The 144,179-nt window shown below is 47.4% G+C and overlaps 5 protein-coding genes across 5 annotated transcripts in view; all 5 read right to left on the minus strand.

Annotated features, from left to right (window-relative positions):
* Positions 1 to 4,664: 4,664 nt before the first annotated feature.
* On the minus strand, positions 4,665 to 61,041 carry fbxo41 (F-box protein 41). Its single transcript, XM_036516971.1, has 13 exons — positions 60,854 to 61,041; positions 42,028 to 43,061; positions 28,947 to 29,154; positions 23,899 to 23,972; positions 15,926 to 16,278; positions 12,202 to 12,440; positions 11,525 to 11,640; positions 9,832 to 9,984; positions 9,578 to 9,673; positions 8,627 to 8,745; positions 6,468 to 6,626; positions 5,348 to 5,463; positions 4,665 to 4,752 (listed from the first exon to the last, which is right to left on the minus strand). Exons 2-13 carry the CDS (start codon positions 42,768 to 42,770, stop codon positions 4,690 to 4,692), a joined length of 2,439 nt encoding a protein of 812 aa, XP_036372864.1. The 5' UTR covers positions 42,771 to 43,061; positions 60,854 to 61,041; the 3' UTR covers positions 4,665 to 4,689.
* A 19,054-nt stretch (positions 61,042 to 80,095) lies between these two features.
* LOC118769874 (early growth response protein 1-B) lies at positions 80,096 to 82,551 on the minus strand. Its single transcript, XM_036517255.1, has 2 exons — positions 82,194 to 82,551; positions 80,096 to 81,946 (listed from the first exon to the last, which is right to left on the minus strand). Exons 1-2 carry the CDS (start codon positions 82,348 to 82,350, stop codon positions 80,634 to 80,636), a joined length of 1,470 nt encoding a protein of 489 aa, XP_036373148.1. The 5' UTR covers positions 82,351 to 82,551; the 3' UTR covers positions 80,096 to 80,633.
* A 17,095-nt stretch (positions 82,552 to 99,646) lies between these two features.
* Positions 99,647 to 105,159, minus strand: mogs (mannosyl-oligosaccharide glucosidase). Its single transcript, XM_036516892.1, has 5 exons — positions 105,092 to 105,159; positions 103,923 to 104,289; positions 102,812 to 103,035; positions 101,952 to 102,145; positions 99,647 to 101,448 (listed from the first exon to the last, which is right to left on the minus strand). Exons 2-5 carry the CDS (start codon positions 104,272 to 104,274, stop codon positions 99,678 to 99,680), a joined length of 2,541 nt encoding a protein of 846 aa, XP_036372785.1. The 5' UTR covers positions 104,275 to 104,289; positions 105,092 to 105,159; the 3' UTR covers positions 99,647 to 99,677.
* Positions 105,160 to 108,522: 3,363 nt separating this feature from the next.
* LOC118769686 (programmed cell death protein 4-like) lies at positions 108,523 to 128,100 on the minus strand. The gene is made up of 12 exons (XM_036516943.1): positions 127,894 to 128,100; positions 127,651 to 127,743; positions 119,269 to 119,571; positions 118,339 to 118,436; positions 116,682 to 116,795; positions 115,636 to 115,857; positions 114,069 to 114,166; positions 113,335 to 113,449; positions 110,748 to 110,855; positions 109,756 to 109,866; positions 109,367 to 109,506; positions 108,523 to 108,664 (listed from the first exon to the last, which is right to left on the minus strand). The coding sequence occupies exons 2-12, from the start codon at positions 127,685 to 127,687 to the stop codon at positions 108,613 to 108,615; spliced, it is 1,398 nt and encodes a 465-aa protein (XP_036372836.1). The 5' UTR covers positions 127,688 to 127,743; positions 127,894 to 128,100; the 3' UTR covers positions 108,523 to 108,612.
* A 9,544-nt stretch (positions 128,101 to 137,644) lies between these two features.
* The window catches only part of LOC118769505 (WW domain-binding protein 1-like), a 9,574-nt gene continuing 3,039 nt past the window's right edge, over positions 137,645 to 144,179 (minus strand). The window contains exons 2-7 of the mRNA XM_036516633.1: positions 140,625 to 140,666; positions 140,180 to 140,224; positions 139,642 to 139,783; positions 139,189 to 139,350; positions 137,873 to 138,537; positions 137,645 to 137,749 (exon numbers count right to left, since the gene is read on the minus strand). Of these exons, the coding sequence (XP_036372526.1) occupies positions 137,645 to 137,749; positions 137,873 to 138,537; positions 139,189 to 139,350; positions 139,642 to 139,783; positions 140,180 to 140,224; positions 140,625 to 140,666 (1,161 nt within the window). The remainder of the gene's footprint in view (positions 137,750 to 137,872; positions 138,538 to 139,188; positions 139,351 to 139,641; positions 139,784 to 140,179; positions 140,225 to 140,624; positions 140,667 to 144,179) is intronic.

The following is a 144,179-nucleotide window of genomic DNA, read 5'->3' on the forward strand; positions in this document are numbered from 1 at the left end:
TCAAAGAGCATTTTTTTAGTACTGCACAAAACATATTCCTCTTTTTTCCACTAGTGCAACAACTGACAATTGAAAAAATAAATAAAATGCAAAAACACTTCAGCAAGCAATTCAGTTTTCAACACCAAATTCTCTACCAACTACAGCAGAACGGCTAGGAAGGCAACATGATGATAAATGTTTTGATAGACATGCCAACAGTATAGACATCTCTTTTATAGAAATAAATATTTCAAATAATCTGTATCCTCTCTCATTAAATAATTTCCATCTGTATATGACTTTGTTTCACATTTAATATAAAGCATCTATAATACACAAATCTTTACCTTTGGAGTAACATACAAATACAAGAACATTTATGGACTGAGGACCTTTAAGATGTCATTTTTTTTTTCTTCAAGAACTTCAAGTTTCTCCTTTTTAACCTTCTTTCTGCAGAAACGCCAAACTAAGTCCTTTCTTAGAAACAAGCATATGTACAGCTTTTACGGTCTTCACAAGACAGATTGTCAAAAAACTCGTAAATCAAAGCGTGATCCCACTGAACACTTACACTGCGTTTTATCCACTGTCACACAGTACAGTAAAACTTTGCTTTCTCCGAGTAAGCTCACCTTTGTCTCGTCTTCGTCTCACTGAAGCACTTGGAGACTAAGCACAGCACGTCTGCACCCGGAATGAGCACAAAGCCACATTGTGCCTGTCCTTCACTCGCCCCTAACCACCCGAAAACCGTCTCGCCCGCCCAGAACACACAGGGTCTGCTTCTTGGCAAAGTACGATGCGCTAACTCAATGAGAGCTAAAGTTGTTTAAATACAGTGGGATGGATGCTGGCGTGGTTTTGGCAAGTCGGGTTTGACTTTTGGTGTCCTGGGCTCAGCCACAGAGCACAGCTGCTGAACTACACTACCAAGGAGGCTCTCCAGCTCTGTCTTTTGGCTGCTAACTCCGCTGTGAGCGGGGAGGGACTCTACGCCTCTGGGGGATACCTGCTTGGCTGCACGCAGTGGACCTCCAGGCCTGTAGAGGCCACTGTGGCACACAGAGCTGCCTCCACAATGGTTCTGGGGGGACACCCTCCTCCTCTCAGTTCCCAGCACCAGTGCGCTCTCTCTCACTTCTCGGCTCAGAGCATGTAGTCAGAGAGTAAACAGTATGGCAATATCAATCATAAAGATGTATCTTGCATGTCAATTTTACATGTACACAAGCACCATGATATTTTTTTTTCCATAGCTTACTGTATAAATATTCATACAGTATAGGAATGATGGTTAATTTGACTATAGAGTGCTGATGAGGCTGAGGTCCACACTATTAATCCACACTAAAACCATAGATATTGTATGTATTATGACCAGATATTCATCTCTTGTGTTTCATATTGAAAGCCTCTTCCATTGCTGAGGCTATAAGTATTCTCTCTTTCTGGCGTGTTATAAACATTCTTGAAGGGGTATGGTCTAAAACAGAACACCGGTAACTAGAGCACAGCAACACATACAGCACCAGGAACTCCTGTTGCCAATCAGAACCTCTAAGATGGAGGACAGAAGGCAATCGGGAGCTGAATATCTGGTCATAATAAATAGAATATCTGTGCTGAAGCCGCGTGAAGTTTGGTGACAGGAAGAGCAGTGCTGCTTCCTCCACCCACAGCCGGCTCTGAGAGCGCAGCATCCGGACTGCACACATCCACGCTGAATCCCAGCTCAGCGGTCGAGCCGAGAAGAGCACCGATGTTAGACTCGATTGCAGATACAGTACTGAGAGCTGGTACAGCGGTGGAAACAGCACCTTATTGCATCGCTTGCTTCTGCGGAAGCGTGCCGGGGGTTTTGGGCATTGCACCGAAGGGATCTTCCGGGCAGGCCGTGTACCAGCCAGACAAACAAACACACCGACAGCCTAACCCATCTCCGCACCCCATCAGCTCCCCGACGCCAGTCCGTACCTGCTTATCAAGGGCTGGGAATTTTAACCCTGAACAGCATCATCCGCCTGGTACCTGCATGCTGTGCTTCCAGGTGAGGCCAGCATTCAGAGGCAGCTGGAGCTCGTGAGCTGTCAGCTGTATCCCAGCCTGAGGGGGGCTTAGGGACTGCCGAAAGCCCCCAGACCCCCCCCATGGGAAATACGGCCAGTACTGCCTCCACCACTGTACCGTATGCAGAGAGAAAGACAGTAATGGCGTCTCATCTGAGCGATGTTTTCTACTGTGTGACACAGCCGCGTTTGCTTCCCTTCAAATATTCAGATCTTTTTTTGTCAAATGAGAGTACGGTGCTCAACTAACAAACTCATCAGACCTCGGCTAGCCCCCCGTTTCCAGAAAACCGGGAGTTAAAATGTCCCTCTTAAATCCAAGCCACGAGGGTCGTGGTTGGTTGTGCCCACGCCTAAGTCTGCAAGTCAATTAAGAGCTTTAGCTAGAGCCTCTTGTGGAACTGTGGGCTCAGAGCAGACTTCAGAGGGTTCTGCTCCACTGGCTGTCAGAGAGAGGTCGGGCAGCAACCCCCAGTTCAGATGAGATCGCCTTTACCACCAATCACAGACGAGGCCTTCGGCAGCAGGGTCTCAACCCCCCCGAATATGCAGAGACATGAGTCGGGAACAGGCCGATCTATTGCACCACGCAGGGGTTGCAAATATCAGATTATTAAAGCAGGTGCAGTACGGAGAGAGGCTGCATGCTGTATAAATGAGTTCTCCGAGGCAAACCATCAATCTACAAATGGTAACACTGGTACAGCTAAAATTGTGTGGATCTTTCTAAAAGCTCTAACCCTGCAAAGCCCTGTGTTCAGAAAGAATGTTCATTACACCACTGAAACATACAAGGGCTTCTACCTGACTGACCGATGCAATGGCACACCATTAATCAGAAGGAAATTAAAACGGCTATAAATGGCACGTCATCTGGGACACGGCATTAATAACACATCCATTTGCAACCCCTTTTAGAGCAACAGATCCGGAGGATGCCGACTCCAGGATAGCAAGTACTAGGATACAGACGGTAGTAATCTATGGGCAATACGGGAGCAGGGAGGGTGTTGTTGGTTTGTGCGTCCGGGAGCAGATGATCCTGTTTAGGCCCTGGGTCTGAGGGGGAGGAGGAGGCACTGGGGTGGGGTTAGGGGGGGTCCACAGCGTCTGCCATTGTTTCCACCCAAGACCCTATCACATGACCCTGTCACATGACAAAGCCTTGTGCAGACACACCAGACTGCTGTGTCTTTGCGAACAAGCTGAGAGGAGTTCTGCATCTTCTCCAGCGATAAATTAGACTGTTTTTTACTGAATCCTCCAGAGTAGCAATTAAGTTTGAATCTGTGAGTTTTGTAGCTGGTGTTGTCTTTCTAACGCGATGTGTGTGAGCGTGTGTGTGGGCCTAACGCAATTCATGATAATGGCCAGGTTGAATAGTCTAACCCACTTCCTTGCAGAGCTCATTAAAACGATGCACTGAGGAATTAAACATACAGTCTTCTTTTGAAGTCAGCCAGAGGAGGAATGAAATTAAAGTAAGACTGTTATTAGTACATTTTCCATCATGACTTGCTGCTCAATAAGATTACAAAGATAGCTGCTTAATATTATTGTCGAGAATGGCAGGTAATGGCAAATCAACAGAACAGCACACATTGTGTGCCCTCCAAAACTGTCCTGCCAACTGCGTGGTTTACTGGTCAGTACAGAATGGCAAATATTAACACACAGTAATATGTTACTTCTTCAGAATTCAAATTGAAACGATTGCAGAACGTCATTCCTTTTTACTCTGCCAACAGCCTTTAAGAAACCTCTCAAACTGTACAAATCACACACACGCTCACATACATACGCGCATACAGAGCCATGCTAATGCCAGACACACAGTACGCCAATGCAGTCAGCCACGGAACGGCGGCCATCTTTGTAGTCCGGAGCTCTTGCGTGTCACAGGAAGTGACTCCTGTTTGGTGAGGAGAAGCTGGGCATTTCCTGTGGTCCAGGTTCAGAACACATCACTCCTGCAAGACCCCAGTCAGGCCGCGGGCGCCCACAGGCCCTCAGACTCCTTCCAGCTCCTCCCAAGTTCCTATGTGTGCGTTTCCAAAATGTGCTCTCTTAAACGTTACATCCTTTAAAAAGCATGTTACACGCAAGTCCAGTCAAATAGAAAATCAGCTTCGGTTTGATTTTTTTTTTCCCCAGATCCGACCTGCACTGTGCTACGGACAAAGAAGCAAGTCCTGTGTCTGTTTGAGTGTGTTAGAGTACGACGCAGTGAGCAACGGCGTACGGCTTCCCATCATCCTACATCCTTTCGCAAAGGGACACAGGGAGGCCCACAGCAACACAGCACTCAGGTGGGCCAGTGTCTGCACTGAACTCAGCATGTTGAAGAGGTGCTCCCGTTTTCTTTTGTTCAGTAAATGTAATGGGAATTGTGCCGTTTTTTTTTTTTTGCGTTAGCTCCTGCCGCTCTGCCTGTCCTTGTTGCTTGGCAGCGGATGCTGTTGTCGGTCGGATTGCTTCCTGGAGAAGCGTCGTTAAAAGGACTCGTTAAGACTGCGGTCAGTTTGAGAGGTCTTGCACCTCGTCTTCGGCACTCACCAGGGACAAAGTGGAGCGGGGCGGGGGGGGGGGGGGGGTCAGGGTGGTTGGGGGGTGTGGGGGGGGGGTGTGCAGGTTAGGGTTAGCAAACTCCATCCGCCTTCACATGCAGAATCTTGGAGAAGCCGGGTCTCTTCTTCAGGGCCTGAGTCAAGAGAGAATGACACAAACGCCCCATCAGTGATTCGCTTTTAGCATCTCCGCAGTAATGGGCAGATTAAAGGGTTCGCCTTTGTGCTGAGAAAAAAAAAATAAACACCCCCGGATTGCGTAACAGACGCTCAAAAGGAAAGGGCCAGGAACATTCAGAGACGGATGATTATTCGTGATGTTCCGGCGTTATCTAATGAGGAGAAACCTGCTATGTCACCCACAGGGAAATTCTACGCTGAATCATGGCAGAAGGAACACAAAGAACCCATGGAAACCAACTGATCTCTTACCCAGAACACCTCTGTCAAATGCACAGTGGGTGTTCCTCTGACTGGGCAACATCTGCCCACCCCTGCCTCCTCAACGCTCTGTGTGCCAGGGGTGAGTATTTTCAGAATCCTACACCCTCTCTGCCCTTTGTTGAGCGGGCTATTAATAGACAGCTCTCACCCTGATGGGAGAGTGATCATTGCTGCTAGAACCCCAGGAAAGAGGACGAGTGTCCTAAGAATAGACTCGGAGCCTGGCTCCGCTCCGGAGACGCCCCGTTCCTGCTGACTCACGAGCAGGAAGCAGCCCTGCCTCACCTGCAGCTTGTTCACCATCTCGTCGAACAGCTTCCTGGCTTCGGGGCTGTTGGGGTCCTCGAAGTAATCCTCAATCCCAATCTGCACCACGATGGACTTGAGATTCCGGCACACGCCTGTAGGGAGAGAGCAGACGGGCTGACTCTCACTGTGGAAGAAGGGCAGCTGGGTTTTATTAACCCTAATCTATATTCATGAATGAATACGGCTACATACATTTACATAACATAAGAGATCGTTAATGCATTTTTCTGCCTGAAAATGGGAATGCATGCGCATTTATTTGCAGTGAGTCATTTCATACAGTGTTATGGAAAAAGGCCGAAAGGTATTTGAAAATTCAGTCAGCATATTCAACTCAATATTCAATCGAGCAATATCATTTTGGCATGTGAAATTAATCATTTGATTTGCAAATATTACATGGTTCTCAAGACAGCATGTACATCATTGTTATAATCTTACTGTTGCATTGAAGTACGGAGCGAAAGGCATGTACACTCACTGTTGAAGTGTAGCAGGGTCTTTGGAGGTGATATGGGATATATACTCACTGTTGAAGTGTAGCAGGGTCTTTGGAGGTGATATGGGATATATACTCACTGTTGAAGTGCAGCAGTGCTTTTGGGGTGACCGGGTTGTATACTCACTGTTGAAGTGCAGCAGTGCTTTTGGGGTGACCGGGTTGTATACTCACTGTTGAAGTGCAGCAGGGCTTTTGGGGTGACCGGGTTGTATACTCACTGTTGAAGTGCAGCAGTGCTTTTTGGGTGACCGGGTTGTATACTCACTGTTGAAGTGCAGCAGGGCTTTTGGGGTGACCGGGTTGTATACTCACTGTTGAAGTGCAGCAGGGCTTTTGGGGTGACCGGGTTGTATACTCACTGTTGAAGTGCAGCAGGGCTTTTGGGGTGACCGGGTTGTATACTCACTGTTGAAGTGCAGCAGTGCTTTTTGGGTGACCGGGTTGTATACTCACTGTTGAAACGTAGCAGTGCTTTTGGGGTGACCGGGTTGTATACTCACTGTTGAAGTGCAGCAGGGCTTTTTGGGTGACTGGGTTGTATACTCACTGTTGAAGTGCAGCAGGGCTTTTGGGGTGACCGGGTTGTATACTCACTGTTGAAGTGCAGCAGGGCTTTTGGGGTGACCGGTGTGGAGGTGAGCACCAGCATCTCCAGGCCCTTCAGCCCCTCTCTGCACACCTCTGCTGCCACCTCCTGGTTGACCTCGCTCACGTGGTCCAGCTCCAGCACCTGCAGCCGCATGCAGTTCCTCGCTGCGGCAGAGAGGGGGCAGACTTTCACTCAGTTTCACTAATTTCTCTTCCTGTTCAAACTGTCGCCTCGCAGCTGCATGGACTGAGGTCTGAATCTGGCCCTTTCTGCGTGACTGCATGTTCGACCTGTGGCCACCTGTGTCTTGTAGCCATTCCTCTACTGTCTCTAGTGTGTATGTGAGTGTGTGTGTGTGTGTGTGTGTGTGTGTGTGTGTGTGTGTGTGTGTGTGTGTGTGTGTGTGTGTGTGTCTAGGACATGGTCCCACCTTGCACCTTATACCCGCTGGGACCGGCTCTGGCTCACTGCTGCCCTCTAAAGGATAATGGTGTAACTGAGGATGGATGCAAAATCCATTAACAGAATTAATCACACAAAAAGAGTTCTACCTATGAAAGTCCACCCATGGAAAGCATTTTCCATCACTATATATCACTCTTGTACAGAACTCCACTTGGTATGTGCTTGGTATTGCAAGCACCAAGTAGATGGCGATATTCCTCAATTTAATCTTCTAATACTAAGGGTGGCTTTGTGTTGTACTGGTAAGGAGCAGGGCTCATATCTCAGTGGTTGGCAGCCTGATTCTGCTGTTTTACCATTGGGTGCTGAACCCAGAATGCCTCAGTAAATATCCACCTGTGTGAATGGAAAATGGAAATATTGCGAGCTATGGAAGTCACTCTGGAAAATACCATCTGCTGAACCAATGCAATATATGATACTCAGCACATTTTTCCACAGAAAGAAAGATTTGATTTCTATATTGCAAAATAATGCATGCAAAATAAAAGAACAGCACTATGAATCAAAGGGTTTCTGAAAAAAATAACATCGGATTTCTGTGATATTTTTATTTTCAGTGAACAAAGAGCCCTTATCTCCAGGCAGCTGAGTCTGTGCTTGTTTCTTTGTAGGCAAGATCCCTCTTTAATTTGATTATTCTGATTCATGTCTTCCCACCCCGGAATGCTATCTCTCCCAGGGCTCTACAGGTGCTGCATCGCATCAAGGTAAATGTCATTTCCTCCGTCTGCCTCTTCAGCGCCAGTGGGTCGTGAGCACCGGGTCTCTTTGTTAAATCTGTTTTGATTTCCTCTTCAGTGTGGTAGAATTTTGCGGTTGCTAGGATATTGATCTGCATACACGGCGGCCTGCTCACACACACACACACACACACACACACACACACACACACACACACACACACACACACACACACACATACACACACACTCACGCACGCACACACACGCACGCACGCGCACACACACACACACACACACACAGCAGGGTGGTGAAAAGATTAATCTCTATCTTTGCTGCATGGCAAAAGGGCTTTGCCCTTAACGGACAGGATCAAAGCAGAAGCCATGTGAATGTTGGCTTCATGCGTCACCTTAAGGTATCACGACTGTCTTCACCTGGCAGAGAGAGAAAAGCCTGCGTCTACAAATAAATCACAGGGCATCTACAGTCAGCTTGCATAGGAACAGCAGTGAGATAGCAAATCAACTGCCCGCTCATATAGGAAAAGCGGAACAAGATAGCAAGGACACTACCAGCTAACTTGGACCAGCAGCAGGAGATGACACTGTCAGCAGCAGCCTACACCCTTTCTCACTCACACACCTCTGTACTGGTCATGCCTGAAGCTTGCTCCTTTTCCACTCCGTTCAAATCAAGAATAACACAACTGCCCTGGACACAGGAACTGGCTCATTTCTTTACCCTAAGAATGATGGACAACTACAAAGCTACTCACATAGTTTGTCACTCTGTTAGTCACATAGTTGTTAAAAAATGACTGGTTTATTCTGAAATAAGGTACACTGAGATATTTACAACTGCAGATACTTCACAGCCTCATTCGGCATAAATCCAGTATGATCAAATTCTCACTTTGCCTCCCAAACTTTCTCCAGTGTTTTTATGCTACGGACCTCCGTGGTAAAACAAACATTACATTGGTCTGTCAGTCATGCCCTGTGGTCTGACTCACCCAATGAGGCCAGCCCCTGGATGCCACACCCGGCCCCGCCCACTCCCAGGGCCCGGAGGTGTGGCCAGCATCGGCCAATGGTCTGCAGGCACCTGTTGCTGAAGCGTGCCGGCTGCTGGCTGGAAAAAGAGCACAGCATCCGCGTTCATACACAAGCACGGCATTAGGCATTAGTGTGCCAGTGCGGCCACAATTACTCACAATGACTGCCGGTTTAATTAGAATTATGCACGTTTTGAAAACTTAGTACTTTTGTAATTAAACACCATCCAAGATGCCAAGAACATTGTGCGTCTGTCACCTAGCCTCTCAGTGAACATTTCCCCAGTCACCAACCGCCCCCTCCCCTCCCTCCCTCCCAAGGAGGAATACCTTGTCCCAACCAGGTGACCCCATTAAATGACCCACTGCACCCAAGGAAGGCTAGGAAACATGTACAACCCTGCCTATTTACTACATTATTAATAATGTGGAAAAATCTACTTTCCAAATCAAAAACCAACTGCGCCCTCACTTACCAGTTTGGAAATGAATAATAATGAGTGGTCAAATACTGATTTAGTCTTCTGACATATTTGAACATATCTGTGACCTGTTTTCTCACTTCTGCAACTGCCAGGATTGCCAAGTCGTGTAAATTGGGGAAGCTTAATAGCAGTGACAGTAATCACTGTTCAATGGTTAAACCAGGGAAAGTGTCATTTTTGAGACACCGTGATGCTTCCAGGTTGCCTCAGTTCAGTGAAACACAGGGGAGCTGAGATCAAGGAAGAGCCTGGCCAATTAGCACACTGAAATTATAAATGAAAAATCAACTAATGAGCTGCAGCACATGAATACCAAATGGGACCACTCAATTTACGAACTGAACGTCATCCAACTCCCTCTCCCACCTCACCTCGTGTGAACTTAACGTGCCAAACAGTGTATGTCGCCCTCTCCATGACTCACCAGGGGTGCAGTGGCGCCACCTGCAGGGAGATGATGTCTCTGCAGCCAGCTCCCAGGGCCCAGATCACCTCCTGCCCCACAGGGTCAGTGGCGCTCCTGACAAACACATTCAATCAAATGCAGTGACAATGGCTACATCCCACCCTCATCCACTGATCCAGGAACAGCTTCAGTACCTCCCTGAAACCAGCCCCAGCCATTATGGGAAGTGGCTGACACTGATCCAGGATCAGTGATCGTTGGGGAGCGCTCACCTGTAGGTGACCGCCTGCAGGGCGCGGCAGTAGCAGCTGGCCAGCCACAGCGAGCGGTCAGTCAGCAGGTTCGGACAGTGCGACACTTTCAGGATCAGCAGGTTGCCCCCGGCCGCCTTCAGGAGAGCCTCCAGCCCCTCCTCCAAACACCCACTGAGAAAAGGACAGACAGACAGACAGACAAACAGACAGACAGACAAACAGACAAACAGACAGACAGACAGACAGACAGACAGACAGGATCACAGTCATGATCAGCCTTCCCTGACAATTCCTCCCTTCTCTCTCATCAATTTACTTATGTATGTCATGTTGGATATATTATATTGGATATTATGTTATATTGGATATGCAGTATACGATATTAATTCCAAAGTTATCATGTTGTCCCAGGACAAAACAGCGTAAGTCTCTTCAAGTGAGACTGAAGCAGTGAGATAGAGGCAGGACTGAAACACACAGATAGAGGCAGGACCGAAATAGAGAGATAGAGACAGGACTGAAATAGAGAGATAGAGACAGGACTGAAATAGAGAGATATAGACAGGACTGAAACAGAGAGATAGAGGCAAAACTGAAATAGAGAGATAGAGGCAGGACCGAAATAGAGAGATAGAGGCAGGACTGAAATAGAGAGATAGAGACAGGACTGAAACACACAGATAGAGACAGGACTGAAATAGAGAGATAGAGGCAGGAAGAGGAGAGAGACAGAGGCAGGACTGAAACAGACAGGCACAGGGATGAAGCAGACAGAGTGAGAGGGAAGTGGAGCAGGGAGACAGAGGCCGGACTGAAACGGACAGCCAGAGGCAGGGCTGAAGCAGGCCGGGTTGGCAGGGCTGAAGCAAGTCGGGTTGGCAGGGCTGAAGCAGGCCGGGTTGGCAGGGCTGAAGCAGGCCGGGTTGGCAGGGCTGAAGCAGGCCGGGTTGGCAGGGCTGAAGCAGGCCGGGTTGGCAGTGCCAGGCTGATGGTGGGGACGGCTGTGTGAACTGAGCTGTTCCACTGAGGAAGCCTGACAGATTTACAGCGCAGCAGAAACTGCTGCTGCCACCGCCGCTGCTAAGATTGTGCGAATTCAGCTCATTCTGCAGAGAAAAGCCTCCTCATCTTCCACAGAACCGAAAATCCACCCACCGCTGTGGAGGTGCCCACAGGGCCCACACAAACTGCGGGTTCATTACTGGGCCGCTCATCCAGGAAGTGTCACTAACTGCTTCCTACTTACGAGTTTCACGCTGGAGTGAACTGAACTACGCAGCTCATAGATGCTGAGTGTGAGGCAGAATCAGCTCAGAGATACTGAGTTTGAGGGTGAGTCACTGCTGTTTCATAGATTCTGAGTTTGAGAGTGAATCACGGCTGTCTCGTAGATGCTGAGTGTGAGGACGAATCAGCTCACAGGTGGTGCAAGCGATGGGAAATCAGCTCACAGATGGTGAATGTGAGGATGAATCAGCTCACAGATGGTGAGTGTGAGAACGAATCAGCTCACACATGGTCAATGTGAGGATGAATCAGCTCACAGATGGTGAGTGTGAGAACGAATCAGCTCACACGTGGTGAATGTGAGGACGAATCAGCTCACAGATGGGGAGTGTGAGAACGAATCAGCTCACACGTGGTGAATGTGAGGACGAATCAGCTCACAGATGATGATGAGGGTGAGGGTTAATCAGCAGCACTCTCTCACCGCGTGCTCTTTAGGTACTCCTCTTTGGTCTCCTTCTTGCCCCTCTGCCTGGGTTTGAGGTTCTGCAGGATGAGGGAGTGGGTCTGTGTGCACCACTGGGACAGTGTGCATAAGAACTGCAACACAGAGACAGCACAGAGATAACACAGAGTCAGTGCACAACATGCTCAACACAGAGCACAGAAAACTCATTTCATAGCTACTTCACAAAGCCTGTGTTTCTCTAACAAGGAAACAGAACATATGTGATATTCCAAAGTGGTTAAGGTTAGGCTTATGGTTAGGACTAGGGTTAGAGTTGTGGTTTGGGTTATGCTTGGGGTTGCAGTTAGGGATAGGGTTAGAGGTGTGGTTTGGGTTATGCTTGGGGTTGCAGTTAGGGATAGGGTTAGAGGTGTGGTTTGGGTTATGCTTGGGGTTGCAGTTAGGGATAGGGTTAGAGGTGTGGTTTGGGTTATGCTTGGGGTTGCAGTTAGGGATAGGGTTAGAGGTGTGGTTTGGGTTACGGTTGTAGTTTGGGTTGATGTTAGGGCTATGGTTAGGGTTAGAATTATGGCCAGGGTTAGGGTTAGAGCTGTGGTTAGCATCAGGATTAGAGCTGTGGTTATGGTTATGGTTAGGGTTTGGGTTGTGGTTAGGGACTGGGTTGTGGTTAGGGTTTGGGTTAGGGGCGTTACCTTAGAGGAGATGCGGGCATTCTCCAGCAGGACGCGGGTCCACACGGCCGGGTGTCGCGCCACAAACTTCCAGTCGCGGCAGACCTCCGCAGCGCGCAGCAGGGTCTTGGTGTCCAGGTAGGTGAAGATACAGAAGAGGGCGGCCCGCATCTTCAGCACTTCCGGGCTGATCACCTCATTCGACTTGGAGGGGCTGCTCTTATCGTGCCGACAAGGCTTGCAGCCGCCCTCCGAACGACCTGCAGGGGGACAGGGGTCAGGGTTCAGAGGTCACAGGGTCACATGGACTACAGGAAGCGAGAGGTGAAAGTTTTACCCATGTGCAACATTACCTTCACACTCCAAATGTGTTGTGGAATGCAAAGACCATGGAGACGTCTCGCTGGTGAATGATTACTGTGTAAAACTGATATGCGTCTTATTTTTAGTGCATTTGAGTCCTAACAACACCACGAGAACTCCAGAGAAACACGTGAGCATAAGAAAAGAAAGCAAAATAAATTAAGTCACTACAAATGAAGTAACGAGTTAAAACTGTTCAGTTTACGGGAAATGCACAGAGCTTAACATGAGCATACTCTAATCTATGCGGAGGTCTCAGGAACGTCCACATGGTGTCGCCAAAGACAAACCAAAGGCAGCGTGCAACCTGGCAAACTTCAGAGCTGGTTAAGGCACAATCGTGACTCGCACGGGAAACAGCGGGGCTGAGGAAGACACACACAATATGGCTGCCAAACCATGTGGCTCTGCCGTGTTTAGCTTTCAGCTTCCAGGGGAAATCAGCGTTCTGAGCGTGTAGCATTTTCACAGACGAGTACAAAGCAGGTCTGGAGGGAAGCGTTTTCAGGGACGTGCTGGGATTTTGGAGGGCCACAGTGAAGGTTCAGAACTGCACAGCTCCATAACAACCATTTTACACAGCACAGGACTTAACAAATCTCGCTCTTCCTTTGAAATCGCCAGTCCTTCCTCTCCGTTATCAGCACATGAATTACCCAGTTTTGCAAAAACGCATTGGCTAACTGCTTGATGCATGCTGGCGAGGAATTGCTGAACAACTTTACCGTCCCACTGTACACAGGACTGCAGACAATGTAGACAAAATTCTAACCTTTGGGTCACCTTCACGTGCAATCAGTAGTGGGCAACATCTGGAAAAGCCCTTGCTTTTGGAAAACGGAAAAGCGCCGCTCACAGCAGAGGACCGGGACCTGCTTGCCCTGCCTTCTCCCATACGTCTGGTGTAAGAGAAGGAGACTGTTGCCCCAAGGACATGGCGATACTCCACAGCGACCCGTAGCTTGAGTCCTCATAAAGCACTGTGTACTATTTGCAAGCTGTGCACTGACACTCAGGTCAGAGGGAATGCTACTATCGTATACATCAGAGATGACTCAGCCTGTGCACTCTGGTTTCCTTTATTATTATTATTATTATTTTTTTTTTTTATTATTATTATTATTCATGTTCTCATTCTTATTTCAACTTATCCAAGTTAATTAGTACAACCCAACAGCCTGATTCAGACTAATAATGTGCTACTCAGGAGTTCGCTCTGTGTGACATGGCTAAAATTTCTGCGGAGTAAAACTATGTAATTTAGCACTTTTAAAATCCTTCTGAAAGTGTCAGATGTGCCCTAAATGTTTTACAGCACTACACTGCTGTGTATTTTTGGAAATGGATACTTCTAAATGTATACTCCTAATGGACTAATTGGGCCATTTTAGTGAGGAGAATGTGTCGGAGCAAAAAATCCTCCAGGATTTGAGCTTCACACATCTGTTATAAAAAAAAAATAAATAAATCTGCCTAAAAGCTATGCAGTAATCAACATGACTCTTCTGCCCCCCTCAGGTCACAGAGAGTGTTACAGGTGATATGACAGCTGGCATTTGACTGAGTCACTCTACTGCCTGGAGCTTTCAGCAGTGGAATCCAGACACAGGCTGGAGCCCAGGTAACACAGGTGGAAATGTCAGCCAACGGGATGCTGGGTCACTCTTTAATGCAGGCTGATGCATCTGACCCATTAAGTGCCAAGGAGAGCTGTGTGATTTTAGACCGGCGCTCCTTCAGTGGGATAGGGAAGCTCCTAGTGCATGTACTGGTCGTGTTTGAGGTCAGTTGTAACACCGGTCCCCCCCAGATCCCCCCCTCCCCCTTCGACATAAAGCACTTTTAGCTCTTTGAAAGGGATGAGAGGAGCAGTGTAAAGGCGGTTTTGTTATCGGTACTGTTCATTATGTATGTACACTACACGCTTCAGCCAAAAGCAAGGGCACTGGCTGTGATGAAGGGCACGATCCATAGGCCGGGTGCGTGTGACTGTGCTGCTTAAATCCAAACACTGGCAGAGGGGTTTACAGGGAGAACTTGCAGACCTGCCAGCACAGGCCTCTTCAGTTCATCTGCAGAGAAGACTACTGTTCGTCGCAGAGTACGGACCGGTCGTGAATCACATACAACGATGCTCTTATTAGTCTCTAAGCACATGTTCTTATGATACCGCCATGCTGCTCTTAAGCGCGCTGCTAGTGCGATACCCACTGCATGCTGATATTCCCATAACAGCATTTCCAGATGATGTAGGCTGCTCTGGGCCCGTGCTCTCGTCCTGGGTTCTGCTGTGGGACGCATCTTAATGCAGCTTGCCACTGTGACCTTGATGGTTGCTCTGCATCTTCTAATTCTACTACTTCTACAACAACCACTATTTCTACTTCTGTTTGTAATATTATTACAAATACTACTACTGTTAATTACAACAACCACAATAATAATAATAATAATAATAATAATAATAAAATAGCACTGAGGACATTGGAATGCCCGTTCAGGCACTCATTTCTGCAGGTATCCAGCTGGTCGCTGAGAGCAGGCTGTGGATTGAGTCTCTGTCTGGGGGCTATTTGTTCTGCTGTGGAGGTGTGATGGATCTGCACTCTGGTAATTGCCCCTCCCTCCGGGACCGAGCCCCTCCCCCGGAACGGACCAGTCCCGTTCCGCCACCTCAGGCCTAGCCCAGCCTCTGACCTGTTCGGCATGGGGTGCACGTGCAGGACCAGAGGGGCGTCTGTGCCGGCCTATTTCACGGCAAAGCCTGCTCTCCCGGGGGGGGCTGAAGCACAATGAAGCAGATTTAGTGCAGTTTGATACAGCCTCGGGGTGGGGGGGGGCTTTAGAATGACAGACTGTGGTCTGCTGTGGGCCCCAAGCGGGGGGGGGGGGGGGGGTAAAGGACCAGATAAATCAGAGACACAGCACCAGCGACAGTGTGAAACATAGCATGCTACCTGGGACCTATTGCAGATACACTGCCAGTGGTGATATCTGTGCCCAGTATCAGAGAGGCTATGATTAGTGTACCTGTCCCTGCGTGTGATTAGTTTACCTGTGCCTGCGTGCGATTAGTGTACCTGTGCCTGCGTGCGATTAGTGTACCTGTGCCTGTGTGTGATTAGTGTACCTGTGCCTGTGTGTAGTGAGGTGATTAGTGTACCTGTGCTAATGTACAGTCAGGTGATTAGTGTACCTGTGCCTGTGTATGATTAGTGTACCTGTGCCTGTGTGTGATTAGTGTACCTGTGCCAGTGTGCAGTCAGGTAGGTAGTTAGCGTACCTGTGCCAGTGTGAAGTCAGGTAGTTAGCGTACCTGTGCCAGTGTGCAGTCAGGTAGTTAGCATACCTGTGCCAGTGTGCAGTCAGGTAGTTAGCGTACCTGTGCCCAGGCGGTACCCGGGCCTGTTGGGTGCAGCGTGCTGTGACTCGGTGCGGCGGTCCTGTTCCCAGACCTCGGCCTCGGACTCGGTGGTGCGGGAGCCCACATCGGACACGTCGCCCTCCTCGCCCTCGGTGCTGTTGCGGTAGGGCCGGCGCTGCCAGTTCTGGATGGCCTGCTTGCGGAGCCCCCAGCCGCGGGACACGGCGGCACGCTCGTAGCCGCCCTCACCCAGGCGGCACTGCACGTGGTAGTACTGCGCCTCCGGGCCCTCCTCCAGCGGGTGCATCTCCACACTGTCGCTGTCATAGCCCCCCGAGCCCTGCGACACCGACTTCACCCGGCCGGATGCCCTGCAGGAGGGAGAGAGACACCCGTCAGACACCCTCTCTCCCGTCAGACACACCCACCCTCTCTCCCGTCAGACACCCTCTCTCCTGTCAGACACGCCCACCCTCTCTCCCGTCAGACACGCCCACCCTCTCCCGTCAGACACGCCCACCCTCTCTCCCGTCAGACACGGCCACCCTCTCACCCGTCAGACACGCCCACACTGCCCACTCTCTCACCTGTCAGATACGCCCACTCTCTCACCTGTCAGACACGCCCACTCTCTCACCTGTCAGACATACCCACTGTCTCACCTGTCAGACATGCCCACTCTCTAACCTGTCAGACACACCCACACAGCCCACTCTCTCACCTGTAAGCCACACCCACTCCCTCACCTGTCAGACACGCCCACGCTCTCACCTGTGAGACACGCCCACACAGCCCATTCTCTGCCTGCTGCTCAAAGGGCCAGCAACACTTTAGGGTGGCATTCAATCCACTCCATTTACAGTTGGGCCTTCAGTACAAACATCACTATCATTAAAGGAGAGTCCCTTCAAGCTGAAATGAATGATGTGGGTTCTGTCACCAGCAAAATGAGGCAGCAGACATTAGAACTCAGCAGACAGTGGCTGTGTCTCAGTCCATTTAATCAGCTGATGCTCTCACACCGAGCCTCTCTCATGCTCCGCGGCCTGTGTTAAACAGTCTGGCGATGCAGAACGGCATTCTGGGTAAAGCGCCGTCCTCTGGGGCTTCGGCTGAAGCGGAGTATTTCCACCAGGGACACGGTCCAGGAACTTAGTCATTACTTAGCTATTAATTTTTAAATACCACTTCAACCGCTTAAAGGGAGCGCCTCTTCCTTGCGCCCCTGTGCTTAAAGACATATTCTTCCTGTGAGTACAGAGTGCTATTCCAGGCGCAGCCCTATTTATTAGCATTACCCAGGGAGATTAAACATCGCTAGCATTCCATCTGCTCGCAGGTTGCTGTGGATACACGCGGACCGAGGGGAGCGGGGGGAGATGCGACGGGGGTGTCAGGTTCTAGCGCATCTCCTCAGACTCGGAGGGCATCCGCAGGTGCCGAAAAGAACACCTCCTGTCCGCTCCGCTCAGCTCAGCACGCTCAGTGACCTTTACGCTTCACTTCGGAACGCGTGAGCAATGCATGATGGGACACCGGGGCAGAAATAAAGGCATGACTGTTCATGCTCTTGCACGTGCCAGGTTAACTCCCTTTTTCTCAAATTTATCTGGTGCTATTGTGACATCACCGCTTAATTGTGAGGTCATCACCCAGGGTTTGGTTTGAAATGGCGTGCAGGAAACATACCAGCAAGGGGGAATAAATTAATAAAATGCCATGTTTTTTATCCTTTGTTTCATGTGTTATTTCCTTAAAGACCCATCTAATGTGTACTATATAACAAAAACCCTGCAAATTCTTGGCTCTTAAAACCCTGCTGAAACTCAGCGGTCAGACTGTTATAGTATGTATGCTGTATATGTATGTTGCATGTGCGTATAGTAGGTATGTATGTTACATAAGAAGGGGGATGCACGTCCAAGCTCTTGCAAGCTAAAGTCAGAAAGTTGGTGCTCCTGCTAGCAATAGAAGTTCTGTTCTTGTTACCACAGCGTGTGATTTTTCAAATCATGATAATGTATCAGCCACAATAATCATTAAATTCACACTAGTCGGCTGAGTGGAAAGGTGGTTTCTGTCCATATTATGTGATTGTGAATCTGCAGGGTGAATTCGGAGCCAAAGTGCTGACTTTCTCATTGCTCTTTTTAACCTGCTGTAGTAAGACAACACAGCAGCTAGCACGACAGAGCAAAGCAGAGTTACGCCGCGTTAAACAGGCAGCGTAGAAAGCTGCTTCGTCCGGTTCGGAGTACAAGCGGGCCGAGGCATTTACATGAGAGAACGCTTTCTGGGAAGGTGCACTTCAGAGAGACCGCACTGGGAATGCGCTGCCTCCCGATCAGACCTGCTTAATGGCGGTGGATACGTCACGCTCAGTTACTCCTCAGGCGTGGCTACCCGGAGCGCAGGAAGCGAGCTTTAGGGAAAACACGGGGCTAAGCCTTGTTATCTGCCACAGAAAAACACAGAGAATAAAGAAGAGGCATAATGATGCTGATCTACTCCGCCGCCGACGGGACTCAAAGGCAGATGGAGGCATTCTCTTTGTTGTCGTTCTCCCCGTCCGAGCGGTACAGCAGAGAGCCACGTCTGAATGCTTTTTCCACGTTTCCTGGGGAAATCAAATCCCCGCAAACAGCTGCCATTCTGGTGTCCTGAAAGTCCACCCCAGCGGCCGAAAAGGCTGGCTGTTCCACCACACGCTACCTGTGCCAAGCAGTATCACCTGGCCTAAACCCTATACCTGGCCAGGTCGTCAGAGTCCTCCAGCTCTGAATGATCCTCTTTGTGGGAACGGAAAGGGGTCCCCGCAGACAGTAACCCACTTTCATCTGCCTTTTCAGTGGTTCTAACAATCACTGGCTCACAGCGTGCCGGCCCACACTGAGACAGAGTGCGGTTCGTGGCTGCTCAGTGAATGCGGGTAACTCGCCGTAGAGGTAGCGGCGTAACCGGATTGCTGTAAGTAAGAGTGAGAGTGAATTGGCATCACCATTATGCCGCGCTGTATTCTGACATTTTGTACTCCAATTACGGAGTACGGAGAGAGAGGTAATTTATGGTAAACCCTGTAAAGCTGTGTTAAGACCAGTGATTCGTCAGTCAAGTCCCCAGGTGGATGAGTGTCTGAGTGTGTGTGTGTGTGTGTTTGTGTGTGTGTGTGTGTGTGTGTGTGTGTGTGTGTGTGTGTACGTGCATGTGTGTCTGGCGGGGGGTTCGGTCATCAGCCCCAACAGTAAAGGGCAAAGCTGCACCCCCCGAACCCCATCAGACTGGCGCAAGCCCCCGTTCTCCTTCTGTCTCCCCTCACTGCGCTTTGCTCAGGAGTCAGATCTGACCGATGACTCATCTGAGATGCTGTGAAGAACATCTGTCACCCTGTGGCTCTGTAGTGCGTCCATTAGACTGGAGCACCCAGCACTGCATGTGGCACATATTACAGTGCAGGGAGGCCTACAACCTGAAGGAAGCCCTGAAACCTGACACAGCACGGCCGCCACCTCTGAAACTGCAGGATGCCAAAAAAAAAAGAGAAAAAATGGATCTCAGTTCTATTTTCAGCACATTCCTCATGCCAGAAATGAGCACCAGCCAATCGGGTCAGAGAGGGATTTCATTAGTGCCAGTCAAATAACTGTTTTCAGATTTACTACCCACCCTCACCGACGCAAAGCTCATTAGGCATATTAGCAGTATGCTAACACCCTGAACATTACAGTCCACATCTCACTTACAGGGACAATGTGTGTGTCTGTCGTTGATCTTGAGCTATATTTAAGCCCAAATTCATGTCAGCCATGGCACTGAAAATATGAGGAAGGTAACAAGCTAGCTAGCTGGCATCTTGCTCTTCCTCTCTCATTATATTATTGGAATTTTGCAGATGCTCTTATCCAGAGCGATTTACATAGGTTACAATTTTCACATCATCCATTTATACAGCTGGATATTTACTGAGGCAATTCTGGGTTAGCTACCTTGCTCAAGTGTATAGCAGCAGTGCCCCAGCAGGGAATTGAACCAGCAACCTTTAGGTTATGATCCCAGCTCCTTACCACTATGCCACACTGCTGCCCATCTTTCATCAGAAGAAATTCATACTCACTGAGCTTATTAGATTATGACAGTACCTTAATCTCAGCTAAAACACATCCACTACAGGCATTTCAGTGTCCCCAGTGCTATTCCAAACTCTGACTGTGAGCATACCGAATGCACTGCACTGAGTACCTTACTGTCAGATGCTCTTATCCAGGGCGACTTACACAGGTTACAGTTTTATCCATTTATACAGCTGGATATTTACTGAGGCAACTGTGGGTTAAGTACTTTGCCCAAGGATAGAGCAGCAGTGCCCCAGCAGGGAATCAAACCAGCAACCTTTCGGTTACAAGCCCTGCTCCTTACCCTAGGACTATAGCCACTGGGCACACAGTGGTTCAGTTCTGTTTAGGCTGGAACAGAGGAATCTTCCCAGACACAATCTGGCAACCGTACAGAGAGCCTGATTAAGCAGGCAGGCAGGCAAGCCGGGCTCCCCCTCCCCCCCCCTTTCCCTTCTCTCCCTCTCATTTCCCATCAAAGGGAATCTGAAATAGCCTCCCGGTCCCCTCTGTCACTGCGCTCAGCAGCACAAATGCCTGTGTCAGGGCTTATTTTCGGCGGGAGAAAAGGGGAGCCACTAGCTTCCGCCGCACGGCGGCCGGCGGACGGCTCATTTGGCCAGCTATTGGAGGAGAGACGTGTGACGGGGGAATCGCAGGCAGAGCCTGCTGTGAGGCTGCCCTGCGGATGACGGGTGACATGAGGCCCACGGTGAGGCCCAGGGAAAGGACACACCGCAGGCAGATGCTAACGGCCCTCTGCTCCAGTGCAGTCATCAGCTTACCAGCCACGGCTCACACCCACAGCCACACAGAGCTGCCGCTCGCTGTTACCGCCTCTTAATGGCGTGGCGGGTGTCTTACGTAAGAGTGTGGTGGGGATAAATTTAGCCCGTCTGAAAATAGACAGCCACCCTGCGTTACCTCTCCGGTGAAAGTTAAGGAGCCGGTTACCAACAGGCCCCACTGGGGCCGTGATTGTGATGTCATAAAGACCTGTGTCATTAATGACCTGTGACCTGTGACACAGCCATTAAGCATCGGAATGGAAGCATTTGTAATGTGTCATTCGTGACACATTGTTTGCTTTTTATCTAGCCCAGGAAATGTAAACAAGTATCAGATTATTTAACAAAATTGGTGAAGTGGTGAATGCAGTCAGCAGCTACAATCGGTGACTAATGAAATCAGTGAATCTGTGACTTCTCTACAGTGGGCAGCCAGCAGATGCTCTGAAGCCTTCTTCTATCAAATGGTAAAATCCAACTGTGGAACCCCTGGCAGCTCCAGGAAGAGATGGTGTTGGTGAAGAGAAATGTTGGATGAATCAACAGGGGGGCGCTCTTCCCCCAGGTCCAAGCAGAAGCCTAATCTCCCAGCACAGCTAATGAGACACTGTGTTGCAGAGGAAGCCGTCTTTCCGTTGAGGTGCTACACGGAGCTCATTAAGACACCTGACTCACCACGTTCATTAAAGATCTAACGGCACTTGTTGCAATGATTAGGGGGCTTCCCTGGTATTCTAGCCATCAAATAATCCCCCAGCCTGATCGGCTAAATAAATCTCTTCCCAGCCAATCACATCTTATGTGGGGTGAGCATTCTGGCAGATGCAAAATGGCTGCCCTGCGTGATACAGGAAATGCTACATATTGGCAGTGATTGATGGGAGTCTTCCTCTACCTTCTCTTATTCTACAGCGCTTTGAGATCCATGGAAGATGCTATAAGTGAAAAATTATTGTTATTGTTGCAATATAACAGAATGCTCTTAAAATTTTGTATTTGCTTTTTCAAAATGGTTTTAACCAGAAAATCTGAAAAATATCAGAACAGTGGAAAACAGTACTAAAATTGCAGTAATGAAGTGATTTTGAAATCTAGTCAGAATCTGAAAGGGATAAGAGTGTTATTAGGGTCTGAACACTGAGCTTCACATTGATCGGGCAGTATATTCTGGAAAGGGGAGAGATAGATGGACCAAGATGAATCCAATTTAAGCAATTTGGATCGCATAAAGTGCGTGCCAGCTCATTTCAGAGCGATGTGGCCGGTTCTGACACGCGTCTCCTGCTCCCCTCTGCCGGCTGGACTGGAAGCAGGCAGCGGATGTGAGGAGTGATTCATCCGCAGAACGTGAGGCCTGAGAACAGAGCCGCAGTGAACAGGGCCTGGGGATAATCCTCAGCACCCCGCCGCGCTGCGCTGAAATTTGGGCAGTGCGTATTTTAGGAGAGGGGACGTTCTGTTCCTGCTGTAGTTCCACCCTGCGTGGTGAGTCAGACAATCCCCCCCTCCCTCCCTCGTTATGGTCATGGGTCGGCGGGTGTTGGCGGCCGCTGGCTGTGCCAACAGGCACAAGCGTCTGACGCCATGTGCCTCGGACGGCGTTTTTGCGTCTGACACCGTGGCCCTCGGACAGCGTTTCCATGTCTCACACCACGCTCCTGGGACAGCTTTTCGGCGTCTGACACCGCGCCCCTCAGATGGTGTTCGGCGTCTCACACCGCGATCCTGGGAGGGCTTTGACACCGCGCTTCTCGGATGGCGTTTTTCCCACACGGGGCCTGACTCTGTAGGCCTTAGCGGAGACTCTTCTTCTGCACAGCCAGGTAATTCAGCCTCGCTTCAGTGGACATTCAGAGATTCCGACAGCCAGCAGGGCTACGCGTTTTACAGCCACGCGCTAATGTCCGCAGCCAGATACCAGAGCATTTCTTTCCTCGCGGAGGGCAGTCTGTGTCCCCGCGCGACACTCCTACACCGGCACTTCCGCGGGTTTGACCCCGGCCCGTGAGGTCAGCTGGTGCTTCTTAAACACCACACGGCATTAGCTCGGTCTGCTGAGCAGCCGCTGCCGTTAGCTCACGGTCTGCTGCGCATCGTTCCCTGCTACCCCGGCGACCGAGGGCGGCCCGCAGCCAATGGGAGCGCTGCTTATTGTGACGTCACCAAACTGTGCCTTCAGCTCAGCCACACAGGGCTCGCAAACAGGGACACTGACCTGCCTGACATGTATGTAACTAAAGCATTAGATTACATTAAATTGCTGTCAGTTAGTAACTTACAAAGTTAGTAACTTACAAACAGTAAGCTACAATTTTTTCCATTTACACAGTTGCACATTTACTGAGGCAATTGAGGGTTAAGTACCTTGCCCCAGGGTACAACAGCAGTACTCTAGCGGGGAATCAAAACAGCGACATTTTGGTTATGAGCCCTGTTCCTGACCACTACACCACACACACTGGAATATAGGTATTTCCTATAAAGCAGGGTTTACCTTATCTCCAGTATTCAGAAAAACAACAAAACATTGAATCACCGCCACTGTAAAATGACAAAGCCAAAACATAAAGCAGGTTACGCATTGGGTTTGCCGTTCTGCACTCTGAAATGAGAAGCCAGCGCTAAAAGTATTGGCTTTGTCATTCCCTTGGTGGTGGGGGCTTCAATGCTTCATTTGAACACCAGAGATATGGAAAGCTGCAAGAGCAGGAAGATTGAATCTAAACCTAAAAAGAGCAGGACGGTTTCCAGGGGTTACATGCCATGTTGATGATGGATCTGCTGCCACTGCAAATGGACTATGCATGCTATCAGCATAAGCTATAAGCTATGACTCCTGTGGTGAGCTGACAGAAACTCCATGTCCCACCATTTGATTTGCACAATCCAGTAGCATAAATAAGTATGATTAATACCTTTCAATAAGATGGGCAGCAGCTCTCTAGTGCCTGGTTAACCTGATGTATTCACAACAGGGCCCTAAAAGAACTCTTGCTCCTTTATCTTACAAATATTCCATTTGAGGAATGGGTACATGTTGTGGGAGCCCTAGGGGGAGGCAGCCCTCTGCAAAGGCCTAAGGGGTGAAGCTTACCCTGTACTGGGAGAGGAGTGGCGGTCAGACACCTGGTACATTCCCCTCGACGTCCCAGAGATGCTGGAGTTTCTCTAAAGAAGACAGAAGAGAGAAGGGAAACAGAGGAAAAAAGAGTAAGAGAGGGAGGGAGAAAGACAGAAAGAGAGGGAAGGAGGGAAAGACAGCACCCTAGTTAATACTGCTTTATTGATTAAACTGTCTGCATCTTTTAAATCATCACGGAGAATTAATACTGGCACAATGAGCTGTTAATACACAACAGATGTGAGCAGTATTCCTGATTTCAGAATTCACAGGCCTCTTTTGTAAACTGCCTCTGGTTTCTTCTGTTTGCACCACAGTCGTTTTATAAAAATCTAAAGATGGCTTACTGACACAACATATCCTGAATAACTCATCTTAAGGCAGATTAGCTTGTCTTTCACCCTGCTCATCTGAGATAAATGCATCTGTGCTCGACACCACAAATATGCATGACAAATATGAAATGACTTCAGTTAGTGGTGAAGCACTGGGAACACATATCCATGTGCAGCTTTTATTTGTGTTGGCTTGAAGGCAATATCACAGTTAAAAATGTGCTAGAAACCATTCGGGCAGGAACAAGGCACTGTTTAACTGTGAAGTGGAAAAAGAACTTTTTCTCCTCTATAAATAACCGTACCATCCACTGCTGTGATTTGACAGCAAGCTACAAGACAACCACAGAGATTAGAGACTCTATAAATATTATCATTACTATGGAGGCTAGCTTTGCAAGGCAACAAGATGAATGACTTTCCCTGCATCTCACAGCAGTGACTGAGGCTTCAAGTGTGGCAAACACAACTACAAACTACCGGAAACACCATGACAGCTCTGTGCCAACACTTTGTTAATACCACTTACGAATGCAAGTCATACACAATAATCCAATTTTCATATTCTTTTTGTTAAATCATATTTAAGAGGTCAACCAAAAGAAACTACACTTTCCAGAGTGAAAATACTGACATCATATCAAATATATAAAAACAGATGTTAGAAACAAATTTAGAACATGTCATATTTAAATTATTTGATTTTTTTTTTTATTTCATTATTTTGAGAAAGAGACCTGCAATGCAAGCACATCTTCCTATAAATGGCTTAAAGTAGAGATGGTTGGGCACATTTACTCTAACTTTAATCTCATTTAAACAGGTGTCACACTTTTATTAACCTTCCCCAACAGAAGACGTGTAAGAATCCAAAATCAACTGCAGAAATTGCTCAAACAGTCTCATGGCTGAGGACAAAGCACGGTGGTGGTTAGATTGAACTGTCCTCTCTGCCTATGTAGTGGGAAAGGCATCGCAGGTTGCCTCCATTAGTGAGGAAGTGAGGGAGGGATTGAGGGGTGAGCCGTGGGCGTGCATCTGACACATTGCCCGCTCTCGGGGGACGGGCGTGGGAGCAGCCAGGTGTGATTGATGCCCGTGGGCGGGCCCCCTGGCACCCCGGAATCCAAACCCGAGCGCTGACAGCACTAGCAGGGCCACGCCCGGGCATCGTGCCAGTGAAAATGAACTACAGGCGGAACCTGGGGGACCCATTCATCTTCTGCCCTTTCAATCTCACCCCGCCGTCCCATAATGATCATGGGGGCGAGAGGGAAATATTTCACCAATAACTGACCGTACAAAAAAGATAATAACTCCCCCATCAAACGTGTGGCTTCTGTCAGATTTTTTTTATGGTGTAACAGCATTGTAGTTACCAGTGTTTCTGTTAAAGCTACCCTTTCAAAAGTCTCTTAGAAAAGGTCACTTCAACCAAAATATCAAGTGACAGTGGTATACGAGTTATACCAGTGCAATGCAGGTGCTACTCCCTTTTTCTACAGATGTTGTTTTGGGAAGATTTCTCAAAATAGGCCTTATCTATGTGCATGTTAACTGTAAACTGAGTATAAACTGACGGAAAAGCACAGAGAATGGGACTACAGGAACCTTTCCTCCATACTCGTGTGTGTTCTGTGATCTGGTCATATTTTTCAGTTAGAGACGGAACCCCTGACTCAAGATTCAAAATCGTTCCAGTGTTCTACTGAATCACTGAATGGAGCATGCTCTCCATCAGCTGCACAGCGCATAATCACTCTGCATGAGCTTGTCTTGAGGATTCAGTCTTAACTACCTGTCCTAGCTTACTGAGTGTGGTCAACACCTTTCAGTAAACCGGACAACCTCCCTCCCATCCAGTGCTTAGGAAGCCTAATACATTCACAGAGGAGTCTCAGATCTAAAATGTATGACATTAAGGCCTTTCAAGATGGAATCACATCAGCTCGTCCTACAGATCACATGAATCTGCTGATGCTCGAGCCCCCAGCTGTAATGCTGGCTGAGCTATCAGTGTGACTCGTACAGATGGTGTATCTCCTTGGGTTTCGATACTCACAGCAGGGTGCTAGCACCAATCGCAGATGTAATTAACTAGACCTGGCAGTCCCTCCCTCCCTCCGTGGCCACTTTGACATGGCGCCTTAGGCCCAAAAAAAAAAAAATGTCTATTCTATGTTCTTGTTCCCATGATATCTGACAGGCCATTGAACATTGTCGTTCAGCTCCAACTTCAGACATAACGGCCTGCAGTTTTCTAATGTGAGCTTATGAGCAAGACTGCTTTTTGGGCCCAAGATGCAATATTGCTTAGGCTGAGCCTATGATTGCCAGGCCAGATAATTATATACACCAGTTAGTCTCACCCCCCCCCCCCCCCCCCATCAGTGATGGTACAGGCACCTCTGTGAGCCTCCATCAAGGACTGAAGTTGGGGGGGGGGGGCAGAACACTGCCCTCTCCCGCCTGCAGTGACCCAGTCACCTCCTACCACTGGAGCTTCCTGAAAATCAGAGTCAAACAGAGTTTCCTCATAGACTGGGGGCGGCAGTGCAGCATAGTGGTTAAGGAGTAGGACTCGTAACCAAAAGGCTGCTGGTTTGATTCCCTGCTGGGGCACTGCTGCTGTACACTTGGGCAAGGTACTTAACCCTCAATAAATATCCTGCTATATAAATGGATAACATTGTAAAAAACTGTAACCGATGTAAGTTGCTCTGGATAAGAGTGCCTGATAAATGACAATAATGTAATGACTGGTTTCACTTTAGCTCATTATTTTCCAGTCCTGGACTGGTTTCACTTTAGTGCACTGTTCTCCAGCCCTAAGCTGGTTTCACATTAGCTGATTGTTTCATAGCCCTTGGGTGGTTTCACTTTTGCAGTCCTGGGCTGGTTTCTCTTTAGCAGTCCTGGGCTGGTTTCACTTTTGCACATTGTTTTCCAGACCTGGGCTAGTTTCACTGCTGTGCAGTTTCCCACTCCTAGGTCCTTCCTTCCAGCTGAACTGCTAATCATTAAAGCTTGATTGAGCTGATTAATGAGCGGTGATTTTAATCTGACATCCCTTGACAGCTGTCTGCCGTAAGTTCCGACTGCAAAGCGTGTGAAAGGAAAGTATTTCACAATGCTGCAAAGGGGGGCCGAGTTCAACGCAAAACTCTCAGTCCTCGGAAGTCCACAGTGGTGTTGATTTAAGGAAAGGGAGCCAGTGGGAACGGTAGGCTGGGTACTATAAAGAGAATGATATATCAATGGGTCATACGTTGATATATCGGCCTATTAAAATGCACTATAGTCGATATATTTCTTCAGACGGTGTCATATTTATCACACACGGACTTTGAGCTTTAATTGCTGACACTTCTGAATGCATGAAACACGCTGTAGTCACTTCAGAGTTCTCATGACACTTCATGGCCTGTTGATGGCAAACAATTAGCTGAGATTTAATTCACTGCAATCTGGTGTCAAAGAAACCACGAGGAGCGAGATCCAGAAAGCACCGAGACCTCTTTCAGATGAAAATCGGGAGGCAGGGAACAGAGCTTTAAAATCTATTTTCCAGTGTAACAGAAGCTGGCCAAAGACAATCTTTCTCTCCTAGGCTACTTTAACAAATACAGCTGCTGGTGTCTACAAAAACGTGACATCACCATTCCACTGGCAGCGTGTTCTCATAGTAACACGATATACAGATTGAGAATGTAAAGCACAGGGGCTGACCAAATATGCGTTCAACTAGACCAACTCCAGAGGTCCAGCAAACATTTACTTATTTTTACAACATTGAGATGTATCTGCTCATGCAGATGGGCTGCTTATGCAGGTGAATGCTGGTATGGGGATCAGTATTCAGACTTAAGCCAATTTCCAAACAGACTGATAAGATTCTACAGAAGACCATATTCTCACAAAATTAATAAAACTATGATGATCCAAAATGCTTTTTAATCAAATATATTGGATATATATGACTACAGTAACACTGCCCACACGCACACAGCGATTTAAAATGATGCTGATTATGAGCTGAGCCAAATCTTCTGCTACTTTCAGACGTTTGCTTTGGTGTAGCTCAATTAGAAAAGTGAGTAAACCATAATAATGCCCCGGATTTATGGATGCTGATATGTATAAAATGAGCCCAATCAAAGGTGAAATGGCCACAGGACAGACCCCTCGCTGTGCAGTTTTGATATTCACAGTTCGGCACACTCCAGTCCGCCTGAATAAATATTTAACTCTGCTAAGCGATATTTACTGCCTCCGAATGAATTAAAGGGCAAATTGCCTTGAGCAACCATCCTAAATGAGCCCAATCTCTTATCATAATTCACAGATAAATATCCTTTGGTGCACGCCTGGTTAACCTTCAAATGTTTTCTTTAAAAACATTGTTTTTTTGTTTGTTGTGCACAGGCCCTGTATTGTATAATTATGCCTATTAAATGAATATTATCGTTAAGATTACTTACTTTTATTGTACAGTGTTTTACTTAACACTGTAGATGAATGGTTGTCTAACTCTGCTTTGTGAAATAAAACTTTATCGCACCTATAAATGGTAAGGAACTGTATAAATATGGTTCTTAGGATGTAAAATTCAGTCTTAGATTCCAGCCCGTCTGCCCTACCCTACCCCACCTTGCCATGCCCTGGCACACCTGACCCCGCCCTTACCTGGCGGCCGGTCCCCTTGGAGCCGGGGATGCTGCAGCGGCCAAGGCTGCCATTGGGCGTGGTCCCGCAGCTGCTGATGATCTGGAGCTGTTTCTCGGCGCGGTCGGCCCGGTCCAGCAGCTCCTCAATAAACTGCTGCAGGCGTACCTTAGCGTTAGCTTCCCGCGCCGCCGTCTCCTGCAGGAACTGGTCGATCTGAGCCACCTCCCTGCAGGAGGACGCAGGCCAGAGTCAGCAACATGCTACAGACACACACACATACATGTACACACACACACACACACACATACACACACACACACAAACACACACACAAACACACACACACACCATGCACACCAGAGTTAGCGACATGCTACACCTCAGTTAACTACGTATGATACACACACACACGTGTGCCAACCTTAGCAGCATAGTATACACACACATACATCTGCCAGAGTTACCTATTTAACGTACACAAGCACAGATAAATGTCACTGCTAGTGACACGCTACATACATGGCAGTATTAGCAACATAACACACACACAGTTTCTACACCTACATATACACACATATTCTCTCACATACACACACCAGACACATTCTTTTATTAGAGGGAATAAAATTTACCATATCTCTTGGTCTTAATTTTGTGTTGTGGACAAAAGAGACAGAGAACAGCCTGTAAGACAGGTTTATAAAACATTTCTTAGCCGCTTTGATCAACATTAATAGTTAAGTTTCCTGCTGTTGAAGTTTGCTGTACTTTGATTTAAAACTTGGCCTCGAAGTTCAATTTCCTGTCAGTTCAATCTGCCAAGTATCTGTACAGTGTCACCCTGTGTAGAAGCTGGCCCTTCGTTCAGTGGGCGGGTTTTATTTTGGTCTTCCTAAAGCCAGTGGCCATGACCTTGTCTTTATGGCTTAACAGAAGTCTCTTTCAGGCCATTGCTGCAGTGAAGCCTGCACACAGGAGTGATATCACCACAGTGTACACGAAACTGAGTGAACCACTGACCTGACTCTGAATGATCAGATGTGAATTCTCTGATCTCAGACACAGCGTAGAATACGACTTCAGAACCAGTCCTCGCTGAAATATGCACTACACACGGACTCGTTCAGTTTGAAATGTTACTCCGCCTTCACTGGTGTAGAGTTGAGCTGTCTGTGATGCAGCCAGACAGAGCCTGCCCCTGTGAAGTGCAAACTCGCCCCAGTAGCCTTTTGGTTTTCGGGACACCCTGGTTTGCCCCTCTTCTCGCATTCATTTGACGTTTCAAACATTCTGAAAATACGCACAGCATTCCTTGAACATTTCACCTCTGACAGCCATATGAGGGGACGAATCGGCAGGCTTCCGCTATCCTATTGGCTGATTCTGCAGAAGGAGGAAATCCGCTCCCTCTCAGAGGTCTTGCACTCTCTCAAACTCCTACAGGAAACCGGTTCCACGTTTCGGGAGCTCGGCAACCTCTTTTTATTTCACCTGGCACACCTCCGGCAACTGGGAGGGCCGTGAGACCTGTACCCTATGCGTAAACAGTTCTCATTTTGCTCAACATGGTGTCCACAGCTTGTATTTTTCATTAGCTCATTTTAATGGTTATCATATTTTTATTAATTTCTTCTTTTTCAGTGTGCTCGCCAGGCTGCTCGGTGACGCAGCTGTTGGGTACGGCTGGAGAGTGGGAGGGGGGTGGGCGGGTGTTAGCGGACCTTTCCCGCCAAGCTGGGCCAATATGAGGTGGAGTGACAAGTATACATTTGCATTTTGTTTTAATAACTGGAAAAGTATAGAAATTGACCTTCATTAAAGCATGTATTTTTCCTATGCGCAATGTCTTCAACCTGGTACCAAAATTCCTACACTTACAGCAACATTTATTACTTTCATACGAATGTAAATAAAGTTTAATCTAAGAGTGATCTTTCTCTCTCCCTCTCATTCTCTCTGCCTCTCTGAGTCATGGATGTTTATGCAGACCTGAATCCTCACATCCCTGCTGTGCACGGCACACCAGCAAAACAGCTTTCCTTGTCTTATCTTAGGGGATGAAATGCTGCTATTTGAGTAAACCCTAGCCACCGTCTCTCCCTCTCTAAACAAGTTCTGGAACAATCTAAACACATCTGTGGCTGGAAAATGCCTGACAGGAGAAGAAGTGCTTGGAGGTGATCTAGGATCTATGATACAACTCCCTGCGCAAGAGAGGTACACTGCATTTCATTTATTTTTCCTTGTCGCGGGATTGTGTTTTCGCTTGTTTCCAAATTATTTTCCCATGTTCTTAAACACAGAAGTCTGAGACGAGACACTCTGAGATGAAAACGTTCATTTAATTGAAACAGCAACATGAAAGCTTGCAGGGTTATCAAATAATCATGTGGTAAGTATTGCACAATTATGAGACAAGCTCATCAAATAAGCACAGCATCCCTGAAGGAACGGGCCTCATTGTCTTTGAAGCAGGAGATCTGCAGCAATGCATGTTTCTGACGGTGCTATCTTCATTTGTGGAAGATGCACAATTATGTATTTTTATTGTTTTGGATCCTTGCTTCTCTGGGCCTTGCTGTAGAGCTGTAATGACACAGCCAATCAAACGCAAGCAAAAAAATAGCTAAAAAAAAAGGCCCAGGCCGCCTGCCAATGCTGGATCAGTCTTCAGCTCCCTTTCTGAAAGCACGCAGCTCCAACCCAGTGAGTTTGCTTCTGTGAGCACAGCATGAGCGTGGCCGAGTGGTTTACAACACAAACTGAGCGTAGACAGGCTGTCTCACCTGCCATTGAGTTCTGTGTCTGGGGGGTAGGGGTGGGGATTATGACGACAGCACATCATTGGCTGCTGCTTGGACCGCAGAGACCTTGCTAGCTGGGATTCACAGTTATGTGGATGCTCCCATAAACCCAACATGTCACCCAGCAACACACGGCTGGTTTGTGACTCACTGGCATTCCGGAACCAGACAGCAATCAAAGGAGGCATTTAAAATCAGCATAAGTGGGCAGATCTAGTCAGGGTATGAGCTGATATTTTTTTTCCATTATATCTTTATTATATATCCTCATTACAATTTTTCATTTTCCATTATATCTTTATTTGCTTTTTACAGTGTTTTTAGTATAGCGTTCACTGTGGGAGTGGGAGGGTTTATGCATTGATTCACTGTTCGACAATGGAAACAGAACCAGAAACTGCATATCACAAGGTATGACTGCACTTTAGTGGCCCACCTTGGCAAATGACAGCATGCGGCAAAGCACTGAGCCGACGAGCATTCACTCTCCAGGTATTCTGCAAAGGCCACGTAGTCTCTGTACCAAAGAAGGTATTTTTTCCAGCAATGTCAGTCCCATATTTCAAAATCAATCTATTATTTACAGGGCAAAATTAATCTAGAGTTGAAACGGGGCACGGCTTCCAATTATTTGCTGTATTTCAGCAGTGACAAGAGCGGCAGATCATCAGAACAAAGCTGGTGCTGATTGATTGCTGATTGCCCTGTCGTGTTTGGTGTTTCAGTTTTTAGGCCTCATATAGTTAATGTAAGACAGTACTGAAGCAGCCTTGGCTGGCCCATACCGCCGATTCGGGAAACCTACGGTTTGGTAAGGCCTATGGTTGGACGTTACCCCACAGAACAAGGGCGACTCTAACGACGAACAGACCCTTGCAATCATTTCACCGGTCCTCCATTCCCGCGGAGGCTGATGGGATATATAAAGACAGGAGTGAGATTTCCTCCAGGGAGAGGCAGGCTGCCGTGTGAGCTGACGCCTCCCGGATTCCTGCAGGAGGAGTGTCGCGCACACACCCCGCAGGCGAGCCAAGCCTCAGCACGGAGCGTCGTTCCCCTCCGTCAGCGCGTTGGCACTTTGGACAGACGGAGCAGGGGGAGACGCGTAGCTACAGACGCTAAGCAGCCTCTGAGCAGCTGGAAGGCAGAGAAGCGTGAACAGGCTTCCTGTCGTCCATCTTAATTAAACGACAAACGATTTACCCATCCAGGTGTGACTCACCAGCTCACGCAAAAAAAAAAAAAACCTGTGTAAGGCTGAGCTGTTGCAAAGCATTCTGGGAGATGCAGTCTTACTCTCTCAGAGACCCCTCCTAAACCGCCTAAACCATTACATTACCCAATCTGATACAAGATGGAAGTAATGTATTTTTAATATGTCACATATATAAATTATTGCCACTTTCATACATGAAGCACACACTGCACAATGAAGTGTAAAATGACATGTATTGTAAATTATATTCCTCAAATTGCACATTAAAGTAGCAATAACAGTTATTTTATGTCATATGCCTGGCACTCCTCGCCTGACGGCTTCAAACACTGGGTCTGCACATCGCTGTGAGGTAATTGAGCACATTAGCATGCTGTAAGGTAATATTTCGTTACCGGATGACTGCTTGGCATCGTGGGATGACGACATGCCTTGCTCTTAAGAGTAACAGTCGTGCATTATGAGTAGCCTTATACAGTCACTGCTGTAACTGCAGGACTGGTCTATCAGCTTGCTGGTCAGGCTCAGTTAATGGCTATTCTATTACAGAAGCATATCCTTGCTAGTCTTGTAATTTCTTTAATATGTATGTAATGGATCTTACCATGGGGACTTGTAAGTCGCTGTGAACACTAACATCTAATGAATAAAGCAGTTTACCTCACATTACTGGCATTTAGCAGACGCTCTTATCCAGAGCAACTTACATCAGTGACAGTTTTTTTTTTTCCGTATTATCCATTTATACAGGTGGATATTTACTGAGGCACCTGTAGATTAAGTACCTTGCCCAAGGGCACAGCAGCAGTGCCACAGTGGGGAATAAAACTGGCAACCTTCCCATTACGAGTCCCGCTCCTTACCACCATGCTACACTGCCACCCAGTTTAGCATCTCTTATATATATGTGTATATATATATTATATTTTTATACATTTTTTATATATGTACCACTTATCCATGTACCCTTTAAATTTTGGTGCTTGGTCTGCTCGGGACCCAACAGTAACAGCCTAAGCATAACACACTTCCTCTAGAGTCAGTTCTGTGATGTGATGAAATAAAAACAAAGGCAGGAGGAATTAGGTGGGGGGGGGAAGAGGGGGAGAGAGAGGGACAGAGGGAGAGAGAGAGAGAGAGAGAAAGGGAGAAAGAGAGATGGGAGGAAAGAGAGAGGGAGAGAGGGACAGAGGGAGAGAGAGAGAGAGGGAGAGAGAGAGGAGGAGCAGGCATTAAATGGGCTTAAGATCATCTCTCACCTCTCAGACATGTACACCCTGTTACATCAGTGCTGGCGTGTCAACAGGAGCTTCATTAACCCTCTGGTATCAGCGGGGGCGCATTACCGGCTTCCACACGCCCAGCCTCGGTGACTTACCCTGCTCCTGTGTGTCAGGAATGCTAATCCGTACCCCGGTAACCTCCAGAAGGCAATTAAACTCTGCTCTGTCCCCTGGTGCCAGTCACAGTGCAGACATACAAGCCAAGGGTCTGCATTCAGTACAGACCCAGACCAAGGCGTTATACATACATGGCTCAGAGCTCCATGTTCAATACGGAACAAGCTATGACCCTTATTTAGATATGGTGTTCAGTAAGGAACAAGGTACGCCTCTTCTTCAGATGTGGCTCAGAGCTCTGTGTGTTCAGTACAGAAACAGCTATGCCCCTTATTTAGAAATGGTGTTGAGCTCTGTGTTCAGTACAGAATAAGGAATATCCTTCATTTAGATGTGTTCAGGATTTAACCATACTGGGATGTACCACAGGCTACCAGTCAGAGTCTTGGGCTCTGGATAGCAAGGGGCTCCCCAGTACATTCACACTGGCTGTCAGTGTGAGGAGAGAGATAGGAGACTGAGGCAGAGTTTGGAGAGGGAGGGAATATTATCTGAGAAAGAAGGGGGGAGGGAGGGAGGGGTGCTGTCTGAGAGGAGAGAGAAGGATGGGGTGTGGATGAGAGAGAGAAGGAAGGAGAGAGGGATAGAGGGAGGGAGAAAGAGACAGAGAGAGAGGGAGACAGAGAGAGTGAAAGAGAGAGAGAGAGAGAGAGAGAGGAAAGGCAGAGAGAGGGAGGGAGAGGAAGAAAGGCAGAGAGAAGGAAAATGAGGACAGTCTGTTATGAAAGACAGATGATGGGGGGAGAGAGACAGACAGGAAAAAGGAGGGAGAGAGGGGGAAAGCAGTAAAGAGATAGACGGGGACAGGGAGGACAGGGGGAGAGGAGGGGGAAAGCAGGACAGAGAGAGAGAGAAAGCAGGGGAGAGAGGGAGAGAAAGCAGGGGAGAGAGAGAGAGAGAGCAGGGGAGAGAGGGAGAGAGGAAGGACGCAGTCCGTGATCAGAGAGGGATTCTCAGGGGCCGGCGCTAAACGGCTGTCTTCTCCTTGTGCCACTGGACGCAACGATTCCATTTCAAGGCGTTCGACACCCGGAAGCGCGTGACCAGCTTTTCAAAAAAACCTCTAATCCAGGTCCCTGTGCAAGTCGACTGCACTGAGTAAATATGCTATAATGCACTCTGTCTGCCTCTGCTCACCCCCCCCCCCCCCCCCCCCCCCCACCAATATAAGAAATCCCAAATACATCCCATTCGTCCTAAAACCTAGGCTATGCAGTATGATATCAGTGTTCTGAATATTTCAGGGGAAAAGAGACTGAGACCTGTCAAAAAAAGGAAATTAAGATGGCAGTGGTTTCCATTCTGCGTGTGGTCTCTCTCAGTTTATAATCTGTATATGTGTACTCATTCAGGCCGGTTGGTGAATCTCCTTTACAAATGATCCATTGGAAACAAACCGAAAGCACATTCGACAACTTAAAGGGTACGAACAAATATTCCCTCAGGAATATCGCTCAGAAACAGCTTCTGAGTAGCTCAGTGGTCAAGGTGTTCACTTCGAATGCAAGCCGAGCCCTCACTTCACAAGGCGGGGTTTTTCAGGTGGCAGCAGGGCCCTGGGGTGAAACGGCAGCCAGGTTAAATCCTAATCCTGTAACCCCAGTTCCCGCTCCACAGTCTCGTCTGCCATGTCACGGGGACGTCCAGGCCTCCGGGTGGACGAGGTGTGAACCGCTGAACGGGACGATGAGACTCTGTGCTGTTCAGACGCTGGGAGGCCTTCAGAGCCACACAGAGAAGGCTGCTTTAAGGCTGCTTTCTACACCTGCTACAAGCTTACAAATGTCTCTTTTTTTGGCCTTTCTGTAAATTAGACAGACACACTTTGCTGCGATGATATCGCTCAAATACATTTGCTGTTTTGGGGAAAGTGAACAGCGCAGTCTCGTCTCACGTGCCTCTACGGTGACAGCAATATCCGGCGAGGGTTGTGTTTGTGTGGGGTTGGTCAGATAAACGCGGAGACAACTGGCAAACTCCGCAGCTGTCCCGACAACTGAGCGGGAACCGCACCACAACTGGCTGCATGACAGTTTGACCCCTGTCCAATCACAGTCCACCACTTCTTTTACCCAGCTTCTCCCTCGCTTGATTGGCTGCCCACCAGACGGACCTGGTGCCACAGATATCCTGGAACGGAGGCAGCCTGCCCCCCGGGGGTCAAGTGCACAAAGACAGGCAGAGAGGTGTTTATATAAACCATCGACAGCGTCCCCCGTCTCCCTCAAAGCCCTCCGACTTCAAGGGTCTGAAAATCAACCCGCTGACATCCGCCTCGGAGCCGGGCTGTCTGACTCTGAGCAGCGATGTGCCCTGGCTCTCTGTCAGCCCCTCACTCTCACACTGAGGCAGGGAGCACTGTGACTGATTCCACACCCTGTGCCGCAGCACACTGACACTATGGTAATTCCCCTCTCTGAACCTCTCACTGCAGACCACTGATACTATGGTAATTCCCCTCTCTGAACCTCTCATTACAGAGCACTGATACTATGGTAATTCCTTTTCCAAGACCATATGCTGCAGCACACTGGTGTATTGTAATTCCCTTTCCAAGACCATGGACCACAGGGCACTACAGGCCACTGATACTACAGTAATTACCTTTCCAAATCCCTGGAGCACAGGGCACTGATACTAAAGCAATTCCCTTTCAACGACCCTATGCTGCAGAGCACTGATACTATGGTAATTACATTACATTCCATTACTGTCATTTAGCAGGCGTTCTTCTCCAGAGCAACTTACATATTAATTTTCTTTATGCACTATCCATGTATAGAGCTGGATATTTTACCGCTTTACCCAAGTGCACAGCACCAGACTCCCAGTGGTTATCAGCCCTGCTCCTTACTTCTTTGCTACACTGCCACCTTAATTGCGCTTCCAAGACCCCTACTAATTTAATGTAATTCCCTTTCAAAGACCCTTTGCTTCAGAGTACTGATACTGTGGTTAATTCCCTTTCACAGACCCCAGGCCACAGTGCACTGGCACTGTAACTCTCTCATGTATGCAGTAACGAGGCGAGCCGGCCCTCAGTGAGAAGCCAGGTGCATTATGGGAAAGTGCTAGTGCCGCCAGCCTCTCCGCGCGGTGATCGAGCCTGCAGGGAGAGGAGGCCGCGGCGAGATGAATTACGGCTTTCCCCTTCACACCACGCTCCGTTTCATCACGGCGGAATGTCCCGTCACCCACCGACCCCTCCCCCCTGTCTACACCGCCCGCCCGTCCCCCCCAAACTTCCACACTCACAGGATAAATCACAGCTGTGGTCCCAGGCTCAGTGCGACTGTGAGCTCTGTTGGGCTGCTGGGTCCTGCTGGGGTTCCTCATTTCCTCCTCTCCCACGCAACACAAATACGTGCCTGAACCTCACTAGAGGACCCGCCTCTTCAGACTGCATCTCGGTTCCTCCTCAATCCCCACCCCCTAACACCTGCTGCTTGTATTACTTGCTGTTTATTTCACATGTGTAGTATTGCAATGTGTTTTGGATGATGGAGGGCTTAACTTGTGGGAGGGCTTGAATAGTGTTATGCTCACACTCACTGGTCTGGCTCGTGTTGTTAGCCTGGTCTGACACTGTTGCTCTTTCAACTTGGATGGATACACTTATGTTATATTGTGCTGGAAGTCGCTCTGAATAAGAGCATCTGCTAAATGAATGTAAGGTAATGTAATGTAATGTAGTGTAATGTAATGGAAACCCTGACAGCAGGAGCCTTCAGTACTACTCTCTAGCCAGGATACCAGAACAATCTTAACACTAGTCTCAACAACACAGGCACAATCACTGACTCTAAAACAGCTAGGAATTCACCACAGCTGTGTCATTTCAGCTAGAGTCAAGGGGGTGCTACAGACTTGTTTAATGGGTACATCATGGCCCATTACCAATTACCATTATTGTCATGGTCTGTACTGCGAGTGCTTGCTGCCTGAAAAGCAGGCACTGAGGTGTTTCATTAGAGACTGCAGTTTATGGCTTTCTGGTTTACAGTGGTTTTTACTCGGTCCTCTGTTACAGTAAGAGCACAAAAGGCACAGACACCATCACACAGCTGGTCTGAGGATGCCAAAGAGCTCTGCATGCTGCATGCCCGTCATCCTCGGTGGGGCAGTGATCATGTGTTAACAAGGTGGCCAAGCATCTGTCGAGAGGAGAAGCTGAGTCAGCAGTCCTAATATTCTGCCTTACCCTTACCAGAAGAGCAGAATCAGGACAATTACCCAGAATTCCCTGCAGTCCACTCCAAAACTGCAGGATCACTACAGTTACCCTGGGCTGCAGTCCAGTCCGAACGGCCAAGATCAATGAGATTACCAAGAGGTCCCTGCAGCCCACTCGGCTGGGAGCTTCACGCTTCAGGTGTCCTCTCTCCCCATGTTGGTGATGTGAGCCCCAGACGGGGACTCCTGAGGGCCTCTGAATCTGCCTACAGGGCCGCCTGATACCCCGCTGAGTCCGAAACCCAAATCACACCACCAGGCTTCCTCTTCCCCTTCAACCGATGTGATCAAAGCGAGAGAAAAAAAACAACTGATCCTGACACAGAGAGAAACTAATCACCGCAACCTTGAATAAGCTATCAAAACTGTTGTGATTGCGGCTTGGCTGAGGACAAAAATAAGCCTTCACTTCTAATCTAAACCAAGCAGACTGCCAGGGCTGGATGCATATAATTGTGGGAAAAAAATGAAAGGCTGTGTATTTGATTTGCCCCAGAGCAGCGTTTAGGTTACGTAAGCATCCTTTTGTTGTTATCCTGGATTATAAAAGTTTAATAGATCTGGTGAAAAAAACTTTTGGGGATTTAAGGGACCGCTTGCAAATACTGAGATTTTCATAACTTCGGAAACCGTTTCAGTTGTGCCAGAAATATATTCTATGATTTCAAGCAGTGGCATCAGCTAGGCTAGTTTACATTCACTGGTTGCCCGATATTGATATTACTATTGCACACAGGTATCATGTAGTAAAGGCTGGAATTCTCCCACTCATGGACAACTGCAAGCCAAAACAAGTAATTAGTCAGCTCTAATTCTACAAGCTGAATTGTGAAGTCATATACTTCCCATCATGCATCACCATAGACCTTGTCCATTATCAGATCTGAGACTTGCAGGAACTAGAGTTCATGATCATTGCTTTCTTGCTAGCAGGCTAGTTATCTATATGAGCTGCTGGGTTGTTGTCTAGTCAGCTAATTAACACACTACTAGTCACATACCCATCATCATTAAATATTGTCATAAGTGACATCCATACAGTTTTCACTTTCATTGAATCATTATCATTTTCCCATTCCAGGTCATACAACCAAGTAGACATATCCAGTTACCTAACTAGTAATACTTTTGTCATTCATTTGCCATGCATTTTCAGTGCAGGGGTCATCACATCTAAAAATATCATGTCTGCCATAAAAAAAAACACTATTGATTGGTTGAACATAACTAAAGCCATTAATGTTCCTGTGGAAAAATGGAATAGATCAATTAATTAATTGTATTCATTTTAGCTCGGCCATGGCAGAAAGCTTCTGTATTCCCAGAGATGTCAGTGGTCAGAGATTTCATTCCTTTCTCGTTTCCTTCTCATTTCTTTCTCATTTTGGACAGACAGTAAAGAAAGACAGGTGCTGATAATTTTTGTACTAAAGTTCCAGGTGGACCATTATCCCTAGCTTCTGTTGAAATTTCCAGTGCCTATAGTGGGAAATGCAGTATCCCCTCAGCCAAAGTCCATACAGACCCACACAAAAATGAAATATATTGCAATGTAATGATTAAGTTGTTCTTCCGCCCAAGAATATATTGCAAATACAATTAAAATATATTAATGAAAATTAGAAATATATTGCAATATACAAAATAAATATGTCAATTATTGCTGTAATATTATATTATAAATATATTTATTGAGCTAAAAAACATATTCTCAATATACAATTCTTTTTGTATGAGGAGACAGAGCAAAAGGATCAATCTTCTCCAGGAGAAGGGTCAAACCCCATGTGCCTAGGACGTAGGCCTTCCACAACCTCTGCGCTGGACTGTGCTTTGAATAAACACAGGCCAGTTCAGGCTGCTTCAGCAGAGAAGCCGATGTTGAACAGGAAGCGCTCGCTCCTGACCGCCGCCACAGCCTTCACATCTCATTTACCCACAATCCCCTCACGTTCGCCGCACAAGCAAGGCCAGTTTTTAAGTGCCATGTCGTGCGCGATTTTGGGAAACATGCTTGTAATTACGTTAACGGCCTGGCTCTGGTCGGCTTCGGGAGACAGCCACTGGCAGCGAGCCACAGGTTCAGGAGAAAGGAACACAATGTCCGAGGCCAAGACGGGGTCAAAGACATCCATCCTCAAGATTTTGTTTTTGCTGTCTGATCCGCAGATGTGGGGCAAGGCTGTCTGTGTGCTCGCAGGGAAAGACTCGCGGGAACCCAGGCGGAGAGCAGCCGCCCAAAACTGCAGGCGCCTTTCCAAACACTTTATCCCACTGTCTGAAGCAGTTATGACAGCTCTCTGCTACCTCTCACCACTGCACCACTCTGCCCTTCTCTGCCTTTCCGAGCACTTAAACCCTCTACACTGCAGCATGTCAGGACATTACATTGCATTACCGTCATTTAGCAGTCACTCTTCTCCAGAGAGACTTACACAGGTTACAGTTTTTACATGTAAAAGCCCATTTATACAGGTGGATATTTACTGAGGCAATTGTGGGTTAAGTACCTTGCCCAAGGGCACAGCAGCAGTGACCCAGCAGGGAACCAGCAACCTTTCTGTTGCAAGCCCTGCTCCTTACCACTGTGATACACTGCCAACCCAGAAAGATTTACCACAAAAAGACATACCTGAATCATCAATAAACAAATCTATACAAAAAATTTCTATTAAAACTAAGAAGGAACAAAAAAGCTTGAAAAACATTCACCAACACAGAAATATTAAACATATAAAAATCATGATGTTATGCTGGTCATTTGAAGCAGATAACTGCAGCGTGGCCTATCTGAGTAGCCTCACATATTGCTATCATACCAGGCCAGGTGGTACCAAAATCAAACCAAATGTTTGCTGAGAGCAAGCTATTCCCATCCAAACATGGCCTGAACATGGCTGGGGGGTTATGTGGTCTTAAAACACACACACACAGACACACACACACACATAAAACATTTACTGTACACACACACATAAAAACAAATACACAATCTCACACATACACATACACACACACACACACACACACACAAACATTCATTTAAAACTTTTAGGCCTCCTGGGGAAGAAAGCTTCCCACTGAAGGGGTTTTGGTTAGATATGAAAAGGGTAGTCTTCCCTCATTAAAGACATTAACCTTAGCCTCCCTAGGTACATTACATTCCATTATTGTCATATAGCAGACCCTCTTATCCAGAGTCACACAGGCTATAATTTTATCCATTTATTCAACTGGATATTTACGGAGGCAATTGTGGCTTAAGTTCCTTGCCCGAGTAGAGCAGCAGTGCCCCAGCAGGGAATGGAACCAGCAACCTTTCGGTTACTAGGCCTGCCCCTTACCGCTACGCCACACTGCTGGTGTAGACTCACTAGCAGATACACCTGGTGACATAAAAAAGGGTAATGCTAATGCTAACATGAGGCTAAGCTAAGTGCACTCACTGCTGCTTGTGGGTGAGCTCCTGCTCCTTGTTGACCAGGTCCTGCTTGAGGGAGGCCAGCATCTCCACGGAGACGTCTACCTGCCGGGAGAGCTCCGAGGCCTTGTCCTCCAGGTCCTGCTTCTCCTGGCTCAGCCGCACGCTCTCCAGCTTGGCCTTCTCCAGCTCCGAGCTCTTCTTCTCCAGCTCCACCTGCAGGCGGCCCACGCGGGCCGCGATCTTCTGCTCCACCTCCTCCGACAGCTTCTCCAGCCGCTCGTCCAGGTCCAGCCGCTCGAAGGCCCGCACCTTCAGCCGCGCGAGGCCCTCCTCGTAGGCGGCCTCCACGGCGCTGGCCGCTACGTTGGCTGCCACGGCGACGGCGTTGCCCGGCGTCGGGGTCGGGGTGGCGGACGCCATGCCTTTCTTGACAAAGATCTCGCTCAGCGGGATCTCTACATTGGGGATGCAGCGGGCGGCGGCAGCGGTCAGGCCGAGGTCGTCCGCGCAGGGCAGGTCGTAGGCCAGCCGCGGCTCCTTGCCGGCGTAGTGGTCGCGGCCGCCGCCACCGGCAGGGGTCAGCAGCGGCCGGTCGGTCACCAGGGGGACGAGGGCACCGTCGCAGACGCTGTTGGACTTGGACAGCACGTAGAGGGTCTCGTAGGTGTGGTTGTACTCCAGGTGGGCCCGGAGTGAGGACAGGCTCCGGAAACGCTTGTGCTCCCCGCAGCGAGGACAGCGGTAGGGCAGGTCCAGGGAGGCCATTCCGCGCGCACGCTCGCGCCCGGGTCACGCCCTGCCGCTCCGCCCGCAGCTCAGCGCGCTCCGCGGGCACCGGGCGGCTCCCCTCATCGCCGGGAAAAGAAGCGGGGCGGGGCTTTAGGCGGGGGCTGAGGAGGCGGGGGGCGTGGCCCGCATGACGAACAGGCCATCAACGGCCCGACACAGAATTAAAAGCCCCTCCCACGAGCGCGGCACAGTCTGCGTCCGTTCCGTTATCGCTCAGCGCTGCCCTCTGCTGGTACGTCTGTGTCAGTGGCTCCTCCTGGCCTCATCCTAAAAGAGAGGAACAGATCGACACCATTCAGTTAAATATTGATCCCATCCCTCCGGTCTGCAGTATCCTCGGGTGCTATTTAATTAATCCACAGCTGCTGTAAAAAGACCCGCTCGTCTATATTCCGTTTAGTGCTGGAGACAGCGGTGACAGCTTCAACACTCTCGGCACCGGATTTATACTGCTTTTTGTTTGGCTTGGTTTTAATTAATGCAGCTCAGTGCAAGAAAAAAAAAGAAACCCTATTCCATGTAAGCCATCCTGGCACACAGCATAAGTTTCCTAAAAAAAGCACCAAGATCACAGATCTCCAGAGATCCTTATCGCTGTTCTGCAGTTCGGCGTGCAACGTGCCTAATGCTTTTGTACTGGCTGATGCAACATTCCAATTCCAGCCCGGGAAAAAGGAAGAGACTCCTTTTAAGAACTCACACAGGGTGCGGCTGTGAGGTTGCAGTAAGCATGTCACACACACAGGAGTGGACCACTTTACATTTCATTATTGGCATTTAGAAGACACTCTTACCCAGAGTTTACAGTTTCATCCATTTATACAGCTGGATATTTACTGAAGCAATTGTAGGTAAAGTACCTTGCGCAAGGGTACAGCAGTGCCCCAGTTCCCCAGTTTGGAATCGAACCAGCAACCTTTTGAACCTCATTGGATCATCGGTTAATTGGTTAACGATGTGTTAATTGGACGGTCTGTGATGGCACTCTCTTGTGTCATCACACAATGATATTCACCACCATCTGACAAAACAAACTGGCCCTCTCTGCCGCCACTCAGACGGGGGCCCGGCATGGCGTTCCACCAGCGTCCTGTGGCATCCAACACGACAAAACGTGGCGTGAGGAGAGGGAAAACAGCAAACAACAAACGATCGCAAAACACACAGCCAAAAGACGGCCTGTTACTACGGCACTGCCGTGAGATCGCGCCGGACTGTCCGACCTGGAGAGCTCCCACTGCGTTTTGTGCATCGTCTGCATCTCTCAGGCCCTGACCCCAATTCTCTGCGCACCTTACGCACTAAGAAGACAAATGTCCAGAAAGCTCGATACTGTGCCCATTAGTATTGAGTCAGATACAGTCCACACGAGGTCACTGCCAAAGCATCACGCTGGGCAATTAGTACCTTATAGGTCACGTGAGGCCACGCGTCAAAGCGCTGAGCTTGTTTCTCCCTGTCACGGTCTTTAACTTCCCTGAAGCCCTGGCTTTGACCTTTCCTCTCATCTCCCAGCGTATATTCCTGCAGCTCTCGTAGGCCTTTGAAGCTCGAAAGCAAATTAATTTGTGCATTTAATCCACAGGAGATACAATGATGTTGAATCAAGTAATTATTCTCAAAAGCAGCACCGAGATCTGAAGATGACTCACGCACATCAAAAGACGCTTTTTAAAGCCACTCCAATGACGCAGTTCAATCCGCAATTAGGCGGCCATTAAAAAAGTCATGACTAGTCAGTCAGAGTTGTGTATACAGACACTGGACTGTATGGCTGTGTTTACAAAAATCTGACCACCTGTCAGTCAAGACTGGCCACAGAAATGACAAGCTCTGACACAGTGAGATGGAGACTGTGTTTAACCATCAACACAGAAGAGACACCCCCAGTTTAACTGACACTGCGATTCCCTACCAGCTCATTTACTGAAATCAGTGAAGCGTGTGTGTATGAACACTACACCGTTCATACACTGCAGCGTTCTGCTGCAGAGAGTCCAGCTGCTCAGATCAGGGGTGTGGCCTGTGAAACTCACACTGGAATGAGACGGTACTGGAGCCAAACCGACGCCAGATTTTTGGGTTGGAGCGTACCTCCCTTCATTAAATCGAGAAAGCTGCAGTACCGAGGGGGGGGGGGGGGGGGGGGGATGGGGCTTCCCTGGACTGGAATGGAGCGCTGTGTCATTTCCTCTCATTGGTCTGTGGCTTTGGAGTCGCTGTGGCCAGCCTTCCCTATCTGTAGGCATGATACAGCAGACATCTCAGCACACACACACGCGCGCGCACGCACACACACACACGCACACAGATTACTGAACATGACCTCCCATGCCCTTTCTGATCTTCCTACAAGCCCCAGGCATTTGCCAGAATTTACACTGTGCTGCTGGCTGTTTACCAACAGGAAAATGCCTAAACATTTGCTGTTCCAGTGAGTGCATTAGCCCATATCCACATACTCTAAAAACGTTATAAACACATTAATAAAGAAAGATGTGAGTTAGAACTACAGCCAAAAATACACAGTAAAATACAACCATCATTTCACACAAATGCCTTTCTACTGAAGGTCCTTTAAGGATATCCTAGGGTGTCCATAGGAACAATCTAACAAAACTATATAATACTGCAGTTTAAAGGAAGTTCTGTGATACTGTCAAACTGTCGATCGCATTGCAGATAAAATGATTATAATTAATAATAAATAATTAAATAATAACTTGTGCATGTGTGAATTTGCGATGCCAAAAGGAAAGCCACGTGGAACAAAAGCTCATTCATCACATATTCATAAGTGTCAGCTCCAGCAAGGCTTGATAAGTGTCCACCACAGCAGAGTTTGATAAGTGTCAGCTACTGCAAATTCTGACATGCTTTGTGTGAAGAAGGTCATTGTGATAACCACCTCTCTGTCTGGGGAACCAGACTGACAGAAATGCTGAAAAAAAAATCCTCAGCACTTTGTCACAGTTTTTTTCCTTATCACACCTCTGTGATTTGGCTAAACTCACATCACATTAAATTAAACAAACAGTGTTAAACAGTATTCAGTGTATTCATTCACACTTGTATACATGCAGTTTTTATTGTATTCAGCAGAAAACTCGACTCAAATGACACACTGCAAATGGCTGAGTTATTGTTGGCTCTTGGACCAACGCAGGAGTGTGATTGGTTGCCGCGAGTGTCATGTGATCACTCAGACCCTGCAGTTCAGCTGCCTGTGACACCCGCCAACCAGCCCACGAAACGGAAGAGCTCCAGACCCGAGTCTAGACTGAGAACACATCTGTTCCACCCGTAACCATAGTGACGTCTCTTCAAACACACACAAAAGGCCCCCCTCGCTAAATTTCTTGCGTTGCCACCTGCTGCTTTAATGATGTGAGCCCCTAGCCAGGGAGGAGAGTCTTCAGGATGGGGCACCCATCTCTGTCCTCCGAATCTCTGCATGTGGGATTCCTTTCTTTTTTTTCCCCTGTTTGACAGAATATCCTGATCGATCGTGGTTCTCTGCACAGGCCTATTGTAGCACGGCCGTTTTTGAGATGGGCAGTCGAGAGTGAGAGAAAGAGCATTTTAATGAAATCAAACACGCTTCATCAGGCCTAATGACAGCACGTTATCACTGGCTGTTCATTTCCACCTCTTCACTCCCGAAAATGAGATGCAATTTACGCTGGGTCAATTTCACCATAGAAACTCAGGAGGGATTGGGGATAACAATGAGTGTCATCTTTTAGTTTAATTATGAAGAGATGTATGACTCTGCCTTGTGAATCACCCTCATAAAGAGAAGGCAGTGGCAAAATATATAATGTGCTTGTTTGAGGTGTGAAATGTTACATTACTGGCATGGTAACCTATGTAAGGGCAGGTGCCCTTACATAGGTTACCATTTTTTTTACATGTAAACCATTTATACAGCTGTATATTTACTGAGGCAATTCGCAATTAAGTACCTTGCCCAAGGGTATAACAGCAGGGTCCCAGTGGGGAAAGGAACCAATAACCTTTTGATTATGAATCCTGCTTCCTACCACTATGCTACACTGCCGCCTATATATGTCAGAATACTTAATGCCACAAATCAGGTCTCTCATATACACAAAAGTGCCACAGGCCTTGCAGAGGATTTTTGCTTCTTGAAAAAACAGGGCTGTTGTGAGAAACACACTGCCAACAGGAGAAGGTGACCCAGATCTCTGGTGCATATACACACAGCACGTCGGAATCAGTCAGGGATGCAAGAATCGATAAGCGTACATGTCATGCAGCATCAGGTGCCTTATTTCAGCCGAATTCCTCCTGTAAAGAACTGAACCTGGCCGGGCTGACTGTACAAGCACAGCTGTGTGAAGGCTAAAGGGAGAGTTCTGTAATTCAGTGACTTACGAGCCGAGGTTCGATGAGCAGCAGGGAGGAGGGTGGGAGGTGCGGAGGGGTTTGGGGGGAGGGGGTGCGTGGGAGGAGGTAACAGTGAATCACAGGGGGTGATCACAGAGGATGGAGGAGAGCAAGAATCCTCGGAGAGGTGTGTGAAGGGGTGCACGCAGGGGGGACGAGTGGGAGATTTGAGGACATTGCGAAAGGTCACTACGGACGGATGGAGGAGAGGAAAGAGGAGTGAAAGAGGTCAGAGCGGGGAGGGGGATTAAAGAGGGTGTGGGAGAAGAACGAGCCGGCACTATGTGCATACGTGGGCGGAGGTGAAGATGCCCGAGGAGGAGGAGGACGAAGAGGAGGGGGTTTTAAAGGAAGTTCGCACAGGAAGTGGACGCGCCTCGGGCAGTGTGAAGGCCTTAAGGTCAGGGCACCGAGGAGGAGAGAGGCCACAGAGTGGACACATGCAGGAGACAGAGTTTTGTTTATCGGTAAAAGTCCTTTCAGGAAGGTGGGGGCGTGGGGTAACCTTTATCATTGATTGCCGGCCGAGGAAAAAGTTCTCTTCGTGACTTCGGGTCTATTAAATTGTCATGATACACAAAGGAGCAATCTCTGAGAGAAAAAGACCCTGGAGAGACGGTAAAAATTCATTCAGCTTTGACATTTCTGAGAAGATGGTGCTTCTCCCTATTGATAGAAAGGGCCTTGTGCTCCGCACTGTCCCAGCCTTTCCTCAGACAGACAGGAAACGCGCCCAGAGCAGGACACAGTAATCGTTGTTTACACGTATACTGCGGTCGGAACATGATTTCACGCACACATTGCATGATTTAAAGCCGAAGAGAGAGGCGGCTGTAATTAGACCACAGGGGAGGGAGGAGATCTGAAGCGCTGATGTGAGTGTATGGATCAGGAGGAGAGACCACCCTCCACCACTGCCTGTAAACCAAACAACCGAAAGCAAAGATGCTCCTGTACGCTTTTCCTCCTGTGTTAGGGAGCTGGTACTGCTCTGTGATGGGTATCATGACGATCAGACTCATAAAGCTGGTGAAGATGAACTCTGGCTTTTAATAAAGCACATCTGGAGCCTGGAGGTCAGATGCTGAAGATAAGGGTGCTGGTGATCCAGTGTAGCTCCTGCTCCCTCCTTCCCTCTCCATCTCTCGTCAACTTTCTCCATCACTCTTCCTTCTCTCCTTCTCCTCATCTCTATCCTTCTCTCCCTCTCTGGCTCCCTCCTTCCCTTCACCTCTCGCCTTCTCCCTGTCACCCTCCTCCTCTCCAATCTCTCTGCTCTTCTTTCCTTCTCTCTCCTTCCCTCCATATCTCTCCATCTCCCTCCTGCTCTCTCTTTTCTCTCTCCATTTCTTCAACTCTCTCCTACCCTCTCCTCCTCCTCTTCATCTCACTCCAACTCTATTCTGCAAGGCTTCTGTTGTGAAATTGTGTGAGTGAGCGTGTGTGTGTGTGTGTGTCTGTGTGTGTGTGTGTGTGTGTGTGTGTGTGTGTGTGTGTGCGCGTTAATGACAGTATGCAACTGGTACCCAATGCTCATTAATAAAACAGGACCTGGCCACATCTCTCTCTGACTCACCCTCTTTTGTTCCAAGTTGCACTTCCTTTTTCAAACATGTTTTTTCCCTCTCAGAGTAGATCGCAACCCCCCCCCCCCCCGATCCCCCACACCCCAGACCCCCCCCCAGCCAGCTGACCTGCAGGGACCGGCCTGCCCGGCTGCTCCGGCAGCGCTCACAGCGGCCCGTCACCCGCTGCTGGCTCAGGAGGGCCCGGCAGTGTCAGCAGAGGCCCTTTCACCCACGGCAGCAGCCAGCACAGAGCGAGCCTCACCGCGGAGGGAAACACAGCCAGCACAGAGCGAGCCTCACCGCGGAGGGAAACACAGCCAGCACAGAGCGAGCCTCACCGCGGAGGGAAACACAGCCAGCGCAGAGCGAGCCTCACCGCGGAGGGAAACACAGCCAGCACAGAGCGAGCCTCACCCCGGAGGGAAACACAGCCAGCACAGAGCGAGCCTCACCGCGGAGGGAAACACAGCCAGCACAGAGAGAGCCTCACCGCGGAGGGAAACACAGCCAGCACAGAGAGAGCCTCACCGCGGAGGGAAACACAGCCAGCACAGAGCGAGCCTCACCGCGGAGGGAAACACAGCCAGCACAGAGCGAGCCTCACCGCGGAGGGAAACACAGCCAGCGCTGCCCAGACGGTGGGCGGCCTTTCACTCTCACAGCTCAATAATAGCTGACTTTCTAAATGCTGTTTTATGAGCAAATGTACCAGCTGGAAGAAAATGGGGACACTTCACAGATAAATACTTCACACTGTAATAAATACTTCGCACTGTAATAAAACTAAGAGCAGACATTTTTTTTTTCCAAAGGAAAACTCTGATGTTTTTACAGACCGTTGTCAGCCATCTTGTAAAAGATACGTGGCACCTCTGAAGTCAGTGGTCAGACTGAATCCAAATGCATCAAACATGCCTTCCTACCCAGGAGTGACTTACGACTTACATAGGTTTACACAATTGTTACATATTATCCATTTATACAGCTGGATATTTACAGAGGCAATTCTGGGCTAAGTACATTGCCCAAGGGTACAACAGCAGTGCCCCAGCGGGGAATCGAACCAGCAACCTTTCGGATAGGAGCCCTGCTCCTTACCGCTACACAACGCGGCTGCTCCAAAAGAGCAGCCTGTAATGTTCTGGATATCTGAAGTCTGGCCCAGTCCTCCGCTCCTGGTCACTTGCCACACGGCTTTACCCACAGCTGGAATCCAAGCAGAAGGAAATTCCACGGACAGAGCGCTTGCTTTGAGGGCTGTTTACTGACAGGAATGCAAAGCGTCACGCAGGAAAGCGGTAAGCTTTGGACCGGAGTCTGAAAATCCGGAATCGCACCCGGTCCACATGGGGCCCCCGCCCAGAACATCATGGGGGGGGCTGGAGGCGGGGAGGAGGAGGACGAGGGATGCCGAAACACCAGCAAAAACAGAAGAGAACGGGCTTGTGGGATTCCCGTCCCCACGGAAACCGTTGTTGCCGGTTTCAGGTGATTAGTTTTCTGGAATCCCCTCCCTCCAAATCTTCACTTAGAAAACTCCAAACAATGGCTTCCCAGGCAATCTGGCGCAGCTGAATGGTACAGCCTGAAGGCCTCCACACTGGAGGAGGTAATAAAGAGATAATAAAGGGACAGTAAAGATACTAAAGCTGATAGCAAATCCCCCCCCCCACCCCTACCTCCCGCCTGCTGGACTTGCGGTGTGTCAGACGGCGTTAGCTCTGTGTAAACAGCGGAGCTCCCGGGGTGGAAGGGAGTTTGGCTGAAGGAGCACACCCCACTGCAGGGAGCGAATCACTGCTTCACAGCCAAACGGGCCCCTGCCATATCCTCCACTACAGACTAGCAGCCCCTCCAAACACCCAGCTGGACTAACTCACTACCGCGAGGATAAAGTTCAGCACCTCTTTGGGGTAGTATATTTTTATTATCTAAATACCAACTTGTTTCAGCTAAAACCCTTCACCTTTATTAGGGAAATCTCTGTATCAGACAACAAAGAGGATAAAACACGGCAGTCTAATCTTTTGATACATCTGAACAGCCAATGGGAGTGCGGGAAACCAGTCACATGACACCCACTATCTGCGAGCCAATGAGGCGCATTGTGGTGAAAATTAGAGTTATTGGGGTGTTTTGGCTGCAGCCGTTGGCAATGCATTCACAAAGAGGCAGCTGCAGAGAAACGCGGGGAGAGAGGCCCAGAGCCCAGGGAACCGTGCAAACCAGACAGGGAGACACTCAGCACAGGCATCACCGGAGCCCATCCACCCCAAGCCTTCAATCACCCGAGACTTCCCATGAATCACCACACCAGACACGCCTTGGGAAACAGTTATGAAACAGTTGTGACTGAAGCACAAACCGACCCCCCACTCCCCCAAAACACACACACACACACACACACACACACACACACACACACACACACACACACACACACAGATACACACACACACTAAATCCCCTCCTCCTACCCTCTCTATGTGCTACTGTGCACTGTAAAGTGGCAGACCTTGATTGGCTTACATTACATTACCCAGAATCCTTTTCCCCGTTATATTAGCGGTATCGATGTTTTCATGACTTGAATGTCTCTCATTACCGGGAACACGATAAGCCGGGGGTAGACACACACGCTAAGCCAGCTGCCGTTCGGCTCCGCCTGCAATAGGTATTCATTTTCCCCACTGGAGCATTTTAATGCTATCTATCCAAGGTGCTGTTCATCACTGGTAATCTCTCCCTGCTTCCCAGGGATACAAATCAAAGCAGGAAACTATTTCAGGACCATTTACCCACACATCCAATCTAACGAATACGACACGGAATAATGCCTCGGAAAACTGGATTCCATCGAAATGGTGCTGTAAAACAAAAAGAAAAAAAAAGAAAAAAATCACTGCTGTGGGTGACATTTCCTTCCATTTGCTATTCCTCTGACAGGGGCATTGCCTAATGAGCCTTGTACAAGATATTTGGAAATCAATACTAATAATATTCTCAAATTGGTCCTTGTATAGATGAACAGCCAAGCTTATTTCCTTATTCAGCAAGGGCATTCCTGAGTATCCTATAGCCCATGATAATGTAAAACAATAAAAAGTGATTCCCTGTGAACATAAAACTGTAATGTTGACCTCTTATACCACTTATAAAAAGCTTGTGGTACAAAATACTTTTAATGATGCTCACTCTAAAAAAACAGCGATTCCTTGTGTACAGTCTCCTGATTGTGTGATATGGACGTGTGGCTGGCGCTGATATCTGAGTCACCCCAGGAAGATTGAAATCTGTCATGATTTGCACAACACTTTAGTGACATAAACTTACTGCACTACCCTCCGTCAGGGGGTCCCACAGGCACTGGGATCATCCTAATAAAGGCGTCAGTTCAGAAGCAACTAAGCCTCAAAAATCACTGGTTACTATGTTAGATATAATAGGTGGCTTGTCATTCAATATTGAAACTTCACATATTTCAAATAGAAATGATAAAGTACAATAATAATACCATGGTATAAAGTACTCATATTGAACTCAAACAGTTTGTCCGTTACAATGCTGAAAAAAGGAAGGAATGGGGCTGCTGACTGCTACTGAAAACGTACTTATATATTTAGATATATATTATATATTATTTATATATATGTATATTTGGATCTGCCAGACTCACTCATTTATCCTTTTATTTATTCACCAAAAGTATTTATTTGTTAATTAATGTAACACTACTCACACTAATAAAAAGGTGGTAGCTGTAAAAGTGTCTGGGCTTCGGCTGCTGCTGCTGCTTCCCGGAATGACCAGCAGGGGGCCTCATCAACTTCCTGTTAGGGTTCCCGGCTGCTGCTTCCTGGGACAACCACCAGATGGCCTCACTTCCAGCTTGCTCCCTTGTCCCATTTAGTTAATGTGTACGCAGCACCTTACCAAGCCTGGTTTTGCTTCTCGAACCTTCAGAAAAGACAACTGTGCGCCCTGAGTAACCTCTGTGCTCAGATTCACCCGATTCCTTGCAACAAAAACATACTGAGATGTAAGTACAGAAGATAAAAGTCTGGTGGCACTTTCCGCAGTGGCCTAAGCTCAGCGGTAAGCATGCTGGAGCGATACCTCACGGCTGGAAATATACCGATAACAGCTCACGGCTACACCCCCTCCGACAGCACTTACTCCCACTGTGTAATGTCTCCCACAATGGCACTACATTTCAATGTTGCCGCTAATGATTCAGTATCGGCGCTGGTACTCTCCTAGCCCCGCCGAATGCGCTCGGATCGTAGAGGCCGCCGTGTGAATAAACGTAGATGTAACCGTGAAGGGGCTAACAGAGCGTGAGAGGAACAGGAAACCCGAGCTCTGAACGAGCGCACTCCCTCAGCCTCCTTCGGGTCTCTTTTGAAGTATAATGGGCATCTACCTTGGCATCACCATTAGGCTCAATCTAATACTCAGGTGTGGGGAAAGAGGGGAGGCAGGAAGCACACGATTTATCGTACTGATGATCGCAGAGATGAAAGGGAGATTAAAGCCGGCACAGACACAACGCCTGGGACGTAAACAGCACAATCTCATTTTACGGATCCATACTGGCACGGACAAACAGCACACCGCCGCAGACACATCCTGGCAAATCAATGCCTTCGAGAAAAAAAAACGACTTAACTGCGGACAACACAGGCGCTGACGTGGGAATCACCCGCTTTACAATTCACACATACAAGTGCGCAGGCACACGCGCACGCGCACGCGCACACACACACAAACACAAACCCGCACCAATGGGACACCAACTGACACTCTACAGCAGTAAAGCAGAGAGGAATGTATTCATGTATTCACAGAGCGACAGTCACTCTGTGTTTGCTCTTCTGAGGAATTCAGAGGGCGAGTATGTGCAATGGGCTCAGGGGAGTAAGACACACACAACATTGTTGTGCGTTTCACCCTGTTCCTCCACGCCTGTAAACATTAGCTCCTCAATCAAAACTGAGCTCTATCGCACACTACAGTCAGACTACAGAAGAATACATTGAAATGTTAACTGACTGGCTTGGAGATGCATCTTTTGGATTTGGGCTGCATATGAAATATGTTTTCACGTTTAAAGCTTGGTCATCATTTTTTTTTTCAAACTAATTAAAATAATTTTAGACATACTACACAGACATAAGATATTTTAAGATACACAGTTTTAAGATATTTCAACTAAACATCTTGCCCAAGCAACACTGAAACTCTGCAGTCCAAAACCCAGAGGAAAATACAGTGGTTTTGTAACACGATAAGACAAGGTGTCAGTACTAGTATCTTGTAAACCCCCCGCAGAAGTTATTTTTGTCATAACAGCTTTTAAATTCAAGTGCTACTGAAAGTTCATCATATTTACAATATTAATACATAATGAATTTGGAATTTAGTTTTATGTTGCAGAGTTTACCTGACAATTTTAGAAGGCTGGGAGAGTCATTAAGAGCACTGACAGTCTCTAACGCAAAATACAGAAGAATCCATTTCTTGCTTAACATTAAATGTCTGTAATGTAAAAGGTCCATACATCACGTTCAAAATCATGGAACCATTACTTTTGAACATATAAATATCTACAAAATAACAGACACTGTTATTTATTTATTTACATCAGTACTTTAACCCGTGAGCCAGCAAGTATGGGCTAATGACATGTAGCGCTCTCCAATGCCCTTACGCTTATGCTGCGTGATTGGTCATAATCGTTCTAGATTGTTCCACTGGTGCCACAGACATTCCCACTCAGCCATGCCTGCTACTGTGGAAGTGTGCGTGGAGGAGTTCATGTGACGTCTTTTAACCAATGGGGCCCTGGGGAGCTCTGTTTTTTGGTGCCGCTGAGAGATATGATGAGTGAGAGGGCAATTTAACTATTATGTGATATTAGACCCATTATACAAAGGCCCCATGCATATTCAGCACAGTGAAAATATGAGATTTTTTTTTTTTTAATTCAGTAAAGTTTTTAATAATTGACATGGCAATGAATGTGATCATGCAAAGCAACAGTAATGACTAGAATAAGGCAGAGCCAGAAGACCTGCGGATGTAAACTTCGTCTGGGACCCTGATGTGACCTGCATGGTTACACGGAAGCAACAGCCTGCCCCGCTTCTCTGAGAACAAAGTACGGTGAGTTTGTTCCTGAGCATTACTTATTCAGCCAAGCGTTTGCTGCAACAGGGGACGTCGTGTTGCCGCTGAGCCGCGCTTGTCCATTCGGGTCACAATTCTACCTACCGCCTCAAAACTCAAAACACGCCTACTCCCACAACCATTCACTGATCACGGGACTTGCACCCCCCCTCCCCCCCACCTTGAGGAATAAGGCACAACATACGTAAATGCAGGCCCAGTAACTCAGTGGTGAAGGTGTCGGCTTTGAATGCAAGTTGAGCTCTACGGTCCGGGTTTGATCCCAGACATGTCATCAGTCAAAGATGACCGGGACCCCACACTGGCAGAACAAACTGGCTTAGTTCCACTGGGGGATAGAGGTGGATAGGTCAGCCAGGGTTTGTCCGTCTCGTCGCACACTAGCGACCCCCGCTGGCCAATCGAGCGCCCACAGTCTGCTTGTATAAAGCTGTGCACGACTTATCTTAAATTCATTTGGTAGTCAGCTAGCTTGTTAACTTGCTTGAAAACTAGTGGCAAGAAATTAGTGGCAGAGTCAATGAAAATGGAAGACACGGATTTCACGTTTGTGAAAGAACGACTCCTTTCATCACTTCTGTACTTCCTGAGTGCTGGGTGTCACTCATGTATCCGAATGCCATATCAATGATGCAGCCGCTCACTACTCATTTTAATATATTCTTTCAGTAGTGCATGCTGTAAGAATATTTTTACAAACATAAAGTTTGTGTATAATATCTTTAGGATGGCTATCTTAAAAGCCATAAGTCTAGTAAATGTCCTCATTTTTGGAAAACAAGACAATGATAAAAGGAAAACTCCTGACTAGTAAAATTAGCTGCATGCATTTATATGCAAAGTAATTAATACTAATGATGAAAATGCTATTATAAATGTTAAACAGCAGGTGTCTCCTCTTGAGGGTATTTGGCAAATGAGCCTTCACTTGAGTGGAGTTCTGAGTGGACCTCAGGGTCATTCGATCGTCGGGGTCATTGTTTACAAATTTACAGCACCAAATAATTTCCTGCGGGCCTCACCGCCAGAGTGCCCTACATCACTCACTCACTCGCCGAGCGTGCGCATAATGCCTCAATCGACCAATCGTAATTAGCACCAAACAGGCCGGCTGGGTTGTGGTGGCTGGCTCCGCTCACCATAGCACTGCAATCTATTGTCTGCTAGGAGTGTGGGCACCTCTTTCAAATTGCTTTTCTGAAGTCTGGGCCCATTACTCTGGCCAGCCCAGTGCTGCCAATTTAGTGCTTTCGTGCTTCCATATTTGGCAATTTTTGGGACTCTGTCAGCTCTATTTTCTCCCTACAAAAGTGCCAATTCTAGCAGCTAGCAGAAGATCGGTTTGGTAACTTTGCAAATGGAATAACTTAAAATGCCATGGCTATTTCTCCCCCTTCTGTGCCATTTGCTGTGGTTTGCGCTGCAAAACCCTGCAAAACCAAGCATCCTTGCATGCTTGTGCCCAGCTCTGCTCAAAAGACAATTTATAAGAGATTGACAGGTGTACTGGCCAATCACGTCCGTTACGTACTTAGGCAACATTGCAATACTTGATGTTGTGACATATGCGTGGTGATGCCATATCATAAGCATTATGACATAACCTGGCTCTTTCTAGCACTATATCAGGGCCCCACTAGCCAGACAGACTGGGAAGATTCTGGGTACAGCAGATTAGCCAGTTCAATTCAACCCAGATTAGACCACTGACCACTCGCCCAGGGTAGAGAGGGGAGCTTGAAGCTCTATCGCCCACCTCACAAATGACAGACCTCACAGCCGTAATGGCTTGATTTTGTCAGCTCTGAGCTAGAAATCCACATTTTTGTAAAGCCTTTAAAAAAAAAAGCCATTTTCATTTTCAGTTCAGGGCTTCTCAGACAGACTTATCTTCTCAGAATAGATCAGGACAAAGGAAAGAGGGAAAGAGGGACACCACTTCTGGCTTTCACTTGCGCTCAGATCTGGATGACTGTATGACATACTTACCTGGATTAGCAGTCAAATCACCTGTGATTGCAGCTCTAAATGGGACACTTACTCAAAAGGCTGCAGAAGGGCACGGTTTCCTGTCCCTGAACGAGGTGACACATTCAAACAGGAAGCACTTAATCTGCTGACAGTGTTACACATGTAAATGTATGCAAATACATGCATCTCATGTGTGCCTTTCACAAAAACATCCGATGCTAATGCTATCAGCCTTCGATTGTCTAACAATACAATCATGAAAATAAAAAAAGCCTAATTAATATTCATATTGTTGCCATGGATTTACAGCTTAGAGATGCATCCAAATAGCTCAATGTCACAATCCTAGAAGTGAAATTGTTTTTAAGGGAATGCCATGTATTTTTTCATACATATATTCAATACAGACTCAAAGCACTTGTATCTGATTGGCTCCCCATGGAACACAGTAGCCAATCAGAGTGAAACATGTTGACTTGAGTGCTCACTGAATAAAAAAGCACCCACACAACTTAAATTTAAACATAAGGAATGCCTCTGCGGGCTTTTGTTTTCCTGTTGTTTTCTTGTTGACATTAAAATTTAAAATATAAACCACAGGACATCACATAGTGACTGATAACCACACGCCAGCTTTTTATTTTTTTTCTGGGAGAAGCACGCCCCGCTTGTTCCTCATGAACTGTGCTCGTGTCCCCACTATTTCACACAAGCGCTTGGCTGCCACTCTCCCCTGTTGGCATAACGGCATCGAGGGAAGTGAAAAGGACAGCCTTGGAACTGATAGCAAAGCAAACTGTGAACATACCGTGTTTTCAGTGTGAACTCAGTGTGTGTGTGTGTGTGTGTGTGTGTGTGTGTGTGTGTGAGAGAGAGAGGGGGGGGGTGAGTGAGAGAATGTGTGTACATGTGTGTGCACGTGTGTTGAATGGCATACCTTCGAAATTATAGTGATTCAGTGTAGACTGTGAACATGTCATGTTTTCTGTGTGAACTGAATGTGTGTGTTTACGTGAGTGTATACTCGTGTGTTTGTGTGTGTTGGCATTACCTTAACATGCTTACCATTTTCATATGCAAGTATGTATGTATATGCATGTGTGTGCATGGATGTCTATGTGGGTGTGTGGTTACGTGTATACGCACGATTATATACCGTATATTACAGTACAGGATATAATCACTGTCAGTGTAATTGGTGCTTCTATATTTGCAGCTTTTTCATGCTTTAGCAATACGGTTTCCTTTGTCATACCAATAAAACTCCATTTGAATTGAACTGAATTGAATGGAACTAATGGAACGAAACAGTAACAATTCAGACACAGCTATCCTCACTGTCTTGTGCACTACTGAACCTTGCTTTCTGTGACATCATCACTGGGGGCCATCTGCTACAATTACACAGTGCATACGGAGCACCCCTGTGAAAAACAGTCAGACAGTAAATCACCACCCCTCAGCTAATAAATACAGTAATCTTCACATGCTCCATTTAAGGTCAGCCTCCTAAAATGTCATTTTGTCAGAATGGTGGGGGCTCACAAACAGTTTTTGGCCACACTCAGTGTTAAGTTTAACTTTGAAAGTGTTTCATAAAGGTTACAATCAGCGGAACTCCTTCATGAGCATGTAGATTTTGCTGTATGAAGCATTCATAAACCACCGCAGTACTCTATAACCACTGACATAGATTGATGTAGTGCATCTGGTCATTCATACAGCATTCACAATGGGACTAAATCTGAGAAGCATGCTTATTCTGGTGGAGCAGCTGTTGTTATCTGGACACTGACCCTGGACTTTAATCACTGCTACTTGCGAGCGCTCACCTGACTGCTACCTATTCCCACTGAAAATCATAGTCAGAACACTGCAGGTTATATTGATTACATTATTTAGCAAGAGCAGGGCTGAAGAAATCATCCCTGTACATATCTACATTGTGTTTGCTTCCGTTCATCTTTGACGAGTGGCCCAGTGCCACCTTTATCAGTGTTTGACATAGGCCTACCTCCTCTGGGAAAAGAACATTCCGTTGTTATGTGTTCATCCATGAAGGCTACGGCAGCACAAATGAAATGACGTGTGGGACGTCCACACTCACACGTCACTCATGGTCGCTTTTATCTTACTCGCACAAACTCATCCGAATGACGTACACTTGCTACACAGCCACATATAAGTCCAACATTCAATGCACTTAGGTTTGAGTAACAAAATGATTTTTTTTTTTTTTTTTATAGTGACACAACATCACAAGTTCAATGGCTGATGAAAGTTGTTTTTTGTTGTTTGGGAATAATATGCTTTCATGTGAAGCGCACAAAAATGACACCATCACAGATGCAATCCAGTACAAAGGTGACTATGCATTTGTTTAGCCTACACTTTTATCCAGAGTGATTTGCACGGCTTGCAGTTTTTTCCATGCTGTTTATTTACACAGCTGAATATTTACTAACTAACCCCGCCAAAGGGTACAACAGTAGTGGCACAGCCGGGAGTCAAACCAGCAACCTTTGGGTTTGGGACCCTTCTCTACGTAACGCTGCTGCCATTGCAATCACAGTGCTAAGTGGGTGATCCTTAATTAAATTAGCATTCTTGTCGTGCACAAACGACCAAAAGCTGGTTGAGGGTGATAGTCAAATGAAGGTAAATTCTCTGCATCCTCTATGTGTTGCCTACGAGCGGCAGAAGGCGAGAGCACAGATATACATACCGCCGACATTACTGTTCCTCGTCCCCATATTCAAATAGACTAAATAGACATCAATTAGTCTCCTAATCTTTCCCAGTGTGGCTCACGAGACAACGATGCCATTCATTAAGCAACCAAACACGGTCAATACGAGGCCAACACACTCCGATTCCGCTGACGCGTCAATGTCTTCGGACTCGTTTCATCCTACGGCTCACCATCACCAAAATCAGCCTATACGTTTAGACCACCTAAGTTAATTTTCAGAAACCACGAGAGCCTGTAAAAAATGATTATATAAACGTACAGTTGCGCATTTTAGGGTGGAAAAAAACACTGACAACCTAGAGATGATAAACGATTCCTACAATTCGTTTTTCTTGCGCGAGACCTACTTTCCCAGGGAGAATGTATGGCCACACCGGTGTATCACAACGCTGCAGAAACGCACTGGGTTTTGTCGGTCTCATGAGCCGCTTTGGTGCACAGTGCAGTCTTACCATTTGCTTATAGGTATTGCTAAATAACTGCTACGCTGTCGTCAGACACGTAGCCAACAGGACATGAGAGAGAAGTAGCATCTTCAGCCGAACCCTCACGCTATGGTTTCCTCTGTTTGGTTAAAGAGGCACATAAGGCCGGTGACACTGTTCATTAACCGAAGCAACAACCTCAAGGGTCTACCTGTTAGGCTTCATATTGACAGGTGATCGATTAAGCGACTCTTTCACTAACGTTCCCGGTCGCAAGCTTCTTTGCACATTTCGTTTCAGACGAGCTGGCGCTGCGAACACGGTTTTTCGGTTCGGCGTACGGACAAGTGCAACAAATCCCTGCACGCCGCAGCCGCGGCTTTGCACTGTCGTTTAATGCAAAATTCGGGTTTACAAACGTGCGATGTTTCTGTTGAAAGGCGTCTTATGAAATATGCTAAACTCACCGCACAGATACAGAGAGCAACGCGCCGGCTACGAGGAACGCGAATGGAAAAAAGTGCACCCAGTAGCAATGCTTTTCACCATTTTCCTCCGCGCGCCTGGCTGCCGTGTAATTCATTAGTGCGGCTGGTTTTCATTTCGTATATTTAGCTTATCCTTCAGCGGTTAAGGTATTAGCCGTGCGCACGCCGTTGCTCACCTGATAAATACACAAAAAGTCATTCTACCACCGCCCCCCCGAAAAAAGCACGCATAATGTATTAAAAGAGCGTCTCTCACCTCGCAAATTTCTCCCCATTTTCCTCGCGAGCCAGGCAACTGCTCCAGCGTTGACGTCACGCGTTCCACTCTGCAGCAGAATACAGTACAGCACGCGCCCGAACCCGCGCGGGCAGAGAGGGGTGTGCTGCCTGTGCGCGATTTCTGCCTAGCAAAACCCGCTACATGAGAGGCATCCCCGCCTTAACCGGTTCGGTGCCTGAGTGATCTGTCCGAATAACCGGCTGTCATTAATATGCATGCACGGTCAGGTCAAAAGAACGTCTTAGCGCTGCTTTTTCCATCCAGCAGGATCTTGAAAGGGTCGGAGTGTAAAAATGCAAAACATAGGGTACAACTACAGACCCTCCCCTGATGTCTACCGTGTGTGGAGCACTGTTAGAGTGTAATAATCATGCCCTTGATGGTGTGAATTAGGTAGAAGCATTGTATTGCTCTACCAGGGTGAGGTTTTGGGGAATCGGCCTCTCAAGAGCCCGATTTACAAAATCTGTGTTGATCACTGTCAGCTGCTGTGCCCATTTTCAGATCTGGAAAAGGAAGGGGAAAGTTCTGGAAGGAATACAACAGGGAGGCAGCAGGCAGAGAGGTAGAGACAGTCCTGTAGAGCTGAGAGAGAGACGGAGAGGTGGAAGGAGAGAGAAAGAGAGAGAGAGAGGGAGAGAAAGAGCCTCATGCCTCACCCCCTGTGGTTATATAGCCGTGAGCTATGAAGCTGAAGAGGTACAGTGCTATGAGAGGGCTTGTGTGGATCAGGTGTTTGTTGGTACTGCTTGTGCATCTGTGACCTAGAAACCAATACGCGTCACAAGAAGATGCCTAAGAAGATGAAATTAACTTGCTTTAGAAAACAAAACCGAGCAAGGAGCTTTGCACAGAGGACCCATTAAGCTATTCACTTCAGGCTTCAGAAGGTATACACTGATGTCCATTACACACTACCTTAAAATTAACTGAGTTTTTGGCCAAAGCATTTCAAAGCTGGAGTTCTTCAAAAATCGCATGAACAGCCAGCCTGCAGTCATGCCCAGCTTGCAGCTTGCAGTGGTCTTTTAAACCACCACTATGCAGGACATTAAGTTTCGGCACTCACTCCACCCTGTGTCTACGCAACGTTTTAGTGAATCCTCTCACATGGGCGTGTCTCTGTGTAAATATTTAGAGTGCGTGACAAATGGGGTTCAGGTCACAGTCAGCTGTTTTAGGGCTTCATACGTCCTTTATGGCATTCCAAGTTTTTTTTTTTTCCAAACATCTGGTGTTTGACTTTTGTGTAACTGGTTGCTTGCTTGTCTTGCTTTTATTCCTCTAGTGTTTTCAGAGCTGTTAGTGACAAATCGGTTTCCACCTTGGAGAGGAATGCCAGTTCATTCATTCATTCATTCATCCACTCATTCATTCATTCATTCAACCAATCAATCATTTGTCCATTCATCCACTCATCAATTCATTCATTCATTATTTGAGATAAGCCAGCAATATTCCCTCCGTATGGGTCAGGAGCATTCCTGTGGGATTTCTACCTCCAAAGTATCCATGGTGATGCCAGCGAATGTTCTTTCCCTCCATTCCACAGGGTAGTGTGTGTTCCGCACACAGAACTCAGATTGATTTGCTTGAGGGTAAAGAGATTCTTTTTTTCGCACTCCTAAACCAGCTTGTCTTCTAGCAGCGCTCTGTGCTGGGCTGCGGAGCCACAGGGCTGAAGTGCAAGAAATGGATAGTTTATGACAGCAATGCCTTCTGGGATCTGGTCTTGTCTACACAGTGTCATATTGGTAAGTGCAAGTCTGGCCTGTAGAACTGCACAGTGCAGTTTTGTTGACTATGTTGTGCTTGATCCAGGAAAAATTATGCAACATCGCCTGGCCAATGTTTGAAAAGAACCTCAGCTGTCAAGACAGGAGAAATAAATCTTATTGTATCCATTACTGGGCAAAAAATGGAATTTTATTCATGACGGAATCTGTAAAAATTCAATTTAAAACATTTCGCAAGAACAGCATTAAGTGCGTGGATATCCTCCTTCATCTTTGACTTCTGTTCTCTGAGAGGGATTCTCGAAGATTTCCCTAAACTGAGTTTCTATTTCTGTTCAGCACTGAGAGGGAACGCTGCGAGATCCCACATTTATAGAAAATGAAAGATGAGCGGAAGCCTTTCATGCTATGCATTAATTATCATGCCTAATGAGCAGAGTTGAGTCAGGATTTCAGCTCAAGAGGGACAACATTACCACCTAGTGGTAGACAGTGATCACTGCATGTGGTGGCAGGGAGGAAGGGTGTAGCTTCAACTGAACATCCACATGAATGAGAAACGATGAAAAAAATCCAACACAAAAGTGTACGTTTATATATACATGAATTTAACTATATACACATGGTCTACAACTACAATACAATACGATAAGGACACAGCCCTTTGTCAAACCCGAATTCATCTCCAAAATGAGCATGCCACCAACCTCGTGTGGGTCAGTTTAGCCTCAGTCTTACACATCAGTTTTAAGTTTTAGTAGAAGCACAGTGCCACAAAGACATTGTGCAGTACAGCCATGATGAATATTTTCACAGGGCTTGAAAGCAAACTGACCAATCAGAAAGCAGGACTGGAACAGTGTGTTTTATAATGTGGTTTTATATAGTAGGCCGCTCCCCCAGAAGGCATGGACTCCTCACAAAGAGTGTCACATGATTAATATCACACATTAAAACCTCTTCTTGCACAGTAGAATGTCCATATTGGTGTGGGAGGTTACCAAATCCGAGATATCAGATGAAATTCCCTGGGGGCACCACCAAATACTCTGCCATGACGACGACTCTGAAGGCTAGTACTAGTCTGATAACCAGATCTGCTCCAGTCACTGGTTCTGTTCTTTATAGATCTGTCCTGATTAGAAAAGGTAATAAATGTTTACCATCATCATGTTGAAATTAGCATCACTGATATCACCAAAAATGGCAAGTGCTTACATTTGTCGCTTAAAGGACCGTACAGTGCAGTTTGATTGAGTCTGGGCCTCAGGCGTGGCTGTGATGACTGTAGTTTGCGATCAGCACAGGGCGATAGCCATGGGTGATGGTATTTTAAGGGCAGTGAGTATTTTTCAAATGAAGCTCCAGCTATTTGTTCCTTGATTTTCTTGTCAAGGAGACAAGCTTTTTAGTTTTTTAGACTGTACGTTACTCTGTTTTGGTGTTTTTCTGTTTGTTTCCTCTTTTACTCTGGGTTAGTCAGACAGAGTGGTTATGCATTTTTAAATCAGCTGAATATTTGAAGAGGACAGTCAGTTGTAGTGTTCGTGTCCTTGTGTTGAAGAGTCCAAAATCAGCACCACTAAAACTGTAACCCCAACTGCAACTAACTCTACATAACACCACAACCACTACACTACCACATCCTTACTCTACCACATACTACTACTCCACAACACCATCTCCTCACTACTCCATCACACTCTGTGATCAGCTATGATCCATGTTTTCTGTGCCACTGAGACTTGCTGAAAGCTTTCACTTCAATTGACTCTGTAATTTGTAATTATAGTCATTCAATCTTTTGTAAAATGAGGAACACTGCTATTCCGATCATTTTTTTTCCCATTTACAAATTACTCTTAATGTATATAAAAAAAAAAAATCCCCATGGACTGAAATTGACCTTTATATCTCATGCAGAGAGAAGGATGGAATATCCATCATTTGGAAAAGTTTCCCCGTTTCATTGCTGCTTACGGGTTGACCACATTATAAAATGACTTCTCCTCTCTGGTCTTTTTTCGGTGGTGGCACTTTAGGCTCCCTCTGCTGTGTCTTCCCTCCTGCACTCACATTCAGTGCAGATATTATTAGTCATCACTTGCTTAGCAACCATTACACATGCATGACATTTTAAAACAATGTGAAGTCCTGTCTTACATTAGCCATGGAGAATAAAGAAGCAAACATGCAATCAAATTAAAAGCCCTCAGAAAAAAAGAATCTTATATTAAAAGATAAAGGAAAAAAAAGCGCAATGATAATGACACTGTGGTGAGCATTCGGTAAGTGGGAGTTCAGGGAGGACGTCAGCATGTCAAAGAAAATGCATATTTTAGACAATGTAAAAAATTATAGTTTCCCTCATTCATGTAATGTTGTGCAAAGGTTACAAAGTACATCATAAATTATAATTTCCAATACATGCATGAAGTCACACAGAATAAATAATGTATACATTGTATGCATCATGTGCTGTATATTATTATGCTTTAAATGTGTGTTTCTTACATTTTGGATTTTATATTTTTCCATTTATTGACAGTTTTTTTTTTCAGAAAGAGAAAACTGGAGCACCATGCACTCGTGACCAACTATTAAAAATGATTCATTAAGTTCCTTCATTGAATTGTCTCGGTATCGTTTTAATATGACACAAAGTAGACGCGAAAATATTAGCAATTATTAGGGAATTTGCAATTACAAATATTATCGTAATGCATGTTCTATCATCTCCATAATATTCTGAAGCTTGGCTTGACCCTACTATCTTGCAGAGAGGAGAAAATTATGAGAAAAGAGAACTCACTCGCCTTGTGACCGCACTTATGCCTTTTGTGTAATGTTTCCAACAATGGCTCTACACTTCAATGATGACACTAATGATTCAGTATCTGCGTGGTTAATTGCCTTCTTAATGCAGTTCTGGTATGTCACTGTGAACAAGAGCATCTGCTGAATGATGAATAAATGTAAAATGTAAAATGGTATATATACATGTAAAATTAAGACGCTATTTGTCGCCTGCTCTGGGTTTAGGACCTGACACTCACCACCAGAGGGCAGCAGAAGAGAGTAAACGATTAAATGTGTACTGTAGGCACTCATTCATCATCATTCTGATGTTGAAACCTGAGAGTAGTGCTTCTCAAAAAAATGAATATGAAAACGTCTTTAGACACACCGAACTGTCAGCAGATGTTGTATATTCTCAGATGCAACCTGGATTCACAGTACTCCGCTACTCTATACTACTCTCTAATATAGCAAAATTCATATATTGTCAATATTTACTCCAGAACAAATGAATGACATTGACGTTAACATCAAGCAAACACTATCCTTCAGCCCTGGAGATATCAGAGTGCACTCCGGTGTCACCAAACGCTTCACAAAACCCAAGCTTCTCTCACAATGCCATGGCAACAAAAGACTCGGATGGCCTCAGCCTGGGTGACTCAGCGCCTTCCGAAAACCTCAGGGCTCACAGAGCTGACATGAGCAATGCGGTGTCACTCAGTGCTGGCCCACAGCAGGGGGGAGAGAGTGGGCATTCAGGGGTACAGAGTAGGGGGAGAGAGTGGGCATTCAGGGGTACAGAGCAGGGGGAGAGAGTGGGCATTCAGGGGTACGGAGCAGGGGGAGAGAGCGGGGGGAGAGAGTGGGCATTCAGGGGTACAGAGCAGGGGGAGAGAGTGGGCATTCAGGGGTACAGAGCAGGGGGAGAGAGTGGGCATTCAGGGGTACAGAGCAGGGGGAGAGAGTGGGCATTCAGGGGTACAGAGCAGGGGGAGAGAGTGGGCATTCAGGGGTACAGAGCAGGGGGAGAGAGTGGGCATTCAGGGGTACAGAGCGGGGGGAGAGAGTGGGCATTCAGGGCTACAGAGCGGGGGGAGAGAGTGGGCATTCAGGGGTACAGAGCGGGGGGAGAGAGTGGGCATTCAGGGGTACAGAGCAGGGGGAGAGAGTGGGCATTCAGGGGTACAGAGCGGGGGGAGAGAGTGGGCATTCAGGGGTACAGAGCAGGGGGAGAGAGTGGGCATTCAGGGGTACAGAGCGGGGGGGAGAGAGTGGGCATTCAGGGGTACAGAGCAGGGGGGAGAGAGTGGGCATTCAGGGGTACAGAGCAGGGGGGAGAGAGTGGGCATTCAGGGGTACAGAGCAGGGGGAGAGAGTAGGCATTCAGGGGTACACAGAGAAGGCAGGAGGCAGTAGTACAGAGGGTGGCAGAGGGAGGAATTGCCATACAGTTGTGTTGGAAGGAGGAGGTGTAGAGTGTTGGAACAGAAGGAGGCGGTGTAGAGGAGTACGGACAGATGGAGGAGGTGTAGAGATGTTGGCGCTGAGGAGGAGGTGCAGTAATGTTGGAACAGAAGGAGGAGGTATAGAGAAGTCAGAGGACAAAAAAGAGGGACAGTGTACAGATAAAGAAGCAAAAAAACTGACGAGACTTAAAGAGAGTAAATTGAGATACAGAGCAGCATTACAGCCGGGAAGGTAAAGGATGGGAACTTCTACTGTTCGCTTTCGGGGAGTTTTCGCTTTGCTTTTCTTACGTCTGACATTTTTTTTTCCAGCCAGTTTGCTCAACTAGGCATGATTTATGTAAGGCTGAGCTGGACAAATCACTATGGAATTTAACTCATTTTGTACTCACATTAGCAGGGACACATATACAAACAGAAAACAAGAACAATAGAAAGTCAGCGCAGAGTCATGTCAATTTAATATTCAAAGTGGCCGTGCAGCACTAAGTGGATGAATAGTAATAAATGTAGGTGAAAGGTCTGACAGTACTAAACGCATTCTATGCATACCAATTTAACAATCACAGAACAACGCCATTGCAGACCATTGTGATTCAAATGCTCATCTCATCCACTACTGTTAGTACGGAATGCATTTTCAGGTAATACAAAAACAAACACGCACACTTATTCTTTTGATTTCCTCCACGTTCATAAAAAGGTATTTTAAAGCATTAACCCAAACAAACTTTTCTGTTCCTTTTGACAAAATTCTATTTGCCAGTGAATAATGACAACACAGAACAGTCACCTTTGGCAGTTTTATAAGTGATTGTGTATAATAATAATAATAATAATCATAATAATAAGAAGAAGAAGACCCATCATTATCATCATCATCATCACCATAATAATTTTTTACAATATTAGCCATCACATTGATAATAACAACAATAATAACACAGACTTTGGTATTCTTTGCTTAGGCCACAGCTGTTGTCATAGTAACAGAGTATGTCTTATTAAGTACTGCTCTTCAGTAGATTTTCAGTGGAACTTATTTGAGCTCCTAATGCAGGAGAGGCAATAGACTGCTCGATCTTTGCATGTATTTACATGCTGATATTTTTAACCGCCTTCAGGAGATTAAACGACCCTAAAAAGCAACTGGTGACATCTCTGCCACAATTCCTTGAAAACATGGATTTATGTAAATCGTGAGAGCTAAAAAACCATGAATAAAAATGTGCCTGGACACACACAGTTGTGCTAGAGAGAGCAGATATTGATGTGGCTTCTGACCAAATCTTTGCTCCTGTGTGTGTTTACGTCCATGAATGAGCAGGAGAGCACTGCAAATCTGAATTCAAATGAAGGTTACGGTTCATGGATACTTGGTCCGTTTTCAGAGGATTTCTGGAACATGCATCGGCAGCAAGATAGTGGGTTATCGTTGCGTAAGGACACACAAAAACCGTCCTCACGTGAAATTTACATGTGTGTGTGTGTGTGTGTCATTTTGTTTAGTAGGCTTTTCAAATTTAGCAAATAAGTGTTTATTCATAGATTTATTTGAAAGGGCATTTCCAAAAAAGAATTTAACATTTTATTTTGGTTGTGACAATAACTCCAGCCCTCCACATATTTCATCTAAGGTAGACTTAAGGGACATTTAAGGGCTGGATTAATACAAAGGGGCAGGAAACACATAAGGTTAATGTCACAATATTGACTGAGATTTCATTCTATATACAGTATATAGTATATGCCTGAGCTTTTCAAAATTCATCGTGTTTAATATTCTCCCACATACAACCACAATGCGCATTCACCCCACACCACTTTGACCATGGCTCACAAAATTACACATCACAATGAAATTAATTAATAACAATTAAATTTAATTTCTAGACAGGGCTCGGTTAATGGTTCAGAGAGCTTTCTCACATCAAAGCGAGCTTGGTACAACAGTCCCCTCAGCCACCATGGAACTCAGAACAAGAAGTAATGAATGAAAGTAATATTTCAGGAAGATCCATGCTTTCTTATGTCCCATTTCCCTGACTTTCTTAAAAACCCCAACCAAGTGGCTTCCTGGGTACAGTACCCTCCACATACCTGAGTGAAGGCAGCCCTAAAGGAACAAGGGGTCGTCTTACCAGCTGCTAACGACTTATCAATCTGCCCTATAGGAGCACAGGCACAGGACCATCAGACCAATCACAGTAAATAAAAAAAAAAAACACCTGCATGCTGATGATTGGCTCCCAGAGTGAAAGATTTTACTATCAGGAACGTGGACAATGTTTCAACCTGATCCGAGTCAGGTGTGGGTGTTCAGGTGAGCACACATGTATGGAAGGACAATCATTACCAAGCAAAAGGGAAGCATTCATAAGTAGATAACTAAAGGATTCAATAACTCTGTAATAAGTACAATAATTGGACAATTACTTTTTAAGCCACTCCAAAGGTACTAGCGTAAAAAAAAGAAAGCACATTAGAATAATTACACAAATTATTAGACAGTAGGTCAGGCCTACAAAACTTTCACAATGGAAAATAGTGAACTTCCAAAAATTCTTATAATTACAGAACTTATTTTGGAGGGCATGCGTGATGTATTTTTTCATTATTATTTGTTGTCATTTCCCAGTTTTATCAAACGGATGAGGAACCTTGGATGTGCGTATGTTTTCATAAAATCCAATCGTCATCCTAATTCAACATGGCTGCCAGCCTATGCAGGCTGACTGACGCTGGGGCGTCCCGGAGGATACAGACCCAGACCCACCTGGGAACGGCATTGCAGAGTCTGAGATAAAAGACAACATCAAACACCATCCCGTCGTTCTTAGATGCTGCTTTCTGATGTTTTCCTTTAGCAGTGTTTCAGGTTGCTATTCTGAGCCTATCGCTGTGTCTCGTTTCATCCCCAGAGCTGCACGGGACGTGAGTCCATCCTGCTTTAGTGAAATGGATGTTTCCTTTGTACTCCTTCCCTCACACAGACGTCAGATGAATCAGTATCTCACAGTGTTTGCTTCACCTGAATGTGGAGGGATAAATGCAGTCGCCGCAGCCGCTAAGGACAAGGACAATAAAGGACGGGAGAAGAAAGGTAAGTCAAAGCTGCGAAAAACAGTGTTCATTCAGTAAGAACTGGAGGGGATGAAACCGCTCTGAAATGGAGGAACGCCCAGCCAATAAATCTTAATTGAGCACACGGCTGCTTGTAACGACTGCATTAATTACCGAGGAAAATTTCATGCATTTCTCAAACCCACCACCAGAGGGCTGGGGGTTATTCTCTTGCTCTTCCTTGTCTCAACAAAGGGAAGACCTCAAGGACTGAGGGCAGTCCACTGGACGCTCAGAGCATGGAGATCTTTAGTACTTGTTTTCTTCTTTACGTGCTTTCATAACTCCCCACATCCTATTTGCTCTGGAAGCCACATATAGGCACCAATGCCTCAGAATGAAACAAAAGTAGAGAATTCACTCAAACAGTGATGCCGTTCCTCTCCCGAGCCACTTGTATATGCACTGAATTGTTACCTCCTTTTTGTCTTTACATGGTAAAGGTAGGAGTCAGATACTTCTTTTAGAGATTAGATCCAGAACACACCTTGAATATACACTTTACACCAGTGTTTCTAAATCCTGCTCCTGGAGGCCCACTGTCCTGCATATCTTCTATCTATCCTTGCTGCTTGATTAAATCAGGTGTGCTCAGCTAATCAAAAGTGCCACTGTCAGGCAGGTACAGCAAGGATAGTTGTTCTCCGCAAGGTACATTTAGACTGGAAAACCAAGACAGCCACCCTCTCCCTCTCTCTCTCTCCCTCTCTCTCTCTCTCTCTCCCTCTCTCTCCTCCCGCTGAGCGAGACAATCCATCTTCTACATGCAACAGGGCAGACAGAGACCCGCCACTGAGCAGCGGGGTTTGCTCCATACTGCCAGTGGAGAGGTTTGAATAAAACAACAGGTAAAAGCTAATTGTGCATGGGAAGTATAATCTCTCTCCCAATAAAGCTGGAGGTTTTCGCTCAAGGCGCAGTGATTTATGTTGATGAAGGAGGTAATAAGAGGCTGTGTGGCAGTGCGTATTTACAATTCAATGTGCTTTGATTAGATAGGAGAGGCCCGCAAACGTGGACTTTTTTTTGGGGGGGGGGGGGGCACAAAAAGATTCACTTCTTGTCTCAGCAGTATCGAACTACGTAAGTATGTCGAGTGAGGCAAGCTTCCACACTTAGATTCCAGCTTTTGTGTGCTTACATACAAATGAGTGACATTTATATATGTCAGCGCACTCAGACCCAAGGCGTTAGCCACAGTGGTGATGGATACAGGTTCCTTCGTTCTGTTCTTTACTCCCCTGCCGTTGCAATGCGATGCAATGCAATTCCCCCATCATGGTTTCTTTACTGGAATTTCACGTAAAAGTCATGAACAGCGGGTTTTTTTCATAAAATAATATCTCCTGCGAATAAATTACACCACGCTGAGTTTCTTGAATATGGAATCGCAGTTTTCCCCGCTCAAAACAATAACCGTAACAAAATAATTAACAGTTTAGGAAGCTCACAGACACAACCAACACAAGATGCACCTCTTACGAAGGCTCACCGCTTAAAAAGGAAAGAATCGCGTCGGACGTGTGCGATTCTTCGGAGAAAGGCATTCACAGCGTATTCACCAGATTGTGCCTGGCGCTGCATCTCCATCGGCTCATGTTCTTCTGGGTTGGTGTGATCGTTAATTCGGAAGCAGAAATAGCTACAGCATTGAAGCTGGCAATTCATCTGTGTGTTCCCTCAGAGGGGAGAGCGTATGAGTGGAGTATGCTCAGCCCCCTCTTTTGGGTCGCGGGCTGGCAGTCCAGCCCCATCTTTCTCTCAAATCTGTGGCCGCTCCCACCAAGGGGTGGCACCAAGCCCCTCCACCAGGGGAGGGCTGGGAGCAGAGGGGACCGCAGCATATCTGCCCCCCCCCACCCCCCCCCACCTTGCCCTGGGACCTTCACCCGAGCCAAGTATCACCTAAGACTTACATTACATTACTGTCATTCAGCAGATGCTCTTATCAAGAGCGGCTTTCATAGGTTACAGTATATCCGTGTTATCCATTTATACAGCTGGATATTTACTGAGGCAATTCTGGGTTAAGCACCTTGCCCAAGGGTACATCAGCAGTGCTGTGGCAGGGAATCGAACCTGCAACCTTTCGGTTAGGAGCCCTGCCCCTTGCCGCTATGTTACACTGCCGCCCATAGCAGTTGCCTATCAGGAGGTGTCCAACACGTTGCGCGAAACCACCGGCAACCGCTCCGCCAGCGGATGGCAAATTCCATAATCAGATTAGAGATGTTCTAAAGATGTGCATAGGAATGAGTGTGGGGGCTGACTGACACCCCTTGCCAGGGACTCCTAAACGCTCTCGCTGTAGGGTGTTAGAGTTCTCTACCCAGATGGTGGCTGAGAGTCAAAAGCCTTTGAGACGCCCTCTGAGCACCCTTTCCCAGTTTCGTGTTTAGGATCAGCTACACGCTGCAACAGGTTCCATTTTGTAGAAGATCCTTGAACAAGCTACGGCTATAAATAAGCTCCATGTCTTTTTTTTTCCCCATTTATCTCAAACACAGTGTCTTTTCGTTAGGTTATTTATAACAAAACTGCAGAATTAACTGCACATCAGGGACAGTGAACAATCTATTGGACTGAAAGAAAAAAAAAACCCCACGCTTGAGAATAACTAAGCATCTCCACCACACTCTCCACTCTCTGTGCATGGATACACAGTGACACAGAGCTAAATGCACTCCAGACTATAGCCAGCTGGGTTGAATGGCATGTTCTTCTCAGTAAATCTTCTCACGATTTATATCTTCTAACACATGAGACGGTCTTTCTTTCATACTTCCAAGCCAATAACAGGCAGTAAAAACATAGAAGCTGGAAGCCACAGTAGAGTAATGAGGGAATGTATCCAATCACTCAGCAGTAGTATCCACTCAGCAGTAGTAGCTGTTAGTGGTATCAGTATCAGTAGTGCTCTGTGCTATATAGGTATAGGGTATGACTCACCAACCCGTCACCTGGCAGATGACATACCATCCCAACAGTACCATGATGGTAGTAGCAGTTATAGCAGCACAGTCGCAGTATAGTAGTAGTATTACAGTAGTATCAGCAGTAGCAGTATAATTCTAATAGTAGCATTATGGTATTAGCAGTAGCTGTTGCCACAGTAGCTGCAGCAGTAGCAGTATAGCAATAGAAATAGCAGTAGCAGTTAGCGGTAGCAGTATCATAGCAGCAGTGTAGCAGTAGTGTTAGCAACAGTAGTTGTAGCTATAGCAGTATTGTAGTTGCAGTATAGTGCAGTATCTCATCAGTGAGAAACAAATGCCTTTGGAGGACAGCTTAACATTACATTACACTGTTGGCATTGGCATTTAATTAACACTCGGAAAAGGGGAACAGGTGGACCCTGGACACATCCTCTGATTGGTCACACCAGAGGAGGTCACACGAGTAACTGTATCACAATGAGCCCTACCATTGGTTGGCTCACTCATAGTTGACCCCGCCTCCTACTACCAGTCCCCTACACACTACCCCACCCAATCAGAGACTGTCATCTTCAATGACATTATACTGAGGAGTCTTGAGTCCTTGAAGCTACAATCTCCCCAAACGGCACAAGGTGATAGGTCCCCAAGAGTTTGGAGGTCTCCAACGGTATCCTGTAGCATCGGGGTGAATGTGTTGGGGGGGGGGGGGGGTCTACATTCAAGTATCACGGTCTTGCAGGGATGGAAACAGCATTTACTGTGACTGACAGCCACAAATGACAGATTGATCATGTCATGACAACAGGATTGATATGTTAACTATTTTAAGCTCGGATCCAAGGGCAGCTCTGTGAAAAACTGCTTTAATTCTCAGAAAGAGTGCTTGGACTGCTTTGAAGCAACGTCTCTCTCTCTATCTCTCTCACACACACACATACACACACACACACACACACACATACACACACACATAAAGTACCAGACCTTGCATGTCTCAGTTACCATAGCGATGTTTTGTGATGGCATGCAACAGTATCCAGGTTTAGCTCTCGGTGTAAAAGCTGCTTTACGAGTTTTCCCACCCCTGAGTCCGCGTCTGCCCCTGCGAGGGAGCGTTAATGAGTAAAACTGCCCTCCGAACAACTGTGGCAATTACGCTACCGAATGTGTGCCCAACAAACTCATTTCCTGCCTCTTTCTTCCTGGAGATCTAATCACCTGCGCTCTCCACACCACCTACACCCTTCTTCAGCATCAGACAGGGTACTGCAAGGGCTGGGAGAGATTCGCAGGCCTGGTCCGCCGGCCTTGATTGCCGGCGCAGTGGTGTGATTACGCACCTTGATTAGCGAGCCCGCCTGAGGGCCCCGGCTGTGCCTGCCGCGGGTTCCACGCGGGAGGAAGAAAAAACTAACACGGTGATTACACTGGAGTGGACCTATCAAGCGCAGTCGTGTTGTGTCAAAGACTGCGCCTGAAGTGTACCTGCGATCATTAAAAACGCACTCGAGGTCAATTACCCCAGCACCACTTCGCCATGATCTTTGATTTTCCGCGACAAAGCGGCGCGCGAGTCAGGTGTTCGCCACGCGCCAGAGCAAACGTTCGCGCGCCACCGGTTTGCGCGAGCGAGGCGCGCTGGAACGTCTCCGTTGCTAAGACACGTTTTTCGCCGGGAGGAAACCGAGGGACGGAGACGCTCCACTCCTCTCCTCTGATAGGCAAAGAGAAAGCGCGATGCACACAGCCAAGGTTATACTCACAAGGTGACTCGAAAATAATGGATGTGCGACTCCAACAGACACAAGCATTGATAAATCTAAAACCAACACTATAAATACTGAATCAAAGCTGAAAGACAGGAATGTGTGATCTGCCAACTTCATCCTTATTCATTATTCTACTTCATGATGTGACAGTGGCAAAGTTCTTTATAATGTCTAAGAGTGCATATAGTAACAGCCTACTGTTAAATCAGAATGCATAATTCATGATACAATACAATTCAGAGATGCGATTTGAAATGCTACAAACATGAGCATGTTCTGGATAAAACCTGCAATTTGCTTTTTAATCAGAACTGAGGAGAGATGCACTGCCAAGACGAGATGACACCGAGCTCAAAATTCATCTAATCCTTTCATCTCTGCTGCTAAAGAGATTTCCCTTTCATATTCAGCCAAGTTGAAATGGATGAAATTCTTGTTGCTAACCACTCAACTTGACTATTGAGAGTTTAATTAGAGGAAGCATCACAGAACCAGCTCCGCGTCAAATCGTATGACAAAAAAATCTTCTTTGTGACCAATAAGAACGCATCAATCAAACCGCTGCAAAACGCCAGGAACAGATGTTGTTCCAGGTGCAGCCTTTTGATCAGATATGTTACCGTGTAAACTTGCTGTATCGCGTACACCGTCGGTTGTAGACGGATGCGGGCCAGTTATTTTAGTGGTCTCCTACATACATGCATCCGCTTCAATAGTGATTAACAGGAGTACGTAAAAAGTATGGAACAGAACTGCGGTGTTATTTATCCCGAGCTCTCAACAGTTAAACTAGCGGAAAATTTGTATTTTTTTTTTCAAATGTCAGTTATTTAATGTGAGCATCTTAAGTGCGTTGCACAAGGGTATTCAATTAACTTTTTTACTCTCACGCCCGATGAAAATCTATTTTATATTACCTAATTAACTTTAGTACTTCTCCAAGAATCGCTCTGTGGTTCAACACGAGCAGTTATTAGGTAAACTCAATTACGTCGATTACGCTGGCAATGAACCCCTGCACTGATTTTCAATGGCAAATAAAAGTCACAACAGATAGAAAACGCAGAACATTTGGAGTCGCGGTTTCAGAGATTGAACTGATTAGTATAAATGTGTAGCATTACAAATATGAATTCTGTATACGCTTCTGGAAAAAAAAATTGATATGTCAATCATTCTGTGAGGACCAGGTGAATGCATGAAACTTTGAAGATGAAGATATCTCCATATCCAAAGCAATCAACTGAAACCAAGCAGCTAAAGGGGTTAAGATTTTAAGCATGGCTGAGCTCCTTCTCTGTACTCTTGTACCTGTTTCTGGCTGAGGGAATCACTGTCAGTGAATCAAAGTGTATTGCCCTGGTTGTACCTGGCTGGTGGATATGAAGGTGCAAATGCACAATGTGTCAAAAGGAAACAAGACATTTCAAACTGTAGAACAGCATACAGCACCACGCGCTCCACAGAGCAGAACCCGATCAGTCCAACAGCCACATCTCATCAGACATCAGGCATCAGATATCATTATTTAGCCCTAGAGGGTTGCACAGATAGTGACCGTTCATGCCAAACTGTTATCAGCTTAACTCAGAGTGAGGGAGCGGTTGCTGTCTTTGGAGGAGGCCTGGAGGGACCGGCCCATGCTGGAGGAATGGTGGGGGACACAGCGATGGGCGGGGCAGTTGTAGGAGTCGAAAGGGGCCTGGGCGTGGCACATGAGACAGGGCTCATGGAGCGAGCTGGCCCTTTGTCAGAAGAAGATGCGAGTCGTGACGTGTCTGTGCAGGCGAGGGGACTGTGCTGGCAGGGAGGAGCATCAAAGACACACCAGAGTCCCGCAGACTGTACACAGGGGCGTCATTACCGCCACCAGCTGCAGGGGGAGCCTGGAGGCCGAGACCGAGTGCCGTGCCCGGCCACCATGACCCAGCAGCATCATCACCTCTTCGTTGACGGCTCTTTCTCTCCCTCCCTCCCTCTCAACGCTATTTCACTGTCTTCTATCACAAGGATGTAATAGGGTAAAAGTGAAAGAGAGATGAGAGATGAGAGAGAGAGAGAGAGAGAGAGAGAGAGGGAGGGAGAGGGAGAGAGAGAGAGAGAAAGAGAGAGAGAGAGAGAGAGAGGGAGCGAGAGAGAGAGAGGGGGAGAGAGAAAGAGAGGATGCAATGCTGCAGCAGGGTGGAGCTTGCAGTCCAAGCATGGTGCCTGGCCAGCACGCCCCAGATCAGTGACACCTCAGCTCTTTCTCCCCGTCCCTCGCCTGAACACTCTCTCACTGGCCGATGGGATGGGGGCTGTTCGATGCACATTGTAAGGTGGGTTTCTGGTTGTAAGATGAAGTACTCTTTGCTAGTTTTGGAAAGTTTTTAATTGAATGATGTGTGCAGACCTTTAATGGTGCAAAGGTCAAAGTCTTCCTGTCTCTGTCTCTCACTCCCCTTACCTTTTTATTTTCTCTCTCTTCTTTCTCTCTCTTTCTCCTTCCAGACCATCATCATCAATAACATCTCCCTCTCCCTCGCTCCCTCTCTCTCTGTCTCTCACAAGGACTTCCCTACTGGTGATGGTTTGCTCAGTGGCCACTTGAGAAATCACTTTGAAGGAGGCTGCCACAGCATACCTCATTCCAGATGGCTAAAGTGACACTCTGTGTCAAAAACCGGAGTGGTTGTGGACTACTTATCAAGCATAAAACCACATTGAAGGTCAACCAAATGTTTATTTACTGCGCCTCCCTGCGCCAGACGTGAAACACCAAGGTCACATCCACAGCGTCTCATTCAGGAAGACGATCTATGGTATCCTCTGTCCCTGTGCTTTCATTATACAGAGCACGGGTTCCATGAACCCGAGAAGCTGCTCTGTATTACTACCTCTGTAAAGGAACTGTACGTATCTTTGTATTTGCCTTGTGGATCATAGGTGCAACGGCACTCAATAACATGGAGGAGTGAATGCAGATTATGCACGTGCTGTAGGATGTTACTACAATGGTCCTTTCGGTGAAACAGAGAGAAGGAAACAGGAGTGTAGCGTGACATCTTCACCCATTGCCCCATCTCCTCCGTATTGCCAAGGTTTCAATGAGGGACCTGTGGAAGAATCCTTTGTCTCTTTCAAGCCTTTAAAATGGCAGAACGTCTCTTTTTTGAAGATTCGAATAATCGTCTGAATGAATTATATCAAAGCTATTGTTTTTACGTGAATAGAGGCCTACATGAAGCACTGCCAACAGATGTCACTTCCATCGCAGCCTATGGGAAATTAAACAAAAGACCGCCGTCGCACTCACCCATAGACATGTCTCCGGCGGGAATAATAATGGATGACGATGATGATCCCGATGGTGATGAAGATGGTGAGGTCGGTGGAGAGGATGATGATGATGATGTCAACAGGAAGAACAGGTTCAGCTATGAGACTAGTTATGACCGAAGAGCATACAGCCTCTGCGTCACTCTTTCCTGGTGAAAAGACAGAGGTCTGGTAATTAATTAAACATGTACTGAGGACTTCTGGAGATGGAGCTCCAGGTACAACAGCTCAGCACATTCAATGTAAATTGTAAAGATTCCACCATCTTCCTTACTCCTGATTAAGTGCCTTTGATTTAGTTGGCAGCTCACAACTTCTGCTGGACAGAGTAAATTGAATATGAAGGATTTCTCCATTTTGGTTGAATCAGGCCTAGACCAACTGACTTTGGATCTCAGTGAGATTCATACTGAGAAAACAGGACAAACGGGGTCACCTGCGTCACTAGCATAGATCTGATAGGGATTTTTATATAATCATAACATGTCGTCTGCTTCATTGTCCAATCACCTGAAGCATACACCCGATTATGAAAATGACTAAGTGTTTCTGCAAATACAGGTATTTCTGTGTCTATTTCACAAGGGTGTGTAGGACATACACACTGTAGAGAAGTAATAAGAAAGACTGATGGGACAAGCAACGTAATTAAGACGTGTTTTTGGGTGTTAGCAAAATGATACGATGATGTAGGCAGTAATAATGTTTTAAAATGTTTTTGTTTTGGTGTTTTCAGACAGCAAATGCGGATTTAAATGAATGAAGATCCCAACAGTGAATAAAAGCAAACGTTTTAATCAGAAACATCTGTAAGAAAAATAACAACAAGATCCATTCGAGGTAGAAACTGTACATATTTACAGGTTGACATCTTAGCAGTTAATATAACTAAAGGCAAGTTCAAACCACAATTTATTTTACAGTACCCTGATTGTACAAAACAATCTAAATCCTCTAATTGTTGCTTTCTCTGAATTAAATGTCTGCCTTATGAGAATGCCTTTAAGATTTTAATAGTATACCCAGTCATACAGTAGTACTGAATGTTGCAGCAATGTGTGCTACTATTTTACTCAACTACAATGTTTTAGCATTGTGCTATATCTTGCTTGACCGTACCACAAACTGACCCATTACAATATAACCAGGTTTATTCATAAACCATAAACCATATTATTGCAATTCAAGAAGTTTAACATTGATGTATCATACTGACTCTTATGTCCTACATTTGAATTGGCATTGTATCTTACATTGGACAATTTACGTCATATTTTTTTAAACTTGTATTCAAAACATGTTTTTATCAAAAATGTTACACTACATTGCTGAACTATCCCAAATACTTTATCTCCTATTTGTCATTTTTTGCTTTGAACTTCACTCAAACTCCTCAACATGTCTGTAAATTCTGAATGAAATGTGAGAATTGCATTGTGGTATAATGCAACATTTTTTTATCCAGGCTGCCAGGCATTCTCTTAGCACACGTTTAACATTGTGAGTAAGTTTAGAAATAACGCCATTTCCATTTAAAAATCTACAAGAAAGCATTGCTCTCGGAAAATATACATAAACACTTAGAAAAATACTGATTAAAGATAGTGATACAAATATATTTATTTGCCACGAATTTTATAGTTTCACATTTCATATATCCAAGTAATAAAATACAACACAAGTACAAATAAAGTGATATAATTACAGCAGAACCTTGGCACAAATGGAGCGCCATGGACGGAGGTATTTAACATTTATGGTTCAAAACGCCGTCTCTCCATTTCGTCCTATGCAGAACAGCGTTAACCATTTTCCCTATTAAATAATTCCACATAAAACAAGAACATGCAATTTTAAGAAACACTGTTTGGCTTGCTGCAATGCTGTTATTTAAAAAGCGTCAAAAGCATATATTATAGGACTTTCAATGGCCAAGAAAAAGATTAAGTGCAATTCAATCAGCTCCGCTTCGGTTCAGTTCAGTTTTTCGATTCGATTGGACTGTGTTTTTTTTTTTTTTTTTTTTTGCTTTTAAATTGTAGCTGTTCAGACGTGGTAGTTCTGAACTTCGCAGCTTTGCTGCTGTGGTCACTTTTTCCAGTTTGGTATCTGTCTGAGTCTGTTTCGAAAGTGCGTTTACCAAAACCAAGGCTTCAGGGTTTCTCTCGAACCTCCCTGTACAAAGTGAGTGTAACAGCAAAGACACTCTTTTAGTCTCGAGGTGTTTAGTTATTGACTCCGCCAGACGTGGTCGGTCATTAGTTGTACGAAGTGTTTACGCGTTTGTTGCATAGAACGCCAGTGTTGGCAGTCTGCAGCACGCAAATACTAGTTGAAAAGGTGTATTTTCCTCCAGGATGTGGTCCCATTCTAAGCACGTTGCCATGTTTTCAGACTGTGGCTTTCTCGCTTTCCGTTCCCTCGCAGAGTGACAGTCACACCGGAAGCCGGTATGCCAAGTCACCTGGACCAACACGTCACACCGCAAACGTTGAGACGTCAGCTTGCAATCGGTCGTCAACTGCTTCAGAAAGCTTCAATCTTCCAAGACGGAAAGATTTGATACCATGCACATATAGCTCACATAAAGCGCATATGCGTGATCAGATACCCTCGGGTAAAGTAAAGGGCCACGTGCTAATTATCTGCGGCTTCAGTTCCATTTTCTCCTTCTGTTTGAGGTGCACGCGCCCGTGCCTCTTTCTCTCGTCGCTCCTGGCGAATCTTTTGCCGCATACGTCGCAGGAAAAGGGCTTCTCGCCCGTGTGAGTCCTGGTGTGCGTGGTGAGGTGGTCGCTACGACTGAAACTCCTTAGACAGATGCGGCACTGGAATGGCTTGTGTCCCGTGTGGATGCGAATGTGTCGGTTGAGCTCGTCCGATCGGGAGAAGCGCCTGTCGCAGTTCTCCATGGGGCAGGAGAAAGGCTTTTCTTTGGCTGGTCCGTTAGAGGTGGACGGGGTTTTTCGGACACGGGCTGGCTTGTCCATGCGCGTGCAGTTCCTCGCGAAGGTGTCTGGCAACAGAGATGAATAAAGAAGCGAGTCTATCGTGCTGGTCAGAGCGGGGGAAGAGTAAGCAGCGTCGCTTTGATTGGTCAAAGGCTGGACTCCAATACTGGAGAAAACGTCCGATTTCAGCGCGTTATTTGAGACGTCCATGACTGGCACTTGGTAGTTGGTGTAAAGAGGACCCGTGAAACTCTGCGCGCAGTTGTCCGTGAAGCACGGCTCTTGCTTGATAACACTTTCCAGTTTGCACTCGACCTCTGCAGTGGGGCAGATGGGTGCCAGTGAGTCGAGGAAATCCTTAACATCCACTTGTTGGTCAGATGGGCAGTCGCCAGACATCGGGAAAATGTCGGACTCAAAACTTGTTGGCAAGTAAGAATCGGATTTGCTGAACGGGTCCCACTCGTAACAGCTGCTCTCGAACTCATTTTTGACAACTACTGGAAACGTCGCCGGTGGCTGCGGCTCTGGGAGCTCCTGGTTTGGAGCCTGCGCCGGCGAACCGTAGTTCGTTTGGGGCGGAAGCGAATCTTGCAGGTTCGCCTGAATGTCGGGATAGCCCTGGCAAATCTTCTCGGGCGAGTATACGGGCGGAGAGGCGCTGTCCGCGGAGCAGGCGGAGGCTTGGTTCTGAAACCCCGCGTCAGGAAAGCTGCCGCTGCCGTTGGCAAACGACGTCCCCGGATCGCCCTGAAATTCGGAGATGGGTAGCGTAGAGATGCCAACTATCTCCGTGATCATGTTGAGCAGGGTCTCCGTGCTGCACGCGGCTCCCTGTGACGACTCGACGTAGAAGCTGCCGGAGTATGCGAAGGAGGACGACCGGCTGCCTTTCGACGTCTCGCTTGGGTCAAAGAAGAAATCCGAGTTCGAAGCTTCGGCTTTGGGGTGAATAGTTGCACTCTCTATGGAAGATGAAAAAACATCTGTCACATACGAGCTACACACACCGTGTATGCATGCAAATTATGCATTTGTTATGTAAGATTGCGAAAGAGGTGATACGCATTATGGTGCACCCATAAAACCAAACGAAGTTTTCATTTAATGTATCGTTACGCACGACTATGTGATTGCATTTGGCGTTATTATTACATTTTCCGGTGCATATATGAATTTGCTAATCTGCGGTGCAACAGAAAGGGTACTCACCTTGACTAAACTGAACAGGTGCTTGCCTCTCAGCGTCAATGAAAATGTCCTGGTTTTCTTTTGATCCAATCGCCTCAATCCCGAGGGAAGAGGCGCCACAGGTGTCAAAGTGTGAATAAAATGAATCTTGAGAGTTTAAATCCATGTTGTTCAGCATGTTTCCAGAATCAAAGTTAAGCTCTGTGTCAATCCAAGTACGACGAGGGAAATGCGCAAATATCTGAACCCGTCAGTCAATGTCCGAGGTACAGATCCTTCAACGGTTTCCAAAAAGGCAGGCGATGAGAAACTTCTGTAAATAATTCGGGATTCCCTTTTTCCAAAATCTGCATCCACAATACCAGGTCTGGTGCTCGTATCCGATCTGTTGCTGTGAATTCACATCGGCGGTCTCCCTTTCCTCGCCTTATATACACTTTGGCTAGTCGGTTGTCCCTCCTCCCCATTCATCACCTCCAGTGAGAGGATTCCCCGCTGCGTGTCAACTCAATGCCCATAAATGGACAGAGGATGTGACGGGCTTCCCCAAAAAAGGAGACCTACGTTTGTGACGTTGCAGCAACTCTCTAGAAGATCTGTATGCGAAAATTAGGTTTTAGCATGGCTGTATCCGACTCGTGTATTATAGAATTCTTCATCATGTCGTACTAGAATGTAAATAATTAAAAGGTTTCATGTACAGTACACTGTAAAAACGCAGGCAATGTTTATGCGTAGATTCAGTTTTGAACAGCAAAGAGCAACGTATTGTATTATAAGCCAATTTTCCTGCATGCTGTTGAAGAAACGCGGATAAAACATTTGTCATCTAAATCTTATCAATTAGATTCATTAGATCGTACAACCTATGCCTATTATTTATTTATTCATATATGTCCTCATCACCGTATCCACGTTTCTGTCGCATTGCCTCCTTCGTCTTTTTGTTTTTCGGTTATATAATAACTGATTACAGTCTTCAATCAATGAAACTGCCCAGCAAAAAAAAAAAAAACATTAGTTCGTAAACATCATTTGTAGCGAATGAGTTCGTCGAAAGAAGCAGGGCTCAGTGTATAGTGTTCTAAAAGCTATAGCGCCTCAGATAGGAAAATATCAATAGGGTAGTTTGACTTGCTACAATAACAGATATTACTATCCATGCTGCAATACGCAAATACTACCGGGAAAAATAAAACCGATGCCAACGCTATTAGAAGGTATTCATAGCAAAACAAGACCCCTAACAGTCTAAAGGTGAGGCCAATTCAATAAAATACTTACACAGCGCTTTATTTGCTTGGACGCGACCTGTCAACTTTTTCTTTTTTTCACGTAGACTAAACACTGAAAGTTTCCTTGTGTGTAATGTTCTGCCCAATGGACCCTCTCCGCCATACCGACTTCCTTTCTATGAATTCTTTGACTTCATTAATTTTTTTTTCTAATTCAGCCATATAAGCAAACAAATTCGTTACATTTAGAAAATTCTGTGTAATATGATTGCAATTTTGATTTCTCGCGGACAGCTCACTATGCCCTGACGCATAATAATATGACATGGATTTTACTTCTCTTTTGCCAACACGCTTGTTCACACAGAAATAGCTCCGGTCTACTGACAGGGGCTGTCGTTTAAATCCCGAAAATACATCCTGCTGTATCGGTTATTTGAATAATTTCACCTGATTTCTGGCGGATCTACAGCGCTGGCAGTGGAAGATTGCGCGCGTTTGTAGATGTGTCACTCATCGCTTCATGAAATTGCTGTCTTTACCGAACAGTGGTGAACATTATACCTCTGCCGTGGCACGTGTGGGTTATGGTGGCAGATCACTGAAAATAAAGTCTACTGTAAATAACTCTTGCAAGTTCCCTCGGGGAAAATGTTTCTTTACAAACAGGCAGGCTTCACTCCCACAGTTCCCACAGCCATCATCCTCCACTTCTCTACCTGCTCGTGGTAGACGCTGTTGAAGAAAACGGCTATAAGCGTTACAAATGTACTGCTTAGAATAAAACCGAAACGAGCCCCGTCGCTTTGGAAATGTTAAAACTTAATACTACCACCGCCACGTTCAGTGACAGAACCCTGCGGCTCACGCGCTAACACTATAAAGAAAATAAAAAGAATATATGTTTGGTTAGCGAAATATGTTCCTTTCGTCCGGTCATAGTTGACAGCCCCTTTCTCTGCAATCCTTTGAAGTAGATATAGAATTGACCCGAAGAGTGTCAGCAGCTTAATGTTATTGTTGGTCATTAATTGCTAGGCATGCTCTTTGTTCGGATGCAGTCAGTCTCTGATTCGCAGGCAGCTGAGAAAGGTTGCCATGCACGGGGTTCGCGTAAGGTGAATCAGGACTAAGGACAGCTCCAGAATCCCGACCGACTGCATTGCTTGTCTTTTAGACGTTAAATTCCATATTTCATCGTGAACAAATTGCGTGTTATACTTAATATTTATACTTTATAATACCATTTTAGGGCAATACATTCAAGATTATGTACCCCATCCAATTGAATATGATCTTTTAACAGACCCACTAGCAGCCCGTCGTTTAGGTTTATAGATCTACATCGTTTAGGACTAGTAAACATTGCCATTTAACATAAAAAAAATATACTGCCTCGCTCTTATCCCTTCTATGGAAATGGGTCTTTCCCAGTATGTTGCTTCCATTGTTACATCGACCATTAACTGTAGAGTGACCGGATGGCTTTTCTCTGCCTTTTTAATTTTATTGGGGAATCCACAGGGACTTGATTCCTGGAGGGACGGGGAGCGCCCTGGCTCTCGCTGTATGCGATGTCCTCTCCTTTCTGAACAGTAACTTTAAGACTTCGGGGGCGTCTTTGTCGCGCCAAGAACAGTTGACATGAACTCTCTCTTGTCTCAGAGCCGCTCTGCTTACTCGACACAAATTACAGGCTTGCTTGAATGACTTGCAATTAATCAAATTACAGGCTATTGACGGAGACTGCAACGGGGTGAGCACTTACCATTAATGCTAATAGCATCAGCATCGCTGCTGTTGTCTCTCCACTAATGAAGTCATTATAAGTCTTCTAAATAGCGATGTAAATACTCTAAGGAAACAGTCGTTCAAGATTTGGGCCTCCTCACATGGCTAGACTACGATCACTATCTGAGTCCGCAGCACCTAATTCCCTATCATGCTCTGTGTTCTTTAGAATGTATAATAACGACATGGTGTTCTAGCTTTACTGCTCATGTTTGACATTCTCCAGAACAAAACGTTTCACCCCTGCACAGTGCTCTTTTCAGTAGCCTTAAGTGGTTTATCTAACCGCGATGCCCTCAAGTAAGTCTAAATCTATTTCACACTCTGAACTCACATTAACTCGGTTCATTTCACCCAGACGATATTATGTTATGATAACTGTTGAGTGCCGCCAACCTCACTTTTCTATAAAATACCACCAGTAATGGGTTTATATGATGTCAGCACTTAATGATATCCTTATACCGTTTTAACGCTACGCCAGTAAAAGTTTAATGAAGACAGGAACGCCTGACGTGGTTTCTAATTCATCTCTCTAGTTTGTGTGAGGACATTCCCCTATCCCCTTCGGTATCTGAGCTAATGGCTTTTAAAGATTCCTCCAGTTATTTAAAATACAGCTCGGATTCTTTCCTTTTAAGGTGACAGGGACCGTGCAAGACGTGGGTTTGCCAGAAACAGACTACGCACTGTAGTGTCCTTTGAACAGTTAGTTGTCACACAGTGTTCCTACAAGCAAAGCGCACAGATCTCTTAGCGTTTACTAGCAACTGCAGTCACATGTTACAGGCCATTCCCCCATACTCGGGGATCTGGTGGTTTCTGCTGTGGGCGCTGTCCAAGGTGCTGACGAGCACTATTACATTTAATTGTACAGTAAATGCCCTCACCCAAGAGCGACTGACATAGGTTACAGTTCTTACATTTAATCCTTTCATAAAGCTGGATGTTTACTGAGGCCATTCTGGGTTAATTAGCTTTCCCAAGAGTACAACAGCAGTGCTCCAGCAGGGAAGCGAACTGGCAGTCTTGCAGGGATTTGAACTGCCCTGCTCCTTACCACTATACCACATTGCTGCCGACCGACCACATTGGCCATCAGTTACAGAGGGTATGTCTGATTAACTAAAGCAACCTTGTCCCCCACCCTGCAACCAAAGGTGAACCACTGATTCAGCTATCAGCCACTGCAATGCTTTAAATCCAGTATGAATCCTATAGCCTTGGCTTCACAGTATCAGCACCTCAATCATGCAATTTTTTCCCTTAGCTTCTCTCTTCTGCTACTGCCATTCTAACATAACATCCGTAGCTGCGATTAAAATGACTTGTTCTTAATATTGAAAACATTCAACATTTCACAGGCAGCTCATAAAACGGAATTTTCCGCTGTGATTCTTACACCATTGGCAGTGACTTCCGAAATAACACCATATGCGGGTGCATTAAAAAGGGTTCTATCTGGAAATTAACTCAAGTTTGACGCCACCGTAGCCAAACGCAAAGGGCTAATCAATGGTGTAAACAAAAACAAAAATCATCTGACAGTCCTCAGCCCACTCTCGTGATAAGCGCCTTTGGAAAAAAAAAAACCCTGCAGTTCTGAGGCCTAAATAGGAAGTGTGTGAAGCGGACACCCCTTCCGTTAGTCAGGGTGCGATTAGCGAGCCTTCCCTCTCGCTATGCCTGCCATGTACTCTCTCTCTCTCTCTCTTTTTTTCCTGCTCCTGACAGCCATCACATACACCCCAGCACTGACTGGAAGGATTTCACACCGTGAACAGGAAGCTTATTGTTTCAAGTCGTGCTGTTCCCTCTCCTGTCACCGCCGTGGACTGACAGCTCGCCCCACACACATACCGCACATTTCTTCTTTTTTTTTGACGGAGGAGCGCCGCTGCCTCTGTGGTAGCTTTCCCCAGCGCGCCACAGACAGGCCTGTCACGCAGCTGTGCCAGGATGGGTAATGGCCTGGAAAGCCTCTACCAGGGGAGGCACGGGGTAAAACCCGAGACTGTTCCCAGCACTGTGAAGTGCCCTGTGAAAATCTGATTGGGCAGCAGAGTGGGGTAGCAGTAAGGAGCGGTGTAGCATAGCGGTTACAAGCAGTACTCGTAACCGAAAGGTTGCTGGTTTGAGTCCTTGCTGTGGCACTGATGTTGTATCCCTGGGGCAACATACTTAACCAACAATTGCCTCAGCAAGTGTCCAGCTGTATAAATAGATAAAATATCCAGCTGCATAAAAAGATAAAATATCTAGCTGCATAAATAAATAAAATATCCAGTTGTATAAATGGATAAAATATCCAGTTGTATAAATGGATAAAAAAAAACCAATGTAAGTCACTCTGAATTAGAGCTTCTGCTAAATGATAATAATGTAACTCAAAGGTTGTTGTACCATATAAAGCTGGTTGATACATTGCTGGGATTTCTCAAGTGACAGTCTAGACTATCAGCTCTCTTATACAAAATGACATCAACATGTCAATGCTCTTTTTGCAGAGAATAGTGTTCAACCTCTTCTTATATCTTTGTATCTGTAATATACTATAACAAAAATGGTGTTCATACATGGTTGGTAGGTTGTGATTACATAGTGGTAACAATGTAGTTATAAAGATAAAGCTGTCTACTTCATATGAAGTATTACAATGAATACAGCATACAGTAAATGGCTTTTCAGCAATGTCTTCAAACATGATGACACGCTATTATAGTCAGTGGATCTCCTAGCTTTGGTTCAGAAACTCTTATGGTTGAGGTGACAGTGAACTTCTGACAGGCCAAATGAGGTTGTGGTATTTTCCCCCACACACACGGTTCGGATAATAGCAAGTTGGAATCAATGAGATTAACAGGGTGGTTACAAGCAGTGAAAAATCACACGCCTCCAAAGGTACATTTGTGCCACCCTCCCCAACGTTTAAAAAACCCTCAGGCGCCGGATAAAGGAGCGTTCTCCATCAAGGCATCCCGAAAACAATAGAGCTCCCGGAGAAGACTGGAAAGAGATCATGAACACTGGGAACCTCAGCCGGAAACACGACTCGCTGAGAACAACAAGGCGTACCTCCGCGGTGCCAAGCTCTCCTCCCGGCTTATGCATCAGCGGCTCAATGCTGCTTTTGGGGGGGGAGCGGAAGCGCTGGTTCTTTGAGGAACCCGCCCGCTTGTCTCTCCCTGGTGTAGGAGTGAATTAGGGAAGCCCATTACTGGGGGCCCTGCGGATGGCAGGGTTCCCTTGCCTTCCGAAAATAGCGCCGCGCCCACCTCTTGTCTCTGGCCGCCCCGTCCTCGTCTCTCTCTCTCCCTTTCTCTCTCTTTCTCTCTCTCAAACAGGAAGATTAGACAGGAGACCTGTTCTGATCGTGACTGTACCAACCTTCACCGGTCCCAAACCACCAAGACTCTGAGTCCAGCAGAGTCCTCCCGGGTCAAACTGCCAACCTCCTCCATGCTTGACCCCGTCTGAGAGCACTGCACTGGAAATTCACCTCTGGGCCTCCTGCTGTCACCTGAAGATCCTTTGATGTTTGAGACTCAGGGCAGGTGTGTACCAGTCAGGTAACTGCTGCAGGTGACTCTTCATCGGGATTGGTCAACATTCCAGCATGTACAGTCTCTATTGAAGTTCCAAAGTACGAAATCAAAGTGAAGGAAAAAAAAAAAAAAGCTACACACAAGTATTATGTCTTTGCTGAATAGAAAATTTTTAAATAAAGCCTAACCTTAATAGATAACCATGGCAACTTCAAAGAAGCTAAGCTAAATAGCCTTCTGTTCTTTACTTCATGTTCATTTATATTATTCCCATTCACGAAGGCTACCTGACCTGAGCAGCAAAGCCCAGAACTCTGAAGTTAGGACAGAAAAATGCTACAACCTTTCCACCCTGTTTCTCACAATCAGAAACTGTAAAAGACAAAAAGCCTAAAGTATTCTGCCAAACACAACCTCAATTAGTTGATTTTCACCGTGCACAAAATTCTCCGCATACAAATCCTTGCTTGTGGTTCCAGGTTTCAAAGCTTTCGTTTAACAAGGTTTCTGCTTTATCGGTATAAAGCAGAGTGAATGAGTGGGCCTGTTTCACGTCCTCAGAGCATCATAACACCTCTGATTAGAAGCCTTCAGACTCTGAAAAGGGGTGGTGCCAGTCACCGCGGGAGACCTGTCTGATTGGCCATCTATATACAGTTAATGCAAATTAGCTGCATTTTAGTACTAGCTGATTAAGCCCCCAAGACCAACAGCTGGTGAAAATGAAACTTTTTGAATGTTCTTGTTATAGTAACCAGCAACCCTCCCATGCTAATATTACTCATGCTATGCTAATCCATAAATTGCTCATGTCAGAGTCTCCTGATATGATTCTCTCCCATGAAATCATAGACAATAATGATTAAATCTGTTAAAAAAAGTAAAAAAAAATGCAATGTTTGAAAAGTTTTCAAAAAGTTGGAGATGATCAAACTATACTAAACCCTGATATGAATGCTAAATGTAAAATGTATCTGCTGTTCCTAGAGTCCATCCACGGTCCTCCATAGCCCACTGTGAGCACCACCCAATAGGGGCGGTCCACCAAAAAAATAAACTGGCTTTGTGTCTACATTTACCCCCAAGGACAGATACGACGCTCATCAAAAACACCCTCTCCCAAACTTACCATTGAGAAGAGGCTGCTGGTCAAATGGAAATAATAACTGATACCTATGATAGTGATAATAATGAAGCATAATTGCTAGAGAAGAGCCTATGGCAGGATCTATCAGCTCTAGTCTTGAGAGCCACACAATCTGTGTGTTTTCCTTGTGTTGCCCTTGATCTACATCCCATACATGTTTAAGTTCATCTCCTCATGAATAGTCTGCTTACCTTCTGTTTGAGGAAGCACCATGGTCAAATGGTCAAAGAAGGCGAAAGGGATGTAGATCACCAAAACTGTAAAACAAAAAAAAAGAAAAAGAAAAAAAGAAAACGTATTATGATTTTACTTTGGTCCTAGATAAGGAGGTGTCTAAAGAATGTAGTCATGCCATATAATCGGTCCAGCAGCACATGAAATCCTCAGAGCAGGAAAAACACAAATTCGCAAACTTGTGTGATCCCACACCAGGACAGCTCATAGCAAGTGCCTGAAATGAACAAGAAAACAAAGCAAATATGGCCTAAAGCAAGGCCCTCTGGGAGTGTGTCAGCCCCAGCACCACACCAACAGCACATTCCCCAGGTAATCCAACCACACCGCTCCAGACCATGCAGTTCCATCACACCGACAAACCCACACCATTATTCATATGCAAATGCTATCTCACTTACAGGGCACAAAAGGAGTTACAGTAGCAAGTACAGCAACTCACTGCCAGGGCCTTTCAGAGCTCTTCCGCCCAAGCAATGTTGATTTCATGTTCTAATTACACCAACTCCCTGCATCCGGCCTCAGCCCAGACGGCAGGCCTCCATAAACTATAACAACATCCCCAGCAAACCAAAGGGTCAACTGCAAATTTTTGAATGGCTACATACATGTGCACCTAACCATGGCCAATCCAAACGGGCAATCCCCAGTGGTATGCATGCTGGCCACTGACACATCTTCGAATGAACGACCATGATAGGGTCAGGAATAGCTCGTATAATTACAGTTGGTAAGTGCTGGGGTCTGGCCCTCCAAATCTGGCTCTGTCCAGTCCTGAAGATTGAAAGCAGAGGAATGATCTGACCTGAATTGTCTTTCAGCACATCCTCAACACATCTCACTTTAGAAGCTATATATAGACCTCCACTCTCAACCAATGTATCTCTCTCAACCAACGTACTCTGTTGCACACACAGCTTTCTGTATGATAATCATCTTCATCTAGCTTGCATTGTTCTTATCATTATACACGTGTGCATAGTAATAAATTGCCACTAGTCATTAGTATTACACATTTTCATTGATGCAGCAAAGTTTTTTTTTTTCCCCAAAAGCGGTCATGCATAGCTCTGCTTTTAAACCCAAACGTTTTGCGCAGCCATGACTTTAGGCTCTAGTGTAGCTACCATTCGCGGTATCAGTGCCGTGATGTGCTTGAGTCTAATAGCTTTTGATTCTAATTCAGCTCTATTCACACAAACCCGCAGCTTTTTTCTCTTTTTCTTTTTTTTTCCAGAAGAAGCAGGCTCCACATTCTCTGCGCCTTCCACTAACCCGAGTAACTATGGTAACGGTTGGCTTGCATGGCATCGCTTCCAGTGATTTCCAGAAATATAACTGTTAGAATAACAGCAAGCAGGTAAAGACAAAAGATCCAGAACCGGCCTATTTATAGAGCCGCAGTTATATAACTTTCACGGAGGGCACTGCAGGCAGAGGCTGGGAGGCTGCTGGGAAAACGAACCGCTGCAGGCTGGGGTACTGGGGCAGGATACCGGGGGGGGGTGTGTTTCGGGGTGTCAGCGTAGGGTCGCGGGGGGAGACAGAGGGTAAGTGCCAGGCAGAGCGGGTGGGGGTTGGAGCTGAAATGTTTTTCGGCGTGGACGGGTGGACAGTCAGAACGAAGGGGTGCTCTTACGTTCATCGATACCCCGGCTCCCTCGGGACGTGTGATTCCGGTGAGGTGGACTGAGAAAAAACGTCAACGTTTTTTTTTTTAAGCTTGCTCACAGAGCTTTGAGGTAATTGGCGTTGCGGCAAAAGACAAAAGGGATGAGGTGGCGCACGGCTTTGTGGAACACAAACACTCAGCTGCCATTGGCTCCGACAGCCTCTAACCTCAGCATGACGTCATAGAGGGCCTTCGATCTCCAGTGGAGGATGAGGGCTTCAGATGCTGCTCTCTTCCTGTACAGTGCATGTACAGTTTTCACACCTGCCAACTGCCTCACAGCCTGCCTGGCTGCTGACAGCTTTCCCTTTGACTCATGACAGCATTGGAAAAAGACACTGGATTCACACAAGGAAAGACCCGATTCAGTTACTGCATCACATTACTGTCATTTAGCAGATGCTCTTATCCACAGCAACTTATGCAGGTTACAGTTTTACATGTTACCCATTCATACAGCTGGATATTTACCAACGGTAATTATTTGAGTTAGGTATGTTGCCCAAGGGTACGATGAAAGTACCCCAGCGGAGAATTGAACCGAAAACCTTTTGGTTACGAGCCACTACAGCAGACTGTCACCACACCAGACACCAGGCTGAGTGTGAGAAGAGTATCCAAAACCATAATAAATAACCATTAGTACATTATTACTGATGCAGTTCCTAATGCAGTATTATAAGCCCAATAATACTTTCTCACCTCACTGGCTCTTAAGTACATTTCCCTTTATGAGTTTCTGTTTCCTTTTAATATTATTACTTCTCATGTGAAAACAAAACTAGACTAAAACTAAGCTTTTATTGCTACTAACACTGTGTACTACCCTAAGGTTTACACTTTCAGGTGCAGCTCATAATGGTGGTCAGAAGGAATTACTCACCTTATTGAAATTCCATACCTACACCTTTCGACCTGCCTGCCTGACTGTAAAATTGATTCGAAGCTTTTCCTGAGGTTAGAGTAGGAGGCACAGGACAACGACACTACACAACTTCTTACTTTTCCTTCAGTGTGAAGGTCTGAGGAGGAGGGAATTATGGGTATGAGTTGGCCATCACAGTGACATAACGTCAATGGCGCTGGGAACAGCTGGGACAAGACTGCAACCAAGAGAACCAGGGCACATGTGGTGAGCAGTATGCCACAGCGGTAAGGAGCAGGACTCACACGGAAAGGCTGCTGGCTCCATCCCCTGTTGGGGCGCTGCTGTTGTACCCTTGGGCAGAGCCCTTAACCTACAACCGCCTCAGTAAATACGCAGCTGTATAAATGGACAAAAGTATAACCTGCATCTATGCAAGTCACTCTGCATAAGAGCGTCTGCTAAATGACAATAACGTAATGTCAGCCCTGAAGACCTGCTGGGAGCTCTGGACTGCTCTGAGTAGAGTGCTCTAGACAGCGGCGTGGCGTTGTCATAAGGAGGAGGACTCGTAACCAACCGAAGGTTGCAGGTTCGCTTTCTTGCTAGTGCATTGCTGTTGTCGCCTTGGGCAATGTACTAAACCCACAATTTCCTCAGTAAATATCCAGCTCTATAAATGGATAAAATTGCAATTGTAATTAATTTACATTGCTAAATAATGGTAGTGTTGCATGGCATGCGATACTGCAGGACTGGCTTCAGAACTGCATCAGCATGCCAGAATGCTATGAAGTTATAGTTAAGCTAGAGTAAGACCCACAAACTGTTAAATCAATGATCTGCTATATGAACAGCAGAGGTGCGGGTCAGTTCCATTCCAGCTCATCCATCGAAATTCCGGAACTTTCCCGAACTGACTGAACTGAAACGGACTTGACCACAGCTCTGATGAGCAGCTTCACACACAGGCGGTGTAATTCAGCTTTCCACGATGAAGCCATTACATTTCGGATGTCTTTCATTACCTTCGACCGCTGGTATATGTAGGATTCACTCATCCATCTTCAGTGACATTACCTTTGACACGCAGCACAGCACAGCACGGAACAGCACAGCACAGCACGGAACAGCACAGCACAGCACAGCACAGCACAGCACGGAACAGCACGGAACAGCACAGCACAGCACAGCACAGCACGGAACAGCACAGCACAGCACAGCACAGCACGGAACAGCACAGCACAGCACGGAACAGCACAGCACAGCACAGCACAGCACTGAACAGCACAGCACAGCACAGCACGGAACAGCACAGCACAGCACAGCACAGCACAGCACGGAACAGCACAGCACAGCACAGCACAGCACGGAACAGCACAGCACAGCACAGCACAGCACAGCACAGCACAGCACAGCACAGCACGGAACAGCACAGCACAGCACAGCACAGCACGGAACAGCACGGAACAGCACAGCACAGCACAGCACGGTACAGCACAGCACAGCACAGCCCAGCACAAAGGAAGTAGGGCACGGCACAAACTGTGGACCGAACTCTGGATCTGGGATCATCCACAGTGTAGAGATGCCCGTGAAGTTTGACAGCACACTGGGCTGTGGGAGGAAACTGGCTTAAACCCACACAGAGAGGAGGGGAACATGTACACCCCAAGCACGGAGACAGGGTTGAACAGCAAAGGCATCGCTTATGAGGCGATAGCACTATTGCCGTGCCATCTGATTTCCAAAGCTTTTTTAAAGACTTTCACTGCCTGAATGAGAACACTGATTTTTTTAAGCTACCCCATGACTCTGGAAAACTGCCTGAATGAGAGACTCACTCACACTCGCTTCACTGCGACCCTTGACCCGAATATGCAGGGCGCTAGCTGGTACACCTTTCTCATGTCTTGAAGGAGAAGGATGGCTTAACCCCCCAGTGCTATTTTCCAGTAGATTTCTTACCTTGGGACATCATGGAGCCACAACAACCTTGTGGAGGCTGACAGGTGTCTGCCTTTAATCAGCTTATTCGTGAATTTGATCACTGATTTATACCCAAAGATAAAAGCATTAGCATAACCGGACAATACACTCTTGTGCTGCAAAAGATCTCCACTTAAATCGTCATCATTATTAAAATAATTATTTAAATGTGTGAGGAATTACTGACATTTTATTGAAAATACGATGATTACAGTTAATCATATCAATGTACCTTTGCTTAATTTCACACAAAAAAAAACAAGAACATGAAAAATCTGGCTTTATCCTGAGACATTACTGATCTCACTCACATGTTACAATGGGAACGGCATGAGATTTCCTGTTTCCTGTTCCATTACTCCAAAGTCTCATTATTTCTTCAAGAATAATGAAGAACAGGAAGGACGCTTTAACTTTGCCTTTTAGCCTTTCTGCGAAATGCACAGAAATGAGCATGTGACCCCCCCCCTCGGTCTTCAGAGGGCAGATACCGGCTCGGTTCCGTGATTCACACATAGCCTACATTTCTGACTAGAAGACACACACACACACACACACACACACACACACCACAGACCTTTTCATCAGTGCGCAAATGGATGGATCCTGACTCATCTGTTTATGCGCTGGCTGTTAGTTCTAATGCCGTTCAGCCATTAGGACCCTTTTTTTTCTCTCTCCCCGCAGATACAGGGGTCTTTAGGAGCGGATGGATTGCACGGCGAGTGCTTTAGTCACAAAGATCAGCTGCGCTCTTCAATAGGAGTGAGCTCATCCCTGACAGAATGCCGGCTGAAGGGGGTACAGATTGCGGTGTGTTGGTGTTGGAGGGGGGGGGGGGGGGGGGATCGGTGTGAATTACACATTCATCAGATCTCACACCGCACATTACTGAATCCCATGGTGGCTCGTCTCATGAAAAAAAGAAAGAGAAAAAAACTCAGTGAAAGGGTCGATCGGCGTACCCATTACCCACGCCGACCCCGAGGCTCTGTTCTTATCTCTTCCGCTGTCCCACCACCGCCGTTAATGAGACCGGATGATGTCACCGCACTTAATGATGCGCCTCTGGGCCGGACCAATCACGACGCTCGGCTCGGCAGCAGGGACGATTCGGCAGATTGCGGTAAAGCACTCTCGGGGCTGCTGGAGTTCAGGTGGGTTCCTGCTGGAAGCTGCTCAGAGCGCTGACACAGAGGCAGAGGGCAGCTGGAGAACGAGGCCCAAACGTTAGCAGTAACCTCAGTGTCGCCCTCAGACGCAGCCCTGTTCCGCAAGACGGAGCTGGAATACTGAGGTAACGGCTAACACGGTGACATCGTTTTGGGATGATGTGGAGCTCTTGTGAGGGGACTATCTATGTGAAATAAAACAGGAATTCCTCAGCTGCTGGGACTACTTTGCTGGCCCTCGCGCCCTCTAGTGGTAAAACAACACCGTTGTCCTTCATTGCTGAGGGAGCCACTCTCTGATTCTCTGATTGAGTGAGTGGCTGAGTGGGTGAGAAAGTGAGTAAGATGAAGAGTGAGGGAGTGAGTAAGATGAAGAGTGAGGGAGTGAGTGAGTGAGTGAGTGGGTTGGTGAGTGAGTGGGAACGTGAATGAGTGAATTAATGACTGAGAGAGTGAGTGAGTGAGAGAGGTGAAGTGAGGGAGTGAAAGGTAAATTTCAGGTGATGGATGTCCTTGTGGGTCACCTGTAACCTGCTGAAGTTTGATGCTCTGATTTAAGACAGCCAAAGATTCTTTCCCTGAACACAGATATACATACCCACGCACAGACACATATAGTACATTGCTGTATGCCAAAACATAATTCTGTCCGCTATATTCGACAGGCAACAAAAATAAACCGTAGACATGGTTCAGTTTTTTCCCAAAGTGGTACCGCAGTGAATCTGTGGAGCTCAGCACAATTCGGAACATGACATGGGACTTCTGTGTCTCCTTTCTGACAGCCATATGCCTAAATAATGCACTCGATGGACACTGTTAAACTTATAGCGTTATGTGCTGGTGATCATTATATTGCAACTACTGCAAAGCTATACATATTTGAAATATCAAAGCATCATTTGCATTAAAGCAAGTATTGTGAAAATACTCAAAAGCATTACACTGGATAAATATCTCAGTCTCCACTTATATCACTTTAAATCAACAGTTTACAGTATTGTGTTAATTTCCAAATAATGAAATTAATCTGAAAATTGTCTGGTTTCCATTTTTAAGAATAATAAAATGGGGCTTCTTGCACATGAATATGCATACAGATCTGGACTGGGATCGTTTCAGTCTGGGGTTGGAATAATTTGCTGCAACTTCCTTCAATCCAAATTTCCTCCAATCTGTTGGAGTAGAAAGTGGATTATGTAATATGGAATGTGGAATATTCAGACCGGAATGTGGAGCATCCGCTGAAGACGGGCAACCACGCGCCTTCCGTAGAGGAAACACTGCCGATGATAACAGCGCACGATGATGCTCGCGTCATTTACGACAGCTGAAGTGGCGCGCGGATTGTGAACCGCCATTGTCCTCGCCAGGGGCTGTGACGTCAGCTCGGCGGCTCGTTCCGGAGGGTTCCGTCACCGCGGAAGGCCAAGGCCTTCACTGCCGTGACATCCAGCATCCCATTCACAAAGAGACATCAAGGACCTGAAGCTTCACGCCAGCAGGCCTGCGCTTTATACATGCTTACTGCTCCATTACTCTGGGTTGTATATTTTAAAAATTAAATTGCCAAATTATGCTTTTTAATCCAGACATCATCCTTTGCTTCCAGCTCCACCAGGAAATTTAGTGAGCGTATTCTTGTGTATGGCATTTTTCCAACTGCCAGCCAGGAAGAAAACCTAAAGATGTAAATTCACCTTAAACGGTACAGAGAACTGGGACTCAATGGGTGACATGCAATGGTTCCAGTGGATGCAAGTGCCACTCAGGTAAGACGAGGCTTGAATAACCACAGCACATAGTAATGCGGATTTCACTGCGACCGCAGCCTTGCTTCTTGAGACTGTGCCTATTTTTAGCCCTCTAACCTGAGCGTGCGAAGGTTTGAACAAGACATGTTTTCAAACAGGACACTTGAAGAGAGAAGAAAAAAAAAAAAAAACAGGGCATTGTTCTGGGAGGCATGGAAACCGCGAGCGAACGTCAGCGCTGAAACGCCGCCTTCCGCATGCACGCGGGCCTCAAAGGCGCTGACGACGTGCGGCAGACCGCCGGCACCGCTACGCCGCACACCGCCACGCGTCCGATCCAGTGACGGAGTCTCGCGGCGTCTCGCCATGGTAACGAGGCCCGGCAGAAACAATGGCCGATGGCAGACCGACGCCAGACGGCGTCCTTCGTTTGCGCAGGGCGCCAAAGCCTCCCCACCGGGACGAGCGCGCGGAGCGGCTCACAGCTCGCACCTCTGATTCAGCTCTCGCCGACTCCCCCAATTCTCCCCGCCGACACGGGCCTTGGCGCGAAGCCTGGCCCTCACAAACGACACTACGCCACTTTCACCCGCTCGCTCAGAAGAAGCCATTACTCGAGAAGACGCAATGACCACGCTTGTACATCACAGCCGTGACCCGGTTAAAAGCAGTAGATTCACTCCAGAATTAACAAGATGAACTTCCTTGCTTGCTGAGGGCTTCAAACGCAGATACTCTATTATGACCAGATATTCCACTCCTGCTTCCTTTCCCTTCCCTTCTCCAGCTAGGAGGTTTCTGGGTCGGTAACAGAAGGTTCCGGTTCTGTCGGCACTCCCAGCGCTCAGAGAACTGCTTACAAAATTGCATACAGACTGATAACGGCACTTTGGATTTAATTGTGGCTGTTCCTGTAAGCCAGCCCAAACGCCAGAGAAACACTTACCCATATGGCCTTCACCAGTGTTCACAACACAAAGCTGAAGAGATTCTTTTTCTTTTTTTTTTTTAAAAAAAACATCTTTAGAAGACTGTTAGGAATGCCATACGCTCTGTTTTTAGCAGGGCTCTGTGGAACTAATGTCTTTTTCCTGCTTCAGTGAGCTGGAGGTGGGAAGAGAGCTGAGGATTCTCATGAACAGCGGGCCGGAACAACATCGAAACCAAACACTGGGAAAACGGAGCGTGCTTTATACTGTTACAGTACTATTCTCTCTCCCAAACATCCCTGATGTCCTCAGCTCACTCCTAAACCTGTCATTTGTGCACGTATGGTGCATGAAACCATTTATCAAATAATAAACAACGAAGCTAGTTAAATTATTTGACCGTCATTTTCTTACTGAAGACACTCACAACCACCAGAGTATGCTCATCAGTGCCGCTGCAAATACCATTCACTGCATGAAAAAAACGGTCCGCCTCAATAATTAAACATAATAATTTAAAAGGGCTGTTATAATTACGACACCATGAGACCTTTAGACGTCACTACGACACCCATGTAATCTTTGCAGTACAGTCATGGAAAGAGAGAATGAAGGTACTTAATGCAAGGAATCCTTTTTGCCAAAGTTATTTTTGTCTGGAAGGTTTTACATGTACAGCAATCTATGATAATTTCGGCCAGAGGTCAAGGCTTCAGTGCCACTCACAGAGATTCTAGACCAATTAACGCAAAGCCCACCTAATCCGCCATCCCAAAAGCATTCACACAAAGAGCAGGGGGTCAAGAGTGCTTTAATTCACTGCAGCGAGAAAACGCAGCACAGACGTGATTCAGAGACCCGAGGGTCTCCCAGCGCCTGGCTTTCAGAGCAGGTACACCGAGAAAACACCCCTTTCCCCCCTGTGGAGACGGGTCATTAAAAACGTTTCTGTATAAAACAAGCCAGGGATTGGTCAGGGAGAAAACGGAGATCATTGACAGCGATTTTTTTTTTTTTGACTTAACGACTGATGGTAACGATTTCGCCGGGGATGACTGCAGGGGTTGAGGCGGAAGAGGACGGCATGTTTCACAGACTGAACGCCAGAGAAACCAAGCGTGGGGCTGGGGGGTGGGGGGGAATGATGCGGGGTGGGGGGCGGGGAAGGGGGGTCAGTACTGCTCGGCCATCATGAGTATAGTCAGCGCAGACCAGCCCGTGAAGGGGTGACTGCCCTGTCCCCTGCCAGTGCTGTCATTGTACTGCTCCCAGATGTAGCCCGTCTCCAGGTACTGTCTGTAAACATTGCCGACCACGTTAGTCCTGAGCTCCTGGTACAGCGCGGCCGCCGCCTCCCGGTACGGCCCCTCTGCGTTCCCGTAGTGATGTAGTGCCCGCACGGCCAGGTAGTTGATGTTGATCCAGATGGGGCCCCGCCAGTAGGGGGCGTCGTGCTCCGTGTTGCGCTTCATGTAGAGCGGGTCGGATTTGGACAGCGAGCGCAGGCCGAAGGGGGTCCACAGCTTTTCGGGGTCCCTCATGTCCCGCAGGATGTGCTGCAGACGGGGCGAGTCGGGGGAAAGCACCTGGAGGAGGAAAGGGAAGAGGCTGACGTAGCCCAGGGCGTTGACGTACTGCATCTTCGGGGGCCGGCGGACAGCGCGGACGAGCCGCGCGGCGGGGAACTGGTGGCGGGGCGTCCCGGGCGGTACGTGCACCCTCTCCGGCTGCAGTGACACGTTCGCCGTGTGGTTGCCGAAGTCGGCGAAGGCGCGCAGCTGCTCGGACCAGTGCAGCTCGTCCAGCCGGGTGCCGTTGGCCAGGGCGAGGCGGGTCAGCTCGTACGTGGCGTGCGGCTCGCCCAGGAGCCGGGCCGCCCGCGCCATCACGCCCGCCGCCAGCGCCAGCCAGCAGCGCAGGTCCACGTGCCGCTCCTCCGGCGACGGGTGCGAGGCGCGGGGGTAGTCGTCCAGCCCGGACGTCAGCGTCTTGGGGTTGAGGAAGAGCTCAGTGTCCCTGTCGCGCCCGCGCCAGCGGTACGAGCCGGGCAGCGGCCCCGCCTGCGTGGTGTTGTACCACTCGAACCACGTCTGCAGCCGCGGGAAGATGCGCCGGAGGAAGCGCACGGTGGGGTGGGCGGGGTCACCACCGTTGTCAGGCAGCTGCTCCAGCAGCTCCTGCAGCGCCAGGAAGAGAGTGGGCGGGTTGGCGTTCTCATTGCGCTGCACCACGAACTCGGCGGGGACCTTGCTGCGCGCCTCGTCCCCCAGGATCTGCTCCCGCGGGATCCAGCCCTCGGCGTTCATCAGGTCCAGCCAGTGCGCCGTGGCCTCCTGCGTCACCTGCGGGTCCCAGCGGGCCAGCAGCAGCTGGTGGAAGCCCTCGTCCCACAGGAAGCCGCGCGGGAAGAAGGAGCGGGAGGGCACGGCGGTGTACAGCGCCCCCTCCGGGTACAGCAAGGGGTACTCGTTGTAGGCCGACTGCACCACCGACTGGCCGTAGAAGTAGCCCATCCCTCCCAGCATGTTGCTGAGCGCCCCCTTGCCGAACTTGACCTGGGACGGGGTGTAGCCCTTCCTCTGCAGAGCGAAGGTCCTCTCGAACTTTAGGTCGAAGGCGGCCTTCCTCCTCTCCAGCTCCTCGGTCATCACCGCACCCACCAGCTGGTCGGGCCGGTCCCGGAAGCTCCCGGACTCGAAGAGCACCTCCACCTGGAAGGGGGTCTGCACCGTCACCTGGTGCACCACAAAGTCGCTCTCCTTCCTGGGGTCCTGTTGCTGCTGCTGGTGGTGCTGATGCTGAGGGGGCTTGTGCGTATCCACGGCGATGTAGGGCCTCTTCTCCCCGGACGGAGGGCTAAAGAGGAACCGGCGGCTCAGGCTGTTCCGCACAATGTCTGTCAGCTTCTCCAGCCCCTGACTCCCTGCCTTCAAGTAATTATAGCTGCAAATCAGAGACATGGAGGTAAAACGTGATGGACACGGACCGTGCGCTCCAAACGCCTCCCTGTGATTTTCTTAATTATCATAGCATAACTTCAAGATTATGATATCTGTTGCAATAGATTATACTAATATATTAAAATAAGAATGATAGGATTAATTTTCTTAGGCACTTTTTTACTGTAGAAACCTTCCTCTTATGAGAAAAAGTTGCTTACATAGCTATCTATTCTGTGATATTTTCCTTATAATGAAAAATAATTCATTATAAAAAAAAAAAAAAACATATGAACATAATCTAGAAACATCTGTATCAGGAAAAACATTTTCCCATAGTAAAATTATCTTAATAGAAACTAGAATTAAAAGTAAATTTAGAGCCACTGTCTCACATCTGTATGTATGGGTACGTGTGTGTTTGTGTGTGTATGCGCATGTGTGAGTGAGGCTGTGCGCATGTGAGTGTGTACGTGTGAGTGCGATTGTGCTGGTGTGAATACGTACGTGGCATACTTGTCACCAGCTGCCTCTCCGGCAGAGGGCTTTCGGAAGGTAATCTTGAAGTTCCCGAGCTCCTCGGAGGAACCCGTGATGGAACCCAGCCGGTTCCTCTCCTCCACATGAGGCTGCAGAGAACCCTGCGTATCCGTGGCAACATAGAACATCAGCGAGATGACAGGGGCCTGCGCAGCCGAGCTCTGTGCGGGGACAACCGACAGAAAGCCATGAGTGCTCTGTACAACCCTGCAAGGAGTGAGCAGCCAGTCAAGTCCAGCACACGTAACAGTGGGAGAGAGCAGCCCAACTCACACACTTTCAAGTAAAGGTTAGTCAATGAGCTGCATTAAACTGTGTCAAAATGTCCCTGTTCCTGGAAACAGGACACCATCGGTAATATTTTACAGAGAGAACTTTTAGTAGTACTGTGTGTATTAACTCCATCTGGGCAGGGGGGCTGGGTGGGGGGGTGTTGTCCTGGTTACCGATACAAAGCTCAGGAGTTTCTGTTTTTACACTGCTGGGGCAAGGGGTGAGAGGTGGGGGTTGGGAGTTAGGGTTCAGAGGTCAAGGTTGAGGACTGGGGATTGTGGGGGTGAGAGGTCAGGGGTCAGGGTGAGGACTGGGCGGTGTGGAGTGAGGGGTCAGAGTGAGAGGTGAAAGGTGCAGGGGTGAGGGGTGAGAGTCTGGGGGTACAGGGTGAGGGGTTAGAGGTCAGAGGTCAGGGGTGAGGACTGGGGGGTGTGGGGGTGAGGGGTGAGGGGTCAGAGGTCAAAGCACAGAGGTGAGGGGTGAGAAGTGGGGGGGTACAGGGTGAGGGGTCAGAGGTCAGAGCACAGGGGTGGGGGGTGCCGCCTCTCGCTCACGTGCTGTTTGGCGGTGATCCTCCAGGTCCAGTCGCCCCCGTGCTCGCCGCCCATCCTCTTGACGAACTCGGTGGTGAGGGTGAAGTCGCTGTCGCGGATCTCCTGCACCCCGAAGCTGAGCCCGTCGTGCAGCAGCCAGCCGTAGCTCTGCAGCCGGTCGCCCTGCTCGCAGGTGTGCCGGAGGCTGACGTCCATCTCCGAGAACTGCCGCATCCACATGAGGCCTGCGACACAGCAGTGTGAGAGCGGGACGGCTTCCACAGCACCACCAGGCCAGCTCACAGAGCTTCTACAGTACCAGCACAGACACGCACCACCAGGCCAGCTCACACAGCTTCTACAGTACCAGCACAGACACGCACCACCAGGCCAGCTCACAGAGCCTCTACAACACCAGCACAGACACGCACCTCCAGGCCAGCTCACAGAGCCTCTACAGCACCAGCACAGACACGCATCACCAGGCCAGCTCACAGAGCCTCTACAGCACCAGCACAGACACACACCTCCAGGCCAGCTCACACAGCTTCCACAGTACAAACACCGAGGTACACCTCCACAGTGCTGATAGAAAAGGCATGACATGTGCTTGGATCTCGCAGTGGAGCAGGGAGAAAGACAATGTGCAGTATGATCTTTCAAACTGGAAATCACAATGGATCCTACAGAGTGATCCCACAGACAAACTGGGAGGGAGACACAGTATGTGACCTTACAGTCAAACTGCCACAAACCAGCACACACTCAGACTTTACTTGTGATGTTTAAAGAGAACCCTGGGTGAATCACTGAGGGGACTGAACCAAGGCATCATCAACCAGCACGGCAAGGTCTACGGACTTGGTGGGTACATATTTAGCCTCTAAAATTAACCAGTGGCTGTCCTTGTGCATTTATGTCTGTCTCCTCATATCACGCACTGAACGTGTTAAGCATTACGAAGCTCTGAGATGTACACATATTATTACATAGATAGATAGATAACAGATTGATAGATAGATAAACAGTGTTTATATAACACCTTTTATGTAAGGAGTTCAAATTGTGTTACAAAGGAAAACCTGTATAAATGTCCTCTATAACGTCTACTACAAGTCAGGGCAGACAGTACCTGTCACGACAGATCGGGGGCTCCTGGTCTTCATTCCGAAATACACCTGGGGTCTGTAGGAGCCCCAGAACCTTTCCGGGGACACGGCAGGACTGGTACTGTTGTCGTCCAGAACCCGCGGGGAGGGGTGCAGGGTGATCACCCTCTTGGCCAGGGAGGAGCGCATGTAGAGGGCGTAGAAGAACCAGACGAGGCTGAAGATGCAGAGTCCGATGGAGATGTTGATGAAGAGCTTCCCGATGTCCGGCTTCTTCTTCTTGTCCTTGCGGTGCGGCGCGGCGCTCTTCTCCTCCTTCCGGTGCGGGCCGGGATCGCTCTGCAGCACCCTCTTCCCGTGCCTCTGCCTTCCCATCCTTCCTGAAACAGCCTGAAAGCGGAGGAGCGGCCAGCAGTTTACGCGGAGTTCCGGACCCAGAGCATCATCCTCTATCACAGCGTGACCAAACCACAGAGCCCTTTCAAACGCCGTTTTACCGGGCCGCTAAGCGAAACAAGTTTTAGTCACTCCACAAAAACTGGACGCTGTTCTTCACCTGTCATCGTAGCCATCTACACAGATTGCTTTATGTGGACAGAAATACACTTTAAATATTTCCTTTCCGGGATTTATCTACGACTTCCTATACATGACTCCTCAAACATAAACTAGCCAGCTAGTAAAGTTAAGCCGTTTTGCAAATTCCTATGACAAAATATTACCGCTAGCTATGTGAGGTAGGTAACAACTCAGAGCTGACTAGCTAGCAGGCTTGCAAGCTAGCAGGAAAGCTCAAGTTGCTTGACTATAATGGAGCTAGCTGTAGCTAGCTGCCTAACTAACTGCCAAAATGAAAAGACTACGCTGGGCAAACTTTAAGGTGCCCGAAAGACCATCACAACAGCTGGCTTGCAAATGACTTACTATCAGCTAATCAATATGAGCAGATACGGTCAATCTCTGCAGTTTTCAACATTAATGTTATGAAGGTTTTCCGAAACAGCATTCGGAAGCAGGTGAATGAACAGCCACCTGCTGTAGAGCCAGTTAGCCAGCAGGCTAGACAGCTATGTGAACATATCCCAGGTGAGAAGCAATCTTGCCTGCAATTTTTGATGTCAAATAACAAACATTCGACTCAAATGGCATGGATCAATGTTGCGATTGCAAGCGAGTCTGACGGTAAATGTACCTTACGAGTGTGTCAACCTCCAGGTGTACATTATCAGCCGCGCTACTTCCTGCTCGCCTCGCTTCCATCTGGTTAAAAGACGTGTACCAACTACACGCGGCGCAAGAATATTGCGTCAACTACACAACATTATCATTTAATTTTTATAGACACATTTACGACGATATAGCTCCTTCTGATCCAATTAATGATCTTTATGTGTTATGGCAAGGGGGCATATTTTAAATCGTTCCCTGAACACAAATGATACGATTTAAAAACAAGTAAGTCAGCCACATGCGGCGCTTAGTAGTGACGTCATTTTCTTGCCACGTGACCTGCAGCTACCGTGTTCGCCGCTCGAACGGGTCCCCTCGCGTCTCGCTGATCTCTGATCAGCGCTCAGCGTGCTCTTCACCCCGTCACACTTAATGCTCACTTGGAGACAGCTGACCCAGCATCACCATGAAGTTAATTTGAGGAATCGAGCGCAATTTAACCAGAGCAAGAGGAAGTCTAATTTCATGCAATGGCAAATTCCGGTGCAACACAAAGGCCCATGAAAATGTATGACTGATATGTCCTGGGTTTAAGGTTTCATATCAGGTTAGTTAGGGTTATATCTACCTCCTGATTCCCTTGTCTTCTTCAGAACTTGCTAGCGTGCTTCTGGTGAATTTAAGTCACACAATACATGGATTTTACAACTACAGCAGGTTTATAATATTTTAAGCAAGATGTTCTCTGAGTGGTTATCCCTGATAGGGATTCCACCTTAAATTGCACTTTTATGAAGACACTTTTTCACTGAACAGGGACACAGGAACCCTGTAATTAGCTAATATCTGGATGTGAGTTTCAAGTTTCTAAATGTGTGATAAAATTACACCATAAAGGAGGTTCTGATGTTTCATTATGATACGTTATGAGCAATCTCTCTTGAAAGACATCAGATGAGGAAACTACATCATTACACTTGGTCTAATATTCTCCAGTAATTATACCTTGCATACTGTAATTTTGCAGTAATTACACAAAGTGTACAATTGCAGAGAAAGAACAAGGATAAGCAAGATGATTTTTCTTTCTTTTCCCCCCCACTCCTGCCATATTAATGAACTGCGGCATTTATAACACTAAAAAAGAACACAGCACAAGTGCAAAAGGAACTTTTATTGAGATAATTACAATGTCCAAATGTACTGGTATCCGCAACGCTGGAAGTTTGTAACAGTCAATGAAAAAAAAAAACCAATAACAAAATAAAATAAAGCTATTTTGCCATCAAAAAGTGACTACAGAGAAACACAAGGATGGCTTTCAGGTGTGTAAGAGATTTTTTTTTTGGTTGCCAACTGAGTCACAATCATGTACATAGCAGAACGTAAAATCCTGATTGCAAAACAGAGAAACCCGAAAAAGTGCCAAATCTGCAACAAAATGGAACAAACCCGCCATGACGTCCTAGCAAGGTCATTCAGGTATCTACCCTGAACACTGATTGCTTTGTTTTAAACCCATCACCATCGAATTATCCAGATAATGCCAAGAGTGTTGAACACCAACACATTAATGCTTTGTGAAAGGGTTTGGTTTCGGCCTGGTCCAGTTTTGCGGTGCATGGATCCTTCAGCCCGGCGGACCTTTAGTCAGACGCGAGCCTGAGTACGTGGTTATGGCCGTGTGCCGGCACAGAGGAAGACAACACGCCCACCCACACTCTCTGACACCTCAGAGGCCAGCACAGAACACAGAGCAGGAACGTGAGGGGGCAAAAAACACACACACACACAGACACACACACACACACACACACACACAACAGGAAGAAGAATGTCAGCTCCACAGAGAAAAGGATGCTAGCCGTGCCGGGTGACTACCCTGCGAAAGTGACGTCACTCCTCTGGCACCTGTGGGATATGACCAATCAGAGCGCGCGCTCGCCTCACTGCCCTCTGTAGCTGGGGAAATCCATTAACACACAAAAGACTGTAAAAAACGTTCACCCCAGACGCGTCACATCAATTTCAGGCCCTCGTCTGCTGACTAGTCATTTGTCCACCGCTGCGATACGCTGGTTATTAACCAGGAGAGCTGTGCTCATGTAATGGCATACTAACTGTAATGGTTCCCCAGGGAGAAGACTGAATCAGCAAATATATTCCTCCCAAAGAACTCAGACATGATGGAAGTCCAAGAGCCAACCTGAGCCTAAGCATCAAATGTAAAGACAACACCCCCTGTCAATATATCTGTATACAAGAACAGCGTTAATGTTTTATTACTCGAGAGCTATCTGATTTTTAATGGACGCACATTTATTGAGCTTTCTCTCTGGAAAAATGGCGCTCAACGCTGCTAAACAAAACCTGAAAGTACCAGACAGGCATTCAGACGTGAACGTCTGAATGCCCGAGCTCCAGAAGAGCTGCTCTCTTTTTCCCCTGATCTTTGCCTTATCTCTGAGCGAGAGGAATCAAATGAGCAGTCCTTACAGACGGGAAAATCATCTGTCATAACGAGTGCCGCATCAAATGTCCTCATCGCCTTTTTATTCTCTATATTACTTCTCAGGGACTACACAACATTGTGCTCGTAACAAAAAAAAATCACTTCCTTCCACAATGAAAAATGAAGGAAAACGACATTTGCGGTTGGACTGAATCTGAGCCCGGTTTTATCTGCTTGTGGGTAACGGATTTGGCCAATCAGGTAGCTGGTCATCAGTCTTATGCTCTAACTCTCTCCTCCTTGTCATTTTCAGACCGCCGACAGCATTAGTGGATTCAGAAGTGAAACACAGAACCTGTGCTGAATCCTGCCTCCTAGAGGCAGCCTGGAAGCACTGCGGCTGTGTAAGCGGAGAGGCCACACAGAGCTTGGGCCTTGTGACAGTGTGAGATTAGCAGACAGGGATTGGCCATGAACCACAGAAACAGCAGGGGAGACACAGAGGTCTGAGAGGGAATGAGACTCACCGCTGTGCAGGGGGGAAATGGAAACAAAGGCCACTGGACCAGAAACACCGCTACAACCAACCGATTCGGCTCAAACTGACCAATCAACCGAGTGATTTACAAAAGGGTTTGGTGTTGGCGGGATTTTGAGTTTTTTACGTAAGAGCTTCATAACCTTTAACACATGCAGCGCAGAAGACAAAGACGAGAACGCTCAAGGTGCAGGAAAGCAGCATCACCGAGCCCTCGGACCCTGTCCCCCCCATCCCCCCCTCCCCCATCCCTCAACTCCAACCCCCCATGCTCTCTGTACAAGTGCTCTCTGGATGGGACTCAAAAAAAAAAAAATTCAGGTGACAGCCAAGAGAACTCCAACTCAAAACCCCTCTGGAACATAAAACCCTGAAGTGTTCACCCCCCCCCCCCCAATCCAGTGCCCTTCGATGAGCCTGATGACCTGAGGTGACGCTGTGAGTCGGGGGAAGGGGGGGGGGGGCTGATGGAAGGCCAGGGTGGGGGGAGGGGGCTAGGGACACCTAGGAGAAGAGGAAGAGGGGGGGGACACCAGTGTGCCGCTGTTCTTCTCTAGTTCTTAATCAGGCCTCCATCGCCCTCGCTCACAAAGCGTTTGCGCCCCCTGGTGGAAAAAAAAAACACGGTAAATGCAGAGTTAATATTCATGGATGCGTTATAAGGACAGTGAAGAAAAATATCTAAGAAGGGTTCATGACCATGAGTGTGAACTTATTTATGGAAAAAAACTAACAAGCACATTGTGTGAAAAAAATATTTATAGGCAGTACTCATTACTATACAATAAATACAGACATGAATGAAATGATATCACCACCATCATTTATATTACATTGATGACAGTGTATTTATGGAACTGGACTGGCCACCAGAATGTTGCCTTCTCAAATCCCAGGCCCAGAACTTGCGTTGCAGATGCCCTTATGCATAGTGTCTCATATTTCACAGCTGAGTATTTATTGTGGCAGCTTAGGTTAGGCTCCTTACTCCTGAGTACCCCACATGGGAATCATACCTGCAACCTTTGCGCCAAGAGGACACTTAGATTTACACTTACCAACACTCTTTTTCTGAGTGACTAACACAGGTTACAATTCTTATGTTATCTGCTTATACTGCTGGATATTTCTGGCAATTAGAGGTTCAGTACCAGCAATGCCCCAACAGGGAATTGAACTGGCAACCTCTGGGTTACAAACCCTGCTCCTAACCACTACTGTATGTTGCTACCCAGCTCCCGATGGTTTTTACCCATCAAGACGGGTTTGTGTAGTAAGCCTCAGAGAGGGCGTCGCCCCCTACTGACCTGGAGGGGCAGGCGTCTCGCAGCTGTTTGGTGATGACAGACTCTTGGTAGCACAGGTCCACGAAGCTCTCTAGGATGGTGTGGGCGTGGGGGACATCCAAGTTTATCTCGGGCAGCTCCTCGTAAACACGCTGGAAACCCTGGAACATCCAGGCAACACAAATCAACCTCACAAACAAACACTCCAAAGTACGTTCTACTCCCCTTTCCCCAACTCCCTGCTAAACACTTCACTGTTTCCCCCTGGCCACCTGAGCCCTTGGTCGAGTGAGCTTGTCCAGACTGAGATTTCCAGGGAGGGTCTGACTCCAGTTTTAAGCACAGAATCTGCGTCCCTTTCAGAGGCCCTAGCAGGGATGATAAGCTAACATGCTAACTGCTGTACTTACCCTGTTCATCTGGTCCAGGGTGATGAGGCCTGTCTTCCAGAAGGCCTGCAGGAGCTTCACCATCATTTTGACTGCCGTCTCCCCTTTGGACTCCAGAACCATGACAACAGCCTGTGGGACCAAGACACACAGGAGAGCTCAGTCCGAGAGGTTCCACACAGAGCCAAAGAGCAAAACCTTTCAGTGAGTGGCCCATTTATGCCAGTGACAGGGAAAAGCAGAGCTTCAAACAGGCTGTTCCACCCTCAGTCACTGCCTGTGAGTGGCTCCCACAGTAACCCGCAGTAGGGTTCACCTCTAGGGGCATCAAGAGGATGCAAAGACAAGTACAGGTGGTGTAATCAACAAAAACTGCCTGCTAAGGTCTTGTTCCATCTACGTTTTTTTTTAACAGTATAATTCTCAAAATCCCCCTTCACATTTAGATTTAATGAGGGCTTGTCTGGGGTGTTAGGCGCACTCCCCTTTCTCACCATCAGGTGGCAGTATTGCATAAAACCACTGCAATGTCCAACACAATCAGGTGATGTTCAAGTTCAGATTTGTTGTCTGTCAGCTCTCCGCTGACAACAGTACCTCCAAATTTGGCAATGTAAATATGTATAGTCAAACAAAGAAGCTATGCAAGTCAATAAAAGCAGATCCTTATTTAGAAACAATGTTTTGGGACAAATGGATGTCCGCAGGGATGGTAAGCGCCTATTGATTGATGGTAGCTTGGTTAGCTTTGGCTAACAGCCATGACACACCTGCTTCATATAGCCAGCCTTATAAACCAGTCGTGCCGATCACGCTCTTAACCATGCAAAGTGACAGAGGCATGCAGAAACCTCAGGGAGCGGAGCTCATTATTACCCAGCTGTCCCTGCAATGCATCTGCAGGATCTGGCTGCAGTGGCTGTGAATATATCATGTCAGTTGAAAGCACAGTCATCACCGGCCACATGGATGGTGATTGGCTGTGTCTTGCGGGGTGGTGGGGGCTCCTGTACCTCGTAGACGAGTTCGTGGTGGAAGTGTGGGACTTCGAGGTCTCGCAGACAATGCTCCGCCTCCGACACCTCGCCCGAGGTGAGGTACTCCTTCAGCAGTAGGTTCATCTGAAACACACACACACACACACACACACACACACACACACACACACACAGAGCGCACGTTAGGAACCAACCCCCCTGAGATATGCATCGGCGTGCAGAGGAAATACCCTCCTTCCTGTGTGGGTCTTAAGACTCTTTCATATGCTGATGCATCAGCACAGTCTGTGGTAGCAGACAGGAACTTGTTGTACCAAGTCGAACTTTCCTGCTGCCACCAGCCAAGAAAAGTAATCATGAGGGCTGATTCCCAGCTCACTCTCTCCCCCCTACCCTCTGCGTCAGGCAGGGCTTTCAGGAAAGGGCCTGAACAGGTACGGCATTATAAACACAGGTTGTGCTGTCAAGCCTTTCCTTCTCAAAACTGGTTGATCAACTTCCAAGCCCTGAGCCAACGTCAGCAAACATCCATAATGCGTCCTCCGTTTCGGCTGGTATGGACAGACACTCTTAACCTTGTTCCGTCTCCTCTAGGTACATGGTACAAGGTCAGTTATGGTACCAGGAGCCTTATTATCTGTGCTGGAATTCCACAGAGGCTCCGATGGCCTCCCGGAGAGGGTCTTGTTTACACACCGCCACAAGCTATTTCTAGGGGAATGTGCTGGGCGTTCAGTGGAGTCAAGCCTCCTAGCGCTCGTTCAGCTGAAAGGTGGTGACCTAGGGGTGGCCTCATCGGACGTGTTTGACCTTTTACACACAAGGTACAGAGGCAAAGAGCAGGGATTGCGACCCAAGTGTTGCCAGTTCGATTCCCAGGTGGGGGCACTGCCATTGTACCCTTGAGAGAGCTGCATAACTACAATTCCTTTACTACACATCCTCCAAGTACATGCAGCATAAACGGTCTATATGCAAACTATGCAAGTCACTCTGGTAAATGTACATGCAATCAAACAGGACCCAGGGGTGCTTGAGGGCTATTCACTAATGTAAATTGACCCAGATCGTTTGCGATCAGCCTGACCAGTGGTTAGCCTCAGTCTTGCAGCCGGTCTTTATGGGCTACACAGGGCTCTTTAATGCCGTGGGCTGAAGAGAATGGTGTGAAGCTCCGATTGACTCCACCACAAACGAGAGAAATCCTCCGAGCTCTGAAACGAGAGGGACTGTCACGCTTTCTCCTGCGAGCTCTTCACTGGCTGGGACGACGGAGCGGTCACAGCGAGGACCACACAGCAGAGCGTTCCTGCACACACCATCAGCTCGCTTCCACACCGACGCAGTAAAGCCGCCGGGCGGTGCGGGCCGATTCAAAGGCTGAATGGTTTTGGGTAGCGCGTACCACAGGCGCTTTAATCAATCCCAGAGCCGTGCGCTCAGGATGGGGGTTTGACAGGGCGCCCTGCGCTCCCCAGCAGTGGCCGGCCGGGCAGGAAATCACCCTGGCAGGGAGTCTGACACACAGACACACAGTTTATGCAAGAGCGTGGACTTATGGCTCTGTCCTCCACACACAGTAACACGCTCACACACGCGCGCACACACACACGCACGCGCACACACGCGCACGCACGCACACGCACGCACACACACAGGCAGCACTCTATTTCAGCCTCTAAGAGACGGCGGACCTGGCTGTACATAATCTGGGACTCTTTCAGTGCTTTCTTTGTAAGATCGCAAAACACCTCGGATTCAGTCACCATTTGTCCTTAACTCTGACACTTGCATTTATTTAGCGAATTTAAGGACAAATGGTCCAAAAACTTAAGCATAAATGCTGATTTAATACAAGTCTTTGGCACATGCTTTCCATCCCAGGACCAGAGAGCCCAGAGAGGAGAGACGGAGAGGAGAGCCAGAGAGGAGAGCCAGAGAGGAGAGACAGAGAGGAGAGACAGAGAAGAGAGGCAGAGAGGAGAGACAGAGAGGAGAGGCAGAGAGGAGAGACAGAGAGGAGAGGCAGTGAGGAGAGACGGAGAGGAGAGCCAGAGAGGAGAGGCAGAGAGGAGAGACAGAGAGGAGAGGCAGTGAGGAGAGACGGAGAGGAGAGCCAGAGAGGAGAGGCAGAGAGGAGAGACGGAGAGGAGAGGCAGAGAGGAGAGACAGAGAGGAGAGGCAGTGAGGAGAGACGGAGAGGAGAGGCAGTGAGGAGAGACAGAGAGGAGAGGCAGAGAGTAGAACCAGAGAGGAGAGACAGAGAGGAGAGCCAGAGAGGAGAGCCAGAGAGGGCTGTACTGACCCGCCAGCTGGCCTGCGGGCCTGTTTGCTGGCTCCTGGCTGTACTCATAAGAGCAGAACTCTGTCACACAGGCCTCACACTGAGCCGGGGGGATCGGCCAAACCAGCAGCGAGAGACTCAGTTCACCCCCGTTACCACAAAACCCTAACCCTGTAGACAAGGTGAGTGTGAACCCGTTCACCCCCAGGGCAACATGCACTCTCGGCTCCTTCCTTCACAGGAAAAAAAAATAAACCGCGGAAATATTAAACTTAAGTAAGCATTAGTTCAGTACAGCCTGTCCCCACCCGCTCTTACCTCTTTGATGAGGTGCCTGACAGGTCTCTGGCCGCCGCCCACGCCCCAGACGTTGTCCAATCGCACCATCTCTCTCTTCATGGACAGCAACACAGCTGCCCGGTCAAGCGCCGCCCTGAGGGAGAGCACCATTACATGAGAGGCATTACAGCACTGCTGAACATCTGAGCAGACTGAGAATGTTACAGTAATTATTTGGGCATCACAGTCCATCTGAGCAGACTGAGAGTGTTACAGTAATTATCTGGGCATCACAGTCCATCTGAGCAGACTGAGAGTGTTACAGTAATTATTTGGGCATCACAGTCCATCTGAGCAGACTGAGAGTGTTACAGTAATTATCTGGGCATCACAGTCCATCTGAGCAGAGTGAGAATGTTACAGTAATTATCTGGGCATTACAGTCCATCTGAACAGACTGAGAATGTCAGGGTTTTCATATCTGGCAGAGCCAAACTGGTTCACCTTGACCGACCAGACTTCTACACTTCTGACATACAATTGCGCTCAGTTTTGAAGGAGATATGGCAACCTTGAATGCATCTCCAGCCGGTATGTTTAATTTTCACATATTTTTAGGTTATGAGACAGTGTGTATACATACACAACTCTTACCTAATGATAACGAACTCTTCACCAACAATCTATCACTAACGGCCCACGGGAAAGGGCTGTAGTGTTTGTGGGACCTTTGTGAAGTTAGAGGTGTGAACTGTCCCCTGCCCCACCCTCACCTGGCGTGATCGCAGTCCACCCTGCCCTTGTAGCGGCCCAGGAAGCCCATAGGGAGGGCGTGGTCAGCGATGGCCCGTGCGATGAACTGACCCAGCATCTGCAGAGACAGCAGGGAGAGGCGGCCGGCGGCCAGCACTCTGCGTCAGAGCTGCGCGCAACTAAACACTGCTAAAGGCTGCCGCATGAAACCGCCAAGCTCCACGAACACAGCGGGATTGTTACATAAGCGCCGCCGCTTGTGTAAGCGCGTACCTGCTCGCGGCGCGGAAACGCCAAATCTCTGGCCTCACGCTGCCAGCGGCACCGAGGTGGAAGCTCTCTGCATTTGTAATCGCCGCTCGTTAGTGGACAGCGTGGGGAAGTGTGTGTGTGTGTTTTTTTTCCTTCTCAGTGCGCATTTTAATGACGCTGAAACTGAGTCAGTGTGACTGCGAGAACTCTCACTCCTCACTCACCGCCGTCTCCGTGGAAACGGGAGTGAGATGACAGGGTGATGAGGTGGGGGTGGGGGGATTTTGTGGGAGGGGGGGGGGGTGAACAGAAGCACTGATTGGTCCATGAGCCTGACCCTTCTCCCCATCTCCATCACTGGTCAGTGGGGAGCGCAGAGAGACAGACCACACAATGTCTGAGTACCTGAGGGGAGGAGGTGAATGGTAACCTCCTCACTGCTGAGTACCTGAGGGGAGGAGGTGAATGGTAACCTCCTCACTGCCGAGTACCTGAGGGGAGGAGGTGAATGGTGACCTCCTCACTGCTGAGTACCTGAGGGGAGGAGGTGAATGGTAACCTCCTCACTGCCTACCTCAGTGGCCACCTTGTTCATCCACTTTGTAGCAACAGTAAATACACTACACACCCCTGTGCAGGTGAGCTTGGCTAAGGCATAGCAGGGAATCCACCTTTCAAATACGGGTGGGCACCGCAGGTTAATTAACCTTACCACACACAAGGGAAAAGGCCATTTCTTCACCACTCCACTCCTGAGGGTTCAAGGCCTGTACACTTCAGGAGGGAATGTCACACATTGCTACTGTATTTAGCCGTGGGACTGTATACCCAAGGCCAGGCCTGCGGACTGTAAAAAATATTTACATTCGCTGCTGAGGCCGACACTGTTCAAACAGCTGCCTCTTCCCAAAGCCATGGCTGCTGACTGAGTACCCTGTTTGGGGAGACCCTTGCTGATCCCCACCAGGTGTCGTTGGCTTACAGTGCACCTCAGAGGGAGCGCAGACGCATGACAACACTGTTCAGACCCAGGAGAAGAGGAGTCTGACTCCCCGAACCAGAGCCAGTTCCCCACACTGCCGCAGAGGAAGGCTGCGTGTATCAGATCAGCAGGTAAATAAGGGCTCTGAAATGCCTATCACTGAACACATTTCAGACCTTTCCAATAAGAACAACTCTATCACTCTACTCTATGCTAATCCCCCATCTTACCATTGTCATATATGCCAGGGTTTTACATGTAGCAAAGTGGAGAATCTAACACCAGAAAACCCAGGGCCAATACTGGAGATAACCAGAAAATGATTCCCTGAGCAAATTCCTTTATTGCTTTACCTGTGGGGCGTCAGGTGTGTCCAGGATGAGGTCCGGCAGGTCCTTCAGCGTCTTGTCGAAGGCGCGCGCCATGTCGTCCTGGGACAGCACCCTGCCGGCCAGGTCCGACAGTAGCCGTGAGGTCAGCTCGCGATGGCTGGCCTTCCCCTCCAGGGACAGGGACACCGCCAGCGAGGAGAACTCGTACTTCTTATGGCCAAGGTTCAGCTCCTTCAGCAGCATCTGGAAGCGGGGCCACATCGCCACGGAAATGCACACAGTCAGAGGAGGGGGGGGGGGGGGGGGTCACTCTCCCACAGGGTGCAGGACGAGCCAGACCATGTGACCTCAGAGAACTTCACAGAGGCCTTCTGACCATCCCAAGGCACAGCAGCGAGGCCTTTTGGAAGCTCCACGCATCCAGCCTTGAACCGTCAGTTCAACTCTAAAACAGGTCAGACCTCTCCATCAGGTGCCTGTGGCCCTTTGCATCCTTGTTTCATTGACGCGTTTGAAAGGCAGGTTCAGGAGCGGCTGTCTGAACCTGCCTTCGATGACACTTCACCTGGAGCGGTGCATTCTAGAACAGGTCTGACTGACCTGTGCCTTGAGGCGTTTAAAAATGGCTGCCACAAGCACACTGTCCTCAAAGAGCATTACATGCCAGTACGTAACAGTTGGTACAACGAGGCTCATAAGATTGGAGGCAGGGGTAAAATAAAGGATAAACCACTGCACAGAGGGGGGATATGAGCATATGTAGACGGGACATCCAGAGAACGCACACTGTCACATTCCTGGCTCCGCCTGCATCACACCAACATGGGCTGGCTGGGAGGCCAGATTTTTGGGATTTTTCTGTGGTGGCGGTGAGGTGCAGCGGTTAAATTCCCCAGCGGGGCAGAGCCATTTTGCTGTCGACCAAGAAACTTAGCCTGCTCTGCTTCAAAAAATATCCAGCTGTATAAATGTGTAAGGAAAACTCTAAGAGCTGTCCTTCCCCCTGGAGAAGAACATTAATAATGTAACGTAAGAAGGTCCTGCCTCTGTCTCTGAGGGAAACCCACCTGTACCTCCTTCGTGTCTCCGTGCTCAAAGTACTCCTGCACGATGGGGTTGACGGTCTTCTCCAGCTCACCCTCGTCCAGTTCGGGCACCACGGTGGCGTAAACCGTGTCTCCCTGCAAACCGAGACATGGAGGGTCACGGGTCACGGGTCAGACGGGGGGGGGGGGGGGGGGGGGGGGTCGACGGACAGAAATGGATATGACCGAGGGCGTTTTTCCGTCTCTCTCTGCGGCATCTGATTTTTGAACATCACCGCAGTCACTGTTCACAAGTTGATTTCAATGTATATAATATCTTAACAGTTTATTTAATTTATTTATTTCATAGGGCAAGCAACTGACTGTCCCAGAATTAGCTATAAAGCTATATTTCATCTGTAGTGCCTGCACGGGTAACAGGAACAGCAGCACAAAGACATCCAGCAGTGCAATAATACAGAGGTATCTGGGGTTAAAAGACACAAATATTACACCACTACTATAGAAAGAAAAAGGAGAAACTGGACAAATAAGACACTGTACAGGATACCACAAAGCTATTTCATGGCAGACGTGTAAAAGTGGATTGAGGGAAGACGCCTGAAAGTAGGAAGGATCTCCGCAGGGCACGGAACGGCTCTATCGATGGGGAGAAGACAGAGCTGACGGGGAGAAGGAGCAGCAGCCGTCCCAGGCTCCTCTGCGGCCAAACCAGCGCAGGAAGCTGAAGGGGAAGCGGGGCCGCTATTGTTCCGAGCTGGCGAACGAACACGGAGTCCTGAGAGGGAAAAATCGGCGAGCAGAGGAGGTTCCCTCCCGCGGCGCTGCCATGACTCACTTCTCCGATCATCCTGTTTTGCTGCCACTTTGTTGAGTAATCTTCCACAGGGGAAAACCTTCAGCAAACAGGCTGGCCCCTACCTGCTCCAGACCGGGGCTGAGCTGACCCTGCATGCTAACTGGGCTAACATGCTAACGTGCTAACAGAGAGGAGCAGTGTGGTGTGGTGGTTAAGGAGCAAAGCCTGTAACCCAAAGGCTGCCAGAGTGGGGCACTGCTGTTGCAGCTGTAAGGTGCAAAACTCAGTATCCAGCTGTATAGAATAGCATCAACAGACACAGAGTTCCAGTATCTGTTCAGGTCATCTGTTCAGGTCTGCAAATGAACTGGTGCCAGGACAGAAAAAGACAGCAGCTTCACCTGCAGTTGAGAACTGACTACTGGCTAAATGGTGTTTTCTCTGTAAAATATAAGCTACACACCCCTCTCTGTGTGTGTTTCGTATTTGTGGGTTTGTTGGTTGCGTGAGAATTCTTCATTTCCGTGCTAGTGTTCCACAGCTTTGCCCTGGAACAGGAGCGCTTGGGAAACACTGTCTGTCAGAATCACTCAGAAACACACGACACAGAGGGAAAGCTGAAGCGCTCCCGACAGTCAGGAGATAGGCCGAGGCTCATACCTTAGCAATCACTTGATTGACATCCCGACTGGTTTGGACATGCTCTCAACTTTCTCTCCGGAAGATCAGCACAAATGCTCCGTACACACCCATGAAAACCACAGCCGCAAACCACCCACCATGACCAACGGCTACACACAGGGACACGGTCACCCAAGTGCAGAGGGCTTTCTTTGGCCACACCTCTTCACGTTACCCTCACCTGGGCTTCTCGCTCACCTGGGAAGACTCGTCGTAGTTGGGGTCCCTGATGTCGGGCTCCTCCACCTCATAGACCTGCCCCGCCACGCCCCACACCCCTTTCCCACCAGCTCCACCTGAATGGAGACATAGAAAAACCTTCTTTTGCCAGCCCCAATGGCGTGGGTCGGCCTTTATGACATCACACAGAAAGAGAACACCCACGCCTGCCACAGTTCCTAGCATGTGCACTCAGGTAACGGCTCTGTTTGACCAACTGACATCTGGTTTCAGCGTGCAAAACACATTTTTTTTCTTTTGCATGTGTCTAAGAAGCTACAGCAACAGAGTACATTTAAACAAGTTAGTGTGAGATTTCAGTGCAGGAAACTTTCAACAGCAGCACAATGCAATAATGGCTTCACAAGCTCTTTATCAGCAGAGAAACCCCAGTTATTGGACATTATTAATACCACTGTATCAATCAGAAGCAGATTCAATTAGATTAGAGGAACGGGGAGGTGGTGCTGAGGACACTACTGTAAACCAGGGCTGCTAATGGTCACTGAATCCCAAGGTGACTTAATCAATCAATCAATCGCTCAATCGAATTTAATTTGTTACGGCGCATTTGTACAGTGGAGACTGTCACAGAGCAGAACTCCTTTTACTCCCTTTGCTGTGAGTTTTCCAGCCGTAAGGTGCAAGTAGTTCAGACTGGGAAAGAAAAGGGTGTGCAGTAACCAATCCAATGATGTCATTACCTCATCAGAAAGGGTATTTTTAAATTTCAGAGTTCATTGTTACATCATGGTTCATTGTTATTGTCACATAGTTAAAAACTGAAATAGAACCGTGCTCATCACCGTTAGGACACACATCAGATATGAACTGAACTTTCACTCTCGCACGATCCCTTTGTTTTGTATGAAGCTGGTTACAGTGGAGGGGGGTGTGGCTAATGCAGACCTTTTTTGGGCAGGCCCCGCCCCTTGCCCATCCGAGACTTGCGATCATGGCCGTTGATCTTGCCCTTGGGGCTGTGCGGGTCGGCGCCGGCGTCGCCGGGGGCCTCGGAGAGCGACTCGCGGGCGGAGTCGCGGGAGGAGGTGCGACGCAGGCGGCGTCTGGCCTTGGCCTTCAGCCGCGCCTCGTGGAGGGCCTTCTCCTGCGGCGTCCAGCTCCCGTTGGCCGCCACCTCGTTCAGCTCCTCCCCCTCGTCGCTGTAGCTGCCCGCCTCCTCCCCCAGCCCACTCTCGAAGGAGAACACGCCTGTGGGGGGGGGGGACTGGGGGTCAGTGGACGCACACGCTGTGTACTGACAAAACCCTGCATTGTTATACTACACTCTCACACACACACAGGCACGCACACGCCAAATACATTGTGGCCTGCAGCTGCCCCGTGTCTGACGACGATGACATCATCACCATGGAGGGACTTTCAAAACCCACCCAGTGACTCAAAACAGAACAGCTCTGAACTTTCCAGGTTCACAAGGGAAAGGACTAGTGGTTCAGTCTCTTCTTTCTCATTCGCACATCCTCATTCCTTACTCTGACTGACAATGCCATAATTATTATTGCGCTCATTTCAAGTGAGAGGGACTTCACTGTTAGACGTCCTGGAAAAAAAAAACCCCAAGGTGTTGTTTGTAAGTTGTACAATGACATATGTCATAACAGCTCACAGAAAGTGGTCAGATAGCATACTTCTGCATCAGAAACAAGAAAACCCAGAAAAGGCATTCAGCTTTGAGTCTTTAGACTTCAAACCGCCGTGTAGAATGAAATACATGTTTACATACGCTTTACATGACACACACAGCACTTGCGTTTTTAAATAAATCTCTGAACTCCGCTCAACACGGAATAAACCCCATAAAGGACTGAAATGGATTAGTGTACCCTCCTCTCATCAACACATGCTCGCAAGCACGTACACAGACATACACACACACCACATGCACATGTGCAAGCATGCACACACACACATGCACGCATGCACGCACGCACGGATAACACAGAGTAACAGCATGCAAAGCTTTCCCTTGTAGGCTAATGTTACGGTTCCCAGTGGGCCCCATACGAACCATGTCCCAGAGCAGAGAGAGCTTTCACACATTAGGAGATCTAATAACCAGCTATAACCTACAAACATACAGCCACTTATAGTCCTACTGTTTCTACAACCTATCCATATACAAAACATGATGCAACTGTTTGGAGACTAGTGCCCAAGCAGGAAAGAGCATACAGACATAGGCGTTATTGCATCGTTTTATACAGTCAATTCAGATCACATGAATTGCATATGCTACTGAGGGTAAGGACTTGCCTTATCTCAGATAAACAAACTGACATTCCTCGTCACCCATACCAACCTTTCTACTGTCTTAGCATGTTATCGTGAATGTTTACAATAAGTGAAAACCGTTCCCCCCCACACCACCCTACAGCCATGCAAAGTGGCCTGGATGTGATAAGACTGCTTCAGTTTGCCGTTATAGGTGGCACTGATGAGATAACGTTTGTCAAACTGACAGAAAGAACATCTTGCGTCAACCTTACTCGGATAACGTGAGCCAACACAACTCGGTAACAGGGTGAGGCATTCGCCGAGTGCAAATATAAAACATCACTGTGGTATGAGTTCGGATCGAACATTGAGTTTTTCCTGTCTCAATTACGTGTGCTCATTCGAATCCAATCTGAGTGCCTGATTAAGACTCAGTCCTTTAAAGGAGAGATGCTAAAAAGAGGGCTGAGACGCCGCCCAGGAGAGCTAACATTGGGGGGGAAAACACTTAAGCAGCTGGAGAAACAGCTGGGGGAAGACACTGGCACACTTCAGGGCTTACAGTAAACGGTCCGTAGCTCCGTCTTTGCGGTAAAGCTATAAACAGCTGAATACATACGCAAGCATTCTCATAAGTGAAAATATACTGATATGTGATTCCATTTAAAATCTCCACAGTCGCCAGAACCAAGACTCAAGACATTTCAAACAACTGCACTGCCTAACTCTTCACACCTGGAGAAGGATAAACACATGGTGATAAGTGAAAAGCCAATCACGCAGGGTGTAGTGCTCTCAGCTACGCCTCAGAGCCTTGTCTGGTCTCTCACGACCAGCTCGCTCCTCAGACCTCACGCTGTAACGGTCACGGCGCTGTTCACCACAAGCGGCCAGACCTCCTGAGTCCCAGCGTCCCTGAGCAACACATCAACGCACCGACACAGCAGACGACCAGGAGGACAGAAACACAGTCTCCCAGCGGTCGGGACATTCCATTCGCTCAGGGAATCCCGACAGCCGGGTGCACGTTCGCGGCACACGTGGGGGTTACTGATCAGAGCCAGAATTACCACCATGAAACCTCAACCCTCTATGTCCTCCTGATATAAACACCAGTAGAGTAAGATGGTGCTACTTTTCAAGCATCTAGGTCCTGAAATTCCATTTGTTGACTGCAATGAGAATTTAACACATCAGTGTGCAGGAATTGATTGTTTTTTCTTTTCCGTTTCTGATAAGCAATCACGGACACCAGTCCCGGGTGCTGCACTGACCCAAAAAATGGCACCTGAAATACAGGTGGGACCAGCAGGAGGGGCGTCTGGCCCTCTCACAGGGAGAGAACACGGTTGGCCCTATCGGCAGCACTCTGGGAGGGTTACCACATAAGGCAGTGTGGGAGCTGTCTGGATCACATGACACCCCCCACATGTGTGGAACGGCAGGAATGTCAGAGAGTAATGAATACCCCCCCCCCCATCCACCGCTGGCCCCCACCTGCAGAAACTACAGCCCCTGCATTCCATCCTGACCCACGAGTCTTCAGAGGAACACAGCCCCTCTGCTCTGGTTTCTGTGCCTTTCCACTGATCCTGGATCAGTTTCAGCGGGCCTCTCCAGGAGGCGCTGTGTTTGGGATGAGCGCTGTGTAACCTGACCGGGGGGGTGTAGCGCAGGACAGAATGCACCAAAATGGCTTCCTGTGTCAACAAGCAGGATTCCAGGCTGTTCCCTCCCGGGGCCTGGCTACGCCACGCCTCGTGTGACAGACACCCAAAGGCCGGCCACTCCCACGCCAGCACATTAAGATTCAAGAGGTGTCTGCGCTAAACCGCTAACGCAACGGTCCAGTGAACAGCGAACGTTAGGTTTACATGACATTTGTTTCTGACTCTCTTATCCACAGCAACTTGCATAGTGTGCAAATTATGCATATTTACTGGGACAACTTGAGTTTCAGTTTACAGGTGAGTACCAAGCAATGGTCCCCACTGCAGTCTGTGCATGCCTATCTCAGACAAGTGCACAGTAGGCACTGGTAGGGTGGGGCAGACTGAATTACCGCAGATTATACACACAGTTAGTAATCAGGCAACAAAACCATAACAACCACCTTCAGGCAGTGCTGGCCTTGTCAGCACAACCACCTCACATCTACCAATGACTTTTTATAAACACACTACTTTATAAGAACATTTATTCAATGCTTGCTTCTTCCTAGAACAAAGGAAAGTGCTCACAGCAGCTTTTCTGTGACCAAAAAGCCTTGTGATGTTACTAAACTTTTTACCTACTGAACTCTCACTGTTCAGAAGGGATCATTCAGCGGGGCGAGATGAATACTGATACCAGCAGGTTTCACTAGAGCCATTCATAATTATTTTACACTGACAAAAAGTGTACAGGCCTTTGTGTAATGAAAACTTCACAGATTTACAGTTCATTTATGAGAGATGTGTCACATTCACGGTTTGAATTTCTAAGTCTTGACAGTTAAATAGTACAGTCAAGGTTAGGATGAAGGGCTGCTCTTCTGAGCATCCAGTATATCACACTGCCCCATGTCTTTATTTCCACCAGACTGACTCTTCCTGCCAGATCTGAGGAGACTAACCTTTACATTTCCTGTATGAGTGAGACACAAAGAAGACGTATCCGGGTGTATCTGGGTACGGAACCAGCCAGATATCAGCACTGTCCTGCCCAGTTACCAACTTTCAACCACACCTTTTTTTTCCCCAGCAACGCCTTAAGCATTTAAATGTTTACCCATCAGCTGCAGTGTGGCTGTGGTTTGGAACGAAGTAGCTGTGGATTAACTCTGGTGCGTTTGATGTAATTGACTTAAAAAAAAAAAAAAGAAACAGCCGTGAGCAGATGGTAAACACTTAATCATATCTGTTTGTAGAGATCAGCCCTTACCAACTGTAAAAATATTCTTCAATGTTCCACAAGCTGTTCAGAACAAACCCCTGATAACCACACACTCTTATATTCTGACGGGTGCACACTGGGCACTAATGAGACTAGTCTGACAATGTACAAACACAGGAGTCCAGCACCTGCCAGGAAGATGAAACAATGGTTTGAATCAACAAAACAATGACTTTCCCTAACCTGCCACTTGAACTCTGGCACACAGCTGAAACACAGCAGAGGAAGGCAGACAACACTTCTGTAGGGACACACACACACACACACTCACACACACAAAGCTTACAAAATTCGGTAAATGTAGGGAAACTGTTGGTTAACAAAAATCATGTCACGGACACACACAAACATACACACATAGATGCACATACACACACACACACACACACACACATAAAACCACAGACTTCTGCTGCTTTCTGAGAAATACAAGCAGCAGCTCTCTCTGATTTTAACCACATAAACACAGGCCTCAAGCTTCTCATCAGTCCTATTCTCTCTCATATCACACAGTTCTCTAATCACAACTACCCCCCCCCCCCCCCCCCGCCCCCTGCTTACTCCACAATCCCTGCAAAAACCAAAACATCACCAAGTGACTCATTTCAGACAGCTTCTCACACCACAGCCAAGACAAGTCTTACTAACCAGCAAAGCAACACACAGTGCATCACACCGCAGGTAGAAGTGTCTCTTAGTATGCAGAAACAAAAAGTCTTTACATTCTCCAACAACTCAAGGGACCCAAAGAGGAGAAAAGCTTTGTTTTTTTACTTTCTTTCTTTTTTGATTTTTTTTTTTTTTTTTTGGGGGGGGGGGGGGGGGTGTTGCTGTCGCAACTTCCTCCGGGTTCCTGCAATAATCACAGACGTGCCCCTTCTGTTGTGCTGTTAATCCTGGCCACGCAGACTCCCGGGCGGCGCCCAGAGGAAAGATTACCCTCACTCTTAGCTCCTCTCGCACAAACACCCGCCGCGTAACCATGGGGAGACAGATCAACAAAACCCAAGACAATTAGGAGGACAGGATTTCCCTCTTAAAGCTGGCCGTGAATCCAGGTCACAGTGAGTGACTTATGTCATTAGCAACAATATGAGAATATGGTCACCACCACCACCGAGCTTGAGGTGACCCCCAGGGGTATTTAGCCTATTTAGAGAGGGGACTACCACACTGTAGGAAAGTGGAGCATGGCTGTCACTCAGCACTCAAGACTGACCCAGTGCCACAGTGGGTCGACCTGCAGGCTCAATATCATGCACGATTTGCCTAGTCTGCAGTGTGTGACCTGCTAGCATGTAGACATGTCTGGGTTGCAACATGCTGAACTGCAGTCAAGCAGATCTTTCTGGACTGCTGCGATTCGCTACCACGTACATCTGTGTCACAGTGCTTAAAGTTCACACACCAACCACCCAGTGCAGTTAAGCACCTGGCTCTAGAGCAGGGCATGTCAAGAAGCTGATTAGTGTTTGAGCCACAATGGCTGACTGTTGGAGCCATAATGGCTCATTGTCAAGGGTGGTTTCCACAACAGGAGCTGGAAGCCCCAGAGCAGAGGGGAAAGTAGGTCTGCCTAAGGCTGCAAGGTTTTGCCATGAGGTGTTGTGTGTTTGGAACCTCTCAGCTTCACTAAAATTAGTTTTATGCAATAAAGATGTATAAATGTGTGAAATACCTCCACAGCCTGTGTAATACCACCTACCTTTATACTCAATGCTGGATCAGGTTTGAAGTATGTGTTTTAAACCATTTCTTGGGTGGTTAGAAAAAGATTTGGAATTCTGACACAGACAATTTCCAGACATTTTAATAATATCTTGTACGTAAAGAAACCAAATTAAGCAAAGAATATTTTAAAGGAGCTGTGTACATCCTGTAGTGCTTTCATATTTCCACTTCCTAAAAAGTTCACCATCGGAGGAACCAAATTTTCACAGTGCAGACGTGTTTGTGTTCTTTCCCCCACACCAGATAAGTTCCATCCTTCCTCTGGTGACTAACTGCCGGGACGCAGTGGAGGAGTACATGTTAAACTTCTGAACTTCTACATGGAACAAAATAACAAAATTATGGCACACAATGGGCAAACCAAACTGTTGTCCAAGGAGGCCTGCGCTTCTACACAAAAGACACAAAAGGAACCAGCATTACATGGCAAGTGAACGGACCACTTGTGAAAACAAGCATCCAATTTCACCTATCTCTACCAAAACATTCTTTCCTAGCGGTTTCGACTGGCACTCTGATAACAGTGCCTGTTAGTCAGAAAAAGGAAGGCTCGTCATCAGCTGGAAATCCCTTTCTTTTTACCGATTCGTGGTGCTTATTTGATACCTTAAAAGGCATTGCAGCTGCTGGCAACACAAGGGTTAACTCATTCTGATCAAGCCCACAGCCCACATGTATATTTTCTGATGAGTTTTTTTTCTTCCTCCCAGCCCACACAAAAGCGTCTTTGACTGCACGTCAAGACCACACGGGGGGGCGGTGTATCCAGCGAGCTCTGCTCTTGGCTAAAGCAAGACCATCGGCGTTCATGCCTGAACCGCAGTACTGACCACACCATTGAGCGAACGCAGCACCGTGCAACTGAACACGGGAGGGAGACCAGTGGTGACCTGCACGCCTTTTTCTGTCGTCCACACCTCATACCAGTGGCTTTAACCGAGTAAAGGGAGTGGGATGCGAAGACAATATAGTGCGGCTGCTTCCCTCTGGTCTTAATCTAATTTTAGACCGCAGCTAAGCCATTAGGAATACAGGACAAGTCGGGCGACATCGCGTTTGAGACGAAGCTGAATGAATCCGTCCAAGTCGAGCAAACACGCATATAACAGCTATACATCAGTTACGTAACGCCAAGCCCCAACAAAGCCATCCGGTTACGTAAGAAATCATAACTGGTCCCCTGTTACACATACCTTAGCTCGCTAGTTGCTCATAAATGTCAGTGTCACTCCGTAAATAAGCACTAATGATGTCGGATCCAGATCCAATCTCTACGGGTTCCCAGAACCAATATAGCAGCGACCGTGCGGGTTCAAACAGGGCGCTATTGGAATAATGTCGCCACGAAGGCGATGTTACATGAATGTTCTCAAACTACAAAACGCACGACAAAGACACGTGGAGGGGGGCATTTAAAGCTGGTCTCTGACTACACCTGCGCGCAAAGTGCCTTTCAAATTCAGAAACTCCTATCTAGACGGGAGATTCGTGTTCTGGCTTTCAGTAAAGACATTTGGCATGACTTTTTTTGTTCATCTGCAGTGTCAGTTTGTGTTCCTGCATTGAGGGGGCGTGGTCAACCTCACAACACAAAATTCAGCGGCTACGTCATTTCGCTGTGTCTCTGGACAAAGGCATTTTTCACAATGAAAAAAGGTACTGATCCGGACAGAAAGCCGTTTGCTAGGTAATTCTTTAAAAAGGAAAACAAACCAAAAAAACCTAATAGCAAACTCCTGCTGGGATGTTTAACTAAACGACTGCAAATAAGCGTTGGGCAAACGCACAACTGGCTTAAAAACAAGGAAATGAAACTAACACAGCACATCACAATATCATGTTCAGCACAGTGACAAAAAACATGAGAACCGAGGCTCAGTTTACGTCTGTGTTCAAGGGTTTTGCCACACAATAACTACCGTTAGCCCCTGCAGAAAGGAGAAGTTGCTAGAACGGATCACCGAGATGACATAGACCCCCCCCCCCCCCCCCCACCAGGAAAGAGTTAAAACACTGGAGCATGTCTCTGCACGTGTCTCCTCCACAAGAAAAACCCACCCAGTACAACACTATTAAGTCACTTTTAACATTGCTAGAGAGCTAAATGAAAAATATTATAGTCCATCTGGAAGAGTTGGCTTACTTGCTAAGCTACCATCCGACTGTAGTGGCACAAGCTCGGGAGAGCCAGTCTGCAAGAAACTAGCTACACCCAACCCCCAAAACAATAATACTTAGCTAGCAAGCTGATTCGGAGCGTCGAGTGGGTTTTTCACTCATGCAAATAGCTAACTGCCCACTTGTGTATCTAGCATGTGTGGCTAACCAACAAGCAACAGATACAGATATGACCAAATGTTCGCAAGCAAGCTAGTTCATTAAACTTACCATCATGTGCGTTCCACGCTTCCACCTCGGTCGCCATTTCTCGCGTTCGCTGTCTGTTTAGCGTTTAATTTTTGCTTTTCCCGATACTGGTTTCTGTCAGGGCAACATAAAGCACAGCATGACTTGCACGGTCTGGAGTGTCAAACATCAGCCCAAAAATCAAATATGCTTTATATTAATATGTGTACCTATCATGCATTTTAATACTTAACGACCAATTTCGCTTAATATAACGGATCTCACCTTTATCGTAACCAGCGAGCTCGCTACCTGCCTTTTTTTGCAATAGCTGGCACTAGCTGTGTAACGTTAGCTATCTTACATTAACAAAAATCGCTAGCCAAGGAAGCAACTACAGTGGGCTACTCCTGCAGTAGGCTATTCCTGTTTACCTACATACAGAAAGAGAAAATTAAACGATGCGTAATTAATAAGAAATTTTAAGAGAAACTAATCTATACCCAAAAAATTGTTTGCGGACGTTCATAGAGTGTCTGAAACACAAACACAATCTGTTTTTAACTTTGGTACACACGACGAATCACATGGAGAAAACGCGCAAGAGGAGTGGCTGAAAGGGGGGCGGGGACTCTTCCGTTTAGACCAATCAGATACAAGCATGGGAGGGCATCAAACCTTTTCCAGAAAAATGCTTTACGATTATTAATGCATCTATTGACCTTTAAAGCGGTTGAGCGAAGTGTTCATGTTATGGTGTTATCGTGCTACAATTATTATATTATTATTATTATATACTAACAGTGTTTTATATCGCATATCATTAATAATATAACTATTATGTGCTATACGCTACAATTATAATGTTATAATTTTATAATTCAACTGTGAAGCGTTCATCATGACCAGCAATGGTTCACGTGTTGCCTTCGTTTCTGCATGGCCGGTGTTGTTTGGTAGCGCTCTAGGCAGGTGCTAAATAGCGATCTGTCCGGAATTTCACTAAACTGTTTCAGCACATAATTAAACGTGTTATGGATATGTTTGAGTGAGACTATTAGTTTAACATTACTTTAATGTAAGTAATTCATTGGCAGTTGCATGTCCAGCATGCCATGTACTTGGTACCCCATAAAACAGCGAAAAATCTTCTTTCTTGCATTCTGCACAAATTGTTGAAAAAGTAACGACGGTATTTGAAAATGTGCGTTTTGTGTCACTGGGGGCATTTCCACTGACTGCCCGATTGTCTGAAAAGTACAGCTGATGTAATGTGGGAAGACTGACATCACGCAACGTTGAGGAAAAGAGGAAATAAGAGAAAACCGCTTGCATGGCTAGCTGTGCGCTGGTTTGCACCAGTTTACCGCGTTTGCACGCAGTAAATAAGCGGTTATTAACGGGTCAGGGGGTAAGACACGCCAACAAGGTCGGGCAACTCAGGCTGTTCTTATTTTAACAGCCGGGCGACCTTGAGAGATGGAGCTGGAATAGCGTACATAAGATATAACAAGCTACAACTCCGAGCACTCAGTACGATTTGATTAGCTTTGTTTATTACATGCATGCAAGTCCAAGGTTTTCCCCAGGCTCACTTATTCGCGCTTATCTTGCAGTCCACAAGAGGGACGTCAGGCATGTAATATAAGTGTAAACTGACATTGACCGAGGAGAGGCTAGAGTTTCCAAGAGCCATGTTTCTTTGACCCAGGTCAATTGACCGTTGACCTCCAGAATCAACACTGACTCCAGTTCATTTGTTAGTCAGAAACCTGGGGAATTATAGGGTTTAATGAGGGTTATAACAGCTAGGTCTTCTTCATTCAGAGGGCTTCATTATCACGTATCTTTCTTGTAGCTTTAACCTCCTACATACTTAAATTACTTAAATACTTAAATATTTATACTTAAATGCTTGTTATTTCCATAAAGCAACATAAGGTTGCACAAGGGTGTCAGTAGCTAATTTTTGCTTTACTATATTGCAGAAGGTCTGTGGCATATTTTGCAAACGAACTGACCGATATACTGAGTTTATTAAAATAGCATTCTGCCTGTCTTTACAGCGCAGCTGTAGCTTAATCGTCTCCCCAGTTTCCAGCTTGCCTTTTTCCGTTTGCATATGCGGCCGCTGTTTTGCCGGCCTGACACAGAAGCAAAAACACGATGTACAGACTGCGGCTGACAGGACCTCGGCTGTAATGGTGAGTAATTGAGACGGGTGGGCGAGGGCATGGTAGCGAGCTTTGACCCTGTCTGGGGTTCATTAAGCGAGAGTGGGTTGTGATTGGCTGCATGTGTATAATAACCTCGGCTCTGAATGTAATACTGTTGAACACACCGCACAGGTACGGCCATTTACAATGCGTGGAACAGTGAGTTGTGTACCTCTTCCCAGTCCTGCAGAAGTCTCACTCTAAGACATGGATTCCGGTTATGAATATGAATGGGGTATTTTCCAGTAAAGCTGTTACCGTAATGGTCGAAACCTCAGCCAGTTTATCCTGCCTATGTTGTTGGGTCAAAAGCACTGCGCTGTGTCCAGGCTAATGGTCACACTTTAGGAGGAGGGACATCACTGCTGCTGTCCTGTGGGCTGTGGACCCACTGGATGGATTACTGTACGTCTGACAAGTTAAACCATACGCCATGTTCCTGTCCGGCTCGGACTCGGTGCAAAGTTGTTCCCGAGAAGCTCCGAAAGGAACATCAGTCGAAAACGCTGACAGACTTTGAAACAAGTCGGTCAAAGTTGGCTTCCTTCAGGAGAATTCCTACAGGTGAATTTAGAGAGAGGATGTGTGTGAACGGGCTGAGGGCCAGAGCATGTTTCCTACCAGCAGCGCTTTGCTGTGCTTGGTGGGTGCACGCAGCCTTTAGCAGCACTGTGGCTTCGGCTCAGTATTGGCCGGTGTGTCACAGATATCTTTGAAATAAACCCTTAGATCAAGCTGAGCGTGGGTGGAGAGAACAAACAGCAGTGCAATTCAGCTGCCTTCAAAGATTTCTGTGAATTAACGGCGTTTGATTGGTTCAGGGGTGACATTATTCTCTCAGCCTGGAGGTGGGGTTTATGATGGGTCGACGAGGGGGGCGTGGCTTCTCTTCATCTGCAGCCAATCCAGATCTTACATACCGTCTAGACCACTCTGCTCCGCACCTGTAGGGCACCCGGCTGTCCCTCCCCTGTGAGGTCGCACATCCGGGTCGCGCCTCATGTCCGTTCTGACCCCCACGTTGTGGAAAGTGCCCCCCACAGAGGTCAGGGCAGTGGAGTGGAGTAGGTGCTCCCCCCCCCCCCCCACCCCCCACCCCCACCTACTGCTCATGACGTCAGTCTTCTGGACAGCACTTCAGGGGTGCTGTTGCACTGAATTAATACATTGTGAATTAGTCTTTGTTGAAGGGTTTTGTATGAGAAATCACAGCACCGTGTGACATTACAACACTGATGTTGTGGCGTGATGTTTTTGTACACACTGTTGTTCATGTGGCATTATACGCACTGGCATATATTGCTTTGTAAGTGGCTCAGGATCAGAGCGTTTGCCAAATGAATAAATGTACACGTGTGTGACGTTTATGTGGGTTGTTTTGCCCTCAACAACTGACCCAGGAACAGGTAGCTTAGCCCTAATCCTGACACTAACCGCACCCTCCCTGAACATGGAAACTTTGAGAAACCTGTTTGGGTGTCTGACTGCCTGCCACCACTGTTGATACTGGCCATTAATGCAGGGCATAAACAGTCCGGGGTATTCGTTTTTAAAATGAAAACCTTCCGACTGCCCTTGAATGAGGAGACCCACAACGGCCACAGTCATGGCAACGGCACCTTCCGGGCTCGTTTAAGGTGTTTGTGTTTGTGTTTAGCTGAATTTTAATATTCCTGGATGAAACCGGAGGTGTGTGTGTGTGTGTTTTTTTTCTGACTGCAGTATCGTCCCCCTTTGAAGTGGGTGAGGTGAACAGCAACGTTGAGTGACTAAAATTGCCGCTAGATGGCACCAAAGAAACACAAAAACCTCCCTCCACGATGCAGAAGAGCTCCAGCAAGTCTGAGCAAAAAAGTCAAGGTCAGTCAATAACACAGCATTTTACAAATCCAGCAGACAGCACTGCAGCCCGAAAGAGGTGGCTCTGCCTATAAACAAACCACAGATATCGCCTGATCAATAATAAGCTAAGGTGCTGTCAAGTTTTGCTTGTGTTTATGTTTTGCAGCAATAACCCCCATACATGACAAAATGTGAAGCACATGTCACAAAACCATCCATCATCAATTACTGGCACTCCCATAAATGCACATTTTTTCCATAAATTCTATAAAAGGTACATTTCTAATATGTTTAAGAGCATGTGTATAAATCTACATATATAAAGCCTGCGTAGTTCATTGATTTTGTCAATTACTTCTTCCTCAGGCAGGTGATGCAGTTTAGTGATGGCTGGTTTGATCAGGATGGAGCAGAAGGTGCTCTGAGTGAGTTTTCACAAGACCATGTGGCGCTTGGAACTGTGAGGGCGACTCGAACCTCTAACATGTCCCCCGAGATCAGATGGACAGGGCTGTGATGAGCAAGTGTGCTGAGTAACAAGAGATGAGTCAGGTGGTTCTGAGTGGGAGTGTTACAGCCTGGTGTAAAGATCTTCAGTCCACTGGTCCCCACCGATATTAACACCCATAAACCTTTTGCCATTTGCCACAGGATTTTAATCTTTTATCTGTGTAGTAACTTTTTTTTGCCAGGGTGAAATCAATAAAGTATTCTCACATTTTTTGGAAAAACCACTGATACCCCGCAGCTGTGATCATTCTACTGAATGATCTACTGATCATTCTACATCTCAGCTTCTGCCTGTCTTATGAAAATGGAATGAAATTATCATCATTAAAGGAGAAACTAGTGATGTTAGGGTCACCAAAATATCTCAGACGTGGTGACTACGCCCCCCCAACTTTGGCTTCTGTTTATTCTGCAGCAACACAGAGGGGAGAGGGGTGGAGCTGAGGCTCCAGACTACCCCATTGGTCCAGCCCCTGCCCCAGTGCATTCTGGGAGTCGGCGTGCATTACACCTCAGTTTACTTATTTCATTCCTTCTGCTTAAAAACACAGAAGATGAAATACGGACAACTCTGATCTCTTAACGCACCGACTTATTAAATAGGCTGCTTATTAAATAGCTATCCAGATTTGAGCTGGAGGGACCAGCGAGGTGCTGATGGCCGAACCCAGATGTGGGCCTTCTGAACAGCTGGTCAGAGCTGCATCCAGCGGGCACCGCAAAATCAGTGCTGGTCAGGATTCACGTGCCAGTGTGATACATATGGCTGCCCTTCACTGACAGACACTGACAGTGCTCTGCCTTTAAGGTTTTTTTTCTGCTACCTTTTATGCTAAGCATGTTTAAATAATATAATAATGACAGATCGGTACAATCACTGCAGATATCAAAGCTTCTTGCAGACATTAAAAACAAAAGCCACCCTGTACTAAGCATACACCGTGTGTAACAGTATTTCACCTTTATTTACACACATATTCACAGGTTGTTTCATGAGCAACACTGGCTGCTGGGGCAAACAGAGGAGTGATTTAATGAACAAATCAACATCTCACACAGACAGCCATGGAAAAAAAACCCAACTCTCCATGTTCAATGCAGAACCTGCCCCCTGAAAAACACATCAAGATAACTAACTTTGTAAAAAATCACAGTACGAGAACTTGTTACATCAGGTTATGGGTTTAAAAAAATGGAATTTGTCATATTCAGTGGTATAGTAAATTAAAATGTCACAGGAAGATGTTAGCAGTAACATGTCAGGTGTAGCAAAAGCTCCAAAAATCCACATCTCTCTCTGTCTCCTAAAAGCTCATTTTTTCATAAGCTTTAATGGTAGATTTTTAAGCTGCTGCGCTTAAAGGACCCTTTTTCTGACATTCTCATAGTGACATACATTATTGTTAGCATTTAGAGAAAGACAAAGCTGATGGATAAGATGATCCTCCACTGATGACATCACAATCAAAAGGCCTTCACTTTCTCACATGCGTGTTACATTAGAGAATTCAGGATAATGGGACGCACCACATACCCTCAGCCAATGCTGAAAAAATGTCTGCTGCAAAGTGTGTTGAACGTAATCTCTCAGCTTTGCCAACACCTCACAAAAGCCATTATAGGCCAATGCCAGGAGTGGATGAGAGATCAAACAGTCTTAGATAGCCTAATTCAACTGGTTCCACCAGACACCGTCTTCAAACAAATATGGTTTCGTTCTGATTTCTATTCCTTTTTGGCTTCACAAAGTATTAAAAATAGAGAATATATTATAATAAATGAGGCGTAAACAAACTGCTCACGGTCCAACACTGGGGCACGGACAGCGAGGTAACAGTCTTGCAAAGGGGCCCTGGTCGTTTACGGGTGGGAAAAGGTGTTGGGACACATCTCTGGGAAGTGGTTGTGGTTTACTGGCGGGGTTTTTTTTAACTCCTCCTATAGAATGACAGCACTATTACACGCAAGTATACACGACAAAGCTTTCAAGCTCAGTCTTCTCCATCATATTCCTGCCTCAGACCGGACGTGCTTCTCAACACAATATGAGGAGAAGCATCAACACAATGCCAGCGTGGCCTAGCATCTGTTTACCAAGCCCGCTGCCTCCACTCAGTCACAATATCGAGCACAAACGGTATTTAAGGTTGCGTGGGTGAAATTCACGAGCTCAATTCCAAAGCTCATTTATTCACAAGCTTGTTCTGAAAGGTTCCTTTTTCCTCCCCCAGTCAGGCGAGATGATTACACAGCTAGAACATGTCTGAATGTCCAGGGGTACACAATACAGGGTAGGTGTGAGATGGTAATGTCAAGCAGAAGATGCCAGCCACTCCATGTCACATCCAAGAACCACGCAGTATTAATTAAGCAGCAGAACAACCAGTAGTTGTGTAGTTGTGTATGAAGTCATGAATTAATCAGATTGATTGCTTGTGTGAAGATGAGTAATAACAATAACAACAACAACAATAATAATAATAATGAATAAAATATTGGCACTGGATTTTGGAAATGGCACAGAGTAACGGACGGTAAAACAGATGACGTGACAGAAAACATTCCCGAGGAAAGGCAGGCCGCACTGAACAGGTGAGCAGTCTGAGCAGGTGAGCCCTGAAGCCCTGGCTCTGAACCGCGTTACATTCTTTGCTAGGAGGCAGCGGAGCCCACAAGAGGAGGTTCTCCGCGTTTTCCCAGGGTCCCGGGCTAGTTCAGGCCTTCAGTCTTTTGCTACAGCACACAGTGGAGCGCCTGGGGTGCCTGAATCCGACGCCCCGCCAGGTGGGGAGGGCTCCACCGGGCGGTGAGGTCACCGGTCACACTGCGTGCTCGTGCCGCTGACGTCACGGCCGCATGCCAGCCTCCGGTCTGCATCATTCAGCCGCGAACCAATGCGGTGCCCCGCCCCGCCGGCTGCTCTTTTCAGCACGGGACGATTACGGCTTTAAACATGGTGAAACGGAAACAAAAGGCAAAACGAGGGTGACCGGCGTACGAGCACCAGACTGGCCTGGTGTTGGCTTGTACCCTCTGAGCTGGATTTCTAAAGAGAAGAACTATGAGACTTACCGGCAGCGGGTTCTGTCTCAGAAGCCTTAGGTTTCCCGAGTGCAGCACTTAGGAAGTGTAGTGAGAGAAATAAAATGCTGTACAGCTCTGGGGCGTATGAGAAAAGACCTCTGAACGTGGAATGCATTTGATCTGGAGGCTACCCAATTACCAAACCACAAACAAATTATCCTACAGCTATGAAAGTATATACTCAGTGTAAATGTTCATGCTAACACAGGACAGTTCGAGTGCCGAGGAGATTTTTGTTTTTTTTTTTCGTCCTTGTGAATTACTCCACGTCTTTGGAATTGATCAAAAGTACGTGTCCAACAAAGGACACTTCTCGCTGCGTTTGACTAAATACTATGCACAAGCTTTCGCACGAATCATTTGCACTCTCACGACAGGAAGTTCCAAAATAAGACACATTAGCGGAAGCTGCCAGATATGAGTTTAGCTTGCACGGCATATACACACACTAGTATAATATCAAGGGGAGCCCGTCTCACTGGGAATCTTCTTCAGCTCCGTACTCACAGCCTTTTTGATCAGTCAGTGATGTAAAAAGCCTGGATGTGTGTTGGCTCGAAAGCTGCTGAAAGCTCAGTAAACACCGCCGTTAAGACGGTCAGAAATGCAGCTATTCACCCACAGAGATCCGCAAAGTGCCATCACATCGCAGTGGCTTCACGGTTTGGCAGCCGTCTGGTTGAGTACATAAACCTGCTGTGCCGCAGAGTCAGGAGTAGGATGGCACCGGGGAAGGGGAGTCTTAATAACTTTGGAGCCAGGCCTTTGCTTTTGCAGGCCCCAGTGAATTAGTCTGGACTCAAAGCAGGAATGCCAAGGCTACAGATATCACACAGACACACTTTAACCACACTTTTACACGTCTCTAAATGTCTCTCTATAAAAAGATATTTTTAAAATTTGAATTTGGACAATTTGGATGCATTCTGTTTGTGTGTATAGTGTGTATAATGTAACTGTTGTCTGCTGTATTAAATGGGACTTAAAAAAAAACTTTGGTACATGTTTTTCAAAATCACAAAGGAGGTCAGCATAAATGATAAGGGGGGTGGGGAAGGGAGGGCTACAACACTTAGAAAGATCAAGCTAAACAGTGCTCAGGAAAATAAAAGCTGAAACTCTTCTGTTGAAACTCTCTCTTGCGGCCCCATGGACAACAGCGGTAAGTGGGTATCCAGATTCAGCCTGTGTTCTCGAATTTTCCAGTGTACAGTGCATGTCCTAGACCTGTAGCTCTGAGTAAATGCAGGTGTCCGCTGCAACGAGGAGGCTACATTCGGCATCAGTGGTCAGGGTCAGCGTTAAGGCCCGCGAGGGCATCCACTGGGCCTTTTGCCGTGAAGTCAAAGAGCGCAACAGCGCCCTCTAGACTAGAGGAGCTGAAAGACAACAATAAGAGCTGCAGATGAGGCTGGTGGTTCTGGCATCGAATGACTTTTTCATTGCGTGTCACATTCCAACAGTCTTTCTCCATGTACGGTGGCGGCTCCTCCACTCCACCAGGGGGCGTCAGAGGAGGAACCCTTGCTGACTGGCTAACAAACACTTCAGGTATTATTTTGAACATTCATCAAAATAGATACCCCAAAGCCATTTTTCAGTGCCTTGCAGGAAAGAACTAAATGTATATCGTCATCGTCATCATCGTTATCATCATCATTATCATCAACATTATTATTAATATTATTATTATGATAATTATTGCCTTTGAATCGACAAGCGGTCCGAGCAGCATAAAGAATCAATGAGAGCAACAGTAAATCTAGTCTACGGGAAGGATCCTGTTACGTAGGCTGGTTGAGGGAGAAGCAGCTTGTTTTTTTTCCCCAGGACAACAGTTGCTGTTGCTCAGGGAATCATTGACAAGGGGAGTTAAGTGCACACTTTTTTTTGTTAACACAGGCGATGTGAACAGCCCTGCAAACGAAAAGCAGACCGCTCACAGTGAACACTCCCACTGCCCAGGCAGTGGTGTCGTGTGGCTGCAGAGAGCAGAGGAACTCTGAGCCCCTTTCGTTTCCAAAGACGCTCCGCTGTTCTCTCTGACGAAAGCACTCTTCTGACATTCCTCCACACTGCATTTGGAAATGAACAACATACATCCTCACAGTCACTTTCATTTTGTTTTGTCTTTTTTAACTTGAAGTTCATCCCTCATCAGATCTCCGCAGAATGCTGGGTAATCTGCTGGCTTCATCTGATCTGAGTTTTGATTGGGGCCTCTCTCAAACGGGAGTGACATCACAAACCCCGCCTCCTCAGTGCTCCCTCACGCAGAGACATCAGGACCGAAAGGCTCGGTTCTCATAAAGTCCCATCATGCCCGGGTGTTTCCAGCCACTGCTACCGCACGTCTTCAGCGCTCGTCTGGTCACGCCGGACTCTCACACGGTCTCCACGGTGATGACGGTGTCCCCGCCCCTCTGCAGGATGGGGGCGGAGCTGCAGAGGCTGGCGCAGCCCTCAGGCGGGGTCTGCGACTGGGCTGCCTGGGCGCGCACCGAGCAGTCGATGCTGTCGTGGAGGAAGCCAGCCTCCTCCCGCCCCTCCGCCTCCTCCCGCTCCCCGGCCCCGCCCCTGGGCTCCGCCCCCTCCACCCCCACCCCCTCCTCTTCCTCCTCCTCCTCCTCCTCGCTCTCCACCTGGCAGCGGCAGACCTCGATGCCAGAGTCGCCCGTCAGCCGGCGGTGGCGGAAGTGGTTCTCGTCGGCGTCCTCGTCCTCGGCCTCGCCCTCGGAAGCGTGGCCATCCGGCTCGAAGAAGTCCACGTTGGAGGAGAAGAGGGCGTGTTTGGGTGGAGACTGGGCGGGCTTCGGGGACGGCTGCTCCTCCGCTGGCTCCGCCCCCGGGGGGGCCTCCTCCTCCTCCGTCTGTTCCGCCAGCGCCCCCAGGGGGTCGGCGAGGGGGAGCGGGGGTGTGGGTAGGGGCGGGGGTGGGGCGAGGGGGGAGGGGACAGGCGTGGCGGTAGTGGGGGCGTCGGTGGCGCTGGGCGGCCGGGAGTCTCCCGCCTCGCTGGGTGTGGTGGCGTTGCTGGTGTCGGTCTCGTCGGTCACCTGCACGGAGAAGGAGGTGCTGCAGGGGGAGGTGGCGGAGCAGGACTCGCAGGAGCAGCTGGTGTAGTTGTCGGAGCTGGGAGAGGAGGCCAGGCCGCTGGGGCCCGCGTGGGCGTACTGGCTGCCCCCCTGCAGGGCGAAGACGGTGCTGTACGGGGGAGGCGGCGTGTTGGGCCGGGCGGCAACCTCCTCATAGGATGGGAGCTTAAGCGAGGCCAGGAAACCTGCAAAACAGGGTTAGCATTAGCCTACACGCAAGACAGCTTTACTATGGAGGGTTAACATAAGAACTAGTCCAGATGGGCTTTATGATAGCAAGTTAGTATTAGCACTTCAGGTGGGCTTTACTTTGATTACATAGGGCTAACATTACCATACATGCAACTGGGCTTTACTGTGACCACAAATGGGTGGCATTAGAACACACACAAGTGGGCTTTACTTTGATTTGAATTTGATTTTGAGTTGGCATTTGCACAAACGAAGCTGGACGTTATACAGGTGGGCTTTACTACAGATGGTTAGCATTAGCTTACATGCAGCTGAGATTTATGACAGAGGGTTAGCATTAGCACTTATTCAGATGGGCATTACTTTGATTACATAGGGCTAGCATTAGAATAGATGTCAGTGTCCTTCACTTTGGCCACAAATGGTTAGTGTTAGAACACACACAGGTGGGCTTTACTTTGATTTGAATTTGATTTTGAGTTGGCATTTGCACAAACGAAGCTGGTGTCGTACTCTACCTCACTTGCAAGTTGCTTTGGATAAAAAGCGTCTGCCAAATGAATAAATGCAAGTGTAAATGTAATGTAAGGATGTGTGCAAAAGGAGGAGAGATACAGCCATGGGAGACAGAGGCAGGGCCTTACTGAGGTCCAGCATGGAGGTGGGGTAGTTGCATGCCCCGTGGTAGGCGATGAGGTTGATCTCCCTCTGCCTCTGTTGCTGTTGGATCCTGAGCTTGGCCCGCCGGTGCCGGTACGCACAGCAGCAGCTGAACAGGATCAGGACGGTCCAGAGCAGCCAGAACCCTGCAGAACCGGTCGCAACCGGAAACTTTTACTCACAGCGGAATTCAGAATCTGTGCGCACCGGAACTTCTGGCAGTACCACAGTTTACAGTGAAGCTAACTTACTGGAGTGGTTTACTTACACTTGGAGTTTGTAGTAGAAAAAAGTTAGCTAACACCATAGCTTTTTGCAGTAGTGTAGTTTACTCACACCAGAGCTCACAGCAGTAGTATAGTTTACTCACACCAGAGCTCACAGCAGTGTATAGTTTACTCACACCAGAGCTCACAGCAGTAGTATAGTATACTCACACCAGAGCTCGTAGTAGTAGGTGCAGCAGCCGGTCTCGCCACAGCAGTGTCCGCTCTCACACAGGTACCCCCCGTTGTTGTTGACACCTGGGCAGTACTTGGGGCTGGTAATGACAGGCCCTGAACCCTGGTATTGCACACCCTGAAACACAGCGCATCACTGACCTCTCACACTGACTCCAGAACAGCAGAGATTCTGCTCATACTGACCTCAGAACAGCGGGGATTCTACCCACACTGACCCCAGAACAGCAGGGATTCTACTCACAATGACCCCAGATAACCAAAAATTCTACTTACACTGACCCCAGAACAGCGGGGATTCTACCCACACTGACCCCAGAACAGCAGGGATTCTACTCACAATGACCCCAGATAATCACAAATTCTACTCACACTGACCCCAGAACAGCGGGGATTCTACTCACACTGAACCCAGAATAAGAAAGGCTCTGCTCACACTGAACCCAGATCAGCTAGGGCTGTCTCAGCTGAAAATCACAGGCAGTAAAAGCAACACTACATTCACATCGCTCACCTTGCTGATAGAGTCCATGTCAGGGTCCTTCTGGGATACTCTTATCTGTAAGTAAAAATGCATTTTTTAGCTGACGCAAAGCTCACAATTCTGTACTGATAAAATCTGCATAGAATCTGTCCATATACATACTCATATCTGTTATTATAACTGCTTTATGTAACAGTATATGCAACTGCTTTTGGTGACGGAAGTCTCTTTTGATTGTTCTGCACTTCACATGAAGCATGTTTGCAAAAAGGCTAATTTAATCAATTTCAAATCGCTTATCCACAGCCAAGCCTATTTAACGGACACATCGTATTTAACGGACACATTTTGCAAAGATGGCCAAACCGTTTACTTCATACACCACCTGTTCCTGTGGTGTTCTCTCATAAAGTGCGGCCAGAGCCGCGGTTAAACCGGCCCTCGGTCACGGTCATGAGGAAGCAGCTCCCCTTACCTTCACAGTGGTCACATCTGGTCCCGGCAAGGAGATGGTCATCTACAGGGAGAGAGAGAGCAGCTTTAATGTGTCTGACATTTTGGGCAGGAAGATGAGACTCAGCATGGTGATAAGAGGAATAGAGGGGGAGGGAGAGAGGGAGGGAGGGAAGGAAGAGAGAGGGGAAGAGAGGTAGAAAGAGAGGGAGGGAAAAAGAGAGAGAGAAAGAGGGAAGAGAAGAAGAACAAGGGGGAGAGAGAGAGAGCGAGAGGAAGAAAGGGGGAGAGAGGGAGGAAGGGAAGAGAAAGATTGAGGGAGAGAGAGAGGGAGGGGAGAGAGAAAGACAGAGGGAGAGGAGAGAGAAGGAGGGAGGGAAGGAAAGAGAGATAGGGAGGGAGATCTGTAACAGCAGAGTGGCACCCAGCCACAGTAAATGCTAATCCCCGTGTCCCTGCAGCTTACACGCTACTCAGACCTTTTATAAATCAAAATAAAACCACCTGCAATGTCTCCTTTAAATACGCTATTCCTCAGCACCCTTTGTGGGGCAGTGCATCGTGTTAGCAGTGAAGCCTTCCTGTGCTGTGGGACTTCCTTACGCACAGTGTACGGACTGCACACTCCATTGTGTCACAGAGGCTGCGTGTTTCACTCTCTCCGTTCCTGTAGGAAACACCGGCCTCGGTCAACGCTGCAGTGTCCTCACTTACAGTGCAGCCGAGCTGTCTGGTCCCCATTCTGTGAGCTGTGCCACCATTCTTAGCCCCACACCCCCCCAAAGGATAATGACTCGTAACAGAGGGGGCTCTGTGCTCAGTGGGTCTCAGTGTGCACTCAGACAGACAGCCCTCAAAATCCCAGACACTCCAGGGAGAGGAGGCAGAGCACGGGCAAGCCTCTCCCCACCTACTCCGCCATTTTACGAGGACCTGAGTGTAATTATACAACCGGGCTTTCACCTCTCGTAATTATTCAGTCATTAGCCAGTCATTTGATGCCTGGCTGTTGTTTTCCGCAGCAAACTAAAAGTGTATCCTCTCTGATGACTGTGGCGTCGGCTGCTCCTTTCCTTTGTAATGCTCCTGGGCCCGTATGAAATCTAAGACAACTTGGAGTGGGTGAAAACAGACCAAGACAATGATGTGTAGAGCAAGTTTAATACCGACACAGTGTTGAACAGGGCTTTGTGACATCAGCAGCGACCTGATTGGTTGAGACACTTTTGTAAGTAGACGGCTTACTTGCACAATAAAACTGAAACAGCACATTCTGAAGCATGTCAAGATGCTACCAGGAAGTTTTGATGGGAATTGGGTGGCAGTGTAGCACAGCGGTAGAGGAGCAGGGCTTGTAACTGAAAGGTTGCTGGTTCAATCCCCCACTGGAGTACTCTGGTTGTATTGTTTAACAAGATACTTAAACCACAATAGCCTCAGTGAAATATTTAGCTGTCTAAGTGGATATCATGTGAGAATTGTAACCTTTGTAAATCACTCTTGATAAGAGCATCTGCTAAAATGACAACAATGTAATGTAATGTAATGTAACTTTGGGATGGGCTTCACTACAGCACAGAGAGAGGACTGGCCCACAACATCTAAACAGCAAACACACAACCAGGACCAGTGTGGACCGCTGTTTAAACTGCTAACATGCTGCTCACCCTGCCCAGAGCTTCATGAACTCCCATCACACACTACAGCAAAGGCATAAACCAAGCGATGACACCTATGTGGTACTCTGCACTACACTACACTACACTACACTACGCTATCGGCATATTATCCAGAGCGACTTACACAGTGCATCTAGTCAAGTGGCCTGAAGAGTTGCACACACAGGACACCACTAACCGCCTATGAACGAGCGTCAGCACCACAGACGCAGCATGGCGACCGAGGCAGCATTCGGCCAGAGATTCTGGGCTGTGTTTTTTTTCCCCTAGCCTGTGCCATGCAAATGAGCCCTTTTGTCAGCAGATGCGTTGTTGGCCGGCGCCGAGCTCCGCATCTCCCCGGCACTGCGGTACGCTGGGACCAGCACCTGCTCGCACGGCCAGTTATTGATTCTGGGGCAACACTTTGCGGCCTGGAAAAAAACAGGACGGAGGCGGAACCGGAGACCCTCACTCAATCAAAGCCTCCCTGACAAGGAGGGACTACACAGCCAGCAGAGGGGTCAGAAACACAGCCTCTACCCGGCCTTTTACAAAACACACACTCTGAACGCTTACAAAATACAATCTCTGAACACTTACAAAGTGTATTCTCTGAACGCTTATAAAATACAGTCTCTGAACGCTTACAAAATATACTCTCTGAACGCTTACAAAATACACTCAGCAAAATTCGTCAAGGGAGTAACACCTTGACGCTTTGCATTTTTGATCTTTTTCATAGCTCAAAAAACGTCCCCAAAATGTGCATAAATCCTTTTTTGTCCCAGAAGCGCTCCTCCATATCTGAGTTGGTGCTCACAGAGCGAGCACCTTTTCTGATTGGACGGAGGAGGAGCAGGTAAGAATGGTGCACCCTTCAGGAAGTGATGTCACTGGTTGACGTTGTATTGCTACGGGGTTCACATTCCCACCGCAACAGTTTGTCAGTATCTGTCATATTCCAGCGCTCATGGCTGTATCTCGGCAACTGGGTTGTGTTGTGGTTAGGGTTAGGGTTAGGGTTAGGGTTAGGGCTTGGATTAACCGTCCAAATACTCTCCTCATCACGCTTTTGCAGTCCAACCAGCTGAAGAGCAGATCTGAGGGATCTCAGCTGGGAATTGTACAAAAAGGAAAACCTGCTTTAACTACACTGTCTTTAGAGCATGACTATTATGAAGAATGAAATATTCAGCAGTCATGACAAGGTTATTTGAAAAGCCTGGTTCAGCTGCCAAGTTTTTGATCCATTTTGCATCCTACCAGACCACAGGTGAAGAAATAGGATTGCTGCAAACACTGTGGTTGTTTTAAACTCTTTAAAATGTGCAGGGTTTTTTTTTTTTTTAATCCGAAACAAAGCTTGAATAGAATACATGGCTGTTGGTTGTAGACTCAATGCTAATGATGTTGTTGCAAATGATGCTAATATGGCTAATGATGTTTATGCTAATGATGATGGTGATTCTATTGATGTTTACAGAAAGGAAGCTCTCTGAATCCGGTGCTGCTATCGTACACATCTTCTGTGCCTCTGCTGGTAGGTTCACCCAGCTGTAGGTGCCCCTTGGTGATCACACTGCAAGTCTCCATGATGTGGATTTCCTGGGCAAGGGTCACCTGTATGTCCTCACCTGTCACTGCAGGTTTTGAGTGTAGCCACATCGCCAGCATATTGATGTTTTGTGTAAAATGCGTTTGGCTGGTCATCACAATATCTGTTAAAGAATTCCAGGGCAAGGACAGACCCTTGAGGAACACAATTTTGAGAATCCACATCTGGATAATTTGTCCTTTTACTGGCACATAGTAGAGTAGGTGAATATTCATTTTTGAAGGATGGTACAGGCCTTACAGAGAAGAGAGGAGCCCACAGTCCCAGACAGTGCTGTTGAAAACCGGCCAATGAAAACTGC

This window comes from Megalops cyprinoides, chromosome 22, assembly GCF_013368585.1.
Source record: "Megalops cyprinoides isolate fMegCyp1 chromosome 22, fMegCyp1.pri, whole genome shotgun sequence".
Lineage (NCBI taxonomy): Eukaryota > Metazoa > Chordata > Actinopteri > Elopiformes > Megalopidae > Megalops > Megalops cyprinoides.

Bases quoted from the DNA above. Each gene is read 5' to 3' on its own strand.
- fbxo41 (XM_036516971.1), bottom strand. From the start codon at position 42,770: ATGGCCTCCCTGGACCTGCCCTACCGCTGTCCTCGCTGCGGGGAGCAC. The intron at 16,279-23,898 runs GTAAGCTTCACC...TCCCTCCTGCAG, and splicing joins CACTCCTCTCCCAGTACAGG to GGCATCCGGCCGGGTGAAGT. The intron at 6,627-8,626 runs GTGAGTCAGACC...TCTCTGCCGCAG, and splicing joins CCAGGGGCTGGCCTCATTGG to CGAGGAACTGCATGCGGCTG.
- LOC118769874 (XM_036517255.1), bottom strand. From the start codon at position 82,350: ATGCTGAACAACATGGATTTAAACTCTCAAGATTCATTTTATTCACAC. The intron at 81,947-82,193 runs GTGAGTACCCTT...CATCTTCCATAG, and splicing joins ACCTGTTCAGTTTAGTCAAG to AGAGTGCAACTATTCACCCC.
- mogs (XM_036516892.1), bottom strand. From the start codon at position 104,274: ATGGGAAGGCAGAGGCACGGGAAGAGGGTGCTGCAGAGCGATCCCGGC. The intron at 102,146-102,811 runs GTGAGCGAGAGG...GTCCCCGCACAG, and splicing joins GGATCACCGCCAAACAGCAC to AGCTCGGCTGCGCAGGCCCC. The intron at 101,449-101,951 runs GTACGTATTCAC...TCTGATTTGCAG, and splicing joins GCTGGTGACAAGTATGCCAC to CTATAATTACTTGAAGGCAG.
- LOC118769686 (XM_036516943.1), bottom strand. From the start codon at position 127,687: ATGGCGACCGAGGTGGAAGCGTGGAACGCACATGATG. The intron at 119,572-127,650 runs GTAAGTTTAATG...CCCCCCCCACAG, and splicing joins AGCGTGGAACGCACATGATG to GCGTGTTCTCCTTCGAGAGT. The intron at 114,167-115,635 runs GTAAAGCAATAA...CTGTCTCTGCAG, and splicing joins ACACACCTGACGCCCCACAG to ATGCTGGGTCAGTTCATCGC.